Source organism: Vigna unguiculata, chromosome 4, assembly GCF_037176805.1.
Source record: "Vigna unguiculata cultivar grain cowpea cultivar isolate G323 ecotype 2 chromosome 4, ASM3717680v1, whole genome shotgun sequence".
In the NCBI taxonomy this organism is placed as follows: Eukaryota; Viridiplantae; Streptophyta; class Magnoliopsida; order Fabales; family Fabaceae; genus Vigna; species Vigna unguiculata.
The window spans coordinates 48,652,825-48,774,720 of record NC_140795.1 but is presented as its reverse complement, the minus strand read 5'-3'; the positions used below and the strand labels follow the sequence as shown (position 1 = coordinate 48,774,720).

The window sequence follows — 121,896 nt, the reverse complement described above, 5'->3', positions numbered from 1 at the left end:
CTTTATTTATTTTAGTTTTTTAAGTATAATCGTGATGATGAAAAGAGTATATGTGAAAAGTAGGAAGACACTTGATTTTGAAAATGATTGAAAAAGAATTTTAAAATTAAAGGAAAATATTTTATTTTAGCTTTGGAGATTGAATTTAAAAACTAGACCAAAAACATAAGTTATCATTGTTATCACATGATGTATTTACTCATGTCTCCACTTTTTGCATATTTCATACTTTTTTAATGCCTTCAATTGCACGTATTTTCAATATACTTTGAAGAATGCACAAGGACCAAATTTAAGCTTCAAGAACAGGATGTCATTTAAGCACCACAATGAATTTTCTATCTTAAAAACCAAACATCATTGTTACATGAAAAAGAATAAGATCTAGGCTATACAACCATATCCAGAACACTAGATTTGTACAAACACTATTCTATAAGTACATAGAAGGGATTAATCACTTGCAAAGAATATTCAAAACCAGTAAGGAAAATAATACAAAGGAAAAGCAGAAAATATACATACAAATTGGCTTTTGGATGTCATCATGTTCCATTTTCCAGCATCATCTATTCGAAAACTGAACTGCTTTAGGTCAAAAATTATGTTTCAAAATAACATTAGTCCTCAAACTAACCATGGTTCAAAATCTCATCATCTACCTCCATAGCTTTCTGCAATCCATGGATCACATATCTGCATGTTAACTTATTAGGAACATACCCCACTTTCAGTAGCTTATCCTGAATCTCCATCAACTCTGTCACATTACCAACATCACAAAACACTTTCACAACTGCATTGTAGCTTTCATTATCATAAACTTGAAACTCCTTGGCAAAGAGTTTCAACAAGAACACAGCTTTATCAACCTTATTTTCCTCACAATACCCTTTTATCAATGCCCTGCATATTTCTACATCAGGTAACATACCAGAACTCATAATTTCCTCCAACAAACCTTCAGCCTCAAGAGTCCTCTTCACTCTACACAAGCAACTTATAAGAGCTCTATAGGCAACAATATTCACTTTCATGTTCTTCTTTTCCATCTCAGATTTCAAAGCTAATGTCTCTTCCACATTATTGAATCCACATAGAGACTCAACCAGTTTATTGTATGTATTCATTTTAGGTATATAGCCATCCTGAGATATTATCCTGTGCAGAAAACTTCTAGCAGCAAATGGCTTACCTTCCTTACACAATGCAACTACAAGATAATCATATACTTCTTCAGGAATCTTAATTCTGAATTTCTTAAGCTCTTCAACAGTGTTCAATGCTGACACAAGTTTTCCATCCCTAACATATCCATCAACTATAATCCTACAAGTGATGCTGTCAGGAGAAATTTTATTTCCTATCATTTCATACAATATTGATCTACACATTTGCATCTTACCTTGTCTGCAATAGCCACACACAAGAGTATTATAGGACACAATGTCTGGATCTATGCCTCTGTGAATCATCTGATGAAAAAGCTGATGAGCCTCCTTGATCTTCCCTTCTTCACAAAGACCATTCATCAAGGTTGTGTATGTGATCAAATTAGGCATCACACCTCTAACATACATGATCTTGTACAAATAAAAAGCATCCTCCAATCTCTTTTTCCTACAATAACTATTAACAAGTGTGTTATATGTAACCAAGTCAGGTTCAAACCCTTCCTCCTCCATCTTCTCCAAGAATCCATTCACCTTATCAGTATCTCCATCTTTGCATAAAACATGGGTCATAATATTGAAAGTATAAGCATTCCTGTGTACTCCAAGTTTTCCCATCTCTTCATACACTTCCCAACACTGAGTAATGTAATTAAACCTAGATAACCCACTCAGCAGACAATTGCAAGCAATCACATTGGGGATAAAACAAGACTCAATATTCCTCCTGAAAGTTTCCAAACCCTTCTCAACCATTCCAATCTTCACATAAGCCTTGACTAGCATATCAAATATCACAGGGTTCCAATTACAATCCTCTGTACAAGCCACAAGATTCTCATAAATGTCCTCATTTGAAGAAACAGAGACACACTCAACCTCAACCGTTTGTATCAATTCAGACAATAACTCCATGGCCTGAGGAAACACTCTAGACCAAGCAAGTATGTGAAGAAGTACACAGTAGTTGTGCACAGTCGGTGTGATATTCAAATCTTTTTTAACCCAATTGAAGAAAGTGAGGGCTGAAGTGTGATCAGACTGGCATCTGAGCAAGACCCTTGAAATTGCATGGGGCCCCAAGTGGGGGAGAATCCCTTTGATGTCATTATTTTGGAGAAGAGAAAGGTGAGAACTTTTGTGTTTGAGGATCGAAGAGATGAGGTTTACGATGTTGTTGGGGTTTTGGGTCGGAGGGAGAAGATTGTAAAAGGGACTCAAAGTGCGTTTGGAGTGAGAATCATGAAGAGTGATGAGAATAGAAGAAGAAGAAGAAGAGGAAGAAGAAGAAAGAAGGGTTTTTTCAGTGAAAGCTGAGTTGGAGAATGATTGAAATAGTGTGGGAAGATAGATTGAAGGTCGACGAATCATGTTGGTGAAGAGAAAGAAAAAACAACATATCAGGTTTTGGGTGCAGAGTTGTACTGTTATGAAGTGAAAATTTGAGTTCTGGGTTACCATGATGGAAGAATTTAGGTGAGTTCATCTTCTTCGATGTCAGATTTTGTGACTCAAAAATTAGCTGTAGAATTGGACATTTTTATTATTTTTTATTATTTTAATTCCATATATTTTACTAATTTATTAAATGTTTACAGATGTACCCAAAAAAAAAATCTTTAATACATGTAAGATGACATTGTTTTCACATTGTTTCGTTTTCTAACTTTATTTGACTCATTAATAATCTTAAAGTATTTTATCATCTAAGTTTATTGTCTATTCTGTCGTTGTAATTTTTAATATTTTTTTTATATTTTATGAACTTTTTAAAAAATGTAGCAAAAAGTTAAAAAGAAAAATCTTCGTTTTGTTACTAATTATTATACAATAAATAAATAAAAAAGTTAGTTGTAATGTTAACTTCGAAGTTTGACTTCTTGTTTGGTTGTGTCCTGTTTATAAGACGTATGTCAATCTTGAATCACAAATGAGTGATTTTGTTGATACTTTGTGTATTTGACAAAAGTGTGTTACAACCTCAAAAAAAAAAAAAAAAAACCTTCTGATTGATAAAAGTTACGAGGAAAAGTGTGAACCTTGAATCACAAATGACGTGATTTTGTTGAACCTCTGTATTTGACAAAAGTGTGTTACAACCTCAAAAAAGAAAACTTCTGATTGATAAAAGTTACGAGGAAAAGTGTGAACCGATGAAAAGTTCAAGAAACATTTACAAGAAATGCTAGTTGTGGTTGATTTATTAGAGAGTATAAAGAACACAGTTGTTGTGAAACAACACTCTCAATATTAACAATATACAATCCTTCTATTTCTACTTTATTATGTATGGAATTTAAACAATTAATAGACAGCCAACACTTATCTACTTCATAAAAATATAATATTTTTTCACATAAACAACCTTTGAACACTTTTTCAGATTTTCAACCAATATGTGAATTTGTATACTCACAGAAAAACTATGCATTCCAATGGAAGCTTAGAAATCAAGGGCTCGGAACCCAATAATTTTCCTTGTGTAATTTAATTGAAATGCGATACATATCTCTGTGATCAATCCCTGGGCTAGAACTATAGTAAATAAGGGTTGTGTAAGAAGAACAGAAAATAATGGTAAAACCTGCATTATGCTTCTGCCGAATTTTAGTGCATTGAGATGAGAATGTACAGCTCCATGATTTGTAAGAGACATTCCACACGGTTGGCTTCTGCTCAACACTGTGTCCTCTCAATTGCATTATCGAATAAATAATGACAGAAATAGCTTAGAATTCACCACATTCTTATGAATGCCAAAGCTCGATTCACTAAAACATCATGCTGTGTGCAGCATGGTGAGGGTGTTCTTTTGAGTATACAACAATTTCAGTGTCATAATCTTTTATTTTCGGAACTATAGTTTCCTTCTCGAGCAACAACCATGTTGGAGAGCCGAAGTTGCTTATCTAATGGCAAGTAGCTTTTAAGTAATACACATGTATGATGCATCACTTTTAGCAGAAAAACAGCCATTTGATTCTCACTTTCATCGATGGGTTGCGAGCCAGGAATATAGGAACCATCTGCTATTTGCGTAGCCCAGTTGTATATGCGTTCTGTGGATGAAAAGAGGTGCGACACGACAGTTTCAGCAACAACATTCCAGTTTTGGTCTGCTAGAAGCGACACAAGGGTGACTGGTAGATCATTCACTACCATTTGTTGGTCCACGATCATAAATGGCATATACTTGCAGCATGCAGCAGATAACAGACCAAGAAACTGCAGAGCCTGCACAAAGTACGCTCCAAAACAATTCAACCTGGTTATCAAGGAGTACAACATAGCTCTGTACAGCCTCTTAAGTAGCTTTTTCAAAAGCACTTATAGGAGAAGAAAAAAATAATAATAAGATAAAATGAACTTGAGCATAAACTAACATTTAAAAAACTCTCTTATATTAGTTTCTCTGAAAACTGATTTTTAACTTATGTGAGTTGATTTTACCTTATAGAGAAGTTCTTTTCATTTTTCCTAACTTTCCTCTTCTAAATACTTGTAGATAAGTTTGTTCAAAATGACCTCTAAAGATATAGAATTATATCAGGGAATAACATAGTAATTGCTAGTCACTTGAAAATAAATCAGACAGAAACAATATGAACAATAAATATCACATGATAATCTGTGCGGAAAAAATCTAATAATTTTGTCCATGAAATTCAAGTTGATACAACAGATGGAGTTTTTCATGTATATTTAATCGACATTATCATTATAATGACAATAATTTCGTTAAAAAATTTCAACAATCATTTGTTTATCAGAATGTCTGCAAATTAATGTATTAATTCTTTTCAAAATAAAGAAAACGCAAACCCTTATAGCGAACCAATTCTTGTTGAATTTAGTTTTTGAATTTTTCCATGACATGCCTGAAGGTTACTATAAATAAGTTGTGATAATCAGTAAGGAACTACTACCGTGGACGGAAAACTGGATACGCAGCTAATTTCAACAGCATCAATAAGCCACTGTTTTTTAATACTTCCCTCCGCATGGTACAAAGCTGCCACAACTTCAAAGAGTACATCCCAGAGTCCTGAAAAAATTAAACCTATAGTATTGACATTTGATATGTGAACCATCAATTATTTCAGCCCAAATTGATCTGAGCTTTCCTTTGCCTAAAACCAAAACATTGAGTAGCAAAGAAGAAAACTAACCTTGTGATTGAGAGTTCAGAATGTAGGATTTCATTTTTCCAAGTTCACTCAGTGAAAGGGACCCGATCTTCACAAGCTTGATCTTAGCACAAACCTTTTTCTTGACTTCAATAGATTTTCCAGCACTCTGAACAAACTCCTCATTTGAAACCTGTGAATTCAAATGTCAGCTTAGATTACTGGTTTAAAGTAACAATATGTATCAAATAATAAGCTTGACCTCAATTAATTTGAATCGATGACAAGAAGAATTAGCTTAAAGTAAACAACAAAACATCTCAAAATAATACAGGCAATAAACAATAGAAATGATCACATATTGTAAGAGATTACTACTATTATTGTGACAGATCTCAATATTTTTCAAGGGAAAGTTAGATGAAGAGATATTGTACAATATATCACATATGCACACCATACCTTCAGGAAATCCAATAGCCAACTTTCTGGAGCCTTCCCTAAGCATCTTACAGCCTCAGACCATTCCTCTACAGTATGTACATCCCCTGAAACTACACTTGCAGAAGATTGAACTGCTGGTAATAAAGTAAATAGAACCTCCATGCACCTCTCAATATGAGATATGTGACCAGATGTATCCGCAGAAACCTCATCTAGACATTCATAGAGACCTTTCCAGCATGAAATACATAACAAGCTTTTGTGGTAGGTGCCCAACTTTGTGTGTGAAGTAAAAGACAGTAAGTGATTGCTCACGTCACCAAATAGTTTCTCAAGCCTGGAGTTTGAAAATACTTTTACAAGGTCTGCTAGATGATTTAGCAGACAGGACTGCAGATTTATTTCAAGTGTCCTGAATCTGGAAAAGTCAGATAGCTCATCAAGAAAAGTTAGAAGCGAATCAAATTGATTTGCATGAGCCATTGCAAACATGGTGCATTCCTCTCTAAGAGTTCCATTCTTGCAAGTAGAATCTTTGGATAGCAATTCAACATCTTTGACATCATATCTCATACAACGCCTAATAATTGATCCCCAATCCAAGCTTGGCAACCTGGGAGCTCTAGAGAGACACCTTAACACAGAAATGACTCTGTCTTTATGTACAGCAGATTCAGGCTTAATTTAGACACAACAAAATGAGAACAGTGAGAAATAATAATGAAAAAACATATCACAAAACTATTGTAATAGAAAATATAGATGTGCATGGGAAGTTTATCATATATAACCATGCTAAAATCAAAGAAAAAAATAATTAATAGGAGAAGCAGAAGTTATTACTATGCTGAATTCAGTTTACGCAGTGGCACAAAACAATGTAAACAATAATGAAATTACGAATATCATAGAATAACCAAGACCAAGAAAAATTCATGATTATCTTATTGTTTAAGCCAGTGATTAAAAAGGGCAGATGAACATACAAAGTGTGATATTAAATTCAGTGATGAGACATATAAAAAAAAAAAAAAAAACACTCTTCGTAAATCCCTGACCAAATGTCGCCAAGTAAAAAAATAATACATGGTAGCATCTTTTATTTGACAAAAAAATTAAAACAAAATCTTATTATGGTTATAGGAATAATAAAATCATCGGCTTTTAATGATTTCAACATGGTTATTACATCTAAAAAAGGAGGGAAAAGAAATTTATCAAACTTAAACATATTATTCATGAATGATTAGTATTTGTGATATGAGTATTGAAGAAACTAAACTTAACAACTAGCTTATTGTGGACACTTAAAAAATTTATATATAATCTTTACTTCATGATTTATGGATTTGAAGCAGCTTTTGTGGTTAGTTTGGTTTTCAACTCCCAAACGTGAAAAGAAAATCTGCTTGGATAATTCTAAAAAGAAAAATTAACCATCAAGTTAGAAATTAAACTGCATAGCAGCACACCTCCTATCGAACAAAGAAAAGAAATTAAACAGAGAAACAAAGAGTTACCGATGAAAAGGAAAGCAGTAGAATACTAGAAAATGAAGAACAAACGCATAAAAATTTACACAAAATCTGGACAAAACATTTACCTCAGTGTATTTGAAATCCATAAGCCACATACTAAGCTTAAAAACAACATTGTCCTCAGAAAAACTATGGGAAACAGATTTTGAACTAGTTTCAGCTACACCACTATCACTATCAACCCCCAAAAGTTCTCTAGACCATAAATGATGCCGAAGGAAGGCAAGCACCCAGGAAGCAAACTGCTGTAGCTGCTGATTATCAGAATTCTGTGCCACAAGAAACAACTCTTGCACCAAAGATGTCAAGTATGGCTCAAAATCAGAACTTGAAAGGAGAGGGCCCATTACTGAGGAAGACTCCTGTTTTTTTACATAGAGAAATATTTAAATATGAAGCAAGAAAAAAAAAACAAATACGATGAAATAGCTGGTACCATATTTATCAAAAAGGTAAATTACCTTCTGATAATCAGACTGCCTAGAGTACTTCGGAAAATTCATGTTAACCAAAATTTCTGCACCTGCTCCAATAGCATTAACAACTCCCAGCATGCCACCAAGATGAACAAGAGAAGGGAAAGGATTCAAGTAACATTTCCTGAACAGTTCCAGTAAACATTTAACGCGTTCAGCCTCAATAGAGTAAACACCTTCATTCAAAATACAAGAAAGTACTGTCCCTGCTCCAACACATGATGCCATCAGCATACTATGGTGCAAAATGCCAGACTTTTTCACGGAGATTAACTCGGAAATGAACTCTTTAAAGCCAATCACAATGTGGTCCAACTCAGCATAATCCATCAATTCCATTCTCTGGCAAAAAGCTACTATAGTGGGAAGTGCAATACAGGATCCTAGTGATAAAACAATTTCAGATTCTTTCCCCTGGAAAGTATTTTTTTCAACCAGTGAATGCACATATGGAAGCCATGATATCACCAAGTTCTTTATCTTGATGACAGTCTCTAACTCTCCAGCTCTGTATATTGCACTAATAGAGTTAGCTAGACCAAGCACAAGTCCAGCAACACCCCAGATATCTTCTTCCAAGTCTTCAGTGTTATCAGATAACTGTTCATATACTTTAGAACTTATGTCATATGAACCCACTGGAAAGCATGAACATAGATTGTCTAAAATATCAGAAGAACATTGAGTTCTCTGTTGTATCATTGTAGCTAAGGCAGTAATAATTCTTCCTAGTAATTCAGATTCTGGAACCTTCTCTGTTTCTTTCATCACAGTAGAGGTAGCAGAAGTTTCAACCCTGGTAAGAAGATCTTGGCATGAAAAACCCAATCCAACACCACATGCTCCTTTTACAAGGGAACTTCTGCAATCAAAAAGAACCTGGAAGTTCACACAATCAATGAAATGCAATGCCAAAAAATCTATCAACAAGTTCAGCTAACGATTGAACCAAATTAGAAAAAAATTAACAAAAATGACAGGATAATCCATTTAAAACTTTGATTTTAGCTTCCATGTGTGTAATAGCATTCTTCCCCCTAAACTATACCACTATAAAGAAAATTGTGAACCTAAGTGTGTTACAACCTCTTAATATAATCCCATAAGTGTGTTAGAACCTCCAAAAGAATTTTGATTGATGAAATCTAAGGGAATAAGGTGAAATTACGAAAAGGTCCAGAAAAACTTGCATTCGATCCAAACTATCAAGAGAAATTCATAAAAATATGCAATAGCTTCTTTAATTTAATTAAAAATAGAGAACAGGAATACCTCAAGAAGTCCAGTGATGTTATGATATCTCTGTTTATGATCTGTTACATGAAGGCAACTAGAGATTAATCCTAGAGAAATTGCAGCAGACCATTGACGGTGTTCATGTTCATGTTGGAGCAACCATTCCAAAAGAAACTTTGAAGCAGCAGATTTAACTGTGTGAACAGAAGGGGGCAAAACCTAACAATAGAAAGGCCAAAGTTCGTAGCAATCAAATGTTATTATGCTAATTACATAAGATACTTTGCTAACTACATTATTAGAGAGCCGACTCAACACATGTTCCTTATGAGAACAGTTTGTGTTAAGATGCTAATCTGCAGCACAGATGATAATTAATCTGAATCTTTAGAGATTTTAAATGAGTGCATAAGATAGAAAACCTTCTCACCTCACAAAGTGCACCAATAGCCAGTGCAATATTTTCAGCAGCTCTGGGTATAGCCTCGTCCGCCATAGCCATCATACTCTGCAAAAAAATCATGTAACAAAACCTATATCAGACATGACAACTTGTGCATAGTGCATTCAATACAGATAACTGATAAATGGGTAAAATGATGGTTTGCAATGACAAAAGACCAATCTTGACCTTTAAAATGTCACTAGCAGCTTTAGAAGTTTTATCTAGAACACTCAATTGTGCCTTAGAATCGTATGAAAGTGTGTAAGCCTTCATCCATCTTCGCACAAAGCCTTTCCATGATTGCACTGCCATCAGTGCAAGCAAGATATTTCTCGACAGCTGAAGAGAAGCAGCTACTTCCACTAGAGCAAGTTCATACCCAGTATGTACTTCTCTTAACCTCTGAACACTTAAAATATCAGATCAAAAGTTCATTCAAATCTAAACAGAATATATGTAATCAGTCAATATCTTACTTTGGATGTTTGGTGGTCATTCACATCTTTAGGAGTAAAAGAAAAACATACTAAGGCGGCACCAGGTAATTCTCTAGCTACATTTATCTTTCCTGTAAATAGATGCTTAACATCAAGGCCTATGCAAATAGCACAAGAAAATCAATATATTAAACCAGACAGAGTCCACTAAGCCTTTGGTGACAGAAAACTTGATTTAAGCATTTCATTTTATTTTTCCACTATCAGGTCTGAATTTCTTCTTGCAAGAATTATTGGGAAAAGAACACAAAATGGAAAACTGATACCTCCATACCTGAAGAGAATATAACCTGCGGAAATACATTCATCAATTTTTCAATCTTGCTTCCTGTAACTCTTTTTGCCTTGACTAGTCTTCGGCGATTTCTAAGGCAAATGTACATAAAAACAAATAAAAAAAAACAAAATTCAATCATGCTAACATTATACCGTCCTATATAAGTAAATTGTAGGAAGCAATGGTTACATGTGCTCATATGCTATTATCTTGAGATGAAAATCCTCCATAGCCTTGAGAACGCTGGGATTTGTTTCAGAAAAGAACAACTCTAAAATCATTTTTTTGAAATCTGGAATACTGTTTTCAAGTTGGGATACCTGGAAAGTGATAGCAAAAACAATATTAAAGGAACAAGTGTAAAGTACTCTTTTATTCAATAAAAGAGCATTTGCATCTGTGGATATACTTCATATTGGGAGAGTGACTCCAAGGCTGAAATTCTAGCTTTTGCCCACTGTCTATCTTGACCGGAGGTAACTACATCCCATACAATTGGCAGCACGCTCTTTGATGCTTCTGAATATGCTTCTGCATCCATTGCACCCCACCTTAGCAGAAGGCAAAGACTGCCATAATACAGGAAATATCTTTAAATGAGACAACAGAATGAAAATTCATGACTAGGACATTATGTATTAATTTATGGAGAAAGAACACCTCAATCCAAATAATATACTGAATCAGAGTTTATTAACTGAAAAAATATATATATGTAAAGCAATATTTTGTTTAAGAAAATTCATGATACCCAAGATGAAAAATTCAGAAGTTGTCACTGACATTTGATGAGTTGGGAAATAACTTACAAATTTCCTTTTCCATAATTTACCGCCATCTTTATTATAATCTATGTCGACAAAATATAAGTGTCCGCAGAGGAATCTTAAACATGCATACCTATAAGCAAGAATAGGATCATCTTGGTAACCTTGCACATGCTTTGCAATGACATCCCATGCAGTGTAAAAATCTAAAGAAGTCAATATATCTGATCAGAAAGCCATTTAACAGATAAATTGAACATGATCTAGCATCAAAGTGTTGTAAATGCATAAATTACTATTCCTTTGTATGGTATTATTCCACGAACATGTTTAAAAAAAATTACCAATCACATCAGCTTCACACAGGAAGGCAAGGCTTTGCAAGCCGAGAGCTTTAACTACATGATCTTGGTTCTCAATGCAAGACTGGTTATTCCAACACCAAACTGTGATTTATCATCAAAGCATGTGCTGCAAAAATATAATCAAGAAAACAGTACAGGCAGTGCATACCGAAACAGACAAGATGAGATCAACACCCCTATCAGCACTTTTATGGCAAACATCTCGGATGGAAGCAGCCATGCTGATGCAAATTTCTCTCTCTGAAGTGTAATTGGTGAACCCTTTAGGGAGCAAGACACCCTACATCAAGAGAAATGCAAAAAGAAAATTATGGGAGAAATTTTCTGTAGTAGATTTTGAAGGCATGGCAAAGGGACTGTAAAATACTCAAGCATAATTGGAATTTCAATCCTTAACAAAAGTCTAAAAAACATGTTGCATGGACAAATGTTAGAAAGAATGGGACAAACAACATCTTAATAAATAATAGAGTTATAGAACAGAATACTCACACCACTTCAATGTGTTTAACTTCACTTAAGAAAACTTTTCATAAACAGTTACAATTAAATTGAGTTCACAATTACATTTCTTCAATCAATTACAATCAAGTCATCTCATCTTCAGCATTAATTATGCATGCCCACTTAAAATAATACTTCTGCCAATGGAAGATACAGGAAAGTGTAAAATGAAAAGCTCACTTGCAAACTCCCAAAGGCTCGATCATTAGTCTCCCAAGTTCGACAAAGCAATCTAGTTGCCGTAGAATGTAATGAGCTGCATATAGGAAAAGTATTTAAAGCTAAATTGCACCTATATTCAAAAACAGGACACTACTAAGCAAGAATGATAATATAATAAAATAATAATAATTTTTTTTAAAGAATCAAACAAAATACACATTTACACAATCTAGTGATGTACCCACACTTTTGCATCTTTGTTAAGCATTGGCAAGATAGTTTGAACAACAAGCGGAACCATTGCCGAGTGTGAAGCAATTGATGGCAGCATTTCAAAAATTTTTAACTGCAAAAAAAAAAAGACAAAAAGTAAGAGAGGAAGAAAAATACTTCACATATGATGGGACAAAAGAACAAGGTAAGGCATGCAATAAGTCTCATTACAAAAGGGATAAGTTACCAGCATATCTTGGCAATTGATATCACTTCTTCTGAATATATTACTGTAAAACATAATTGTTAGCAACGAAGGAAGTCCTAGTTTGGGATCCACAATGGCAATGGAAGACAAAGAATCAACTGAAGCAGCACCCATTGATGGATGTATCAATAAAACATTAAGAACAGCAGCGAGTATCAAGGGCATCTCTGCAAGGGCAGACATTGACATAAGTTTAATCTCTTGCATCCTTTAACACAACTATAATTCCATTTCACAAAAGCTAATAGGTTATACCATTCAGAAACACTTCCTGAGAATGTGAGAGTGGTAATGAAGATTTCCGTTGGTCAACAATTGACAGACAGAATCCTCTTAAATCGGAAACCCAAGATGATGGTCTATCATACATTATTTCACTTTGATTCAATCCAGTTAAAGCCTTCAGAAGGGAAGTTCTGGAAGAATATTCTCCATCCTGAAAAAATATATACATATTTCTAAAAGTCTATTATTGCTGGGGTAGAAAACTATAAATAGCTACAATATACATTATTTACTGCCCTTTTCCAGTCACATAAATTGTGAGTTTGCATATATTCACTCAGGACTACAGCATATAAATGCTTCTGTAAAAGAGTATATATAATCTGCATAGATAATATAATAAACGTTTAAACAGAAAACAGAATGATATGACGGATAAAATACCTGATACCACAGATGACGCAGAAGTCTCAAAATTATAATTCCTGGTGTGCTGAGATAGTGAACTCTGTCCTCAACGATTGGTTTATTTTTTGGAGCCACAAACATGTTGGCAATGAGCTTCTCCAAGAGGTGAAGCAAATCAGTTGCCAATCCTTTAACAGATTTGGAAGGGGATGACATGAGACTAAGAATGGGAAGAAGAAACAAAGTCTCTTCAAATAATAAAGAGAATTCAGTCCCGCTGATAGCAGCATCTGCATAGTTAACAATAAATAAATTATAAAAAATGATGATATTAAGGGCAGTATCAAATGAGCACAATTAGATGGATTATTTCATGAATTCAAGCAAAGAGCATTTTGCAGCAGCAGCCAGAAAAAAATGTTTCAATGGAAACAGGTACAGGTGGTATACATATTGTAAACTTAGCCAAAGTTCCAAGTACCACCAGTAATCCCGAACCCAATTCTTTGCAACTAGACAAAGAAAGAGTATGCAAAAGCAGTATCCTGAAAATTTTCATAAACTTCTGTTCCTTGAAAATATGAATATGAACACTATAGAGATCGACTTAGAACTCCATGGAAAATGCCGAAAACAAATGTAGCATTTAAAATAAAATAAAAAAAACGGTATCCTAAATTTATCATGTGCACTCAACTTGCATGTATGCATAAACTTCAAAATCAAGACAGCTATAGAAAACATACCACTGTCATATTTCCACTTCAGGATCAAGAGAAGGAGTTTCAGTATAGAAATCTGTTCATGTTCAAGTTCTGATTGAACAATGATTATGAATAATGATAAAATAATTGATGACAAGCCAGGTAACCATGGTAACCCAATATCTTTCTGTACAGTTAACAGGCGCATAAAGAGTTCACATATGGGCTCATGACCACCCAGGTGGTGCCACTGAAGACATGTAGATAGAGAAAGAATTGTTTCCAGAAATTCAACAGCACACAGTTGAGCTTCAGTTACCAGCTGCTAACAGGGATCAATAAAATACCAGAGCAAGGCATTAATTAAATTGAAGTAGGAAATGTCATCATAAAAACAATGAACGCAAATGAGAAGTTTAAATTAAAAGGGACATACTGATTTCTTTCCAGCCAAAGATTTCAGCACAACTATATACGCCTCCACCATATGTTCTACAATAAATATTAATTTCCTGTAGTCCTGGTAAGGTCCGACAACAAAACAGCAACAAGATAATCATTTCACTCCACCTATCACTACACGAATAAAACATAAAGAACAAAGAACTAATATATCACAACATATCCAATGCTCATTCTCATAATTACACTTACTTCAGATCCCTCATGAGGAAGATACTTAAGGCACTCAATTAGCAGCCTAAAAACAGGCATGGATTCATGTGGAAAAGAGCAACAGAAAGTCAACATAGACGATACCAGTTGCATGGCAAACAAGGAAGAGGATGACTCCGAACCTAACAAATTTACGATTGATACATCCAACAACGGCCTTAAAAACTCACAAACGCGCACCATTCCCACCGGCTTATTCTGAAACATAAACAGCAACACCTGCTGCAGGAGTTCAGACTGAACCTCTGGCCGGCACAACAACACCTGCCAAACATTGAATAAAATCAAATATCACATTTCATTCAAGCCTCTGGAACAAGGTTTCACATAGCAAAACTACTTAAAATTAATTCAACTCAATAATTTGAACTTGCACGTTGAAAGTGGTGAGTGACTAACCCTAACGAACGGGTGAGTGTGAGAGGAAGAAGAAGCTGAATGTGAAGAGGCATTGTTGCGGAAATCGTGGCGAGCGAGGAAGCCCAATCCCTTGACGAACAGTGGCACGAGTTTCGGTTCGGAGCCTTCGAGCGCGGCCTGGAGCTCGAGCGAGGCGCGGGCGACGGTTACGACTGAGTCTGCGGCGAGGCGGCAGAGGTGGCGGACGGAGTGGTCGACGACGTGAGGAGACGGCGAGGTGAGGCAGAGGAAAATGGCACGTCTTCCGGGTTCGGATTCCGGGTCGAGATGTTTTGGCGCGGATCTAAGCTTAGAGAAAATGGACTCAACAGCGAGTTTTTGGAGCCCCGGTTGAGGAACTCGGGTCTTCTCTAGAAGAGGACCGTAAGACTCCATCAGAGTAACGAAGTCAGTTACTCTCACACTGATTACTTCATACTCAAGCGAAGAATGAAGGACCTTGAGACTTCATCGGAGAAAATTTTATGCTTATTATATTTTATAAAACCCAAACTTTTGTTTTTTTTTTTCTTTCTAAATTTTATTTAATAATTATTTTTAGTATTTTTAAAATTTTAAGAATAGTTGTGTAGCACAAATAAAATGGGTAGGAGAAAACTTGTAGTAGATTGATTGAAGAGAAATTAATCGCTCACTTTTATTTAATATATATATATATAACCTCTTTTAATATTAATTTTTATTAACTTTATAAACTAAGATATTGATTAATTGATTTTTTATATCATCAAACCAAACTTACTTAATTAGTTCATTGTGAGCGTAAGTGTTCTTAGAAAATAATTTTTTTTTCTCTTTTAGAACTCTAAAATATCCTTAATATATTTAAAACCTGAAATACGTTATTGTACTTTTGGCGACGAAATATATTATTACCTTATCAAAACTTTGAATAGAATAAATTCATTTTTTCTTCTTTGTAGACTTGTGAGTAAACTTGTTGTGAGTGGATGTGTAGGGGTTGCATGTGATGTTAAAGGACTCAAGGTGAATCTTTGTTTATCAATTGGGATTGTAATGGTTTATTCTGATCGTTGAGTAGAGTTTTTAGGTAGAACAACATGTTTGAGTTAGAACCTGGATGGAACATCTTTTGAATTTAGGAGTGTCTATTTAGATAAGGAAAGCTAATAATGTTTTATGCAAACATTGTTTAATTAAGTTAATATTCTAAGTAGTATGAATGAATTTATAGGATTCAATGTCCATGTTTGTGCATTACTATAGTAAAGTCACATATGAATGAAAATTGTGTGATTTGGTTGAATTGATTGAAAACTTGTGTAGTGTATTTATTGGTCAAATTGGTCTATCTCTCAAAATTTTAATGTTGTACCTATGTTTTATGAACCAAGGAACAGGGAAGAGGAGTGAGGTAGGCTAAATTGACAATTTGATGCACATTTGATGTTTATGGACGAGCTAAACCTTTGCTGAGCAAGCATTAAAAATAGAATCACAAAGAGCTTCAATACCTTTTACTAGCTGGGAAAGTTAGAGCTCATTGTGCAAGCTCTATTTAAACAACCTTTCAAGGCCCAAATTGCTTAACGAGAATTAATTTTTAAAATGACGGGGAGGCATGGGACATTTGACCACTAAGCGAGCCTAGTTCGCTAGGCGAGTCTATAATGGTTGAAGAGATATGTGATGGTTGGAAATATGGGGCTTTTATGATTAGGATGATACTTATTGAATAGAATATGATTTTAAAATGTTGAAATATAATAAATACATGGAAGGATGATGAATTTGTGATAATTTTTAATGTAGAATTGTATAAAGAGTGGGATTTGTCTACCGAGTACTATATTGTAAATTGTTTAACTCATGTGTGGATATGTGATGTGAATGAGGAGTACCAATGGTATGAAATGGTTATTGTTTTAAGTGGTTGAATGTATACTGAAAACTATAACAAAAATTGGCTATAGATGTTGTAAGAATTGTATGGATATGGCATTTCATATGGAGGAATGTTCATATTATGAAGTTATCCCAACTCTATTAAATGTGTAGGCTCATATAGAGAATGAAATTTAGGTGGTGAGAGTTGAAGAAGGTTCTTATAGTGCGATTTTGATTTTGGGCGAAAAATGCCACTTATGACGATGCTATAAATGAATTGACCATGTCATTAAGGACTGAAACTTGGTAAATTTAGGTCGATCGTGACAATTTTCATGATTTCATGACAAGTGCACGACTTTGAGTTTGAGTACTTGACTCAATGCATTAATATTTTATAAATTGAGTCTATAATAGACTATATTAGAATTATATACGTGATTAATTGATAATACATGTTATAAGAGAAACATGTGGACTAGTATTTCTTTTTATCAGCAAATATTAAATAAATAAAATAAAAGATTAGCACTTTTGAGATGCTTTAATCTCTTTACAAAAGAAAACATGTACATATAAATACAAATAGATGCAAAAGCTTAGCACCATGGCCATAACAACACAAAAACCAACCTAATCAAGTGAACAAAATCATACACATCCTAAAGATAAAACATAACAATACTCCAAGTGCAACTTTGTGATCCACAGTTCATAGTAAAATTTATATGTGCACATCAATTTGCTAAACCACAACTTTGTTTTCATACAACAAATATGAATATTAGCAATATGTTCACCAAAAAATATTTCCATTTCCCGTAAGTCTTAGTCCTTTCTACTAAAAAAACTTGCACTTACTTATCTGACACACTTAAAATACACAACAATTATTGTTTCATAGAGAACTACCACATTGTATGTTTATGTGATTGTTTATTGTTTAATACAAAAATTATGATAGTTCACTTAGTAATGTTAATATACTAAATTAATGTTATATGTTGTCCTAAAATGGATGCCATTCTTTTATCTGATTTTAAATTTAACGTTAGCTTAGTTTGATTAATAGGTGAGTGTGTTATAACTTTTTTATGTCATGATTAAATATGTAAACGAATTATCATGCTGAAATCAATTTTAAAATGCATTTATGCTTGAAACAAATTAATTATAATAGTTGTTTTGATGTAAGGACAATAATAAATGCATTCTCATTCTGTATAGTTGTTGCATTAGAGGAAGAAGAAGAAAAAAATATTTTTTGAGAGTTGATTTGAAATGTATTTCATGTGTTTCTAAATTTTTTCCCTAAAATATTGTTTTAAAAACAATGTTTTAGCTAGCATACCTAATGTGTTGTGGAAATATTATTTTAGAAATTTATTTCAGAAAGTTTATCCTAAAAGATTGCATATAAGTTCGAGAAAGTTTGTTTTAAAAAAAATTATTCCATAAAATTTGTTTCAAAATATATTTCATATGTTCTAAATATGTTTGTTTTAGAAATCTTATTTTAAAAAAAATCAGGAAAATTTTAATATGAAAATCCTATTCTTAAAATTTTGAAAAAATCAGAAATCATTATATGAAAATCCATATATTTCTTTCTGCATTTAAAATAAATCTGAATTATACAATTTAAAATCTAAATTTTGCTTTTCAAAATATACAATTTAAAAAATATATATATAAATATATATATATATATATATATATTTATTTATTTATTTTATATCCTTAAATATAGAATCTGAAATACATTTTTTTTTATATTTTAAGAATGTATAATCTAGAATATAAAAGATGTATTATGAATTATATAATCCAAAAAAATATTTTTTATTTTATATTCCAAATTTTACCGTTTTGAAAAATTATACATTACAGAATTAAAATTTTTGTATGAAGAAGGTTGAAATTATGAGTGTACCCAGGAATGAATTACCTTATATGAAACAAACTTTTAATAGGTAAATAGGTCAAATAAAACTTTAAAATAACCATATGTAATATATCAATTTTATTCTTTAAAATATAATTATTTTATTAATTTTTTAAAAATTGATAGTTATTTTTACAAAATTTTTTATAAAATTGTTTATTTATGTTTTTTTTTTTTATTTATCAACCGTTATTTTCTATTTTTTCAATATATATTTTTTTTAATAAATATAATTTTATTTTATATATATTAACTTAATCCATCTACTAATATAATATCACGTATATTAAAAAATACGTACATACAGACGCGACAATACCTGTGTGTACGCTAGTATATATATATATATGAAAAAATTCCTTTTTTGTCTACTTATTTTTCAATTATACACTTAATTATTATTTTAAAAAATACGAACACACGTGAGCATCAGTGTCGCGCCTGTATTTTTCTAGTATATATAAAGTTTTTGCAATAATAATAAATTAGACGTTAATTTTACGAAATAGGCGATAGATATATGTGAGCTAGTGACCTATATAAATTATGCATGTTGATGGAAGACTTTTGCACTCATGGCATGTGCCTACCATTTTGGATTTGATTTTTTGCATGTCTAATGTCTCATCCATCAATCTTGAAAATTAATAAAACATGTCATGGACTTATGGAAATAAACTTACACATGATATATAGCTGAATTAATTGAAGACCTTATAAAATAAAAATAATTTGTGACCTTACAAAAATAAAAAACGATTTGTGGTTTGTTTAAGGAGAAATTAGATGGGGAAATAAGACAAATAGTTTTGTTTGTTTGGTTAAAAAAATATGGAATAGTTAAATAAATAATGAAATTTGTTGTATTTTTGTCGTGATTTTTTTTTCTCAACTTATTATTTTTATATTATTATATCCTTTATTTCAAGTTTAGTGGCATATTAACTGAGTAAGCTGAGAATTTGCTAGAATCCAAAAAGTTATCATAAATATTTTTGGTTTAATTATTTTTTTTCCTATTTTTGTCTAAAAATTTCAAATTGGTTCTCTAATTTTTTGAGTTTTAATTTGGTCATGATTTTTATAAAATTGATGCAATTTGATTATTTTCATTAAATTTCTTAAAGTGAATAAACGATTTTTTATCAAAATTGGCACTATAATTACATCAATAAAACAAATTATCCTTATTAACAACTTTAATGTTGATAAAAAATCATTTATCCGTTTTAAGAAATCTAACAAAAATAATAAAATTACATCATTTTTTAAAAAATTGGGATCAAATTGAAACTTTATAAAATTGGATGAGCAATTTAACATTTTTAAATAAAAATATTGACAAAAAAATAATTAAACCTAATTTTTTTATACTAATATTCACTCACTACATTCACATCACATAGTTATTTAAATATTAAATCATTTCTTATTCTCAATTTGTAAGTTTTATAATGTCTTATAATTAAAGGATATTGTTCGAAATAGATTAACTAAGAAGGAAATAATTTAAAAAGGACATGAGATAATACTTTTTGTTGTTGTTTATAATTGAATAAAGGAGTGAGTTATCAAATTTTAATAATAATAATAATAATTTTAAAATATGTTAAAAGTAATTGTGTGTTTTTGAGTTCCGGATTTGTTAAAGCAATTGTATACGATTAGATTACATTTTCAGAAAAATAAAATGGTATTAGGTTTGTCCCACTCAAACATTATGTTAAACAAAAAAAAAAAAAATAGAAAAATTGAAAGTATCTCCTAAAATGTAAATTTTGTTTTCTAAACAAGAAGAATATTTTATTTAAAATAAAAGTTTATCAGTAACCTTTTATGTTACAGATCTCATATAAATTAAAATATAATTCAATTATTTATAATTACTGATAAATGGGATTGTTTTTTATAATGGTTAAGTAATCATTTTCCTCATTTTATATACATATTTTTTCCATCATTTTTTTCTTTATTAATATAAATTTATTTATTCATCATTTTAATTTTTAGATTTTGTAATCATTTCTTTTATAATTATAATTAATATTTCAGGTATTGCTTTTATAACTACTAGCGTACATACAGAGGCTGTCGTGTCTGTATATACACATCTTTTAAATATACATGATATTAGATTAGTAGGTGATGATAATGTAATGTTTTTAAACTAATGTATAAAATAAAATTATATTTATTAAAAATGAAGTGAAATATATCATAAAATATGAGAGAATAATGATTGATAAATAGAAAAAAAAGTATAGATAGACGATTTTTTAAAAAAGTTTGTAAAAGTAACGATCAATTTTTAAAAATTTAATAAATGATTATATTTTAAAAGGTAAAATTGATATTTTAAAATGTAGACACAAAATAGGGAATTTCTTTATGTATTGTTATAAATTAAGTAAGATTTTTTTTTTCAATAAATAGAAATAATAATATATAATTAGAATACAAATTTTATAGTATAAGTTGATTTTATAAAATTAACTTAAATTTTAATTCACCAAAATAATACTATAACTATTATCTTAACAAAGTGTTGAACATATTATATCTCTTTATTCGTCAGAATTACTTTTATCAAATCTCTACTTCCTAACCCTAACCTCTCCCAAATCTTTCTTTTTGAACCTCAAAATCTTGCTATTTAGCTTTAACACTTATGGACAAAAAAATAAATTGTCAAAAATTAAACAAGAACCAAATTACTTAGAACAAAACCACCAACTTTTTTCAAATTTTGTTTTATATCTCATTATGTCAAAATAATAGTCAAAGTGAGAATCAATTCGACAAACTTCAACACATGAGTGACAGCCCAACAACAAAAGGATAAATTAGTTCAAAGACAGCTAAAATAAGTAATTTTGGTAAAAAAAAAATGTATATTGAGATTCCATTTTTTAATTTTTTTGGTAGAAAATTAAGTTTTCCTTACAAAAATATAAGAAAAAGTTAAAAGTAACTTTTTTTCATAAATTAAAATTAACCTATATTCTATCTCAACTATTTATTAGACAACCGAAGCATAAAGAGCTTCTATGTTTTGATTGATTAGACAACCGAAATATAAAAATTATGAAAAATTATAAAATTTTGAATATTTTTTTATTTCTTTATAACTGAACATAGAAAATTATTTAAAAGTTCAAATTTACAGTAGTTAATTTAGACAATAAATAAATAAATTTCATCTTTTCTCCTTAGTTTCAAAAACGATTGTTTGACAAATAAATACCAGACCTTAAAATTACGAAATAAAAATTCAACAAAGATAGAAACATAATGTAATATATTCCTTTCTATTATATCTTAGTTCATTACATTTCGTATTATACTTGACTAAATACATTATAATTCTAACTGATCAAACTTTAATGAAGTATGGTTAGAGACAATCTTAATCGATTATGATAATTACAATTTTAAAAAATACAAAATAAGCAGATACTTTATCTCCTTATACATTTTTTTTTTACGAAAAAAAAAGTTACTCTTTTATATTATTTCTTCAATATGAAAGTAATGCTTTTCTCCTACAAGGTGTGTTGAATCTAAACTAATAATTAATTATAGTAAAAAAATGACACACCTCATTCAATTTATGCGATAAAAGTAATTTTTTACCGAAAAATTGTAATAAAAAAGTTTGTAATTTTTTAAAATTGGTAATATGTATATATAATTTCAACAGTTTTATGAACATTAATTAATATTTGATGAATTTGAAATATTTATATTATTATTTAATTACAAATAATACTATATAATAATTTTTACTAACCATTGTTTCAAAAATATATTTAGGTTAATATTTAAATAAGTGATAACTCATTTTGTTATATTAATAATTGGTAAAATTCAAAACCTCGAGCATTAATTGTTTAAATTTTCACATTAAGTTTTTTTTTTTTTTTCATTTTAAAAGATAACATTGTATCTATCTCACATTAATAATGATCCACAAATAAAATTATATGATACATTAAATAAATATTGTTATATAATCTCTTGTATATATGAAAATGACTTTTAAAGTCATCTTCAGTTATACTACGAAATCTTATCTTATTTTTGTTTTATATCTCATTATGTCACATTACTTTTAACATTTTTTGTTATATATATTTCAATGCAAAAGTATCACACTCGTACTTTTACAATTTTTTTTATTTTACATTTTAATGTAACTTCAACTTAAAATATTATTTAACGTTATCTAAAAACACAATACCTTATCCTAACCTCTTTTAGAATGACTGTAAAATTCATTGTAAATTTAATTTAATAAAAGAATAAGATAATTTAATTTAAGTCATCAATAGTAAAATTTCTTGTGGTTAAAGTTCTCTTTGATCAAGTTTACAAAATTGAATGGTTATTGATTACACATTAAACCGTGCTCTTCTTAACATGTCTGTTCTTAATTGTAACTACACTAATTTGTTTTTGTCGAAAAGATAATGAATTTTACTATAAGATAGACTCTAACTTGACTCTGATATCATATTAGAAGTGAGTTTTAAACCTAACTTAACCTTACAAAATCGACTTGTAAGATAATGTTTCCACCTCACTTATATATTATAAAATTATCTTATCTCTAATCGATATTGAACTTTCCACAAATTTAAACTCATTAATATATACACATAAATATGTGTGTGTGAACAAAGTTAGGAGAAAGAAAATGTTGAAGAAAGTTCCCTGTGTGCACGTTCCTTGTCCCAGTGGGTTGAAACTGGAATGACCCAAATGTGATCACATGCGTGAACAACAACACAACAATCTTCCTACAGATCCTATATTCCTAGGCCTCTGTGCCACACTTGATTCTCACAATCATAATGTTGAAATACAGGGAAGACATGCAAATATTTCCTTTGCCCAAAACATCATATCTTCCATCAATATATTTAATCTAATTTTTTCATTAAAAAAAAACAAAAACCAACTCATAACATGCATAATTAAGGAAAGTCAACACCATAACACTTTCGATTCTTATACAAATACATCTTAAACATGAGACTAAATATTAACAAATGATATAATAATGATTTAGGTAAAACTTTCATGAGGACATTTCATGATTATGATAATTATATTAAGAAGTAGATTTTAAAATTAATTCAAATCTTGCAAAATCTCATTTTGTAAAATAAGATTTGCACCCATTAATATGTTATAACTTGATTTTATCTTGTCGATGTAAGACTTCTAACAAAAAGAATAATATAGACATATGGTTAAATATGTTTTTGGTTCCTCAAGTTTGTGAAATTTGAAATTAGTCATTCTTCAAAATTTTTGACCAATTTAGTCATTCATCTTTAAAAATACGTGAATTTAGTTATCTTAACCAGTTTTTGTTAAGTTTATCTAACATTTCAAACACTTTTCATGATAATATTTGAATTATTTATACCGTTTGACACATTTTTACTTCAATGTTAACTCAAATATTATCATAAAATGCGTTTAAAATGTCAAATAAACTTAAATAAAATTTGGTAAGAAGGACTAAATTCACGTATTTTTAAAGATGAAGGACAAAATTTGTATAAATTTCGAAGAGGGACTAATTCCAAAATTCACTAAAACTTGATGAAAAAAAACATATTTAACTGCGATAACCATATGCATAATCATATAAAAATAGTTAAGATTTAAAGTCACATATCATCACTCAAAAGAATATCACAATTAAAAAAGAACTTACATATATAATTTATGCAATTTTTTATTTGAATATATAATATTTATTATTCTTATTTGAATATAAAAAAATTATAGGTGTAGGTTCATGGAAAGTGCAGTGCATGCTTGAAAAGGTTGATAGATAAGGCCATTTTGAGAACTTCACCTAATATATATGTATATATATAAGTAGGTACATGGAAATTGCAGTGCATGCTTGAAAAGGTAGGTGAGTGACATTATATATTATTGAATTATATAGCATCAAAATATTAAATAAAAAGTAAACTAATAAGATTCCATTTGGCTAACACCCCAACCTTAAATAACTCTTGTCCCATATATGGCTTCTAGTGAGTAGGGGCCCTTTTGTATATAATTTAATTTTCTCAGACAAAAAAATAGTGGAATATCAATTAGTGGTCAAAATTAAAAGACACAAATCTAACATGCCAATCAATCACAAAAATCATCACAAGTTTTCTTTTTTCTGTTTGCCAAGAAATAATAACTCTTCTATTTATTGGTTTAAGAGTATGACTTTTTTTTTTCTTTCTTTTTTTCCATTTGAAAGTGTTCATCTTATTTAGGTATTACCAAAGACAACAATTTGATCTTATCTAGATTTGTTTTGCTTCACTTGTTTATACATTTTTTTTTTAATTTTGAGACAACAATATTTAACAACAATTTAAACACTAAATTTAGTTTTGTAATTTGTTTGATTAGTCTTAAAAAATACATTTACACATAACATTTTTTACATAAAAACCCAGTTCCATATATATAAAACTTGAGTAATTTCGTTTTAAAATCTTCAAATACAATCAAAAGATACACTTATAATAATTTCAATATATTTATATCTCACAATATATATCATATTATATTAATGTGTATACATACTTGAATATATATATATATATATATATATATATATATATATATATATATATATATATATATATATATATATATATATATATGAGAATATGAGAATGATATTTTGACTACTAAATTTTGACAATTTCCTCTTACAACATGATACGTCATTTTTTAAGTAGTTAAAATATTGAGAATGAGAAAATAGAAAAATGAAAAATCACTTAGAAGATGTCACCTAAGGTTGTAAGAGAAAGTTGTCAAAATTTAATAGTAAAAAAATCATTTTCCATATATATATATATATATATATATATAATAAGACCAATCATTCAATACTTTACAATAAGAAAACCCTAACTTAAAATTTATTACGTGAGAGTATAATAATTGATGCATAGAGGGTTGAGAATTAACCACACACTATATGTCTTCTTATAAATCTCCTCTGGGGAAGCCATTTTCAGAAGGATCATTGTTCCAATTAGCAGAAGAAGAATAATAGAAGCTTAAACCATGTGAAGAACCACCACCATCACCACCACCATCATCATCACTACTCATCTTGTTTCTTCCTCCATGGTGAAGATGAGCACTGCTACTACTGCTACTACTATTTGGCACCATCATCATCAAATCAGCATTTGTAGCATCAAGTTCCTTTTGGAGCTTAAGAACCTGTCTTTGGAGCACTGAAATGGCACCAACGCAACCATACACAGGATCTTTGATCCTTGCTTCTGCTTCATATGCCAGAGAATTCACAGCATCCTCTCTCTGATAGGGTTGCACCTCGTTCAGAATCTTGCTCACGTTGCTTGCACCAAAAATCTTGTGCACATTTGCAAACTTCTGAGGCTCCTCTGGAGGAAAATATGGGGCGAATATGCAATCTGGCATGCACTTTCTCCTCAGAAACTTGCACGCTGCACATGGAGAATTGGAGTAGCTTGAAGAAGCCATGATCTTTTCACTTACCTCAAATTCACAACCAGATCAAAATCAATAACAACCACAAACCATTCATATAGAAACCGTTGAAAATCCCACATCGACTAAAGATAAGACAGATTTGGAGTATATAAGTAGAAAATTCTAACTGATCATAGTAACATGCTATAGGGCTATTTCAGAACTTAATTAAGCTCTTCCATGTATAATCATGTAATTAAAATTAGGGTTATGAAGATTTTTGCCTGTTTGTTAAAGCACTTTGCTGCTGTTATACTTTTTGAACTTTTTTTCATTAACTTTTTGTGACAAAGTCTTCTTTGAAACTGAGTGCTATACTATTCACAGATTCTCAGTACCCAGAATTCTTTTTCCTTTTTTGTTGCACAGAAGGAGGAAAGAAACTATAAAAACATAAACATAAAAAATCAACAAAGACTGATATAAAATATGATATACATGCATGAAATTTTTTTATAAATCATGCTCGATTATATTAATTCCTTAATTAACCTGTAAAAATCTCTCTAAATCTATAGGTCTAGGCTTTTATATATTCATGTTTAGCTCAATTGAAAGTGAAAAAGTACACCAACCAAGTAACTTTTGCATATGGAATTTTCTCAATTTTCATCTCTTTCTATTGGATGCTATCCTACACCAATCAATCACCAGAATATATATAAATATGTGTGTACCTTTCACAAAGATTCAAAAAAAATCAAAAACCCTGATTCAACCTATATAATTTATAAGGCAAAAGTTGGGATGAAAAAGAATATGGTGAAGCTATAACTAGCTGATAACTAGCTAGGTTTCATTGAAGAAATTAAGAGAAACATAAATATAATATGTGATTTGGATGATTACCTTAAATGTGGGTGCAGACTTTGGTGTTTGAAGATCTGTTAATTCTTTAATATTTGGGTGTGAAAAAGTGTGGCACCTAACTCAGAGAGAGAGAGAGAGAGAGAGAGTTTTCTGGAAAAGTCACTATTTGATGTGAGAGTTGAAGGAAGAACCCTAGTTAGTTGCAAGACAAGATGAGAGAAACACGCAAATTAATAGTGAGACAAACAGAAAAAAACGACATGAGAGAGCATAGAGAGGCAAAGAGCATTTTCTTGTGAAAAAGAAACCAAAATGAGGAAACAAAGTGAAAAAGAATGACTATGACAAAACCTTTATAATAATGTCAAACACTGTGCAAGAATTAATATCCAATCTTAATTGACTTGCATTATATATTACTAACCTAATGTAAACACCGACGACGTTATCACGTATGTGTCTACGTATTTTTTACATGTGCATGATATTATATTAGTAAGTGATGATATTATAATGTTATTAAGTTAATATATAAAATAAAATTATATTTATTAAAAATAAAATGAAATATATTAGAAAATATGAGAAGATAACAGTTAATAAATAAGAAAGAAGAAGCAGATATAGACGATTTTATAAAAAATGTGTAAAAATAGCGGTTAATTTTTAAAAATTTAATAAATAATTATATTTTAAAAGGTAAAATTGAAATTTTAAAATATAAAAGAGAATCTTTGTTATAGATATATAATATATAATCCACCCCCACAAGACCATAGTAAATCATTTATGCATTAAAATGTAAAAGGTAAAGACTTTTTTTTTTGTATAATTTTCTAATCTCAAATTTTGTGAAGTCGTTATCAGTGACAATTTGTGGTTGATTGAGAGTGCACAAATTTTATATTACCAACATGTAAATATGTAGAAAGTACAACCTTGTGTGTATGACTATTTTAATATTTGTTTATAAAATAAAAAAACATGTAAAAGTGATATATATAATATGTACCTATACTATTTGCCTTTACTATAACTGTACGTTATTACTAAATGTTTATATAATTTAATATGTGAATCTAACAATTGTTTATTTGTGTAACTTCTATAAATTCAGTTTTCATTTTTAAATAATTAATCAATTGGTTCTATATATCAAACATCACTTTACGAAATGAAGGGTTTAAAGTTAAACTTGTCCTAAGACTCTTATCCTCTTCTTTTATATATATAATCGAATATAAATAGTTTATTTTTTCTTTTATAATGAACGATCTATGAATAGAATAGAACCAATGATTCTAACATGAAAATTATGGCACTGACACGTTTCCAAAGTAGTTTCTATTTTTGAAAAAACATTTTCTGTTAATTCTGCTGTTACTTGTACACAGGTATCTAGGTTTTCTAGATTTAATTATAAAGTTATAAAAAGAAGAATTAAAGTATGATTAAGAATTAATAATTTGTTATTATAAAAAGGTGATTATGAACAGGTGAAAGTCGGCAGGTTGTGGAAATCAAAGTCTAATTCCTTGTCTTTGTCTTGTCTTTTGGGACTTGGATAAATAAATTCTTTATATAATAATTTAGAGACTTTTAATGATTTTAAACAATACTATACTAATATATATATATATATATATATATGAAGAAAAATAAAAATTTAAAGAAAAATTAATTATTTTAGGATGAAAGAATAATTAATTATTTTTAAATTACTTTAACTTACCTAATCGAGATCAAAATCTTGATTACCTATTCAAGCAATAAGATTAATGTTTATACTTTACAAAATTTTCACTTTTGTAACACTTACTCTCTTGTATAAATACATGTTAATAAGAAAATATGGTTTTAAGCATAACTCAATCTTACAAAATTAATTAATAAGATAAGTATGCACTCAATATATATATATATATATATATATATATAAATATATATATATATATATATATATATATATATATATAATATGCTTGACTTTTTACAATAAAGTTATCAAACAAGGTAAAAATAATATTATAATATTTTTTGAAATAATTGAAATAAAATAATCACTATAATAAAATGTCTCATTAATAACTAATTTTAATGACTAAAAGTTATTAGTCACTGTAGTGACAAAATTAAATACAAATTTACAAAATAAAAAATTATTAGTTATTAAAATAGTCACTATTATAAATAATAAATTATAATTGATTTCTAAAATTTAGTTACCAAAGTTTTAGCTTCAAAAGGAAATCGATCATTAAATATTAGCTACCAATTTTTTTGCGAGCAATTGGTTTCTAAATTAGTCTTTAATTAATTAGTGACCATTTATAAATTTTTATTTATTAAAGACGCTATTTTAGTAATAATTATTTTTTATTTTGTAAATCAATATCTAAATTGACTATTATAGTGATTGTCAACCTTTTGTCAGTAAAATTGGATATTAATTGAATATATTGGTAAAAAAACAAAATATTCAAGTAATTTCACATAAATCTCCGTAAAGATTAGTGTATTTAAAAAAGAAAAAAAAAAGTTTTATTATGTGACGCGAAGAATTTAAAAGCTTACCCAATCACTCATGTATTGAAATTAAAATCTAGCATGAGAACATTTTAAGATTAAATTATGAAGTTGTTAAATATGTCATGATATACGGGCCCCGGGTTTTCTTTTTCTTCATGATATTTTTATTCTTGTAAATATAAAGGCGAGAATGTTGGTATTTTTTAGAAAATGTTTTAGAGTATATTCTTTTATAAAACAAATCATTAGTTTCTCACTTGTTACTTTTCTCATATCATAATATTTGTTGAGGTCTTTTAAGTGCATATATGAAAAAGTTATTATGTAATAGAGAAAGTTTTCTTTAAGTGGGTATAAAGAAAAAAAAGAGTCATTAGGTATAAAAGAGAATTTGAAATATTCAATAAGTCGTGAATAAACTCTTAAGAAATTTGATTTTGTATCTATAAAACAAAGCTTATAATAGAATTAAGAAGTAGAAAATAGAGAACTAGAGAATGAAGTAACATGACTTTTTTGTGTGTTTCATTAGTGATACGAACAAGAGTCTTATTTATATATACATATATACAACATAATACAAATACAAATACACATATTTAATATTATATTTACATAAAGGAATAAATGAGTAATTCAATCATATCAACCATACATACAGGTATCCGTATTAATTTAATGAACAAACATTAATTCATACCACCACTTTTAACTCAATTTAAAATGTGAAATAAATGGATTTGTGGAATTTTTCTTTTATTCAACACATTTATACTTTTCATATATAAATTTCAAATATATTTTGCAATGGTTAAAATTATATATATATATATATATATATATATATATATATATAATCGAACAATAATATTTATCATATATTGTATCTTTATAACACAACATTCTTTAAGCCGTAATTATAGGAAGCATATCAAATTGAAGTGGTTTTACATAACATATATCCTAAGGATCACATTATCACAATTATAAAGAATAATATCAAAAAGAAGATCGTCAAAACAAATAGTCATATTTGAACAATGATAAATACAAGAACAATCTTATTATAGAAGATATTATTATGATATTTTTGAGATCATAATAAATTTCACATTATTTAAGAGTTAAGGTCAAACACAATTTAAATACTTCTATTCACCTTCTAAAATAGATAATATATCGTGAACGCAAATTATTGTTAATTTGAAGCCATAGATGTTGATAAGAATGAGTGATAAAAGGAAAATGATATTTTAACCCACTTTTTTTGACATACTTTTAATCTATTGTTTCAATCACCATTAAATCATCTTTTTTATTCTTTTTAGTGATGTGATGTGATGATCTAATGGTGATTGAAATGATGGATTAAAAGTGGATCAAAAAAAGTGGATTAAAGTGTCATTCTCCTAAAAGAAAATACATTGATGTTGTTTTAAGTATATATTTTATGAGATGGTACATGCTAAATTAGGTTCTTCCCCTTTATTGTCTCATCTTTTTTGTAGGGCACATTTAAGGATCCATTTTTATGAACCTTTATTCCAAGATATCTCAGCCAAATCTTTGTCCTCTCAAATTCTGTATGTACACTGTGTTGTCCTCAATTATTGGTCATTTTCGGAAGAAAATAAAAAATCACTGTTTAGCTTCCATTATTGGTTCTATATATCATCACTTCACCTGTCAGCAAAAACAGATTCTTCAAAAGTTGTCAGAGACAAAAAATAATGTTCATAGTTCAAGCCTAAAGAGTGGCTCAAGAAAATAAATCACTTAATTTTCATAACTATTTTTTAGTGGGAAGAAAATAATGAAAAAATATGGGGAAAGGAAATAAAATAAAGTGAACGAAATAATTGAAAAATAAAGTGTAAACAATAGTTTAAGGATTAAATACGTTACTGTTAAAAGATATGTATTCTTAAATAGTAATTTGGTTTCTTATATTTATCTTTTACTTGAGTTTCTATTTTTTGTGAAAATATTCAAGGTCTATTACGATAAATTTACATTAATACCATTTAAAAAATTTATTTATCGTTTTTTTTCTTTTACAACATTAAAATTATAATCAATATAGTTGATAATCGAAAAAGATGTCCTTATTTCATATTTTATTTATATGCAATATAAGAGTAGTGCAACAGTGTGTAAGTAAAAGATGAACTGTGGCACTATTTATATATTTATAACATGTGGACAATGAACTTTACTAAATTTGTATAAAAGTTGAATATTAAAACTAAGCTTTATTTAATTATATCATTTTGAATATAAAAAATATATTGGTTAAAATCGATAAGATACATTCAAAATAATATACTTAGAATTTATATATTTAATTGTTATTATCACTAAGGCAAAAATAACAAATACATAATTTAGTATAATTATAATTATAAAAGAAATCATACATATCTAAATGATTGTCATTTACGTTCATTCGTATTTTTGAATTCATCAATAATAGAATCATAACTAAAAATTTTATCTATTTTTTTTAATGAAAATAATCATATTGCCGACATTAAATTTATTTTTCCATTTTTATTCCAAAATCTTAATTTGGTGATTTTCATTGCATAAAATGATCAATGATCTTTTTGTTGTAGTTGTAGAAAAAACATAAATGACCCACCTATAATTCTTTGAACCTTAAGAAAAAACTTCTATAGTTAAACAATTTGACCATTAGAGTTATGGTTTAAAATATATGTGAAGAGTGTTGAATTTCTCCTATTTTTCATCTTCACGCATAGTTATCCTACTTTTTTTTTTTTTAAGTTTAAGACCTAAAAAATAATTTACTACAATCTAAAAGAATTTGAGATGTAAATACTAAAATAATAATTTATGATAATCAAGTCACACTTAAAAATCGTTATGAAAACACATAATACTGTATTTTTACTTGTATATCCATTTTATGAATATAAAAAAGGCTCGTGAGATAAAAAATAATGTTAATTATTAAACTAATATTTTACTATGAAGTAAAACATAGAAGATATACCGATTTTTTTTCAATAATAGAATAGGCGACAAATGAGAGTAGAAATAATGATTTTTTTTATTTAAAAATAAAATAAAACAAGTAAGAGTAAAAGAGAACAATACATGAGAAAGAAAAACTAAAAAAGACAATAAAAAAAATATAAAAAATATGTAATATTTTTTATTATATTATTTTAAATTTTATTATTTATTACCATTAAATATTACCCTTAATAATTATATATATATATATATATAGATTAATTCTCATTGATTTTTCGTATATTACACATAATTTAAAAAAAATTCAAAATACTATAGATAATTTAAAAAAATTAAAAAAATTAGCTACATATAATTAAAAGAAATTCAAAATTTGTTGGGTTCATGGTCTACCTCTCTTATGCTAGGTGTTGACATTTTAATTTTAAATGAGACTTGTACTTTGTCTTAGATAATCTATCTAAATATAGCAATTTTAATTTTTAATCAGCTTCATATTTTTACTTTGTGTTTTTAATATTGAAGTTTAACGTTTAAAAAATAATGTAAGGTAACTAATTCTTTATAATTCTTTATAATTTACTATTATAAAAATGTAATTTAGTCACAGAATCATAATAGTCACAAACTAGCTATTGATTTAAACAACTAAATCAATGTACAAGAATATTTATTGTTATAACAACTAAATAGTGATCGAAAAATTTTAGTATTTAAATATTATGTTTTAGTCACAAAAAATAATTATTGATTTGTAAAATATATTTAATATGATAGCTAATCACCAAATATTTTTGGTTACTAAAACATATCACTAAAACATATTTAATATGTAATGTTTTAATTACTAATTTAGTGACCAAAATAAATTTTATTTTGTAAAATATATTTAATATGATAATTAATTTCACAATATTTCAGTCACTAAAATATTATTTAATATGTTATATTTTAATTTCCAATTTTGCAACAAATATAAATATTATTTTATAATATATATTTAATATGATATTTAGTTATCGAATATTTGTAATCGCTAAATCAAATTTAGTGAACATTAAAAAAATTTACAATTACAATGTTCTTTCATAAACATGTATATTTTTATATTTTGAATGATTTCTTTTTCAATTTTTCACTAGAGATATTTAATTTTAAATTTTATTATTAGATTAATGATATTAAATACACTGATATTTTTAATTTAAAAAGTAAAAATTAACATCTAATTGTATTAAATTCATAATAAGTAAATTTTATATCAATATATTATAGTTAATTAAATTCTTTAGTTTTATAATTTCAAATTCCCATTAAAAATTTTAAATTTTGTTGTCTTACATTCTTTCGCGGTTCATTGTTTGTTCCAATTTTGGGTTTTATTGTTTGCTCGAAACCCATTCTTCACTTCGTCTATTTTCTATTCATCTTCCACTTATCTTACTATACACGAAACGCGAAATCCACGACGAAGAACGCGAGAGTGGGAACAACACGAGCATCCGCGGCGCCGGCGGCGATCTCACTGACGACGACGACGGTCACCCGTGGGCCACGGCGGTCGGCGAGCCAGGTTCGTTCCCGTTGTAGGATTTTTTTTCTTTTCTCGTTGTCGTTTGCCCTAATCGTTGATGTTCTGTCTCCTCACAGCGGTGAAGCCAACTAGGTAGCGACGGTCACACGGCGGCGTCGGTCTCCCACGGCAGCGACGTAACAGGCGCACTCCCTTCCCTTCCCAATTTATGCTTTGTGTGTGATGTTGTGGTTCTCTGCGTGTGTGTGTGGTGCGTTCCCTTTCCAATTGATTTTATTTCATTTTCTTTCTTTTGTTTTGTTTGATTATAGATGTGTATGTTTCAGCTTCCCTTCCAAATATATAATTTTAGTTTGAACTGCAATGTATGTTCATTCAATTCCAGGTTGAACAGTAATGAACCAAATTTTAACAAGTTTATGGCAGATTTGTGTAACGGATATGAATGGAATACTTGAAATATATATATATATATATATATATATATATATATATATATATATATATATATATATATATATATATATATATATATATATATATATATATATATATACACTGGATTTGAGGGAATATCGAAATTGGTTGATGTAGGAGGTGGAAATGGACAAAACCTCAAAATGATAATCTCCAAATAACCTTCAATTAAAGGACTTAATTTTATCTCCCAAAGTGATTGAGAATGCACCACTGCCATCAAGTAGCCTGATATATTTAATGTTTTATCATATATATATATATATATATATATATATATATATATATATATATATATATATATATATCAAAGGGTTAGTATAATGATATAAGTTCAATTCTAAACTTTGTCAAATTTTGTTAAGGGGTTGAGCATGTTGGAGGACATGTTCCAGAGGGTCACTCCATGACACTTGATGTTGGACTTACTTATTGTGAAGGTGTTTGACTTATTATTGTCTAAGGTATTCTTTATATGCAATTAAAGAATCATAATTCTCATTTCATAATTCAGTTGGAATTAGAGGTGAGTTTTTAACTTATTGAGTTGATATTTTATCTTATTCATGTTTAATTTAAATTTTATTACTTTACATTAATATGATTGTAGGATCAAAACCCTTTAGACAGTTAAATAGAAAAATAAAAATCTTTTAGGGAATGTAATTAATTAAACTGCATGGTCCTTCGTGCATACAAAATGCAACATATAGTATATATATAGTATATAAGATACTTTGATGCACTTTACTACATTTATTTACGACCCATTCAGCGCCCAAAATCATTTTATTAAATAAAATTTGTTTTTATTAGCTATCGAATTAATGACCAACATTTTAATCGTTAAATTAGTCTCTAATACTTCAAAGTAATTAAATTTTTAATGACTAATCAGTAAACACAATTTAGATGGTTGTTTAGTCATTAATATGACTAACTATTTTGCAAATAGAGTTTTCACTACTATTTAATTTCGGTGATTAAAGATATTTACAATTAATTTTCCATTTAACGATCGATATCGTATGTGACTAAGATATTTTTTTCTACTAGTGTTATTACTACAAAAAAATGTATCTTTTATATATATATATATATATATATATATATATATATATATATATATATATATAATAACACTATTAGAAAAACCGCAAATACAGATTGTTATAATTTATTTTTATTAATAGTTATGGATAATTCACAATTATTATGCATGATATTAACTTATTTAATAATTCTCTTAAATCCACAATATAATGTAATGTATAAATTAAACTCTAAATGATAACAATTTGTATATATAGTTAAAGTTTAACTGTGTTTTTTATTTCAGAAAGTTGAGGTTAATCTGGTTTTGATGCATTAGTTTTTTTAAAACAATCTCATTTTCACAAATTTAAATTTTTTATTTTTAAACATGAAATTGAAAAAAAAAACGTTTTTTTTTTTTAATTTTCAGTTTTTTTAAAGTAAATTTAAGAAGAAAAAAATAATTAAAACTACTATTTTTTAAAAATTCGACAAATATATCAGGACTTATCACAATTTTGATTAACTAAAAAGATTAATTAAGGTTATAAATATTAAATCTTGACAATATGTAAAATATAAAATAAAAATAAATAAATTATATTAGTAAAGATATAATTGATAACAAATATATATATATATATATATATATATATATATATATATATATATATATATATATATCAATCAGCACTTATCTCCATTTTGATTAACTAAAAGAATTAATTAATGTTAATGTTATGAATATTAAATCTCTTACAAGATAAAGAAACAGAATAGTATATAAATACTCTAATAAAACACATGAGAGGCAAAGAAATCTGATTTGTATTTGCAACATTTGATTTGATCTTTTGTATGTTAGATACAAATCCACGGGTTCGACTACCCTGACGTAGCTAACACACCGCTTTGTTATCTTGAATCTCACGAACACATTGTGTTCCTTCCCACCCCAACAACCCACGCAAAAACCTTAAATCGCACGCTGTAACTGAAACTCCTTTTATTTGTTTTTTTCGCCTTAGATTAGAACCTCAAAAGGGTCGCGTTCAATTTTATTTTTCATGTGAATCCTCAAAACAATGTCTGGGTTGGAGGAATTGAGGAAAAAGCTTGCACCTTTATTTGACGCTGAGAAGGGTTTCTCATCGAGTTCAACCTTGGATCCCAGCGATTCTTACACAGTAACCCTCTCTCTCACTACTGTTCAGTGTTTGTTGTTAATTTGATTGAAATGGGTATCAATGGTTTTATCTAATTTCGTTAGTTTTTTCCTTATTGTGTTTTTGGGTTTTGGTTGATTGGTTCAATTGACAAGTTTTCGGATGGTGGAACTGTGAACTTGTTGAGTAGATCATATGGGGTTTACAATATCAACGAACTTGGGTTGCAGAAGTGCACATCATCAAGGTCTTTGGATGAAACTGATCACAGTGAGAAAACATATAAGTGTGCTTCCCAAGAAATGAGGATATTTGGAGCAATTGGTAGTGGTGCCAGTAGTGTTGTGCAGAGAGCTATGCATATACCAACACATAGGATTCTGGCATTGAAGAAGATCAATATATTTGAGAAGGTACGTATTGATTCTTGTGATGTTTCACTGTAAAACTCATGAGGGTTACTTGTGGTTACTAATTTAATCTGAATCTCATGTGGGGTAATAGGACTATGTCTTTTCATGTTACTTTTGGTTGTTTTTAGTTTCTAAAAGTTTGATTAGAATGCGCAAACTATGTAAAGGTTTTATACTATTATCCAATCACAGATTGTTATACTTGGTAAAATTGTTGACTTTTGTGATAGTTACTTTAAGAGTCATATTTTGGGTTATGTTTAATTAGTTGATAAATGTACAATTTTCACACTGATTGTGCATGAAAATTGAACTCTCTTTATACAAATTTCACACTAACAAACATGCATTGTTGAAAGCACTATATACGTTATCTGGCTGTCTAAATGTAGTATTATATTGATATTGATTCAGGATTGGGTAGTACACTCTTGATCTTTGTTTTCAAAACAGTAGAAACTTTGTTATGGCAATAGTTGTTATCATCACCTTTTTGCTTAATGTCTGTAATTGTTTGTGCCAATTAGGAGAAAAGGCAGCAGCTCCTTACTGAGATAAGGACATTGTGTGAAGCACCTTGTTATGAGGGTCTTGTTGAATTTCATGGAGCATTTTACACCCCAGATTCCGGACAGATAAGCATAGCTTTGGAGTATATGGATGGAGGATCACTTGCTGATATCTTGAGAATGCATGGAAAGATACCAGAACCTATTCTATCGTTCATGTTTCAGAAGCTACTAAATGTAAGGAAAATAATCTTGTATCTGTGTTTTTCAGTTTTTGCTTTCAGAAAACACTAGGGTATGTGACTCTTGACCTTTTATCTTTTGGAAGGGTCTAAGCTATCTGCATGGAGAAAGACATCTTGTTCACAGAGACATAAAGCCTGCCAATCTATTAGTAAATTTGAAGGGAGAGCCAAAAATTACTGACTTTGGAATTAGTGCCGGCTTGGAGAATTCAGTGGCAATGGTTGGTATATTCTATTTGTCTCAGTATGTTGTCATGTATTGCTTCCATAAAATTGTTTTCAATGTCAATAATTATATTGTTTGGTCGTTATTACAACCGTGCTGCAAAGTTCATGTTCATAAAAAATGAAAATTGCTCCTTTGCAGTGTGCTACGTTTGTTGGAACTGTTACATACATGTCACCGGAGAGGATTCGGAATGAAAGCTATTCTTATCCGGCGGATATTTGGAGCCTTGCTCTTGCTCTTCTAGAGTGTGGAACTGGAGAATTCCCATATACAGCTAATGAAGGCCCTGTCAATCTTATGTTGCAGGTGTGTGTGCAATACATATTGAAGTTATTTGTTTTCTTTTGTTTGATTGAAAGTAAATGTTTATCATGTTTTATTTACCTGTCTTTTTCTTATCACTTGTATAAAAACCTGTCACCTGAGATAATAACATTAATCACTCAAAAGGAAGCAAAGTATGTATAATTTAGCTTTGTAATAATGCCATAAATTTTGGATAAATGTGATGATTCATACCATGTGTTGTAAGGCATAAAATGTAAATCAATGATAAAGAAATATGTCCTATCCCTTTATAAATGGCTATTCTGTTTCTGTAATCTGATTTCATGCATGTACTTCTTCTCTCTGCGATTAATTATACCTTGTTTTGTGACAGATTCTGGATGATCCATCACCATCACCATCAAAAAACAAGTTTTCACCAGAATTCTGCTCCTTTGTTGATTCTTGCCTGCAAAAGGATCCAGACACTAGGCCAACAGCAGAGCAGGTGAGAAATATGAGATAAACCTTAATGTCATACAACCATATATACAACCTTAATGTTTTCTGTAACACTTCACCCAAAACACAAATATATTGGTGATCATGCATTTTTTTTTTACTATCTGATGATTCTGTGTTGTCCTAATGCAGCTGCTTTTGCACCCTTTTATCAAAAAGTATGAGAATGTAAAGGTAGATTTAGCCGGATTTGTTCGAAGCGTTTTTGATCCTACACAAAGAATGAAGGACTTGGCAGACGTAAGTGGCTGCCAATTTCTATCCATATATTATTTAAACTGCCATGCTTATTTGATTCCATTGTTGTGAGTAAAAAACATAAAACAATGAGTGGCCATTATTTAGTGGGAAGAAGTTTTGCCTTTCACAGGTTTCTTAATGATAATATGAGATAAAGTTTGCAATGCGCAGTTTAAGCCTTCTTGCAATCTGTCTAGATGAAATGACAAGCTGTTTTTTCTATCAATGAAGAAAAATTAGAAACTCATTTGCTTGTTTTTCATGGATACTGTTCTTGCTGTGTTCGCTGTTTATGTCAACATTTTAGAGATTTAGAGAGGCTGCAATTTTTTACTTTGGATTTTTCCTCTCCAGATGTTGACAATACATTATTACTTGCTATTTGATGGGCCTGATGATATGTGGCAACATACAAGGAACTTATATAGTGAAAGCTCGATTTTCAGGTGTGTACTGTCTTCTATGTTTTATTTCTGCATCAAGAAAATGTCATTTGTAAAACTTTACTCTCCTTTTACCATTATTGAAAAAAACAACAATATTTGCATGAAAGCAACTTGCTGCTGTAAGTGCAGCAATTTGTATTAACATACCCATGTTATGCACATATGAAATGCAACATAACTGAGTAAAATTTATTTCTGGATTTTCCATTATGTCAAGGGCATGCTCAAATTAAGTAGATTGTGGTTAGTTAATCATTTTAGAATATAAAAAAAATGGATAATAGCATTTTGCAAACTTGGTTCCAAGGTTTTCTCAAAACATCAATCACTAACAACACCATTATTCTTCTACTTTTTGTAGTTTCTCTGGAAAACAACATTGTGGTCCAAATAACATCTTTACATCTCTATCAAGTATTAGAGCTACACTGGTTGGTGAGTGGCCTCCTGAGAAGTTGGTGCATGTTGTTGAGAAGCTTCAGTGCCGTGCTCATGGTGAAGATGGAGTTGCAATCAGAGTGTCAGGATCCTTCATAATTGGAAACCAGTTCCTCATATGTGGAGATGGCATTCAAGTAGAGGGATTGCCAAACTTCAAGGATCTTGGAATTGATATTGCTACCAAAAGAATGGGCACATTTCATGAACAATTCGTAGTGGAACCCACAGGTCTTATAGGATGCTATTCCATTGTGAAACAAGAGCTATACATTAATCAGTAATGTTGTTATATTAAGTTGTGGTATCTCACTGCGTCACTCAGAATTTAACAACACACTTCACACGTGTAAAATATACAAATTTTCTTGTATCTATGCTCTGAAAAATTGTTGATAGTGATATGAGTTCGTTTAAATTTAATGTCTTATTGTTTCAGCTAATGTAGAACTTTGCACCTTTTTAAAAGAAGCTTTAGAAGAATGTTTTACTTGGTTATGTGATGTTTCGTGTATAAAATTTCAATTATTATTTGACTGTAAAAAAAACATTTTTATTTGATAAAATTTTAGACCATTACTTTAGTCTTTTTAAAAGAATGTAATTTTTTATTCTAGCATCTTAATTTTTTATAAGGATGTCACTTCAATGAACAGATTTTTGAACACCACAATATTTTTACACTGACGGTTAACTATTTAATTTATCTCCAAATTATATTAACAGATTAATATGTGGAATATAAAACGCTTAAAATAAAATAGAGGAGGAACTTAATTTTATGGTTTTCTTGAAATAAAGGTCAAATTCAAATTACAGTCATATTTTTATTAAAACTAAGTCAAAATTATCGAAGTTCTTGGACACTTACTATTGTTTTTCTAACCGTATCATTAACAATATATATTAAATAAAATTATATTAAGAATGACTATACAGGATGATAATAAATGTCGTCGCTTTTGATAATAACTTGACCAAGACTCGTTTGCCTTGAATAGTACGTGCAAGCAGTAAAGCCAACATTTTTTAAGATGGAAATGATACATCAACACATTCATTCCAAACACAACTACACTTATTACTTTTTTACCTCACTTGTGGAGTTTGATGTCTAAATCACATTAAAGTGGGCATTTGAGTCAGCATCACTTTTTTTGGGTACTTGAATTGGGTAAAACCTGATAGTCTAATTGTCTCTCGCAAATAAGCAGCAGGCATTTGTCCAGCTTTTCATGTTTTCAGCCTTTTGCCCCTCCCTCCCCAGCTTGATCTGAATTTGGTGTATAAAACAAATATTGTTGCTATAACGAATCTTTTGTCGTAATTTACATTTAAAACAACCTATGGAGACAATAACATATTCCTTAGATCATGTCTACATCTGCAAATAACGGGATGTATGCAACCTCAGAAAATGAAGCTTACCCAGAATCATGGCTTAAGAGATTCCAAGCCACCCATGAAAACAATATGTGCAAAAGCCTTTTACTTGATCACAGAATTCCGTTGCTTAACAAGCCTACAAGGTTCTTGAAGATGCTGAAAAGTAGTCTCGGATAGTTCTTTTTAAGGAGGATGGAGGGTTCAATACAGATGAGGGGCTCTTCAAAGCAGATTCAGGAGTTTTTTGAGAAGCTGCATTAGGATCAAATCCTGAGGAGGAAAGTTGGTTCGTGTGGCTTTCAGATATGTTCATTTTAGGTGGTGTGATTGGAGTGGGTGAGAAAATTGGGTGTAGTTTATGATCGGGTAAAAGAGCATCTTCGTCTGTTTTAGAGTACGTTTTGCCATTATTTAAAAGGATTTTGCACTCTGTACTAGGAATTGCCATTACTCTTCTTCGAACCGAAGATGCACATTGTGTTCTAGAAACGTAACTGTTTTTATTCCATATCCGAACCTGAAAATAGCATATTGAGGGAAATTAGAATGCTGAAAGAAACAATTTGTGGCCTTTTTAAACACATGGGTTAATAGACACAACTAAACTGGAAGACATTGCAGATAAAATTCAGTATCTGGTTTAAAGTCAAATAAATTCGAAGTTAAAATAATAAGAAAACAGTTGGATTCGCTTACTGTAAAGTCATCAGAACAAGTTGCGAATTTGCCATTTTCGGAGCTACACCTGTCAAATAAGTAGTGTTAAAAACAAATGTTAAAGAGAGCTAGAACCACACCAGGTTTCCAGAATTACCAGTTAACTGCTGTAACTTCACCATCGTGAGTTTTCAAAATAGTAGGATCTTCCAGAGGCTTGTCAACCTGAAATTCGAAAGTTCAGTGAAATTATATCCAAACAGCAACATGTGCATCAAACCTAATAATATCTCATTGTAATTTATAAGTAAGAATGAAACCTTCCAAACATAGGCATTTCCATCACTAGAACCACTGACAATGTTTGACGCATCAGGGCTAATTGCGGACTGAAATTGCACACATCAACAGTTAGGAGTTAGGACAGAAACGGAATGCAGAAGATTTAGACAGGTGCAATTCTCACCTTTACAAAAAATGATTCTATTCGGCACCCAGAAAAAGATTTTAAAGGCCCTTTCTCAAGTTGAAGGGTGTTGTACAAATAAATTCTGCAAAAAGAAACGGTAGATTTTATATTTTGCTATATATTCTTAACTTAGAAGAAAGAAACATAGACACTATCAAAGGATGATACCGGTTATCCATGCAGGAGGCCGAAAGAAAAAGTCCAGTTTCATCTTGGGACAAGCTAGATATTCCGTGCAAACTTTGCTGAAAAGACAACGAAGAAGACTGTCAAGAGACTCTAGACAATATCATTTAAGTTTTCCAATACATAAAATTGTTTTCATGACATGAAAGGCACAATACACCTGACATTTGCTACCACATTTACATTTTAACTTTAAGGGTGCTGTAGTGTTTATTCTAAGTTGAGGCTATAACCTTTTAATACACTCAAGAATCATGATCCAATTTATCCAACACCATTAATTGGTAACTCACAGAAAGTATAAAAAATATATTTTCCCTTTAGAGAGCAAAGTTCCAACCAACCTTTTCAGTTGACTGAGGATATGGACACGTCTGAGTAACACTATTTTTTAAATTTCTGGTATCCCAAAACTTCAACACGCTGAAATAAACCAATTTGTTAGTCAAACCAATCAATTAAGGTAAAAACACTGAAAAAAATCAAATGTTCACTAATATGAATTTTCCAACTAACCTATCCACTGCGCCAGCAGTTGCTACGGAAACCTGGTCCTTGAGGCAAAGAACAGACGTAATGCTCATGGAAGCGGCCTGACAATTTGGAATTGTTAGAAAAGTTTAGTTTGCAGGATACAAAGGAACCTAGATCCATCAGAAACTAACCTTTACCTTTCTAGTTCTTCGTGCTTGAGATGAAACATGTGCTCCGTTAACACCACCCATTGAACTAGCAATCAAATGATAATAAATTAAATTTAAATAAAATATAAAGTTCATTAAGGACCAATAACTAAACGATCAAGAAATCAGTAATTTCATGAGTTTTTCAAATTAAAAAGAAAAAAGTCAATTACCATATGCTAACTTCTCCCCGCCTACTCTTAGCAGTGGACTTGCATCTCAAGTCCCAAATCCGAAAGGATCCATCTCTAGAACCAGATACAATAATATCTGAAAGTTGGAAAAAAATGAATATTAACAGCTAATAAATCACCGTGCAGTTATAAAAAAACCGTAGTTCATGCATAAACGCAGTGACGCAGGTAAAACGAAACACAACCTGCATTAGTTGGATGGGGACACATAGATTTCACACTTCCCGTGTGACCGATCAACACTCCAAGACACTTCTGTTCTTGAACATCCCATAATTTTATCTGTAAACATACAATAAGAACATTCAACACAACCATCTTGAAGAAAAACTGCTTATTAAATACTATATCCGTTTACAAAATGATCACAAAAATTTAGTCAATTCTAACTCAGTATGATTAAATCAGCATTTATATATACTTAATTTAATATAAATTTAATCAACAAGATCTGTTATGAAGAACTGTGCATTAATCAACCATTGCTCTGAGGATGCAACAGAGTGACTTACTGTTTGATCACCGGATGCAGTGAGAATCTGCATATCCTCCTGCAAATAATTACAAACCATATCAAGTCATACACAAAACACTAAAAACAAAATAGCTCAAATAATAATGCATTAAATGAATTAAAAGATATATGAATTGCACTTACCTTAATCCAACAAGTATCAAAAACAGCATTCTGATGTGAAACCCAATCGCAGATCTTCTCTTCTTCTCAGAGTTAAAAAGGAAAAAATTTCACACAACTGACCACAAAACTCTGCTGCTTCTATGTTTATTTCAACATATAAATCAAAACAAATAAATAAGAAAAAAGAAAAAAGACCTGTGTTTTCTTCAAAGTTTGAGTTAACAGGGCCCTTGCGACGAGTATCAAACAAGCTAACGTAGCCGTCTTCATCAGACACAGCAAGAATGTGTGCAAATTTGGCAGTCTGCGAGAAAAAATAAATAAGGAGCCCAGGTTATAATTGCAGTTTCGTCACAATGTTTTCTATTGTAGAAAATTGCAAACAAACGCAGCCAATGCAGCTGCAATTACAATCACAGTGACTTCTGAAACCTCAACACTGCACTCAAAATTCTAGTAAATTGCAGACAAATAACACAGCGGTCAGTCCTAACAAAATGCGGACGAATGCGTCAACAATTGCAATCACGGCGACTTTAAAAACCTAAACACACAATCAAATTCCTAATAAATTGCGTATATATGCACACGATTTCGCTACTATTCCTTAAGTACATATTTGATTTCGTGTCGGTTTAAATCAACACGAATCCATGTTTCACACTGAAGAAGTTTCTTCGAATATCTTCCATTTTTTTTCACATCCAAAAAATAAATCCAAATCTTCAAATGTCAATCCGAACAGACACAGACAACACAGTCAAAACAGTAATAAAATTCAGACAAATGCAACTGGAACATCCGCAATCACAACCGCAACGACTTCAGAAACCTTGAATTACAGACGAAAGCAGCTCGTGACGAATTGCTTCAAAAAACTGTGACGACGTGGCAAAAACCGCGGTTGCAAACAGTTATACAAAACATTAAAAGAAGCCAAATATATAGTGAAAGTGGAAGGTTTATTAGCGTGAGTACCTTGCCGAAGGAGAGAGAGAGAGGAATGGTGTCTTCGGCATTGTGCTGTACGTCGATGGATCCGGTTTCGTTGAAGGCGGAGACGAATCCGTCCATACGCGGTCGTTTTCGAACTGCGGACAAATAGAAAGAGAGTGAGAAAACGACGTGAGAGTTTTCCAGTGAAAATCGTGTTCGAGAGAGAAAAACCTCGGAAGAGTTCTCTGGAGGCGACGTGAGTGAAGAGAGAGTTAGAGCTTCGAGCGTCCATGGCCATTGAGAGAAGAAGAAGATGAATAACTGAAGAAGAAGAAAGGGATCAAGGATTAGGGTTTGATTTGGGTTTAGGAGTGAAGGAAAAAGGAGGGAAGAAGAAGAAGGATTATAATTTATATTTGATGGTAGAGTTTGGGCGCCATGAATGAGAGGGAACATTCGCGGGAACGCACTTCAATTCATTTTCGGAACTAAAAATTTATTAATTTCTGTCAAATATTTTAAATAAAAAATTACAAATAAACGTTGTGTTGGGCTCCCTAATTCGGTTATTGCTTCCTGCACTCCCCCTATTTTCTATCTACATCCTCATTCAATACACGAAATACCTTAATTGCCCTTGCTTTTTTTTTAATTGTGCCCTACTTCTTCTTCCCCTCCTCTTTTCCCTTCCCCTGCGCAGTCCCTTCTTTTTCCCGCAACCTTTGTAGCTGACGTTCTCTTCACCGGCAAGGAGGAAGTCGCATCCCCGGCGAGCGGCGGCGGCGTTATCCCTTACTTTGCAGCAGCGGCGACGGGCTTCTGTCCTCCGGCGACGAGGACCGTCTATCCCTAGCCAGCGGCGTCTTCTGCTTCTGTTCTCCGACGGCGAGGAGCTGAAACCGCAGCCACCAGCGGTCCCTCCAAGCGGCGGTGTGCTGTCTTTCTCTTCCTTGTGTTTTTCTGTTTTGGTTGTTTATCATGACATGTTGAAGTAATTGGTCATTGTTTGTTTGTTGATGATTGTCTGCATAGGGTTAGATCCTGAATTTGTATTACAATTCCATACTTTAATTGCCAAAAAAGATATTGCATAATAAAATTATAAACATAACATTGTTTTGTAACAATGCTTTCTATGATTTCTGTGATTCTTTGCAGCTTGCTTCTACAGGTGGCTGATTATTATTATTTGTTCTTCATTTCAGTCATATTATTAGTGTATGTGACAAAAACAGGTGGCTTAAAAAGTAGAGATGCTTTAAAACTAATTTTGGAGAAGGAAATGTTTTAAAATTTTGTTTATAGATTGCAGTATTTGGAAATTTGCATGACTCACAAGCAAAAAAGAAACTGCCTAATCGATAAAAGCTGTCTTGCAATTTTACAGAAAGAAAAGAGATGGATTCTTCTCCTCCACGGTACATATACATTCCAGATCAGTGGTCACAGGCTGCAGAATCCATTTCTTGCAGTTCAACACCTCCTATTGTTTTTATATGTGGTGCCAAAAATTGTGGGAAGACAACCTTTTCCCGCTATCTATTAAATATTGTGTTGCAGAAATACACCAAAGTAGCTTATCTGGATACTGATGTTGGCCAACCTGAGTTTACTCCTCCTGCTTTTCTATCACTAACCATTGTTCATAAAGTAACTCCAGGTTGGTTTGTGAATCCTTGTCTTAATTTTTTCAAAATAGTTTTTTATAATTCATATCAAAATTATTCATTTCTTTTTTTAATTATTTTAGATTTCACCGTTCCATGCCTGAAAACACCAGAGAGGTATGGTACTATCTCATCTCAATAATTTGGGAGCTCAAATTTGTTTTTTTGTTATGTTACCTTGAAACATTTGACTAGACTGCTGATTTGTGACAGCATTTAACATCTACTCAGTATTCATGTGAATTGTGTAAAGTTTTTGCATGTTGTATTCTCCAATTGTCAGTTATGTCAAGATGATTGATACAAATGTGTATTTCATGCTTCTGGACTAAGTAGAACCCATCTTGACAACAGATATCTGTTATACAAAATAGAAAAAATATTATACATTGACATTTTTCATATGATTTTGTTTTGTACATATCTTCCTTTTTTTTAAGAAGCTGTAAAAGTCTAGGGTCCCAGGCATTATTCTCTGTGTCTTATTTTAGGGAATGGAATGGTTGGGATAGGGGTTATTTCCGATTGCTGTGAATTTTTTGTAGACAGAGTTGGACGACATATTTTGTGCCTTGGATCTGTGTTCAGCCCTGTATTTGTCAGCCAATTTGGGTATTCTATGATTAAACATGTGATGGACTTGTTGGCTATCTGTCGTTTTTTTTGTAACAGGTGTCTTTTCTTTGGTGACGTTTCTTGTAAAAGAGATCCATCAACATACTTAAGTTATGTCTTTGCCATTTATGATTATTACCAAAAGGAGTATGGCATCTCTGTGAACGGAGAAAATCCTTGTAATATCAAGTTGCCTCTTATTGTGAATACTCCTGGCTGGGTGAAAGGTAAGCTCAGTTTTTTCTGCTGTTAGTCTGATTCATGTTAATCCTGCATTTGTACTTGAAACTATTTCTTTTCTAGAATTATAGTGATATATAATCTATTATGGTACTTTGTTCCATGATTTCTTTTCTGTGGCATTTCAGGTGTTGGTTATGATGTATTAGTGGACATGTTGAAATATATTTCTCCAACACATGTTGTTAAGATAAACACATCCAGTGAAAATAAGAATCTGCCTGCTGGAGAATTCTGGCTAGATGAAGAACATGATGGAACAATTAACCTAATTGAGATAAATTCAGCTCGTCAGGATTCATTAAATAGATCGTAAGTTCAAATTGTTATCAGTTGCAGCTGCTAGTTTGGCCCTTTAATTACCATTTTTATGCTTTAAGTAACATATAATATCCTTATTTGTCCCCCAGGGTACCTTTTCCGAAGGATGCCCGTCCCCTACATGATATACGAATAATGGCTTATTTCAGACAGTGCTTTTCTAGAGATTCAAATATTTCTACTATCAAGGAACTTGCACATGCCTTGGCCTCTCACTGTCCTTATGAAGTTCCCATTGCAAGCATAAAGATTAGGCATCTTCATTGTGAGGTTGGCTTAAGTTTTGCTTGCTACCTGTTCTAATTATGAGTTATACAACACTTCAGTATGGTTGCTACCTTGTTACTTTATGATTTAGAAGTTAAAGTTGCATACATCTAACCCTTCACAGGCACCACAACAATGGAGTCTTGTGAATGAGTTGCCCTTAATGAGTTTGGTTTTTGATGCATTTGGTCCACTTTTTTAATTTTAATCTAACTTGATTTTCAAATATTTTATATATAAATGTGTTGTTTCCTTCTTAGGAATCTCAGCAATATTTCTTATGTCTATTTATTTATATAATTCATTTTAATGATCTACCGGTATCTTTGTAGGTCCCAAGCTCTGAAATATTCTTCAGTTTGAATGCTACTATCGTTGGCTTAGCTGTTGATTCTGAAGGACCTGAAAATATACCTTGGTGTTTTGGCCTTGGTAGGTCATTTGACTAACTTCCTGAATTTGAAGTGTTTCATTATGTTCTGTTCTGAAACAAGGGATAATTTTTTACTGAAATACTTCTGCATCATTGAAATTTTAGATTAAAAACTAAAAAGGTTGCCATACTGAAAATGCCATGCTTGTAAAGATGTTGAAGAGGAAGAATAAAACAAGAATATGATGGTCACAAATCAAAAAGGCTATTTATTCTAGTTGAGTAGTTATGCATCTTGATAATTCTAAGCAATTTATTTTTTAACACATTGATTTCTTATGTTTCAGGGATTGTGAGGGGCATTGACACAGTTAAAGGTGTGCTCTATGTCATTACTCCTGTGCCACATAGTTCCTTGGAAAAAGTCAACCTCTTGCTACAGGGTTATATCCAAATTCCCTCTTGTTTGTTGCAGGCAAGATATTGTTTTACATTCTTTTTCTTTCTTCTTAACATAATATTATAGAAATAAAAGATAATATTTAACACTATAATTATTATTATTTTTTACTCTCTCTGATCTCATTATTAAGTAATGTATGTTTCTTATAAAAAAAATGACTTCTTTTCAGGTCCAGGGATGCATCTCACCATACATGTCAGCAAATACTTTGGCTATAAACTAGTTATTCATATGTTAGCAAAGAGAATTATTTCAGTAGCATATTAGTAGGGTAATAGCCATTATAATTTACTTATATTAGCATTTTTCCTTATTTACTAAAATCCAATTTTGTTTTCAGCTATTTATTTTTATGGCAAGTACATGTACATCTGTGGATATTTAGCATTGAAATTATACTCATGATTGCTTGCAGTATGATTATTTCCCTTGGAGATTGGGATTTTAATATCCTTTTTTTTCATGTTCTATTAATCTCTAACAATGTAGTTGTAAAGAAATATTGTAATGGTTAAAGTCTGGCAATGTTCTCTGTGTGCAACTCTAAATTTGAGAAAGAGATCAAGAATGGAAAGTTTGAAGTGATATATTTGGAAATGAACAGTGTTCTGTCTAGAAAGGCAACTGAATGTTAAGAAATATATAAATATGACTCATTTACTTATAAAAAAATCTATTGTTTATAATATATATATTACTGTTTGAGGTTTTGTAAAATAAATTAATGTCAAAAGATTAATTTGTTTTTAGAAATGTAAATTATAATTAAAATAAAGAAAAATAAGTAATTTTTTACTAGTAGATATTAAATTTATTTCACAAAATATCAAAATTTAAATTATTTTATTTTATTTATTATTTAAATTATTTATTTTATTCAAACTAGTGAAAATATGTGTATTAACTTTCTTTTATAACTAATGAAAATTAAAAAACATGTAATTGAAAATTAAATGTTTTAACAGTTATTAAAATAAAAAATACTAAAATTTATATGAAAATTATAAAAAATTAATATAAAAGTGTATAGTGTTGTAGTTACATAGCATTCAACCGATAATTATTATTCATTGTAGATAGTCTTCTTACAAAAATAAAAAATAATAAAATAAATTATATTTATAGATATCAAATAATAAAATGTGTACACTGAATAATAATTAAAAAAATCACTTTTATTACTAATTATAAATATAATAAACTATTAGTAATTGTTACAAAATATAAACTATACTGAATTATGTTGTATAATCAATTAATATAATCGGTTCTTTATGTTGAAGTTGAAGTAGTATAAATTGAAAGATTCTTCAATCCTATTTGATGTTATCATTTATCATTTTTTTTAATATAAAGTTTATTTTTCTATGACTATTTTATTTTATGATGAATTGTTAAATTGTTATTTTCGGTGTTAAATATTTTTTTATTTGACTGAAAATGGAAAAAAACTCATTCTAACAACTATCGTGTAAAATAATCATAAAGAAGAATTATTTGATAAAAAGAATAAAAATAATAGAAAGTAATTTCAAAATATTTAAAGACTTTTTAAATATCAAAATATTATTATTCTTATAAAATATAAAATGGTTTTACAAATAATTATTTTTCGATAGTATACTCTTTTATATATATATATATATATATATATATATATATATATATATATATATATATATATATATATATATATATATTCGAAGAGTTCATACCAGTTAGGTTTGTGTTTTATGTAAACTTTTACTCTTGAGTAGCTTGCAAGTTGGCAAACATATATTAGAGAGAGTTATGCAAAACTTTTACCTAAAATATTAAATGAGAGTAAATAAGATGTTACAAATTATTTATACCAAATATTTATTTATTGGAGTGTGGTATTGGTCTCCAATTAAGACTACCAAATCAATTATGTGGATGCTATGTGCCTAGCTACTTTATCAAACTATCAAATTCTATAGTCATTTAATTCAATTCATGCCAAAGGTGTATGTTTCATCTTTACAAGACAACATTTGACTAAATAATTGTAAGTTTTATTTTATAAATTAATTTTATTTTATTTAATTATATTTAAAATATTCTTTTTAATATAAATGGATCTAAAGTATGATGGTCTTAGTTTTTTCGTATTTTTCTCCTCAATTTGAATAATTTATCGAAATGTTTTCTTTTTCTCATTTGGGATATTGGTATTAGTTTAGTCACAATTACCAAGGAGTATTATTTGTCACTAAATCTTCTTATATGGTTTGATACAATAAATAGGTGAAAATTTCTTCCACTTCAACTTTAATTGTTGAGTTTTACACATTTGTTCTAAATAGGTCATTTTTCTAGCATAACAAGGTAGTTTATGCATCTTTTTGTTTTCGAGTGAAAATTAGTTGGTGATGTTCTATCCAAACACATTAAAATCAAAATTATGCAATGTTTCAAAGTTGGATTATTGATTGATTCAACACGAACTCACATATATATACCTATACCTTTGAAATGTGGTTTCTCATGTTTACAATTTTTTGGGAAACACTATACAGTTTCGTAGGGTTTAATAAAGTAAATTAATAATGATTTATACACTTTCATCTATTGTTTTGTAAATTTATTTGGTAAACTATTTTTTTTTATTTGCATTTGTGGGGGTTTGATTTTTTTTTTTAAACATTTCACACTGCTTTCTTATATTTAGTGATGATATAGTTAACTATGAAGCAATCTAGGGTTATATTTTGTCATCACTCATCTAATTTTTGTAGTATTTTTTATTTATTTATTCAAAGGTTTTAGCCTCTCAAAAGGTTACCATTTTGGTATGACCTTAGTGTAAAATATATGCTAATTTTATCTTAACCTTCTTCAAGAAAGATAATATTTTTTTAATTATTAATTTTTTTTTCAATCACAAAAAATAACAAATTTTGTTTACAGGACACAAATTCTTTTCTAAAATCATGATTTTTGTAACATCTAATCTAATAGTATAAAACTATTAAACAAAACATTTCATAGATGATAATCACAAAACATAGAATACCAACATCATACAATATTATAGTCATCCCAAAATAAGACATACTGAAATATAAATTTACACAAGAATTCCATATGCTAACTTGATAGAATGCATCCTCTTCTCCTTGAGCTGGTCCAGCTACAACTTCCTTGTTTGCTCACACTAATCAAGCGATCATTGCAAAAGAAAAAACAAACAAGACAAACAAGATACAGAGAAAAGGGTAAGCAAATGTATAAAAATATTGAACCATTTCAAAATACAAATATTTAAGTCGTACAAAATCAATCATCATATTTCGTACAAAGACCTAAAGCTATGACTCAATTATAGATATTAATATTGAACCCTAGTAAGTCGTGCACTTGTAGTGACATCCAATGCTCTGCAGAGCGATAAACAAAGAGTTAAACTCTACCAGACACAATGTTAGTCCGTTAACGTCTTTGGCCAAGGCAAAATTCCCAGATAAAGACCTTTTCCTCTCACCACATACCCTATACTTGAAAATTGAATGGTTATTAGAGTGTCATAATAACTTCTAATTGAATCCCTACATCAATGCATACACTACAACAATTCACCATTAATTCTCCTTGAATAGCATCAACAAATCTCAATTACATCTCATGTACCAATCACTTCTTAAGCAATCATTCATAAAAATCACAACTAAAAATCACAACGGCTCTAGAATTGATCATCTAACAACTACTAAGATTCTGATTCTAGCTCAACGAAACCATCTCCTTGCTAGGCAAAAAGTGCACAAATATCCACTCGTTCAGTGACTATATGGCTCGCCCAACGAGTGTATCACTAGGAATCTGGAGGGAAAATCCTCCTAAAATTCGCTTAACGAGGGTGGTCTCGACCAGCGACTGCAAAGTCAATAAACTCTCAGACTTTGGATTCACTAAGCGAGCATGTATTCGACCAGTGACTCCCAAATTAGTGAGCCCCTGACTTTAGGTTTGCTCGGCGACTCCTAAATTATTGAGCCTCTGATTTTAGATTTGTTGAGCAAGCTCACTCTCGACCAACAAGCCTGCATAATCCTGCAAAACACGATTCTGTAATTTTGCATCCCCAATCAAGTTTAAGCAACTTAAGAACCGATGACAAACACATACCAAACTTGAATTAACCACAAACATAAGTGTCAAAAACTTTCAATCACAAAATTAATCCAATTGCTATTCACGAGTAACATATCTCAAATTTAACACATTAATTTCACTCAATCATGTATCATTCCACAAATAAAAAACACTAACAATTCACAGTATCATCATACGATCTATCAATATAATATTTGGAAAACTGAAATTATTTTAAAATTTAGACTAAAATAAGAGTTATCTCAAAGTCCAAAAGCTAAAAGTATATAGAATTTCAAAAAGAAATTAGGACTTTTAATTTGACATTTGGAAAATAAAACTAAAACTAAAACCGTGTAGTAACAAAAATGAAATGGGGTTTGCAAATATAAAGTTTCTTCATAATAAATTTGTATTTGCAAGTACAATTTATCCAACTTGTAAATTTTTAAATTGTTCATCTGAATAATTTGGAAAATAAGTCACCCATCCAATAAATGTGGCCATGATTTCTTATCGACAAAGTTACACAGTTCACTAAATGCAAAATATGATAAATGCAACACTCCAACATACCTATTCTAATCATATACATCATGCTCAAGTTTGAATTTTTTTAAAAATTTCACTCAATTTTACTGTGAAAATGACATGGTGTATGAGTTTACCCTATTTGAATGACATAGGTTCTGAACCTATTGCTTCATCTAAGAGTAAATGTTTTTCTTGTTTTGTCAGCACTGTTGTAGAATCAGAACTGTTTCTGATCTTGCGTGTGATGCATGGAATATATATATATATATATATATATATATATATATATATATATATATATATATAATAAAGTTATTTTTAAGTGATTTTATTGTTATAATAAAAAAATATTAATAAAATGTTAAATTAAAAAAACAACATTTTTTCAAAAAATTGTTAAACTTCTTTAATTTAGTATTAATCAAATGTTAGAAAAAAATTATTAAGATTTTACAATCCTGACGTGAATAGTTTAGTTCCAAATAGAATTTTATTTTTAATTTTATAAATAAAAATTAAACATAAATAATATTTTTAATCAATTTTGAATGATTTTTAATCTATTCGATCTTCAAGATAAAACTAAATATTATTAAAGTTTATTCATTTTAAAGAGAGAAGAATATTAAAATGCTGTGGTAGACTTTAGATGATTTTCTTTGTGAAATTAAAATTGATTTTAAAAACAACAAAGTATAGAGATATAGTTTGAATTGATATTTTATTCTTAGATTGCAGTAGTATAAATATACAGATTGGTAACGTAAATTGGAAAGAATCAGGGAACAAACTCCACCAATTTAGCACTAACAATTAACCTAAATAAAGGGAAAATCTGATATATAAAATCTGACTAATAAAAACTCATTAGTATAATTTAAAACTAATTATTATAATTGATATCCTTCCGCAAGTTGGACGATCTGGAAGAGAGAGGCAACTTGGACAGTAATGAATCAAACCGAGGGTGAAGTAGAGGCTTTGTGAGTATATCAGCAAGTTGATCATCAGTAGATACAAAGGATACCCGAAACTTGCCTTTTTGAACATTTTCACGAACAAAATGATAGGCTAAGGCTATATGTTTCATCCGAGAGTGGAAAACAGGATTGGCGCTGAGACTTGTGGCACCAAGATTGTCACAATATATAACCGGGTTGGCTGTGGGGATGTGACCAAGTTCAGTGAACAAGGATAGGACCCATAGAAGTTCATTGGCCGTGTCAGCCAAGGCTTTGTATTCTGCTTCGGTTGAGGAACGAGCAACAGAGCGTTGTTTCCGGGAGCTCCAAGAGATGGGAGTGCGACCGAGATATAACAAGTAACCAGTGGTGGAGATATAATCATCCTTATCACTCGCCCAATCTGCATCTGAGTAAGCATGAAAGGTTAGCGGAGCAGTTGCCGAGATGAAGATGCCTTTGTTGCAAGAACCCGCCAAATAACGGAGCACCCGTTTGAGGGCAGACCAATGCGTCGTTCTTGGATGTTGCATGAATTGCGCAAGTTTGTTGGTGCTGAAGGCGATGTCCGGGCGAGTAAGACTTAAGTATTGAAGACTTCCTACGAGGGTGCGATACTCAGTTGGGGAAGGTAGGAGATCACCAGAATCCTTGAGTAAGGGAGCACTGGCGGACAGGGGAGTGGAGGATGATTTTGTGTTAGCCATGCCTGATTTGTGGAGAAGATCAGTTATGTATTTCCTTTGTGAAAGAAACAGTCCTGTAGCGGAACGAATTACTTCGACGCCTAAGAAATAGGTGAGACATCCAAGGTCTTTCAGCGAAAATCGAGCAGCAAGGGTGGAAATAAGGTTGGACAACTCAGTAGGGGAACTCCCAGTGACAATGATATCATCAACATATACTAATAAATATAGTGTGGAACCAGATTTTTGAGAGATAAAGAGAGATGCATCAGCAATTGAGTTGACAAAGCCAAGAGAAAGTAGAAACACTCGAAGCTCCGTATACCAGGCGCGTGGTGCTTGCTTTAGCCCATAGAGTGCCTTTTTGAGGCGGCAAACATGATCAGGGAAACTTTTGTTGACAAAACCAGGGGGCTGGAGCATGAATACTTCCTCTTTGAGCGTCCCTTGAAGAAATGCATTGTTGACATCAAGTTGGCGGATGGACCACCCTTGATGAACTGCAAGTGTGAGGACAGTGCGTATGGTGACCGGTTTAACAACCGGACTGAATGTCTCGGTATAGTCCCAACCAGGGCGTTGGTGAAAACCTTTGGCGACTAGCCGAGCCTTGTACCGATCAATCGAGCCATCCGGGTGTCGTTTGATTCGAAAGACCCATTTGCAACCAATCAAATTTTAAGTAGAGGACCGACTGACAAGGTCCCAAGTGCGATTGCGATGTAAGGCGTCAAACTCAGTTTGCATAGCGGAGCGCCAATCAGGGTCACGAAGAGCTTGGGTGAAGGTGTTGGGCTCAAGTGGAGAAGAGGGATGGACATGGAGGTTAAGCTTTTTGAGGGGTTTGACAATGTTGTTTTTAGACCGAGTAATGATACCACCTCCATCAGTTTGGGGTCTGTTGGTAGGGTTGGCATCGGGTTGGGATGGTGGCACAAAACATGGTGGGGATGGTGGTGAGGTTGGAGGGGATTCAGAGTGTCCAGGGGAGGGTTGGACCAGAGGTGGGGAGTTGGTGAAGGATGAAGAGGAAGGTGCAGCCGAGACCTCCTCCGGTGGGTTTAGGGTAGTACTGTTCATGGGTTGGTTTATAGGATGGAGTATGGAGAGCTGAAGTTGGCCTGTTGGTTGCTCTGCTGGTTGCTCTGCACTCGGCCTGGCTTGAGGTATTAGGGAGCTGTACGGAAATTCAGATTCAACAAACTTGACATGGCGAGAGGTGTAGATCCTTCCTGTGGTGGGATCGAGACACAAGTAAGCATGTTGATCAGCCGAGTAACCTACAAAAATACACATAGCAGACTTTGGTGCAAGTTTATGGTTAGCATAGGGTTTAATCCAGGGAAAACACAAACAACCAAAACACTTTAACTTATGATAATCCGGGTTAATTTTGAGTAATTTGGCATAAGGGGATTGGTACCCAAGAATTGGTGTTGGGAGACGGTTTATGAGATAGGCTGCCGTTGTCATGGCGTGAGGCCAATATGTGAGGGGCAAGCCTGAGTGGTGGAGAAGAGAGAGACCGGTTTCGGCAATGTGTCGATTCCGACGTTCTGAAATTCCATTATGTTCAGGTGTATGAGGTGGGGTGGTGTGATGACTTATTCCATGAGTGCTTAAAAAAGAACGAAGACCAATATATTCGCCACCATTATCCGTGTAAAGAATTTTGATATTGTGATGAAAAAAATTTTCAACCAGCGATTTAAATTTGGGAAACAGAGTTTGCACATCAGATTTGCGTTTTAGCGGATATAGCCAAATATAGCGAGTAAAATGATCAACAAACATGCAATAGTAGCGAAGACCATCAATTGATAAAACAGGGGAAGTCCATACATCAGAGAAAATTATTTCCAAAGGATAAGATGATTTAAGAGTGGATTCATGAAAAGGAAGTTTATGACTTTTGCTAATTTGACATGAGTTGCAATCTGATTGCTGGAATTTAGGTGAACCCAAAGAAAAATGCTGTTGAATAAATGTAAAGATAGAAGTGGAAGGATGCCCAAGTCTATGGTGCCATGAAGCAGAGGAGGTGGTGCGGGCAGAGTGGACGGACGGAGAGTTGGCTGGCCAGAGATAGAGTTCATCCACACATAAGCCGTTATAGGTGGTTTGACCCGTCTGCAGGTTCTTCACATGGAAAGAGTTTGGCAAGAAAACAACAGCAGAGTTAGTTTGTTTGGTAAGCTGAGAGACAGAAATGATTTTCTGTTGCATGGAAGGAACGCACAAAGCATGTGAGAGGGATAAATCATTAAGTAAAAGTGTTCCAGAATGAAAGATGTTTAAACCTGAACCGTTACCCATAAACAGTGAGTCCGGACCCGTGTACGGATGATGAAGCGCTAGATTCGCAAGATCATTTGTGACATGATGGGTCGCTCCACTATCAACCAGAAAATTAGTTGGAGATGTGCCAGCAGTTGCAGTATGGACCTGAACCTGTCCAGGGGTAGCAGAAGAGGAACGAGGAGGCGGTGGGACACTAGGGTGCTGCTGTTTGAAGGTAAGACACTGAGACAGAACATGACCCTTGACATTGCACCATTGGCAGCGACCAAGAAACGGTTTGCGATTGCCAGGGCGTGAAGTTGAGGATGCAGAAAATTGCCCAGACCGAGTTTTGTCATAATGGTTGGGTCGAGCATGTGCATGCAAGGCTGTCATGGGAGCAGGAACCTGCCGTTGAGCAGCAACAAGAGAGAGTTCATGAATGAGAAGCTTCTCGAGAAGGTCATCAAAAAGAATGGCAGTGTCCCTTGCATTGACACCATCAATGACAGCTCTATAGCCGTCGTCGAGGCCACGTAAGACATGGTCAGTCATGTCTTCAACGGAGACAGGAGAGCCAAGTGATGCAAGGAGATCAGCAGTTTGCTTCAGAGAATGCATGTAGGTGGTGATGGATTGGGTACCTTTGGATGCCGTGTGGAGACGCTCTTTCAACTGTCGAAGGTGACTGCGGGATGCCTTGGCATAGGTGCGTTGGAGAAGAGTCCAGAGATCATGGGATGTCGTTGTTTGAGACACCAAGGAGGCCACTTCAGGGGATAGAGTGGTGAGGAGAGCACCATATATAAGACGGTCTTGGCGACGCCAAGTTTGATGAGCAGGATTCGAAATTGTCACTGGAGGGTCATCAGTGGTGGAGACCGTTGTCGCTGGCGCAGGAAAGGATCCATCGGGATATTTGAGAAGATCATGGCCATCAAGGAGAGCTTCAACTTGAAGTTTCCAGGTAAGGTAATTGGAAGGAAGAAGCCTGGTGACACTGCTGAGAGTGATGCAAGTGAAGGGTTTAGAGGGCTCATAAGGGTTTCTAATGGAGGAGTTTTCGGTGGCCATGAGAGGGAAAAAAAAAGGAAGAAAAAGAAAAGAAAGGAAGGAGCGGCGTCCTGTGCTGGAAAAGTAAGGAATGAGAGGATCGTGTATTAATCTGATACCATATAGAGATATAGTTTGAATTGATATTTTATTCTTAGATTGCAGTAGTATAAATATACAGATTGGTAACGTAAATTGGAAAGAATCAGGGAATAAACTCCACCAATTTAGCATTAACAATTAACCTAAATAAAGGGAAAATCTGATATATAAAATCTGACTAATAAAAACTCATTAGTATAATTTAAAACTAATTATTATAATTGATACAAAGAGCATAAGCCAAACATGATAAACTTGTTGATAGCTTGTGGAACAATTTTTTTTTATACATCACTTATTCTATATTTTTAATCTAACTTTTTTTCATACCATCTATCTTAATTAGATATTTTATTTTACTTTATTTCTGATTTTACAGTTATTCAATTTTGTACTTGTGTAAAATACCAAATCTCACATATTGACAATTTTTTTATTTATAGAAATGAAAAAAAATAAAACAACTTAGTGGAAGTACTTCTTATCTTATCTATTTCTTTCTTTGTCATTAATATATTATGGTAAATTATAGTTTCTTCAATTTTGATATAATACACTTATTATTATAATAGTAATAATTATTATATTATTATTTTAAACCTGGTCTTTTGCTTTGAATGGAGTGATTGGATTTCATAGTTATTTGACAGGTCCACGTGCAATTCAGTGATACAGTCTATTTTTTGGACTTGGGTTGATCCTCTGCAAAACTAGTTTTATATTAATTTAATTTATAAAATTGATTTCAATTATAATTTAATTTAGATTAAACTCAAACATTTAAGTACATTTTTTAAGCAGTACAAAATATTTTAAATGAATTATATATTCCTAGCATCAGGAAAAACATGGTAGTTAGACTAAATCTTAGTTTTATGTACTTTTTTATTTTAATTAAATTATCAATATAGCACATACTAATTTAAGGTAGCAAGAAAATAAATTAAAAACAATCTATATTAAATAAAATCACTGATAAAAAAATAAAGAAAATTAAAGTTTCAACTAAATAATAAATAAATAAATAAAAATCAACAATCAATTTAATCATAACTATTTATTTTTAAATAATATTTTACAGGTCAGTTACACCTGTACAAAATTTCATAAGAATAGTCTGCCCCATCAAACGACGTCGTGCAACACTCATTACTGTTACACCGATCTTAGTGTCACACTGTTTAAAAAAAACATCATTTCCTAGAAACTTATTAAAATATAATAAAACTAAAACAAAAAATGGGTAAAATAGGAAATTCCCCCCAAAAAAACCAAAGGCGGGAGAAAGAGCCGTTGCTGCCCAAACCAATGAAATTTTGGCGCCAAAACCTCATCTTCGCTCTGCCCGTAAAAACACGGTCACCCCCTTTCTCTCTCCCATTCTCTTCTTTCTTTTTCTCGGAAAATTCATATTTTCCCACGAAAAACTCATACTCCCTTTTCTTACTATCCCTCTTCTTTTTTTCTTCATTCCTTTTGATCCTTCAAGACATAAACTGAAAAACCCTTTTCTCTTATTCCCTCTTCTTCTTCTTGTTCACCCAAAAGCTTGAACCTTTCACCCAAAGTTCTTCTCTTCCCTTTTTTTTTTTCAACATGGGGTTCTCTCATTCCGACCTGGAATCGGAATCCAAGAAGTGGGTAATCGCCGGAATCACGGTTCGGTCTCTCAAACCCATCAACACGAAGCGCGTTAATGGCGGTGACAACAAAGACGATAATGGTGAAGAACTTTCCACAACACCCACAGCAAAAGAATCAAGAATACCCGACAATTTGCCGTGCCCGCCGGCGCCGCGGAAGTGCAGGCCTCCGACCAGGTGTGGCGGCGGCGGCAGCGGCGGTGTCAGAGAGTTCTTCACGCCACCTGATTTGGAGAGTGTGTTCAAGTTGCATAAAGCCAAATGATTCTACTTCATTCAACTAACAGCAATCAAGGTCTTAGAAGAGAGAGAGATTTGGGTAGTGTACTTTTATTTGGAGCTCAAAATTCAATTTCTATATATATATGTATATGATAAAGTAAGTGATTTCAGCTGTTCATGATGAGAAAAAATCAATGGCTAGTTCTGCAGACACATACTTCAAAGTTTTATGTGTGTGTTTGTTTCATTACTTCACATACATGTGTGTTTGTGAGTTCATGAATGGTTGGAGTTGCTTGCTTTATCCTAATGGAGGTGAATTTTTTTTGTTCTGAATGCTTGTAATTGCTCTTTCTTCTTTTCCTAGGTTGGGAAACAAGAACTTGTGTATAAAGTTTGAAGGAAAAAGGGAATGATATTTAGAAGTTAGAAAGGAGGATTGAGTAGGTTTTGCTTTGATTTTTTTGTTTTGTTTAGAGGCTATATTATGTAGTTTATTTACTCTCTTTTTTCATTAATGAGAAGAAGCTTTAAATATATCTTGAGATTTTGCTGCTATTTGGGTGAAATGAAATCATTGTGATTCTGATAACTTGTAGAGATGAATGAACTGTGAGTTGTTTTGTTTTGTGTTTTTTGTGCTTTCAACTGTGTGTGACCCTTTTGTGCTGTGAGTGAAGATTCTGATTTGGTGTAAGTTTTAGCCTTTTGAAGAGGGTGTGGTTGTAGTTTGGTGCAGCTATTGTTTCCCTTTTTGGGTTAGTTTGGTTGGTTTTTTCTCTGCTTTTATTCCTTCATCTCATGTGCAATTGGATATACCTAATTGTTTGGTGTGTTAGACCAAAAGGACTTAATTCTTAGTACCTAATATTTCCATGCTAATTTTTTGTTTACATTAATGTGAAAAAAACTGTCACACACATGGGTGCAGAAGTTGGAGTTATTGAGAGAGGTAAAAGTTTTAACAAAATTTTGGTGCAAATTTTTCATCCCCTGAATATGTACTAATATGATGACATGTTGGGTCTTGTTACTCCAAAATCTGAAATCTTCTGCAGAAGAAGAAACTTTTTCTGACTCAATTCTTTCTCTGTGTCATAAATTATGTTTCTCTCTTTTGTTCTGCTCCCACCATGCCTCAAATATTCTCAAGAAATCCCATAAGAAACGGATGAGATTTGTTTTTCTTGTATTTGGAACTGCATCAAAGATTTGAGTTTTGATTTCATATTCAAATATGCAAATTATGCAGAAACAAGAAACTCTTGCTTCAAGGGTGATGAGTGATGATGTATGTTAGAATAATATCCAAAAGCATGCAATTAGTTTTTGAGGAATGAACACATGTTTATTTCTTTTTTCTAAAAGAAGAATCTTTCTGAAATGTTAAAATATGAATAAACTAATTCAAATATAGTTATGTTTAATACATTTTTAGCCACTATTAATATTAATCTTAATTACGAATTTCATTGACAAAAAACTTTAATGCTTTTTTTCTTAATTTTATTATTTATTTAATTTGGTCTCGGTGTAAATAAAAAAAATTAACTAGAGTTTTAATCTTTGAAAGTGCAATCATGCAATTCTCTTAAAAGTGAATCAAGTTTTTCAATTTTAAAATATATAACGGTTGAATTAATTTTATAAACGATCATTATATGTTAATTATAAATTGTATGAGCATTGATCATCAATTTGTATTATGGGTATAAATTGTAATTGTTAAAATATATTTTTACTTATTATTGTAGAACAAAATATTTTTACAGGAATTCTCAAACATGAAGAAACAAAGATAAAATCATGAAAACTTAACAATATTATTATAAGTGGACCCTTAAAGTAAATAAACCATGACACACTTCCATTCATTTATTCATTTCACATGCTTTTTTTATAAGGGAAAAGTAAAGAAATAATGTATCAAATGAGGGTTGAGGTGTGTAAAAGAAAATTTTTCCTATATTTATATATACTACTAGTCATAAAAAATACAACATTAAAAAAGATAATATATTTAATATTAAATCATCACGACAAGTTTATTAATTTTTATAGATAATTAATCTAAAACTACACAAAGAATAATTACCTATTATTATTATTATTTTTGTAACAAGAGTCGTACTCCTTTTTACTTCTTGTGTTTCCTAGGTTTCAACTCAATAGTTTTTTCTCCACTAAGTCCCATACACAAAAGTCGTAAACACAAGCGTGTTACATTGTACATGGGTGGGTCAAATTCTCAAATTCTCCAACTAGCCTAAAGCTACCTTACCCATGCAAAAGAAAAAATCTTTTCAAAATAGTTAAGATCATGGGGTACAAAAAGATTGTGAATTTTCATAAAATTTAGTTAATACTAAAAATGTACATGCAAAATATGTTCTTGTACAAAATAGTGATATAATTGATATGTTAGAAGTGAGTTTTAAGTCTAACTCAACCCCCTCATTTATATTCATCTCGTGCGTGGGACTAAAAATTAGTGGGTGGTCCGTTAGCGGCCCGATAACGGGTGAAACAGAATGTTCAAGAAAGTTAGTTCGTTAAGATAGGTTCTAACTTTAACTTGGTTCTGATACCCTGTTAGAAGTAGATTTTAAACCTAACTCAATCTCACAAAACCGGTTTGTAAGGTGAGGTTTGCACTTCACCTATATATTATGAAATTGTCTTATCTCTAGTCGATGTGAGACTTCCTACTTATACATAGTTGAACTCTTTAAAATAATTTATACAAAGATAATTATATTCACACAGAATAAAAGGGTAAAATTTATTTTAGTGATTAATTTTCAGAAATTAGTTTTACTATTTTGATTATGGAAATACTTTCCCATTGCACAAATTGATAGATGATGACAAATTAAAATGAATCTTGTTCCTCTCCCATGTACCTTTTTACACCCTCTGCAACTCTTGCTTTAATCTTCTTCTATGTCCCACCCAATTTTATTTATTTATTTTTCGATGCCCCACCTACTTTAGCTTGCTCTTGCACACCACAACTAGGTGATAACACTCTCAGATTATTAAAAGTGGAAACAATAATTAACACAAGTACATAAGATGATTAGAATCCTATGCAATTGTCACTGTTCCAAAATGAAAAATGGTTTAATCAAACATAGCAAAAAAAAATCTCATTGACCCTCTTGCATCTTTAGTGCTTGGATGATTTTGGATATATTAATTAGATTTGTGATTTGTGTGGATGAGATTTTTTGGTTCCTATATCATGGATAAGAATCTTTGATTAGTTTAAGGAGTCAACATGAAACAGTTGGCATGACCAAAGGATTTGTTTAAAAATTGTTGTTGTTGTTGTTTTTGATGATGACCTAATATGAGGTTCTCTTTGGTGTTAATAATGAAAAAAGGGTTTCTAGGGATTAGGGTTTTTTCAAGAAAGCACATAGCAAAGTTGTAGTAAATGTGGTGATTTTAGATCGCTCTTACTTTGTCGCATTGTGGTCATTTTTTAGAATTGGAGTTGCAATGGGTTTCTACGTTCAAAAGAAAAATTATATCATGACTCTCATTTTTTGATTTATATTTTTTACACTTTAAGGTAATTTAACGTGGGTCATTGATTCATTCAAAAAAAAAAGATAGTGGTACATTAATCAATGTCCCACACTAAATCACATCAAAAAGTAAAAGATAAAAAGTCGAAAAATGAAAGTCATAGTATCATTATCTTAGCTTAAATGGGTACCACATGATGATGTTTTTGTGTAAGAAAAAAACAAATAAAGTAAAAAAAGAGTAAAATTTATCATTCATATCACTTTTGACTTTGCCCCTTGCTTCCTTATAGGAAGCACCTCTTTTATCAAGTGAGATTTTTGTTTTTGTTACATTTATTTATGAGATCACATTCTTGATAACATGCCAAATTAGTTAGCTATGATTAAAATATTGAACCTTGTAGTTTTTATACATCAATGTGATTCTATTTGTCCACATCATTCATTAACCCTAATTTAAGTTCCATTGAGTCTACAAAATAGCTTGTGATAGGAGCCATGATGTCACTTCTATACAACATTCTTGGATTCTTTCTATTTAAGAAAGAACTATAGTTCTCACCTTTGTTTCTTCAATTGGCTTGATCTTGTATTTAAGATGTTGTTTGAGAAAAAAAAATGTAATAACTTGAATTCAAATGTAGGGTAAAATGTGTTATGGCTTTTTACATCTAGTGAAAAATAGTTTTAGTTTAACTAGAATGTATAATTTGAGTTTGATTCAAACAACTTGGTTAAAATTTTAAAAATCAATGTATAAAACTAATGTAGATATTAAAAAGGACATCAAAACTATTATTTTTAAAATTTATCGTTTTTACTAAAATTTTAACAAACATGAACTAATTAATATTCATCTTTAAATGATAACAAATTAAGTGCTTTTTTTACTATATTAAGTTTCTGAACAGAAATTATGTATCAACAAATTTAATTGGCACTTGATACTAATAATGTTGTATGAAAAAACAAGAAATGATGACATCACTTTATTTCAAACACATTTTCTTTTATTAGTTTAAATTTACAAAGACCCTTCAAAATCAGAAAAAAAAAATCATTAAATATGAAATTAAATGCAATAAAATCATTGGTTTTAATCAATTTGAACCAATAAGAATAAAAAATAAAAAGTGTGCATGAATTGATGAACTAGTGACCGATTTTCATGAGAGAAATTAAAAAGTAACACTTTTGTTGCTTTCAAATTGGAACTGACCAAACAGTGCTTTTCGTTAAAGATAGAACTCCTGAATTATTATAATGTTTATCATCATGGACTCAATTTTGTTATATATTCTTTTGTGGGGACCAAAAATATATTTCCAAAGACAAAAAATTTAAACCACACATGCTCTATTCTTCGTAAATCTTACTCTTGGTGATGTTATAAGATTGGTTCTAATCTTCTATTATTTATTATTGATATGTACTATAAGAAATTTTTTTATTAGTGAGATCAATCTATATACTAATTTATAAACTAAAAATGATTGATAGTTAAAATAGTTTCTAAATTAGTTATTATAGTAAATTGGTTTTTAAATTGGTTACTAACATTAGCTCTATCAAACATATTTATACATAAATTTGTATTTAAATTGGCTGCTAATGAACAAGTCTAGAGATCAATTTTTTTGATAACTAAAATCATTGTAGTTAATAATAGTAATCAATTTAGAGATAAGTTCACTAGAGTGACTAATTTAGAGACTACTTTAAAAACTATTTTAGTTATTAATAATTTTTAGTTTATAAATTGGTAGCTAAGTGGGTCACATATTGACTAATTATTTTTCATCCTTAAAATTTGGTTATCGATCAGAGATTTTTTTGTAGTGATGATTAATGATCATATTTTGATGTTTATGAGAAGATTCAACGTCAAATGATGAATTAATCATTATAATGTGATACACCTATTTAAAAATTTTGGGTTAAGTATGTTTTGAGTCCCTGAACTTTGATCCAAAATTGAAATTTGTGCATCTCTGAAACTTCGATATATTTTAGTCCCTAAAATTTAAAAATGAATGAATATAGTCCTTTTAATCCAATTATGTTAACTTTTTTATGTGTCGCATGCATTTTATGTTAGTATTAGAGTTGTTTACACTATTTGACATATTTCCGATTCAATATCTATTAGGAAATGCATTCAACACATAAAAAAAGTTAACGTAATTGAGTTAAAAGAATTATATTCATTAATTTTTAAAGTTTAGGACCAAAATGTATTGAAATTTAGAAACTAAAAACATATTTAACTCAATAACTTTCTTAATTTAAACAAAATAATCATTTAATGATAGATATTTGGACAATATATTCAATGCCAAGAAACTATAAATAAATCTATATATGATATTACGAAACAATTTCTAATGTAAGTTTTTCTTAACATGTTCAATTTTCTTATTTATATTATGTAATTCAAACTCATACTTAAATTTCTACTATTAAGCTCATAGATGTTTTACGATAATCTAAATTATGTTTTTCCTCTATGAACGATGAGGTTGAGGAGTACATTTGGTTCATAACAAGAGTTTTAATTGTGTTGATTAGATGAATTATTATGAATGAATAAAAAAGTTCCACGATAAACCCTATAATCACATTTACCCAATAGTGAATTTTGAATTCATCTGTTAACTGTAATTTATTTATTTACTAGTAGTTTGGTTTGGTGGGTAGGGTTTTTTATTCTTGTACTTAATTAGCTAAAAAATTAAAAGCATTATGTTTGAGTGCAAGACAAAGGTAATGTAGAAAAAATTAGCATTTATTGTATGATTATATATATTGTTCTTAAATATTAATAGTTTTTATTGTCTTTTATAATTAGTTCAAACAAGATAGTCTCGCTTAATTGACATCTTGATAATCTAAGTTAGTTCAATTAATAAATATAATGATGATAATATAAGTTAGTTCAATTATTAAATATAATGATGATGTGATATTATATTGTACTGATTTAGATGGCTATATATTGTATACAATATTATGATATATTCAATTAAAGCAATAAATAATTTTTAATTGGTGACCATATGTATTTTCCTATGTTTAATAAATATTATTTTATTTTTATTAAGGATCTAGTTCATGTAAAGTAATATATTATGTGATTCTCTTGTAGATCAACATTTTACGTTGAGTAAAAAGTTTTATATTTAATTAAACATGTTTAATATGATTTTTTTTTTCCATAATTTATCTATTTATTTCTCTCTATTTTATATTCGTTTGCACTAATTAAACTAATATAAGTAGGTAAAAATAATAACAAATAAAATTTACTAATTAAATAAACATGTATTAAAGGACATTCAATTATACTGTACTATTTACAATAAATGGTTTTTATTTACAATATTTTTTTTACAATTAAACTTATTATTTACAATAACTTGAAAATTGTTGTAATTGTTGTAATAAAAAAAACAGGTTAAATTTTAATATGTGTATTTTTTTCAAGCCTTATAGTTTTGGGTTTATTTTATTTTATATCTTTACTGTTCATATATTTTAAAAAGTTGTAATTTTTATCCAACCCATGATTTGTTTAAGTTTCATATATATATATATTTTTAATTTTCATACAGTTGAAATTATATCTACCATATTATTCAAATTGTCAACATAACATAAATAAATAGTTTAATTAATTAAAATGTCAGAATAAAAAACACATGTAATATTTAAAACTGCTTCAAATTACACAATTTGAAAAATATATGAAATCTAAATTCACCGAAAAAATAAGGTACCAAATTGCTGTTCAAAATGAAATAAAAAAAATCAGTTATCATTACTGTAAAATTTTATTCTCAGAAAATCTGAATAAGAGTAACTAATAAATTAACTATTTTGGACCCAAAAAAAAAAATGGAGAAAATGAGTAGCATGCAGTAGAAAGAAATGATAAAAGATGGTTGAAAAAGTGTTGTTGGTGTGAAGAGGAAATATGAATGTAGAAGTACAGAGTTTGCAGATAGGGTTTTGACATATAGTGTGGTATGACAGTGCACAAACCCTAACTCTGCAACCATTTTGCAGTGACTGTGACTTCTCACCATGGATTCTACCTTCCATAGCTTGGTCCATACTCTACTACTCTACTTTCTCCCTATAACTACTACAACAACATCTACTTTATATATCACATAATATACACATTTATTGATTTCATTACTCTTCCATGTAATACATATAACTATAAACTTTATAATCTAATAAATATTATACTCTAATCGATTATGATCTTATCCGACCCAAATCCGTCCAACAATCATTGTTTTAACAATATTGTCCACTTTATAATGTGAAATTTCGTCACAGTTTTGTCTTTAAAAAACATTTAAGAAAGTGAAAAAAAATTTAAATTATGCTTGGTGTTCGGGATTTATTGGATGTATCGAAACGACTTCTTCATTCAATCTTACTACACATATACACTAACACAAAAAGTGCTTATAACATATGTTATTTTTTGCTTTTGACGTCTATAAAAATACCGAAGTCATATATGGTTACGTTAAAATTAACGTCTGAAAGAAAAACTGACGTTAGGTAACGTCGAAAAATAAGAGCCCGACGTCCCTTTACGTCAATTCGATCCTCACCCAACATTCGATTCGCACCAATAGAAGGGAAAAAACTGTTGAAATTGACGTCTGTCCTTGCACTGACAGACGTCAAAGGACTTGAAATATTGTTTGTTTTGGAGTTTTAAAATTGTCATGTTTTTATTTAAAAAAATTGGAAAAAAAATTATACTTAACTTTGGCTATTAAACATATGAAATTATTAGACATATCAAATTATTAACAACAAGGTATAAATAAGTTGATAATAATTTTACATTCCATAGACAAGAAAAAGAAAACATATTACAAGGTTTAAGTATATTCTTAATTCCTACAATTTTTCATGGTTCTGATTTTCGCTTTCTAAGAAAATTTATTTAACTTTTTCAAATTTGGTATTTTGCAATTAATATTACACTATTCTAAATTAAAAATTTTTGTTTTGATTTAGAAACCAAAAACCCATCTTGAATTTAAGGTGCAAAATAAAAGTAGTTTGAATTTTGAAGAAAAATAATAGTTGATGGGTAGTAGTAGGTGGAAGATATATGGTACACAAGGTGCATTTAATTGGAGATGATACATAAGAAATAATGATAAAAAAAAGAAGAAAATTAAGTATTAATTGATGGAGAAAAATGAAGAAAGAGAAAAAATGGTGGAAAGAAGAAGAAGAAGAAGATGATGAGAAGGAATCCAATGTATGAAAGAAAGAGAGTAGAAGAGACACATACACATGGGTTTCTAAGGAATCCTAAGCATATCAAATATTCTAAATTTGGAACCCAACACCAACGTAATAGCATAGTGATGACGTGTCACTATTTTTTTTTCCTTGTCAAAGATTCTATCTTCTCTATCTAACAATATCTACATGCATCTTTAATTATTTAAAAAAAATTAAATATGATTTTGTTTCTCAAATTTCAATAAAATTTGTTTTTCAAATTTTTTATTAATTTAGTCTTTCATTTTTAAAAATGTATAATTTAATTATTTTAACCAAACTTTGTTAAGTTTATCTGACTTTTTAAGTATATTTTATGATAGTATTTGAATTGTTTATACCGTTTGACACATTTTCGTTTCAATGTTAACTCAAATATTATCATAAAATGCATTTAAAATATCAAATAAACTTAACAAAATTTGTTAAGAAAGACTAAATTCACGCATTTCTATAAATGAATGACTAATTGGTATAAAGTTTTGAGGAAAACTAATTTCAAAATTAACTTGAGAGACCAAAATCATATTTAAACCTTAAAAAAAATAAAAAAATGAATAATGTTTTCGTGTTTTTTTTTTTCAAATTAATTACCTTCCATTTCTGTTATTTACTATAGAAACATTACAAAAAAAATAGCATTCATGTAAAAAATTATGTAGATTGAGATCAATCTCACGTTATAAAAGTTAAACACAAAAACACTTTCAATTAAACAACGAATTTTAGTGTCCAAGCTTTAATATAAAATTAAAATTTATCTTTTTGTCTCAAGTTTTGAGTCTGGTGTTTAAATTTTAAAAGTAAATAAATATAGTTATTTTATTATTTACAAAAAATAAAAAATAAAAAAAAATATATATTTATTTTTTTCAAATTTTCCATTTCTATTATTTTAGAAACATTAAAAAAATCTATTCATATAAAAAAGAGGTTGGGATCAAACTCACGTTATAAAATTTAAAGACAAAAACACTTTCGGTTAAACAATAATTAAATATATTTTTAGTTTTTAAGGTAAAATTAAAATGCATTTTTGTCTTAAATTTAGAGTTGATATTTAAATTTTAAAAATAAATAAATAAAATTATTTTAATCTGTGTTAAATTTTTGAAAGATTAAATAATATTTTTAATTATTTTATGCTATTTAATACGCTCTAAATCAAATATTAATTTAGAATACTTTTTGACATATAAAATTATATCAATTTATTTTTAAAATTTAAAGAATAAAGTATATAAAAGATAACAAATTTAAATTTCACTAAGAAAAATTAAGATACTTCAATCATATTAAACCTATTAAACAAATTTATCTTTATGCCTCAAACCTGCACTTATTTAGAAATTGTGTTAACTTCCAGAAATACGAGTTTTACAGGTTTATTATACTCTCATAAACATATTATTATTTGAAATAAATATTTGATAACATTAAATTTTTATTACAAAAAATATTTTCTTAAATATCCTTTTTTTTTATTGCCATATAAATATCTTACCACCAAGATGATATAATTTTTACTTTTGTTTTCTTGTTTCTCTTCTTTCAATTAATAAAGTAAGTTAATTAGTAATTTAAAGATAACAAAATAGGAATAATAATCAAATTATTTAGTTAGTAAAAAAAATAAAAATATATAGGGGTTAAATATGTTTTTATCCCTCAAGGTTTAGTTAAATTTGAAATTAATCATTCTTTAAAATTTTTAACCAATTTAGTCTTTCACTTTTAAAAATGCGTGAATTTAGTTATTTTAACCAAATTTTGTTAAGTTTATCTGACGTTTCAAGCGCACTTCATGATGGTATTTAAATTGTTTACATCATTTCACAAAATTTCATTTCGATATTAATTCAAATATTACTATAAAATACGTTTAAAATATTAAATAAATTTAACAAAATTTAATAAAAGAAAAACTAAATCAACGCATTTTTAAAAATAAATAAATAAATTAGAATAAAATTTCGAAAACTAATTTCAAAATTTTAAAAAAAAAATATTTAAGCCTGTGATGACGCGGTTTATCTTAGAAGTACGTCCCATACAATAGTTGATTATTTTATTATTACTTCTTTTGTGATGACGCGGTTTGAGTCACATCCTGCCCGAACTGCCCGTGAAAATTTGAAGCAAAGCGAGTTGGCGCCAAAACGGTGAAGACAGACAGAAACGATGTTTGTAACCCGCGAAATGCGGGCTGTGGCGGCTGCTCTGTCCCACAACAACAAATTTGGGTTTGTTTATTTACATAAATGCCCCTTGTCCTTTCGCATTCGGGTCCTACGTTCTACGCATCTCAGCATCAATGCTCAATTTTTAAATCCTTCCATTTTAGTGTCAGACTAATTTAATTTAGACATAAATGTGTCATAAAAATCTGTATTTTATTTTAAAATTAAATTATAAATTATTTTATTTTTCAATTTTGTGAAAGTTATATAAATAAGTTTTTTTAACAGATAGTGTGTGAAGTATCTTTCGTGTAATAAATAAAGTTTTGAAATAAATTGTAACATGTTCCGTTAAATTTAATAGTTTTGTATAGTTTAGGAATTAAGATTACGAAAGGTTTAGATATATTTTCTTTTCAAAATTTCTGAAATGTTTCTTAAAGATGAAATTATTAAAAAAAGTTTAGACTTTAAAAGAGATATATTATGATGATTGATCCAATTATTTTAATAAATTGAATTTTTGAAAAGATAATACAATATTTGGATATGCCTCGTTGAATCATGATTTGCATAAAGTATTCCCATTTGTGACTTGATGAATGATGATTTACATATTTTTCAAACTTTTTAGAACAAAATAATGTATAATTTAAAATAGGTTTAAATATGTTTTTATTTTTTAACTTTTAATTAATTTTAAAATTAGTCAATTTTAAAATTTTTGATCAATTTAGTCTTTCATATTTCAAAATACGTAAATTTAGTTATTAAATAAGTTTATTTGATATGAGCATTTCATAATAGTATTTGACTTAACAAGTAAAAATATGTCAAATAGTATAAATAACTCAAATACAATCATAAAATGCGTACGAAAATTAAATAAACCTAACAAAATTTGATTAAAATCACTAAATCTACATATTTTGAAAGATGAAGAACTAAATTGATATAAAGTTTTGAAATAGACTAATTTCAAAATTAAATGTAAGTTAAGGGACCAAAACCATATTTAATCTTTTAAATAAAACATAATTTGTTATGGTAATTTGAAATTCCAGAATATATTTAAACTTTTTCAATTTATAGAAGAAATAAAGCTTAAATGTTTAAAAAATTGTTAATTTGTGATTTTTTTTTTTGTTTTAATCTGCATCATGATTTTGATATTTTGTACAATTAATCATGCAGTTTTGAAAAATTCAGAATTTGAGATGGATTTGATCTCTTGGAAAAATTAATGAGAGTGGTCTGAAAATGGTATTTGGCAGAAAAAGTATCTGTGGTGTGGGAAAGGAAAGTTGTGAATATTGAATTTGATTGTTAAAGGATTATTAATTAATTAATTAATAATGAAAATAGGTGTGGCAGAGGGAGAAGTAGAGGGCAATGATAGTATATAATGAGAGTGTAGTGGAGTATGAGGACCTACCTACACTGATCTCATCATTCTTATATGCTTTGTCCCTCACTTCCATGTAATATAATAGGTAGGTTTCATTCTTCTACAATCATAATAATTTTTTTTTTAATTTGATTCATAATTTCAAAAGTTTAAGTTTGTTTATTTATTTAAGTATTAGATATGTTTTTAGCATTTATTTTTTAGTAAAAATTAAAATTAATTTTTCTTAGAAATCTTGAATAAATCTAGTCTTCCAATTCAATAGATGTGTAAATTTAATCATTTTAACCAAATTTTATAAGTTTATTTGACGTTTTAAATCCAATTCATTATAGTATTTTAGTTTAATTAGACAATTTGACACATGTTCCTTTTAATGTTAGCTAAAAATGCATATGAAATGTCAAATAAACTTTAAAGAACTAAATTCAAACACATCTAAAGATAAGGGACTGTGTTTGGTTTCACGTCCGATTGACGTGTAATTGTTGTTTTAATATAAAATCATGTTATGTTTGGTTTTAAAATTGACTTTAAACTAAAAAAATCACATCCAAAGAGAAGCTAATATTATTAGTTTTTGCCTCTAGATAATCGATTTTTTCAAAATTACTTTTTCAACGCCGTCCCAAACACACTCTAAATTAGTTTAAAATTTTCAAAAATAATTAATTCTAATTTTTACTAAAAATTAAAGAAAAAAAAACATATTTAATCATTTATTTAATTCCAAATCGATTACTTCCTCTCTCATGTTTTTTTTATATATGTCAAGAAAATAATATAATAGTTATTTTTCTTTCCACTATTCTTTATTACATTATATTAAATATTTATTTTTATCTAAACTTAAAAACGAAATTAATTAAAATTTGTTTTTATAACAAATTTTGTATATAATTTAGTTTCAAATATTAAAAACGGATGATTGTAGTTATTTTAATTTAATAACGTTAATATTTTTATGTGCAAGTAATGTTTTAGATTAACTTTTAAAATCATCATGTCAAATAATATAAACAATTCAATCATTAACTTAAAATATCATTTGACATATTAAAATAAAAGTAATACAGTTAAGTTATATTTTAAAGTTATAAAATTATTGTATAAAATATATTTATCGCTATTATATTATACTTTTTAGTTTTAAAGAAAAAATGTTGATTTCTCAAGTTTATTTTGATTGACCCACGTATGAGAGGAGTAATTCGTGTAATGCACAAAGGAGAACTTAACGGAGACATGAGAAAAAAACAAGAAAAGCTAAATTGATTTGTGTATTTTGACCATAATACTTATGAATCTGGTTTCTTGCTCTTGTTTTTCTGTGACAAATCTAACAATATTTTTTGGTCCATTTTATTTAATACCTTATGAAAATATTTACATGTATCAATTTTAAAAGAGGAGTTGAATATAGTTTTAAGTTTTTTTTTTTTTTCATTTTAGAAACTAAGTCGTGAATTAAATAAAGTCTAATGAAAAAAATTAACATGAATTTTAGTTTAGTTAATCTCAACTTTTAACTAAGTTGACATCCTTTTTAAGAACTCCTGAAGAGTTATGTTAACTAACAAATAATTATACTAATCACTTATAGTTTTAGTGACTACGTAAATCATTAACGGTTTTTTAAGTATGTTTAATTATCACTTATGTCATGGCTACAAATAAAAGAAGTTTTATTGCAAAACTAAAATATTTTAAGCATTAAATATGTTGTTGGTCTTTTAACAAATTTTAGAATTAGTTTATTTTAAAATTTGTGACCAAATTAGTCTCTCATATTTTGAAATACTTGAATTTAATCATTTTAATCAAATTTTGTTAAGTTTATTTGACATTTTAAACGCGTTTCACAATATTATTTGACTTAGCATTAAAGTAAAAATGTGTCAAACAATATAAACAATTCAAATACAATTCTAAAATGCGTACTAAACATCAAATAAACCAAACAAAATTTGATTAAAAGGATAAAATTCACATATTTTAGAAGATGAAAGACTAAATTGATCCATAATTTCAAAACTAATTTCAAAATTTATTGAAAATTAAGGAACCAAAAATATATTTAACCCGTGTTTTAAATATATTTTATCTTCCGGTGTTTTTGCCTTTGCATAGTATTTTCAATATATTATTCATGTTTTATGTAATATTTTTATAAGTTGATAAGTAATTTTTGTATGCTTGCTAACATATTATTCCATACGAACCTTTAAGTATATGAAAATGTTGGGCCTTATTAATGGGCCTGGTTACTCTCACAAACACTATCTCAAAAAGAGGGGGTGAACTTAGTTATACTCTTCTATTTTATCATTTATCTTATATTTACTTATACTTTGTTACATTCCAAACTTGTGAGTTATACTTTTCTAAGAGCTTAGAAAACCATTTGGGAGAAAAATGAAGAACAATGCATACACTCAACTAATTATCTCACTAAAAATAAGAAATATTAAGCATATTATAAAGTTTTTTTATAATTAAAATAAAGTTTCTTCAACTCTTAAAGAAAAACAGAGGAAATGTCTGTAATTTGTTTTTTTTTTTTTTAAATACGAAGTTTAAAGTTTTCACATGTTTCCATCTTCAATTTTTTTTTATTTTATTTCAATAAATATAAAATAACAATTTTTTTAAATAATGTGGATAATATCATAATATAGTCTATTGTGTATTGGGACCTTTTATCGGTAGAACCACCGCTTTCGCAACAGGTCCGTTCTCTTTTTCTCTGTTCTATGTTTAGGTTTTCGATTTCAATGAATGAAATTCGCGATTGTATGCAGCATGATCGTTTTAATTGCTTTTGAGTTTAATTTATTTGCCTCATTCAAAATTATGAATGCTATAACATTTAAATAGTTGTTGTAAAAGTGAACCAAAGATCATGGCAATTGTGTCTTCATCGCACTGTAACTTGATGATGAAGAAGAACACAGGGGAAAGATTCAAAGTGTGGAAGGATCAAATTAATACAACATTGGAGTATTTATAGGGAAAATGCAGTTTATAGGGAAAGAAAATAAGAAAAAAAATTATTGGGAAACTAAAATTAACTTATTTAGTGTAAGAATCAGCTTTTAGAGAAGTTAATCTGAACAAAAACTCTCTTGTGCATAAATTAATTTTAACATTCGGTGAAATTTAGATTTTTTTTTTCTTCTTAATGGAACAGTATGTTTAAGATTATAAACGAAGTGATTTTGTAATGTGTTAATTCATTTTCTGAAGTAAAGAATGGTGGAAACTATAAATTTTGATTATTGTCTCTCTTCGTTGTAGGAGTGTTGTTGACTTTCTTCTTATGATGAAGTCTCTCTCAGTTCAATCTTCTACCTTCTGTAGGTACTTTTTGCTTTAATTCTCAATTATGTTTTTGGGTATCCCTTATCTTTCTCTTTGTATACAACATCTGAAATTTCTCCTTTTGCCCCTTTCTCTCATTAGCATTGTTCTTGTTGCTGCTACAGTTTTTCTTCACATGAAACTGGAACAAACCCTAGATATTTGCCCATCAAGTCATCAAATTTTCTCTGCTGTTCTTCCAAGCCTCGAAATTCGAGTGGATTTTTGTGTCTGAGCACTCAAAATGACGGCTTCAGAGAAAACTCTGGTGAAGTTGGTGGCGGAGATGCAGTGATAATTGTGGATCATGGTTCGCGTCGAAAAGAGTCCAATTTGATGCTTAGTAAGCCAAACCCATCTATTACGTAATCTACGTTTTCTGAAATTTGTTATGTACCTGGAATGCTTTAATTTGATGTCCAAATGTTGTGTTGTTTTGAATGTCAGATGAGTTTGTGGAGATGTTTAAGTATAAAACTGGTTATGAGATAGTGGAGCCTGCTCACATGGTAATTTTCTATAATCTGTTGAGTTTTTCATCATTTCAAGCACAGAAAGACTTAAGATAAAACATCAAATCTGAGTGATTGTAGATAGACACTTGAATCTGCTGTAGCTTACAGGCTATTTATGAATTGTCATCTCTTGCCTAAATTTTAGTATAATGCTTCTTTCGTCTTGAAAAGCACTCTCTAGCATGCGTTGTTCTAGAATTATTTTAGGATTTTTAGCGTTTTCTGGCATGCACAATAAAACATAATTTTCATTGATGAGGAAATATAGTTGAGATTCGTGACCTTTCTTCATGTCTGATCTGAAATCTAGATCTATCTGTTAGAAATAGCAATAGTAATAAGTCAAAAATTCTTTGTGCATTTAGACATGTCGTTTTTTCCATTTCTTGACAAAATATTAAGCATGGAACAAATTAATTATGCTTTATAAAAGTATCATACGTTTGCAGGAATTAGCAGAGCCATCAATAAGAGATGCTTTTCAATCTTGCGTTCAACAAGGTGCAAATCGCATTATTGTTAGTCCCTTTTTTCTCTCTCCTGGAAGGCATTGGAGTCAGGTAGGTCTCAACGAAACTCGTACCTTTCTGAAAGGTTTAATTAGTTGGATGGTACCCACTTTCCTTCAGATATGTCAGTTTGGTACCTCTTTTTAAAAGTGTGTCAATTGAGTCCTAACTTTTGAAAAGATGACTCAATTAGGTCCTTTTCAGCAAAAAATTATTAACACCGTTAACGGTATTGATATTTAAAATGACTTACAAAATTAAGTATTAATATTTATATTAAAATTTAGTGGTAAAAATCATGAATTAAGTTAACGGATTTAGTAATTTTTGTCTGAAAGGGATCTGATTAAGACAGCTTTTCAAAAGTTGGGACTAGATTGACACATTTTTAAAAGTGAGTACCAAACTAACACATCTGAACGAAAGTGGGTACCATCCGACTAATTAAACCTTTCTATAAATTGTCAAAATGATCCTTTGACTTCATGAGGATAGAAAATAGGCAAAAAATTTCAACCCTACATTACACAGGATATTCCTTCCTTAAGCGCTGAGGCAGCAAAGGAACACCCAGATGTGTCGTACATTGTAACTGCACCCCTCGGATTACATGAACTACTTGTGGTATGATACAACTATCTTATGTATAATAAGTTTCCCTAATTGAACTGTTAAACATTTTGATGCATCTTTGTTTCACCTTTATAAAGTTTACATTCATCTGTAGGAACCTAGACTCTGTAAATTCTGTGTGTAAGGCATCTAATTTGATGTGGTTTTTTAAACTTATGTATTTGATGAAATTCCAAACCATGTTGTGGCCATAGCGATGGTTCATGTAGTTTTTCTCTCACCAACAGAGCTTTTCACATGCTTCTATGAGCATTCTCTTCTTTTTTTCTCAGGGTTGCATTGTATATGTCATTTTGAATTTGAACTTTAACGATCTTGTGCTACAGGATGTTGTGAACGATAGAATCAAGCACTGCATAAAGCATGTGGCTGGAGATGCAGATGAGTGTTCAGTCTGTGCAGGAACTGGAAAATGCAGACTCTATTAGTTTCTGAAACTATGATTCTTTTGAATACTGTTTCTGTGCTAGATGAGCCTGGGAAGCAAGGAATCTGTAAATTGAGTTGCAATTGTTCTGAGTTTGTGAATTCAGTGAGTTTATGTGGATTCTAGTAGGTCAAAAATTGCAGTTCCAAGAGCTACTGCTTCCCAAATGTAGTGAAGTTGAATATGATTAATATAGTTCGATGAAATAATTTGCAATGGCAAATTATCAATTATGCAGATCAAGTTGCAACTTATATTATATATCTATTCTGATGTCATGTTATATTTTTCTTACTCCAAGTTGCATCAGTATTTAACAGTAATGTAGAAGTTTCTCTATACAAGTTCCAATTAAGCACCAGTTTTTCTCTCTATTTCTTTGTAATTAGATTCCTTATTTGCTCGATATTGCAAACATGTTAAAGGTCTCTTTAGGTGCGTATACATTGTTTATTATAATATGAAAAGTGATCTTATTTTAAAAGTAGTTTTAACACGCTTTTCATATTGAACTGTTAAATGAGAATACAATCACAACAGTTCAATACCAATTATCTTTAATTTAATTCTTTGAAATTTATTTATCTTTTCTCTTGTAATATTTATTATTTATCATTGTAATACTTTTAAAAAAATATTAGACTAAATTTCCCTAAAATAAGCATATACATTTTTTGTTAACCTTAATGTAGAGAAATTTAAGTGTTAAACTTTAAGCTAGGAATTTTTCGTATTCAATTATAATGAAAAATAAATATTCAATTATAATGAAAAAGAAAAGGATTTAAATGTACATAAATTCTGATCATTTTATTTTATAGGTTAAACATGATTTTGGTTCCTTAACTTTCAGAAATTTTGGAATTAGTTTATTTCAAAACTTTAGACCAATTTAGTTTTTCATCTTTCAAAATATGTAGATTTAATCATTTTAATCAAATTTTGTTAAGTTTATTTGATATTTCAAGCAATCACGTTTCATAATAATATTTGATTTCACATTAAAGTAACAATATGTTGAAATATGAAGGATTTGATTGGTCAAACATTTTGATCGAAATAGACTAATTCCAAAATTCACTGAAAATTAAGGACTAAAATCGTATTTAACCCTATCTTATAATAATATCATCCTTAAAATGTCATTTAATTATCCTATTCAATTTCTTTTTTTATCTGTATTGATTCTTTTAATTTATCATCCCAAAATTGGCATGGCATTTGATAAACCACTTATAAAAGACGATTAATAAAGTTAAGTAATATCAAAATTTCTATTAAAAATACCTTTAAATTTTGAAGAGTTTTATATTTGGGTGATAATGTTCTTCCTCCATGACTATGGTCTACTGATAGAAGAAAGAACGAAAGAAAAAGAACATGAAGAGCCACACACAGCTTTCAAATTTGGTCACTCTATTCAGATTCTGCGTTCCGTCTTCTTCTTCTTCAATTTCTCGTATCAACCACATCGTTCTCACTACTACAATCAGTATCTTTCTTCATCTTCTCCTTCGATTTCAATTCAACCATTACTCTTTCTTTTGTTATAATTTTTCTTCTCTCTTTTAATCTTTGATTCAGATTACAGTAAGTTGAAATTCGCTTCGGTGAGAACTCTACTGAAAGCGAAGAACCTCCCACTCTCGCTCTCTCCACGCGCCTTCGTTGCTATTTCCCCTCTCAATGTTGCTGCTAATTACCTACGTAATTTCCGCGTTTCTGGTAAATCAACGCGTTCTCTTGCTCTCTTCCATGGGTCAATTTTCAATGTTAATTAACTGCCAACATTTTATTACCTTAATTTTAGGTTAATTTTCAAGCATGCAAAAATTTACAAATGTTCATTTGTCATGATCCATCTTTGCTATCGCTTTTGAGATAATTATTGTAAAAATTAAGTAATTAACCATTCACATTGAGTTGTAAATATCACTTGATTATTGTAAGAATTAAGTGATCCTGGATTTAAATCGTATCTTGCTGATGTCCTTTGGTATGTAATAAACCATGTTGAGAGGGGACACTCACATTGTATGCATTCAAGGTCTCCGTAGTGTTAATCATTGTTTTCGGGGATGAATAGTCTATACCATGGTTACAAGAAGAAATGATGTTAAATGACTTCCAGTGTTAAATTAATTATTTTTGCTTCTATTTCAATTAGAGAGAGTATTACGCTCTATAGAATTTTGTTTTCGTACATTTATCATTACACGTGAATATAATTACACACATTGATTTCAGAGCTATCAGTCAGTTAAAATTCTTGTTATGGATCACTTATAGGTTGTTATTGTAAATATCGACAAAACTACCCTACACTGTGATCGCGTAGTTGATGATATAAAAAAACGCTTTATACTATCATTAAATATACTATTTATTCTAATTTTTATTTTACTTTTCTTCAGTGCAATAGTAGCTGCAGCTACAAACTCTAAGAAAATCCCAATGAAAATGTAGGATTGGTTATGGAAAAGTTTTGGATTCATAGGTTTACTTTCTACTGGGATTTTGGAAGTTTCTTGGGCGAACAAAATAGAAATTGTACAATGCAAAACTAGTACTGTGTATCCATTAGCCAGAGCCTAGAGATGAAGTTTACTTTGCTTGCTTATTCTTAGGATTTTAATTTTCATACAAGCTTGTTTTTGTACAATTTCATTTTAGCTGTGGAAAGGTGGTTGCTTTAGGCTGACATGAAAGAAAATGATAGCTTTAATTTGACAAGTTTCGTGCGTCTGGCACTGTAGCATGGTGGTGATGCAGATTTGATTTTAAGTGATGATTACCCAAAAGAAATATCTTAGACTTGAATGTTGGCATACCCTTCTGATCATATGCGAGTATTATCAATTTTTATGCCCCATGATGCTGTTTTTCGTGTATATTCCAGGCAGTTACATTTGCAGTGGAACCCTTTTAGGTGTTTCAATCATATCTGCACCAGTTATAGCTCATGCCATGGATGGTGAGCTGCATAGCTGATTGGTATTATGTACTTTTGCTTTTCTGTTTGTTTTCTTAGAAACTGTCCTCACTGCTGTTTTTTCCTTTCATTAACAAAAGACTATTTTTATCTGCTACATGTAGCTGGGGATGCATTGGTGGATGATCATGAATTACAGGACCTCGCAGAGGAGGAAGAAAATGGGCAATACTTTTGGAGATTGGCTAGAAAATTTTGGCTTCCTATTTTTTTCTTTATCACGGTGTTGACAAACTTGGATGACTCAATTACAATATTTTGCATTAAACTTACTTTATTCCTCCTCAGCACAAAACCCAACCCTTTCTCCGTCTATGTATTTGTTGATCAGGTCAGATACTGACTGCATTAGTAATTTGATGGTGTAAATAAAGAATGTACCCGAATTATCCTGTAGTTGTTTTTTCCTTCAACTTCCAACCATCTTAAACATAATTCATTAGGTAACTCAAGTTTTCATTATTTTTCTAAGAATTTTTGTGGCCTTAATTGCTATCCCTAGGTCTATTCTATTTTGAATAACGAAATATTTTTTGAACATTGATAGTGTTTATATTATTTTATTTTGCCTGACCAGTGTTTTAATTATAATTTCTTATATTGCAGTTGTGTCAAAAATTTATGCGCCAAGATGCTGGATTTCTTAAACTAAAGGTGCATGGCCATCTCATATTTGTTTGTTTCTACTTTCTATTATGGAAGTTTAGTAAGCTATTTTGTTTTTTCCAATTAATTCTAATATCATTTTATGATAAACTGATGGAATAGTGAAATTTCGTTTGCTGTTACTGTTCCTGTGGCATTCAATCATATATTTTTTTGAAACCAGTTCCTTTTTCCTTCGTATATGTGGCCTTCAGAAAGGAAATTGAAGTCCCTAAAATTTTGTTTGTTCCAGCAAACTAGCATGCATGTTTAACTATACTACAAATATCATATAGTATTTATCGAAGTCAAAATACAGGGCATTTTGGTATTGCTTGTTTGTTGTCTTTAAAAATACTTTCCTGATTTATAAGATTTGTTTGTCCCTTGAACACATTTGATAGTGTTTGCCTGCTCAATACATTTTTATTTTCCAAAAATTTGCCCATCAAGCACTTGAGCAAAGCACTTGAAAAAAAAAATATATAAGGGGATGAGAAATCCTCTCTGAGTTGTTTTTTTTTTCCTTTTTAACACTTATTTTGGAAACAGTTTTCAAAACCTAATAGATTTTGGATTAGAAATTGCCTACTGAGTAGTGTGGAATTGTTTCAGAAAGCAATCTTTTAAAAACAAAAATAAGAAGTGAATCAAACAGATCCTTAAGATCTTACTCTTGGTTTGCATTTCATATTTGATCCACAGTCACTATACGCCAGCAAAGTTGAAGTACAGGACTATAAGCTTCTTTGCTTGGCTGCTGTTGAAGTAAGAGATCAAAAGTTCACTTTGGTTGGAATTCTTGGTAGCTGGTGGACTTTGCCACATTTTCAATTTTGGGAAGCATTCTCTGTTGTCAGAAACAGAATTGGAAGTATCTTGGTGAAAACAACTTAACCAGGTAGGCTGTAAATTTAAAATTAGCATCCTATATTGCTCCATTTCCAAGTCTTCTTGTGATGATGTTAATTTAATCGTTTGAGTTTTAGGAAGTTGTTTTGCCCCTTCTGGAGCTTCAACAAAACCATTGAAGAAGAAAATGAGAGACAGGAAGAATAGATGAATGAGGAAATAGACGAACTGTCTATGCTAAAAGGTCATTCCCTTCTTGTTGCTTGATGAGTTTCACATGCAAATTTTCATTCCTTGTTTCATGCATTCTACTCAAATCTCGCATAGCTAGTGAGTTTCAAAAGTCATATCTTTGTAAGATATCAACATGTCAAGTTTTGTCAGACTCAGCTCCTATGCTTCCTATGTCACTCTTTTGATATTTGAAGTTTTAGTTTCCTCTGTCACTCTTTGATATTTGAAGTTTTAGTTTTCTCAGTCACTCTTTTGATATTTGAAGTTTTAGTTTGTTTGAAATTTTGTCATTTTATAAAAGGAAGAAAGTGTTGTTTTTCTAAAAGTTTAGTATTGCCTTTCAATGTATTTGGGTAGAATAAATAAAAGTTGTAAAGGAATGATATATTGATGAATATATATTTTTTCTATTAAAAATATTTCATGATTTTTTTACCCTTATGCATATCATGTAGTGAATTCTCTATAGCAAGTGTTATTTATAGATAATAATTAAAGTTTATGGTTAACTAAATAATATTTCTTCCAACTTTTTTAACAAATATTCTTAAGAAATTGTTAAAACATCTCAAATGTGTAATTGTTTAAACGGTATTTCAATTATAGATTTCATACATTTATTATGTGAGTAACTGACATTTAAGGGTAATTAATTCCAATTTTTATACCATTTTGTTTCAATTTTAGTTCTCCCTTCTCACGTACTTTATGTACTTTATTACAGACACTCGATGGGAATTTAATTCGAGTTATTTTTTATTTTTTAGTATTAACGTAAAAATTAACTAATCTTAATTACATTTAAGTTAATATGAATTGAGAATTACATATTATCCTACAAAAATTAGAAAAATGGGAAGGATAGAGAAACAGCAAAATAAAAAGTTAAGGAATAAAATTTTCAAGACACATGTAATTTTTTGTTTCTATTACTATAACTTCTTAATGGAAACAAAAAGGGGAAAAAACAACTGAATAAATAAATAGCATAAAAGGTTTTTTTGTCTATCGTTGTTACTTCCTACTAGTAATGCTCTTAAAGTGTTTTTAATACGAATATGATTTGCATTTTATAAAATTAAATTTAAGAGATCTAAGTAAAATGAAAAGGAGATAAGAATTGTCCAATGTATAAAATGTTATGCAATGATTTAGAGATAAATAATTAGTGCGTAATGCATGTTTGTTTTTTTAATCAATTAAAATAGGCTGATGGTTTTGGCTTATAATGTTATAAATTAAGTTATTATTTTTAAAAAAATTAATTTTATATTTTATAATTTCATAAAAAAATATTAAAATTGTTAAAGTGAGACCTAAATTAAAGTCATCAAATTTTGTTAGTGAAAAAACTTCTTTAGTAATTTAAGTAACATTTGTGAAAGCCACTCCCTCAAATTTGTTCCTTCAGAAACAATTGTTACATAACATGTTTAATTTTAACCAATTTATGTAAGCAAGTCTTAAAAATGTTCTTAACAGTTTTATGTTAACTGACAAAGTAGTAGTCAAAAGTGTGGGCAAAAGTTGCACATGAAAATGAAATCACACCTAAAATTGACTACACCAAACAAAGTTATTTTTGGATCTCTTCCTTTATTTATTTTCAACAAGGACAACTTATGAAATAAGAAAAATGAGAATTTGAATTTTCGGTTGGATTTTTATGTGTTGTTTCTATGTTGTGTCATCAAAATATTTTGACAGACTGATTTAAAATTTTTAAAATATATTAAAAATATTTCTAAAATACTAACATAATGTATTTTCAATATTTAATATAAGACATAAAAAAAGTTCAGTAGAGAATTTAGATGAGAAAAAGGGTGGGTGAGAAGTGTTTTTTATATTTCTTCTAATATTTTTTTATTATTGTATTTTGTTGGATAAAAGAAAGTAGAAAAAAAATGAAAATTTCTTTAAATATAATAGTTTATTTGGCCTAAAAGAAATAGTCATGATATTTAAAGCCTCCGATATAATTTTGTACTCTTCCATGTTTACAATTTTAGTGTTTTAGATGTTCTTCTTATAGAATTAAAGTCTTTATTTTCTAATCTATGCTGAACTTTATTACGAGAATATTTAACATAAACTTCCAATTCTCATTGATTAACACAAAAAACCCTTCTATAATCTCTATTACAAGTGCTATCATATATAGTAAATAACAAGGAAGCTCAAACTGTTTCCTCAGAAATGCAATTAGTACTCATTCAAATATTGAAAGTTGTTACATCACTTTCAATTTTATAAGTCAGCTACCGCAGCCAAATCACGTTTCACATCAACACTACAAAAAATTACTGGTACATGACCCACTTGAAATTGAACACGATAAGTGGGGTTTGGAAGAATGAACATGTTGAATTTTGAATGCACAAATTTTATTCAATTCTAATGATATAAATAACCACAACATCCTCTTTCTTGTTTTTAAGCGGTGATTATGGATTGGATTGATCCGATCCAGATAATTTTAAATTAAAATAATTAGATCAGATAATTCGTGCAAAATTAGTTTGAATTTTATAAAATTTAGATTCAAATGGATCAAATTTAAAATTTAAAATTTATTTTTTAATAAAAGAAATTTGAATTGATTTGTCAAAAACTTGTCGTCAAAACTAACACCATAAAATTTTGCAAAATTTCAGATTGAACCGACTTGACCGAATTTCGACTGAATTGACACAGCTAAAGGTCGAATCTCGATCGAGACTGACTCAGCCGAATTTCAGTTGTGACTGACTCAGTCAAATACGACGAACTTTAGATGAAGATCGACTCAACCAAATTTTGGTCAGGACAACTCGACTGAATTCGACTAAATTATAATTGCGAGTAATGTCAAAGACAAGATTATCAATGTTGAAAAATAAATGAGTCTAAACCTAAATTGAAGAAGATTTATAAAATCTTTCGGTTGAACGTGAATGTAAGTATCTTATAAGAAACAATACTTATAAAGAAACATGTTTTCATTTAAAGATACTTATGATCTTTTATATGGATTAGAAGTATATTTAATTGATATTATATCTCTCTGATGAATCTTCTTATAGACCTATTAATCAATTCTAGTTAAGCATTAACTTTATGTTTTGAATTCTTACACAATAAACAAACATGTTTTCATCTAAAGATACTTATGATCTTTTATATGGATCAGAAGTATATTTAATTGGTATTATATCTCTCTGATGAATCTTCTTATAAACCTATTAATCAATTCTAGTTAAGCATTAACTTTATGTTTTGAATTCTTACACAAGTGTTTACATGCCAAAATATACATATACAAAAGAAAATTTGTTAAACTATATACTCAATGTCCAACCAGGTCATTGGAATTTACTTGTTAGTATGATGAAAAATCTCATGTAGTCTCTCTCAGCATCGGAAAATCTCTTCTTGCTCTTCTTGGTTACTATGAGGCAATTTGAATCCATTTTGAAGATAAAACTTGATATAACTATCCTTCCCTTTTGGTAGGTTGGTTGAGGGAACCTAAAAAAAAGAGAAATTTTGGGAATCAAGCTTCCAAAATTGTTTCTTCACTTTTGGATGGCCTAATCAAACTGCATGAACTAGAGGACTGAGAGGGACTATAGGACACACCAATCTTTTGAAATGTGTTTGATGAGGAGTTATCTATGCTAAAACCTAAAGGAGCTGTTTGACTTAACAATCTAGAGTTCAAAAATGGAGGTTGTTTTGGTATAGGCACATCCAGATTTGAATTGCTTAACATGCAAGCAACTTGAGCCATGGATGGCCTAAGAGAAGCAGAAGCTTGTGTGCAGAGTAATCCAATTTGAAACACCCTTGATGCTTCTCTTTTAGGAAAATCATCTTCCAAACATGGATCAACAGCTTCAGCCAATCTGTTTGATTGGTAAAGTTTCCAAACCTGATGCACAAGAACACTTTTCTACATCAGTTAATCACAGACAATGAAGTATTTAGATGCAATTGGAACAACACCATTTTCATAGTCTATTTGGACTTTTCATGCAACATAAGCACTTATCTGTGTTCAGGGTTTCGAATTTAAGATTTAGGGTTTATGACACATTAGTTGTCTGTGTTCAGATTAACTCCTTCAGAAGAATATTTATAAGAAAAATAACTATAGTTTATAAACACTAGTTCATTCAACAATGGTTTTTCAATTAAGCTTTATGCAGATTAGGCATTAATTAATCTTACTGTTTGCAAAAGGGAACCAGAATCCTCACGGAAGACATTGTTCTTTCTGCCACTTGCAGTCTCAAGAACAAGCACTCCAAAACTATATACATCTGCTTTATCTGTGAGTTGTCCTTGAATGAGATACTCAGGAGCCATGTAACCTCTGCTCCAAGAAATGGAAAAGAAACTGGTGTCACTTAATACTGTGAAACTTGTTAATAAAATGCATAAAAACTTATAGAATCCAAATTATTCTTCTGAAATTAAGTCTATTAGCAATTAATCTCCTCTAATTAAGTTAATCAAATCCCTGTAATTAGGTTATTAAATATTCTGTAACTATGGTATGCATAATTCTGATTTAGATCAAATTGTTATGTATATATACCTATCTCCAATACATAATAAGACACACATTCAAATCATCTTTCTCTCTCACAAATTTTAATTATCAGTTCATGAAGTGATATGCACATTTGAAAATGAAGGTATGTTCATGATGTGTTGAAGTAAAAGACTCACAGTGTTCCAGCAATTCCTGTGCTTAGATGTGTTTTATCAGCACCAAAACACCTTGCAAGGCCAAAATCTGCAATCTTTGGGTTCAGATTCTCATCAAGAAGAACATTGCTACTTTTTATGTCTCTATGGATGATTCTTATTTCAGAGCCTCCATGAAGATATGCAAGCCCTTCTGCAATCCCAAGAATTATTTCAAACCTCTGCTTCCATTTCAGAATCCTTGTTTTGTCCTTTTCTGCAAACCAAATTAGTGCATCAAGCATTTAGTATCTCTTCCTTCCTTCACTATTTGCATCAAAGTGGTTCATATTATGAAATCAAAAAAAGGACTATTTCTTATGAAAAACAAGAACCATGTATATGACACATTTCCATAAACAAGGGATCAAAAAAGATATTTTAATTTTGAGGGGCAAAAAGGGTGAACTTTGTCCATGAATAACCGTTGGATTTTTAATAAACTTAAATGTATTAGCCATTATGGGTAACTAGCCGTTGTAAGAAACTAGCCGTTGTGGGTAGTTAATGCACTAACCGTTGGAGTCTAAATAATTAATAATTTAGCCGTTTATAGCCATTTATAGTCGTTGAGAGTACAACGGTGAGAAAATGTGGGTCTATAAATTGTATTATGTATTGTATGAATGAACAACAACAACAAGAGAGGTGAACAATAACCACATATTTAACTCAAGTAAGAAACTAATTGAAGACACAGCACAATATTTTCATGAATAGAGAGAAAAGGGTACCAAAAATGAAATGGTCTAAGCTCTTGTTAGGTAGGTACTCATACACAATGAGGCTTTCAGGGCCTTCAATGCTGCAACCCAAAAGCTTGACAAGGTTCTTGTGATTTATTCCACTGATTAAATTCACTTCATTGAAGAAATCATCCACCCATTGCCTATTGTTGAAGACCAATCTCTTGACAGCAACATCTTTTCCATTTGGGAGAGTCCCTTTGAACACAGAACCAGCTCCTCCTTGGCCTATTTTTCTGGGAGTGCTGAAATAATCTGTGGCCTTCTCAAGAGTTTCATACTTGTAATTCAAGCTAGAATTCCTCAGATAAGAGGGAATCTCAATGAAATTGTTTTCTGAATGGTTCAGGAGAAAATGAAATTCAGCATCAGAAAAACTAAGAAACAATCATTTTTATATGTAACTGTTACGATAATAGTGTTGTGCAGGACTTTACTTTTTCTCTTTTTGGTGAAGGCCACACAAGAGACCAAGATAGAGAGAACTACAACAATTGCAGCCAAGACTGAGACTGCTGTAATGATGGCTCGTTTTCTAGAAGAATCTGAAACATGGAAACATGGAAACATGGACAATGGCAATAAAATAAATGACTAACATGAATCTGTCATCTATGAATTGAAATCTAGGAATTGTTATTGCAGTGTCTAAGAAAGTTAAAGTTGAAATGTTGAGAAGTTTAACCTATCAGAATCAGTACAAACTACAACAGAAGAACATGAAAACATCAAACAAGTACAACACTCTTACCATCTCCATCTCCATGTTCACCACCTTGATTGAAGAACTTAACAGTGGAAAATCTCAAATAACAGCCAGAATTCAAGGCCCTCCCTTCCTTCTTAGGCAAGCACCCTTTAACCTCATTTTCAGCTTTCTTCAAGCAATCACCACACCCTTTTTCTCCCACACTTTTCCAGCACTGTGCCAAGGCATAAACTCCCTCACCTTCTCCCACTGCAAACCCTCTTCCCTCATTCACTGCCACCCTCACCACATTCTCAACCACTTTACCAACACTCTTCCCAAACACCAACCTCTCAGCCTCACCAGCCACAGCACCATACTGTGTGGTGCAGTTCACAGTATCCCTCAAAGGGTCACTCTCCTCAGTGTAGAAACTGTAGTTATCATAGCGAAGGAAGCAACCATCAAGGTAAATGTGACCAGAAACTGAAGGGAGACAACGAGGTAGCTTGGTGCGGCTAGCTGCAAAACACTGAAGACAATCAAGATTTGAAAGGTCTTGGAAGCACTGTGCCAAACCATAGATTGGAGTGGTTGATGAGAGCTCCTCAGAGTGAGTGCCCCAGTTGTTTTTGCTCACAAGCTCTTGAAGCTTTTCCATTTCTTTGGTGAAAATGGGAACGTAGCTTCCACTTGGTGATGCCCTGTGAGTGCCACAGTGCAACCCCACTTCAGAGATTCTTGGATCAGATAGTGCTGAGTGCGAGAAACACAAGAGGGTGGCCACTGTGAAGATCACAACATCAAAAGATGCAATCTTGCACTTGTTCTTGTGACATTTGAAAACCATGCTTGTTATCGAATCCTTTGAATCGGTTATGTTCTTGATTTCGTACTGGTTCTTTATATTGCAGACAAACAAAGACTAAAACAGTCACAAAATTTTCTGACTTTTTGTCCTTATCTTTGATCTTGCACAAAATTATAGACAAATATAAGTGATACTGTCACATTTCCCTAGTTTCGTCCTTATCTTTGATTGATACAGTCACAAATATGGTTGTGAATTGTGATTGATCACTCAGACTTCAAAAAAAAAAAATCTTCAAGTTGAAGCTTTTGATTGTTTTTATAAAGCTTTCTTGTTGTGTTGGCTCTTGATGTTCTACAAGAAAGAGTTTTGATTCTTTTTTTGTGTGTGTTTTCTAATTTTGAGTGAAAGAATCGACAATGGAGACAGAGACAGAGACAGAGAGAGAGAAAGTTTGCGTGTTTTTGGCACCTTGGACTTTTCATTGTTAACATCATCATCACTGTTGAGAGCATGGTCACAAATGGAATGTTCAAACCAAGCACATGAAACATTCATTATTAATAATGGTTTCTAATAGTATTCAAGGTTTTACATTTTCTAACATCTTTTTTGGTAAATTTACTAGGAATTATAATATTTTTCAAACAACAAGTAAAATCCATAAAATTTTGCATTTTTTAATAAACTGTAATCAGTAATTACGGGTATATTTATTTTAAAAAAAAGTTATGCAATTTTTTAGTATTTAGTTAGTAATAATATGACTGTAACGCTTTCTCTCTATCAACTAAATTTATGCCGAAAATTCATTATATATAGGGTTAAAAAAGAGATTTTATAGTTTGTCGTAAATAAAATAAGATCACTTGTATGATTATTTTTTGATAGAAATGATAAATTTATGTTTTGTCAAATTGTCATCAATGAAATTGTTTTAATTTGATGGAAAAAATGTCTAAGTTAAAAAACAACTTTAAGAATATATAGATGAATAATAAATTATGATTTTTATTTACTAATTTATTTAAATTAAAGTCAAGTGCCATTGACAAATTTAATTTACTTTTTCTTCTAGAAAAAGGGAGAAAATTTGTGTAAAAGCTTTTATGGGGTTGTCAAAGAGAATATTGCACTTTTTTTTTAGATATTGATTTGACTCTTTAATAAACTTTGAAACTAAACATAATTATCTAATACAAACGTGCTTTCTCCTTTTAAATGTAAAACATTTTTTTTATTTTGTTTTCTTGGTTGTCTTATTTTAATTTTTTTAATTCTTGCTTATATTAATTAATCTGAAATGTCTTTAATTATTTTTATTTCGTAAGTTATAAATGGTTTTTTCTCTCTCTTATAAAGACTGCATATTAAATAATATAGTTTCAAAAACAAAAATTCTATTATTATTATAAATTGTTTAATTATGTTGTTTGCAAAAAATAGTTCAATTTTAGACAAATTTAATGCTACTGACTTAATTAATTAATCAAATTTATTATGATAATCTTTATTGCAACTGAGATCAATCTTTTCTGTCAACTATTTTTATTTTATTTTATTTTTGCTTTGTGTGTCAACATGCAATGTTTATTTGGAAAATATTGAAACATTAGAGTTCAACTTTTGAGAATAATATTCTTATGGAGCAAGTTAACATGCTTTCTAGAATGTTTGAATACACAAGATTTAAAGAATGAAAATAACATATTTCCATTCTACTCCTTAAAATGTGATTGGATGTTTGACTAATTAATATATCTTTTATTTTGTGCTAACTTTGGATTTGAATTACTCAATAAATATTTCTCACAACTTATTTAATTTTATTGCCTAAAAGTTGACCATAAAAGAAGAAAATGTTTCAATGAAGAATGTGAGTGGACTTAGGTAGAATTGAGAAGAATTGAAGCATAACAAAGTCATACATGGCAAGCTTGAATAATATTAAAATAAGAATAAATTATTAACGTTTTTTTGGTTTTTTTTCCCACCAAATTGGTAAGAATAATTGATACAACATTATCAAGTTTAAATAAAGATAAAATATAATTTTTGGTTTCACTAAAATAAATGAAGTTTAGCTTTAATTTATCTACTTTTATTAATACTATCTTTGATAAAAAAAATCTCAGAAAACCTTTAAGTTTTAGAAGCTTAACTTTATGTGCATAATGATCCAATTTTATTTGAAACACATCAATGATATTTGGTTGGTGAAGTTTGCATTATTGACAAACAAATATCATCAATTGCTCAAACTTTTGTGCTCACTAATTTCCTTATTTTTTTTAAGGTATCAATGTATTTTCACATTAGAGTAGTGTCAAAGTTTGTATGTAGATATGATAATAATACTTTACAATTAAAATAATGTTAGAAGTTTCATATCGACAAAAGATAAAATTAATTCACAATATATATATGAAGTGGATGTAATCTTCATTTTACAAACTGGTTTTGTGGGGTTGAGTTAAACTTAAAACTCACTTCTAACATACTATCAGAGCGAAGTTAGAACTTATCCTAACGAGTTTTTTTTTGACATTCTCTTTCATTCGATATCATACCGCTAACGGACCAATAGAATTACTTGAAATAAAACAAAATTTTATATAACATACTATTAGTTAAAATTTAAATTGCAGAACATAATTAAAAAACTCAAATACCAAACTCAACTAGTTACAGAATGAATTTTAAATTTGATAACAAGTTTATATTTTTACTTGTATTGTGTTAAAAAAAAAGAAAAAGAAAAGTCACATGGACAATAAATTATAAGCTATGAATGCACAAAAGTTTTCTGACTTTGAAAAAGCAGTATTTAAATAAGCTGTTGTTTCTGACATTTGTGGTTGTTGACTTAATAGTTAATAGTTGACCACATTATACAGCAATAATAATGATAGGTTTTGACTGTGGAGTCAGGATTTGGGTACTACTATGGTCAAAATTTTGAAGATTAATTCAAAAGTTTACAAGTTTTAGTAATTAACTTTAAAAAATGGATAATTTAGTGTTATAAAGACCTTTTTGTATGTGAAAATCCTACTAGAAATTATGTTTATCTATCAACTGAATCAAAAACTACAAGTAATTTCTTTAACAAAAGGTAATCAGAGAGAAGCACAGGAAGTTGTTTCAATGTCAGTGTTGTTATTAAAAATTCTCACATGAGAATTTTATTGCAGATTTGTTGAAAAAATTTACAAATTTTTTTTTTATTGTTTTTTTTTTAAAATTTTAATTGACTGATAATTTTTTTTAGATAATTATTTCCTACAAAATTATAAAATTTATAAATATTTCTTACAAAATTTATTGTGAAAAATATTTTACACAAAATATTTTATAAAAGAATTGGGAGTAATTTTCTACAAATTTTTTTTCATAACAAAATTTATATATATTTTTTAAAAAAAAATTCAAAACAAAATTTACAGAAAATAAGAATTTTTTTAGTAGTGTGTAATTAATTATTATTATTATTATTATTATTATTCTTATTACTATTATTATTATACACATAAAATTGGTATGTTTGTAGTTGAGTTATATTTTTATATGCGTGCGTACTAAAAAAATAAATAATAAATAATTTATTTGATGTATCAATCAGTTGTAAATGTTGAACATTACAGGTTTGATCCAGTTATTTTGTCGGAGATTCAGATATTAAATTGAAATCATTTAAATGCTATTTTCTTGAATTATAAATTTAATTAGGTTATTTTTAATATTTATTTTCTGAAGTCATATTCTTTCAAGACAAGTTTTCGGACTTACTCCAACCTCCCACCAAACTTAACTTTTATATAATCAAGTTACTTGTTATTTTGGATATCTCTTACTATTAAAAAATTATATTAGAATTAGAAAAATAAATACAATTAACAAATCTTTGGTCAAAATCATAGCATTAGTTATATATATATATATATATATATATATATATATATATATATATATATATATATATATATATATATATATATATATATATATATATATATATATATATATATATATATATATATATATATATATATATATATATATATATATATATATATATATTTGTTTTAATTGTTAAATTTTTAATTTGGTTAACTCACTCGTCACATCTTGATCATTTATATACAACACATACTACACGTTTTCTATTTATATAAAAGTACAATTTTCAAATATACCTCTCACTGTACGTACACCACTTATTTAGTGAGATAATTCTTTTGAATAAAAAATATTAATTCTTAAATTTAACCAAGAATAATCAAAATTATAACATAGATATTTTATCTTTTAACTTTAACATTATCTTTTCTTACAACTAAAATTTATTTCTTTTACTTTTACACCAAAAAAAAAATCACCTAAACCCCACCGGAAATACAATAAATGAAATTAACTGCCAATGACTACATCTATCAACGAAGAACATACGTATTAATATTTTATTTTTGTTCACAGTTCCTTTTTTAAATTCTCAGGTAGCACATTGTACATTGTACGGATAGCACAAAGTCAAAATTCGATTTTTGAATAATCAAAATCTGATTTCCATTTTTATATCGTAGTCGGAATATTTGAGAATTGACTTATGTGATTTCTTGTCGTTTTAGAATTCCTTCATAGTATATTGTTGGTGAGATTTGTGGAAGAGGATGAGAAAGTTTGGTGTAGAAGAGTAATTATTTCTTGAGTCGACCTTGTAAAGGTTACAAACAATTTAATTATTGTGTTAATGAGAAAATGAGACTTAAAATTATTCATTTGTACAACATCACCATCTATTGATATTGAAGAGCATCATACACAATGATGCCTTGTTCATTCAATGTGGATCTTCAAAAATACAACTTGTTGATGAATGTGGTGGACAGAATTTTCAGAGTTGAGCACGCTTTAAGCTTCAAGAGGTTGAATGTGCAGTTGTATGGTATGCAAAAGAGTTTTGGACTTTCACATTGGAATTGCACACCATCTTGAGATCGAATGATTTGGCCATTTGAAAATAAGGTTGCGAGGTAAGAATTTGAATAGTTTTCTTGGTTGATGATGGCAAAGTTCTCCATTTGAAAGAAGTGGAAGTGTCGATCAATAGAGAGTGGTTGTAGTGGGTGGGTTTATTAGGTAATAAAAGACTATGATAGGTTGGGTTTGAAGTGTTGGTATTTATAGGGAAAGTATTTTAGGGTGTTGTTATTGATTGAAATAAGGAGGAGTCCACTCATGTCCCTATGAAGTTCAACCTTATGTTTGGCACGCTTACCCAATAAAGGTGTTAAGTCTTGTCTTTGTTGCAGAGTTCATATGAAAACATTCATTTAGAAACTGAGTCAACCCATGTACTGTAAAAACCCATCACAATTTAGTGTACTAAAAGTTAATATGTTCATTGGCACGCTTACCTAATAGAGGTGATAGGTCTTTTTTGTGGTAGAGTGCATGTGAGAACATTCATTTAGAGATTGAGTCAGTGCATGTATTGTAAGACCCATCAGATTTTAGTGTACTAAAAGTTAATATGTGTCTTGGCACGCTTACCCAATAAAAGTGATAGGTTTTGTCTTTGTGGCATAGTACATGTGAGAGCATTCATTTAGAGTTTGAGTCAGCCCATGTATTGTAAGACCCATAAGATTTTAATGTATGAAAAGTTAATATGTGCCTTGACACATTTACCCAATAAAAGTGATAGGTCTTGTCTTTGTAGCAGAGTGCATGTAAGAGCATTCATTTATAAACTTAGTCTTAGTCAATGCTATAAAAGGATGGTGGTAGTATATTTACAAGTTGTGGAGTTCTTTAGTAGAAGAAGTAGAAATGTTTTTACTTAGGACTTAAATATTTTGAATTCCTTTAATGTTGGTGTAGATTTTGAAAATGGAAGGTTCTCCTTTTGTACTTTTCCAAATGGAGTTATTATAAGTCATATGTGCACTATCATTAGAAATAATTTATTAGAACCATGTGAGTCAGAGTTAAATCATTTGTGGTATCATCTCCCTCCTTAATTTGTTGATAGAGGAGTTTCTGAGTTTGTTTTTTTAAGAAATGATGAAGAAGGAGTTTATGAGTTTGTCCAAAATATACATTCATCTTATTATTAACTTTTAATAATTAAATTTTAACAACTATTCTTAATAAAAAAAAAACACTACTTTTCTTTTCTAACAATAAAGCACTACTTATTTCTTGACACTTAATTTCTATTTTCATAATGTTTACTAACATTCTTTACAACATTTCATAATTTTTATTTATTTTTCTATAATTTCTATGTTTTTATTCTTTTAATTCTTTCATATTCAAATTTTATTAAATATACTTAAACATTTATTTTTTATTTCTTTGATATTTCAATTCTATTAAATATACTATACATTTATTTTTTATTTCTTTTATATTTGAATTCTATTGAATATTTATATATTTTTCATTTCTCAAATTTTATTTCCATCTCCTATTGTTTAATAAATGAAAATAAAAAAAAATTAAAAAGAATAATTTAACAAAATCCAACCATGTAAATAAATATTTTTTCATTACAAATATATTTTTTTTCCTTCTCCTTTATTTGGATAAAATTTGAAAAAACAGGATAAAAAATACAGTTGAGCCCACAAATATTAAAATGAAGGGCAGAATTCGTTTACCCAGAAAAACAAAATCGATCAATTGTAAAAATTTAACTTCTTTCGATAGTTTGACCTAGCTATTTGTTATAGATTCAAACAATAGAACTGAAAGTACTATTTTTTTTTTTGTAATTACAAACTTGACACCGTACAAGAAAAAAAAATTAAATAACAGTTATGTTGACATGATTTTAAATTGCTTTATTATATCTATAAACTATACTAATTATATAACTTTAAGAAAGTTGTGATTGACTATGGATCTTTTAATTATTTTTTAAATTATAGATCTTTTAATTATATTTACGGAGTGAATTCATTTTTTTAACTATGAATTTAATTAAGTTGTTTTTAATATTTAATTTCTGTAGTCATATTCCCTAAAGACAAGTTTTCGGACTTATTCCAAACTCCTACCAAACTTAACCTTTATATGATAAAAACTTCTCCCGGGTCTCTCTTACTATTAAAAAATTATATCAGAATTGGAAAAATAAATACAATTAACAAATATTAATATTAATGATCAAAATCATAACATTAGTTATATGAATTTATTGTAATCGAGAAGTTTGAAATTTGGTTAAGTCACAAGACTCTTTCAAATAATCACAACTTCACATCTTAATCATTTATATACAACACATACAAGTTTTCTATTTCATATAAAAATAAAATTTTCAAAAATACTCGCTAAGTGAGATAATTCTTCTGAATAAAAAATATTAATTCTTAAATTTAACAAAGAATAATCAGAATCATAACATTACATTCATGGATCTTTTTATCTCGTAACTTTAACATTGTATTTTCTTACAACAAAACTCTACTTCTTTTACTTTTATACCAAAAAGAAATTGCCTAAACACTCTAACACAATGAAAACGCAATGAATGAAATCCACCGCCAATGACCTCATGCATTAATACAAAAAAATTGTAAAAATGTTTCAGCACGAAAAACTGCAATAAAACCAATGGTTGCTTACACGGGTTGAAGATGTTTTCCAAGCCATGGCAGGGTAACTTTATGGGCTCTCTCATAAACGATCAACAGGGAAGTTATTTATCATCAACTAAAGACAATACAGGAATTCCCTTGCTAGAAAAGCTTGAGCACACAACTGGGATCTCATCGCCTATTTTAAAATCCATACTCTTATTTTCCTGCACGACAGAACAATAATAGGTTAGCAAGTGAATTGGATGGTTCTTAGTTACGACAAAAAAACAATACAAAGATGGACTCCTACCTCAAACCGGTACACTCCTCGAACTCCTCCACCCAAATCCAACACTAACCCATGTGCACGAATTTGATATATTTTAGCAGTTACTTTGGTTCCAACTTCAACATCTTTTGCAGTTACAGACACCTTATCTTTATATCCTTGTTCACCCTCCTCTTGCTTTTGAAGTTCAGATTTTGACTCTTTTTGCATTGAAAGTTTTGTCTTCTTAGCATTAGTATATGGCAAGGGACCTGAATGAGAAGTTGAAGAATCGATAACATCTTGAGATTTACGAGATTTTGATTTCGGTGTAGAATCATTTGCATTTTGAGATGGTCGTGATTTTGACTTGCGATTCAATTGGACCCCATTATCTACACAAGGAGCTTTGGAAGAAGGATTTGAGGTAGAAGATTTCTCCTCTTCATCACACTCTGCAGCACTACGTATTAAAATTACTGGAACTTGGGAGGTTGAGGATTTTGCTTCACCCAAAGACAACTCAGAAGCAGAATTTTGTTCTTGTACACTAGACGCATTCCCATCTGTTTCTTTTGCGGACGTAACAGATCCTTCAATTACATCATTACTCTTCAATCTTCCAGGACGAGACAAAGTTGCTTTAAGGGATAATTTGATGTTACCATGAACATCTTGGCCTATGCACATCAAAGAAAGCTTCTGGCCAACAGAGACAACCTCTGAAACTCGAGAAACCTATGTATGCAGTCATTAGATACAAATTGTCTTAACGATAACTCAATAAAGTAGTTAATATCATACATACAGGTTCATATGACAACTCAGAAATGTGGAGTAGGCCTTGCTGGCCACCGTTAAACTCCACAAAAGCGCCGTATTCTTTTATGTTGCTGACAATACCTGTGTAGATACCTCCAACTTCAATTTCACGACCCACAACAAAATCAATCTGACAAACAAGAGGGTTGAACTTCAGAATGACAGTCATTAGAAAAAAATGAGGGTTGATATTTCACCATTTGTCATTAATATATGCATGAATTACCACCAAGAAATCATATGAGAAAATGTAAATGATAACGATTTACAAGAAAAATAATAATTCTTATGGAAAGCATTGCTTCATGACATTATCAATTTATCCTTGCATCAACAATTTCTGATACAGGATAGATAATTATCTCACTTATGACTATAAGAATAAAATTACAAACAAAAAGCACGATTGGATACAAATTAATGGTTTAACAGAATGGAAGAAGTACCTTTTCTAGTATTTTGTCCATAACAGATTGATTCTTAGCAACTATTGTAAGTTCTCCATCGCCTACAGACATTCGTGCACCTGATGGAGCGCATGATAACATGTTCAGTAAATTTGTTCTGTCACTCTAAGTGTATATATAATACACAGCAAGCACAATTCAGTAGAAATCATACAAGACAAACAAGGGACAATATATATCAATGTATAGTTTAAAAAGAATTTTTGAAAAACACTGCAGTCAGTGACAAGGTCAAGAAGGATCAGAGCTCGTAGACCAAAAAATTATGAACAAAATGAATACTTCTACTGTTCTACCTCAAAAAGTATATCAGAAACTGGAATTATAAGACAACTTCACAATTCAGTCTAAATGGCAGGGGAGACCAAAGATACTTAAAAGTTAAATTGACCTGTTTCCTCTTCCATTTTTCTCTTTAGAGCGCCCATTGGCCCAATTAGGCGACGAATAGCATCATTGTTGTACTTTAAGGTGGCTGCATCATGAGAAATAAATTTCAAGCTTTGGGATATCATATTTTATCAAGGAAACCTACTAGAAAAGTTAAAAATGTCAACCTAGTCGTGGAGAAGTATTGTCATTCTTGTTGCGAGGTATACTAATTTCTTGTTCCATGCGTTCAAGAATGAGAAGACGAGCTTTGCGTGCAGGTTCTAAACATTCACAAACGATATCCAAAGGAATTCCAGCTGGTTTTATATCCAACTGACAAGCAGTAACTCCTTTCCGAGTTCCAGCAATTTTGAAGTCTATATCACCCAAATGGTCTTCCAAACCCTTAGAAAAATTAAAATTAACACTTGTGCATGAAATCAATAATCTTTGTTTGTTCAAAAGTAATATAGAATATCTGAAACACAATATACCACAAAACGCAAAGGTAAACTTTGAAATATTTAATATTATTTGAATTTCACAATGTAACTATTAAATTATATATTCTTAACAAATATGCAAACAAAATCCATCACTTTCTGGACATCTTTATTTGAAATTAAAAAACATTTCAACATAAATTAAAAATATAGAAATTGTTCAAAAAAATTGACACAAGTTATTATTCAAAATGATCACAAAAAGGTCCTGAGTAACAACTTGGACTTGAAGGTAAGTATAGTTGTTAAATTAATATAAAATATACATTGATATAAAATATACATTCCAACCAAAACAGAGTATATAAAATGATATAACTCAAGAAGTTCTGTAATTTACCAGAATATCAGTCAATATGCGATAGTCTTCTATTTTGCCAGTAGATGGATCAAGCTCACTAACAAGACCCACAGAAACCCCGGCAACATGTTCACGTACAGGAATGCCAGCCTCCATCAAAGCCATACTACCTACAAAAAGGAAAGATTCACTAAAAGTATTATATTTTCTGAAGCTTAAACATGAATCTAGTCATAGAATGGCATTACAAAAGCTAATGTGGTGCATTACAAAAGTGTACCTCCACATACAGTTGCCATTGATGTTGAACCATCTGAAGCCATCACTTCAGAGTTGACACGAATGGTATACGGAAAATCTTCTTTAGGGGGCAAAACAGCAAGAAAAGATTTCTCAGCAAGAGTTCCTGCAAAAAAGTAAGACAACAAAAAAGAAACTCGTTAATTAATGACCTTTAGATTGGCAAAACTGAGACAATCACTTGCAATTATTAAGAACATTGTCCCTTTCCGGTTTCCAAAATAAGTATCCCTATTTGGTCAACCATTAATTATCTTTTATATAGTTGGGGTCAGTAAAATGAAGACAATAACTTTCTTCATCAATATAAATTATTTTTATTTCAATTAATAATTTTAGAGACCGTCCTTTCAACATTGAATGGTAGATTCTGGTGTTTGCTATTTCATGCACAGACTTTTGGTAATCTTCCCTTTTATTATATAGAAAACTATTATTTAAAGTTTGAGAAAAATCATACAAACAAGAATTTTGTTCAGTGTAAAAATGAAGTCAATACAATTGGATGAGAAATAGTTGTGTATAGATGGAAAAGTATTACAGTAGAAATGTAACTTCTTCAAATAACTCCCAACCACATGAACTAACAGAAAATTAGTTATAAGATACAATTTTCAGTAACTACCTAACAAAATATACTAAACACTAATTACAGGTTTAAAACTATACCCTCAACAATTCAATTTAAATTGTGTTTACATTAATTAACTCTCTCCACCACCAATTACCTCATATCAGTTTACTTTGTCATTCATTCCACCAAAAAACATTGAATCATCCATCATCACGAAGGCACAAAAAACAGATAGGCAGAAAAGATCCAGCCTTCATAGATCTCTCTTGTTCACCCTCAAATAGCAATAGCCATAGCCTACCACTAATATCCCGAGAGGATAGCTAATTAAATGCCCAAATAGATAAAATCTCCCAGTTCTGTTCTATGGCCACAATTCCCCTTTTTCAGTAATGAGGAAGCAATCCAATAATAATGTCTTAAAATAAAGATAAAACAGCACATATTTAAGTTAAAGACAACATTAACCATTATCTTTCCAACTGTCTAATTCCTACACACTATGCCCACTACACTAAATTAGAGGGGTATAGTGGCCGAAACCATTCCTAAATTTGTACACTATCTGCCAAAGTGGCAGATAATAGTGAAGGGAGTATAGAACTTCTGAGAAAGACACTTCATTTTTTTTTACTTTCAATAGACCTATCTCATTGTTTAAATTTCAAAGTATTTTTAAATTAAAACAGCATTTTTCTTTCAAAAACAAAAACAAGTCCTAATCAATTATGTATTGACATTTTAAACGGAAATGTTGTACGGAGATTGTATTGCAGAAGTTTAGCTATTTTACCATGACCAACTTCACGCCTGTTTACACCACCATGTTTACCAACTTCATTTATACAGAATGGTGGAAAACTATAATGAAGCATAAATCTCTTTGTCGGAGGACCGACAACAGACTCCAAGCGTTGAGCATCAGTCGGTGCTCCAAGTGTTACTGTACAAAAAACCTGTCCATGACATCAACTTATATCACATAGAAGTGAAAAATAAAACTATTATTTCAGATATTCACAAATGCCTAACTTTCAACAACCAATAACAAAAAACATAAAATATATTTTACCTGTGTTTCTCCACGGGAGAATAATGCAGATCCATGCAACATGGATATACATCCAGCTTCACAATACAAAGGTCTTACTTCATCTAGCTGTCTTCCATCAACCCTGTGTCCTTCTGCAATAATTCTTTTACGAACCACCTAAAATGATGAATACTTTACTAAGTGCAAATAAAATATACATTCATTTTCAAGTTTAGCACTAAATATTTTATGACCAAAGCATCTTCCTATTTCGTTGGAAACTTCAGAAGATGATGAATCAGACCAATAAGTTTTATTACTTTCTATTTACTCAAACAATAACCCTAGTGAATTTCCTTTGATGTTTGTTCCCTACTTGAAATCTTATAGTGAGAAGGTAATATAATATGGCATATTAGTCTCTATGATTGTAAACTTATTGCAATGCTCCATACCTTCTTCCTTACGGTATCTACAGCCTTTGATAATACTTTTAAGCTTTCTTCATCACCTTCTTCTTCAAGCACTCTCTTTACATCTTGTGTAATATTGTCCAATGCTTCCCCACGTTCAAACTGGAGGAAAGTACATAACAGATCATCCAAATGTAAAATGGAGAAAAAACATCAACTTCCACAAAACATACTAAACAAGAAAATAAGAGAGAAAGAATAGACCACCTTCCCATAGGTAGGATCAGTAAAAACAGCTTTGATAGGTTCCTCTGCTATATTAGTAACTTTATCCATTGTTTTGTCAGACAGCATAGATAATTTGTATTCCTTCTTAGATTTACCAGCTTTAGCAGCAAGTCTGATTTGAGGTTCAATATACTTGACTGCCTGATCAATTATAGCAACCTATCTCAATAAAATTCACGTACCGAAAGAATAACAAAGTCACAAATTTCAAAGTCACCTCTGGATGAGCCATCCTTAGCCCAGCTTCTAAGTCTTTCTCTGATATCTCAGAAGCTTGCACATCAATCATCAAAGTTTTGTCCATTGTACAAGCATATACCAAGTTAAGATCACTCAATTTAAGCTGCAACATAATCGAACCATTCAAATAGTCATCAACAAAGTCAAAATCTAACTAAGCTACAAAACCAAGTTCGATCAATAAAGACAATATCGCATAATCACTTTAAACAACATAGTTGACTCCAAATTACCTCATCCATGGTGGGATTTACTATAAACTTCCCACATATCCTACCAATTCGAACCACTCCAATGGGACCGCCCCAAGGAATATCTGATAACATTAAAGCAGCCGATGTTGCATTAGCTGCCAATACATCTGGATCATGTTTTCCATCAGAAGAAAGAACACTTGCCGTTACCTAGAAAGTGAAACATTCCTTTTTTATTAAGAAAAAAACCCATCACAAATAAAAATTAAACAAAAATAGTAAACAATTTAATTAGAAACACATTCTAATTGTAAATGTCTTTTCCATTAACACGCAATTACACATTGTTGCGTATGGTAAGTTAGTTGTTTTCCATATTAACTACTAAGGATTCTGATTGGTTCACCTTATAATAACTTTTACAATGGAAGTGCATAAAGATTCAACTAAGTACTAAATGAATAAATTATAAATCAAGTGTAAATAATCTAATAAGCTTTTAAAAGGTCGTTTAATCATATTGACATGAATAAGAAGTCAATTGACTTTTACAATAACAATTATAAAAGTAACACTTATCATAATTTCTAGTTCACAAAAACCATTTGGCTCACTCAAAGTGTGTAACAATATCACTTTTAATCACTAAAGTAAGGAATTAAAAAAAAAAAAAAAAGTATCTAAAAATGCAATATATCAATCACTTTAGTCTAAAATTCAAGAAGTCGTATCACTTTAGTGATTACGAGTAAATGTCTTCATAACCATTTTTGAGAGAGAAGAATAAGAAGGAAAAATTAAAGGACCTTCTCCATAAACTGTAAGTAACATATACATGAGTTAATTTGTAAACTTTATTACAAATGAGCTCTCTAAATGATGATTTTCAACTCATGCATAAGCTAACATTGTAGTGAACTTTATTTCATCTTTCGCTCTTATTTTCTTCTACAAGTGTTTACGGAGAACTTTTCCAAATAGGATCAAAGTAACAAAGAGTGGTTTAGTTTAGGAACTTGTAACCATTTTATTAATACTAAGTATCCACTCTTTACCCTTCTTGGGAATATGAAGGGCAGCCTCCTCCCAACCACATATGTGCACTTTACAAGACTTCAGCCTATAATCTTAGTTAAGGAATCTGAATCCAGTCATAACTTGTTGGTTTGTTTAGATGGTTTCTTCGAAGACTTTTTCACATACGGTAAACTAATTTTAGTTTCAATGACTAAAGTAACAACATTGAACACTAATCACAATGGTGTTTCACCCTGATGTCTAAGTAGTTGATGTTGCAAAAGTCTTCACATTCTAGTTCTTTCTAATTGGCAAATACAGTAAAAACTCTTCACATTGTACATGCATAACAATTAAACACACGCAAGTGGGATAAAATGATAGCAACATTACGCACCTGAACCTCGTGGTAAAATCCAGGAGGAAACAGAGGTCGAATTGGCCGGTCAATGATTCGCCCACACAAGAGCTCGCGCTCTTTGGGAGGACCTTCTCTCCGCGCGAACGACGTCGGAATCACGCCTTGCGCGAACTGCTTCTCATGATAATCCACCTGTTATCACGAGCGACGTTTTCATCATATTTCATCGCGCCACTTAACGGAATATTACAAGCGCAAGAGAGAGTATAGCAGAGACACTTACCGTGAGAGGTAAGAAATCGCGAACAGCGTCACCTTTCGCGGAGGCGACGGTCGAGAGAACGTTAGTGTTTTCCATGGTCAAAACGACGGCGCCGTTTGCGAAGCGGGCGAACTTTCCTGTCTCGAGCGTGATCACGCGCGAGCCGATTTCAAATTGCTCCGTGAAGATGTCGAGGTGTTTTGTGGTGGTGGTGGCGCCGGCGGAGCCTAGGCGGCCGGAGCAAATGGTGCGAAAACGGAAGCCGCGCCGTGTGAGGAAGTGCGGTGGTAGTTTGCGGAGGAGTGGGTTCGCTCTCCTCATTTTGGAATGGTGAAGAAGGGAAAGATGAAACGCAGGGCACAACACCAACTCGCTTAACTGAAACCTATGTAGGGTTTAACAAAGAGCTACGCAGGGTTTAGAATTTTTATCGTGTTTCCTTAACAGAGAGCTATGTCGTGTATGCAGGGTTTAACAGAGAGCTATGCAGGGTTTAACAGAGAGCTATGCAGGGTTTAGGGTTTTTTTCATATGTGAATATCGATAATTAATTTATATTTATTAGTAAATTTAGTTAATGATATTTAGTATTATGTAATATTTTTTTTTAAATTAATGAATAGATGTAAGAAAAATAGCAGTTAGTATTTTTTTTTTCTTACAAAAATAATAAAACAACTTAAATAAAAAATAATGAATTATTTAAAGATCGATTTTCACATACTTAACTCTCGTTTCAGCTGATAAAAAAAGAACTTAACTCTCATTTCAAATCATAATCATAATCTTTTACACTTAAAAGCATTTTAGAAATAAAAGCATACCTCCATAACATGTAATTGTGGTTAACAAACTTTTGGAACCATAAATAATTGATAGAATCGTGCTCATGAAAATTCTTTCAGAAATAACTCCATAAGATAAAGATAAAGTACTAATAAATGATTAGGTTTAAATATTTTTTTAATCTTTAAATTTAAACTTAGAAATAAAATTATGATTGTTTTATGAACTAAAATTTTAATATGTTTTTATCTTGAAATTTAAAAATAAATAGATATTTTTTTCTAAATCAACTAAGTTAATGTTTTTATATATTAAATGATATTTAAATACTATTTAGTATGTACAAAAAATTAACAGAGTTCATTTTAAAACAATCATGTGTCATTTTGGTCGTTTAGAATCTAACCCTATATTTGAAAATGAATGAAACGTACAAAGGTGAATCTAAAATTAGACCAAAATAAGTTTTTTATTTAATTAATTGTTTGTATTCTCGCAATAATGAGCCTATTTTTAGCTTTTTTACCTTAAAGAATATTATAGGGAAGAGTGGATGCTATTGATTTCTCAAGTATGTAAACTAAACAATAATTGGAGCGAAATCGACATTCTAATTTGTTTGGAAACAAGTTGTAATCTGACTAAACGAAAAATGAATAAATTTGACACTTTAGCTTGGTTAAAAATAGGTCGTAATCTACCTAAAAAAAATTGGAGCAAAATCGACAATACAACTTGTTTAAGAGCAAATTATGGCCTAATTAAACAAATAAGGAATAAATTTGACATTCCAGCTCGGTTAAGAGCAGACTGTAGCTTGACTAAATAACAAATGAATAAATTTGATATTCCAACTCGGCTAGGAGCATATTGCATTCTGACTAAACAACAAATGAATAAATTCGATATTCCAACTCATTTGGGAGCAAGCTGCAATCTGACTAAACAAAAATCGATAGATTGACACTCATGCTTAAAGTCAACAAATGGTTTAATGGGAGTTTGATAAACTTCCTCACCTCGTAAACGAGGTATAGTTACTTTGTCATTTTTCTCTTTGAAAAATTACAATGCTTGGATGATAATCGGGCATGATGTTATATAACAATCTTATCAATCTAACTTATTCAATTACTTTTATATTACTTTTATTATTATTGAGGACCTTAATGAAAAATGATAGAAGTCAAAGCACTTAATATTAATTGAGTGTTGTTACTCAAATGCAAGTCTTAGACTTAATTTTCAGATTTCCCTTTCTTCATTGAAACCTCATGAACATATGGTAGGTAAGTTTTCACACCTAGTTATTCAACGAGGGCTCATGAAGGTTGTTGATTCAACTTAACAATATAGATTTTAGGTTATAAACTTGTCATTTATATAAACTCATCAATTGTACTATTTTTATTGTTTTCGAGAGTTCATGAATTACCAATTTGATAAAACAAGACAAAAGAAACTTCAAGCTTGACTTGGGGGACAATGATGTCTTTGTAAAACGACTAACTCAGCCTGAACGGGGGCTAGCCTAAAAAGTCAATTTTAATCAAGCCTATCAGGGTTGGGTGTTTATTGCTCGGTTAAAACAAAACAAAAAAGTTATTTATTTATTGATAAAGTAAATTAGGCTATAAATTATTAAGTAGTTAGAGACAAACGCTTAATTAAATAAAAACTTACCTAAAGATGGTGTGAGAAAAATAAAATAAAGCAGTAAAGTAAAAACTGAAGTGGTTAGGTGCAAAGAGATGACACCAAATTTAAAAACTTACAAGATAAAATAATTAGTTAAAACAAAACAAGTGAAAAAGTGTGGCAATGAAGTATTAAAAAATGGACTTAACAAAATTTTTCATTCTTTATGCCTCAAACACTTCAACTCAAGGATGGAGGCTGTGTACGGTCTTGGTCGTTCAAGACCCCACCCAATACTTAATAATAGATAGGATTTAAAGTCTATAGACACACAAATCGAACCTAAAATAAATATAGATTCAATTAAAAGATATTATAAATAGAATAAATAATTTATATCTAGGTATTATCTTTGTATTTTTTTATTATCTTTTGTAATTTAAATATTCTTTAATATTTTTTAGAATAAACATGCAATTGTTTTGTTATTTATAAATAAAATATTCATTGCCGAGGGACATAACTATTTTAGCATTATTTACTTTGAGTCACTAAATTTTGTCTTCGTTTTAAGACACTAAATTTTTTAATTGAAAAAATTTCATCTATTTATTTCTAAAATTAAAGAAATAATAAAATTTAAAAAAGAAAAAAAAAATTACATAGATTAAAAACGTATTTAACAAAAGAGCCACGTAAAGCAGCGGCACCTTGGGGAAAACGTTGAGGTAAAGCGGTTGTCGCTTGTCGCTTGGCCATCAAGCTGTAATCACAGTAAGCTCCAAGAGACTCACCGAGTCACAACTTCAGAAACGGATGCTAAGACCAGCAGCGCTTCGTTTAAGCGCTATCATCACAATGGTTTCTTCAGCGTCTCTCAGAAACCCTAACTTCCTCATTCCTTCAACTTCGACAACGCTCCTTCGCTCTCGCCTTCTTCCCCTCCACACTCTCTCCTTCTCCAATCGCCTCTCGCTCCGATGCTACGCTGCACGCGCCGCCTTGGACCGGCTTCCCGTTCTCAATCCCATCGTCGAAATGGACGGTAACTTCTTCGTACTCTAACCGAACCAGCTCTAGCTTTGAATTCTTCTGTTTCGTCGCTGTTTCACTGGCTTTCGTTGTTTCTTAGGTGATGAAATGACCAGGATTATATGGAGCATGATCAAGGATAAAGTACGCATGCCTCCACTCTTTTAGTGTTTGTGTATTTAGTTATTTAGTTTAGATGAAGGACAAACATGATGCAATTTCCTAAGTGCTTTTAATACTGTTCTTCGAAAAAATTTTGGAGTTTCGAATTGACGTTTCGCGCTATGGAGGTTTGAATAAAAAGTTAGCGTAGATCATCCTTATGACGTTAAAAATAACGTTTAAAGCTCTTTCGGAATTGCATAGTGGCTTTATCCATTAATTAGTATCAGGAAAAACTTAAGTCACAAGTATGCAAGTCAGGACAACTCTTACCTCACTATTCAGTTTTCTGGACTTAGGTTAGGCTCGAATTCAAATTATAAAAAATAGTATTAGAGTCTATCCTGAATGTATTAAAAGGGACATCCGTTATATCCTTCGTAGGCCAAGTCCAATAGTGTTAGATGGTTTTGGATTTTCTTTTAACATAGTGGTTTTGTGCACTGCAGCTTATATTTCCTTACCTGGATTTGAACATAAAGTATTTTGATCTTGGACTTCAGAATCGTGATGCTACTGATGACAAAGTTACGGTGGAAAGTGCTGAAGCCACTCTCAAGTGAGTGTTTTTTTTTTTTTTTTTTTTATCAACATAAGTGACATAAAACATGCATTGCACTTTAATGATTTATACTTATTCTTGTTGCTTAGTGGATGTATGGCGGAGTTAGGTGCCTTAAAATGGAAGTGAAAAGAGAGTTAGAGTTTAGACTAGCATATTTCTGGATGTGGTGAGAATTTGAAAGCCAACATTACTTGTTTAGGCCCTGTTTGGGATGGTATGAAGTTGTAGTTTCAACGTTTTAAAAAACTTGCAACCACTCTGAAAGATCCGTAGTTTCAGAAAAAAAGAAATGCTTTTAACATAAAAAACACTTGCTGGGAGCCTGGGATAGTTGATAGGGGGAAGCTGATTGTGTTTGACTTATTTGATTTTCCATCAGGATACTCAAAGTCTGAGTATGTGTTGAGATAATTTGTTTAGGGTCCCTGGTTTGCCTTCCTCCTTGAACGGTTATAGGATTGCACTGCCTTTCTTACTTCATACTTTTTTTTCACCCGATGTATTTTTCATCCAGCTTTATTGGCTTCCTTATGCCGCTTTTTAACTATCATTTTGTCTTTTCTAATGAAACCATCTTTTATGAACTAATATTCGAACCCTATTCCCATTCCTTAATTGAAGCTGATTTTTGCTGCAGGTACAACGTTGCTGTGAAATGTGCAACAATAACTCCTGGTTAGTTGTTTTTATTTCTAAATTGATCAATTATTCCATGTCATGATTCATGGATCATCAGACTTCTTTGTTCCACACTCGCAATTTGCGCTAAATTTAATGCACTGGTTTATTTATTTTACTTAGTGAATGCAAGTGGATACTAGCGCATAATCTTTATTCATTTATAATTTTTGTGTAATAATGATACTATCTTAACTCTTCCAAATTCTCAGATGAGGCCCGAGTCAAAGAATTTGGACTGAAGTCTATGTGGAGAAGCCCCAATGGCACAATCAGGAATATTTTAAATGGTTTGTAATTAGCTCATCGTGTTAAATAAGGCATCAAATTCAATGTTGTATCCATTGACTTTACTACAAGGATGGCCTTTTCCCCACACGTTTCCTTCTTTGGTGAATGGAACTTATAGGGCCATGTATATAGGATCTTAATTTTCCCAGAAAAGTATTGGTTTTTGTGTGAAAAGTACTGTACTTACTGAATTTCGATATTTGATTGCTTGTTTTGGTGATATGTACGAGTGTTAAATTTTTCATACCATTATATATATTGACATAATTATTCGTTACTTTTGATAAATAAGTTTGTTTTTCTTTTGACATAATTCCAGTTATTTGTTTTAACATAATAGTATTTAGCTAATATAATTTAGCTTGTATTTTTTTGGTGTCTATCATCTCAAAGCACATCTATATTTTGCAGTTCATCTCTGATTGTAACAGTTTTGTTGCTTTTCTTGTCGGAAAAACTGAAATTTGTCATGAATTTTCCCTTGTGAACAAACTTGACGTATGGTGATATTCCTATATTATTTGATAAAATGATGCTGTAAACGATTTTTTTTTTCTGTTTCTCTATATATCAATTCACTCACTGTAAATATTTTTGCTACTGGTTGTGCACTTACTAAAATCAATATTATAGGTTCACATTTTCATATTTTAGTTGCCAAGAGAGGGAAATTCTTATAGATCAGGGTCAGGTTCTTGAGTTGTGTATAAACTTAAAAGTCTAAATATCTTGCAATTAGTTTTACTTGCATCCTGTATGACATTATATGAATCCTAGCAATGAAATTGTATTGTATTTGAAATAACTTCACCACAAATGTTCTTAACCCAAGTTAATTAATCTTGGTTCTTTGTTGACTATATTACCTACTTCTATTCTAAAACGTTTTCAACCTTTTCTTTTGTGATATTTTTCCTTTCTTTATAGGCACTGTTTTCCGTGAACCAATAATATGCCGCAACATACCAAGAATCATTCCTGGTAGTGTCTTAACTCTGCTGTGATCCTTAATAGTATTGAAGTACTGCAAAGCACCATTTAGAACTTATTCTTCAGTTTACAGGATGGAAAAAACCCATATGCATCGGTAGGCATGCTTTTGGTGACCAGTATCGTGCCACTGATGCAATAATTGGAGGACCAGGGAAGCTCAAATTGGTATTTGGTACGATAATTTTCAAAGCCTTGCATTTAATGGAGTTGATATTTTTTTTTTAAAGTTATTATTTAGAATATGCCACATGTAATTTACAAGCTTGTGTTATATAATTTAGTCCCAGAGAATGGTGATGCTACAACGGAGCTCGAAGTTTACAATTTCAAAGGACCCGGAGTAGCACTTGCTATGTATAATGTTGATGAGGTTTGCTTCATTTTATATTTTCAACGTGTATTCAGTAATATGTTTAATAGAAGTTTCCTGTTATTTGTTTGTATTTCAACATTGGCTTTCCTAATGGGCAGTCCATTCGAGCATTTGCCGAATCATCAATGGCGCTGGCTTTTGCAAAGAAATGGCCTCTTTACTTGAGCACCAAAAACACAATTCTGAAGAAATATGATGGCAGGTGATTACTATAATATTATATCACTGGGTTTTTATATATATTTTTAGGTGCTTATCCCAAGTATCAGTTGTCAGGTAGAAATTTGAACGGACTTTTGCAGTTCTGTTGGCAACTGTACCAACAGTTCGTTGGTAGACAATGGACAATATTAAGAATGGAAGAGAGACAATAGCGGGGTGGGGGTGGGGGTGGTTAAAGAATTCGAGTCAGGATTGGGAGGGAGGCAATATTAGTAGACTCAGATTTTTTAGGATTTTTGAGACTATTTCCACCCTCTGGATTCTTGCAATTACCAATGGTTTAGATTTAGGTTTAAGAGTGATATGCAATAAAACTCATCTTTTACTATCTTTTTATCTTTATCTTATTTTTTTTTTCTAGTCTTGAAGTTTCACCTCTGGTATGATAAACTTCTTTGTAATTCAGTCAACCTTTCTCTTTGTTTGTTGCTATTGGAGGTGATTTATAGTTTGAAATTATTACAGGTTTAAGGATATATTCCAGGAAGTGTATGAAGAAAGGTGGAAAATAAAGTTTGAAGAGCACTCGATATGGTTTGTTTTGATATTTACGAAACTCTTTGCTTTGATGCATTACATATACATATAGATGGTTGACACTTTTAAGTGACTTCAGGTATGAGCATAGGCTAATTGATGACATGGTAGCATATGCAGTCAAGAGTGAAGGTGGATATATTTGGGCTTGCAAGAATTATGATGGTGATGTCCAAAGTGATTTACTAGCTCAAGGTAATATAGGTGTGAAAATAATAGGATAATACACAATTGGAGGGTCTTGATAGATCCTCTCATAACCTTCTATTTATAATGATAAAAACTAATACAATGGAAGATGAAAGATCAAAAGATTACCCTAAATACCTAGGTACAACTCATAGAGTGCACTAGACTTATAAATACAGCTGGAAGTAGTTCCCAACACACAACTCCCTATTTTAGACTTAATAATTACTCTAATATAAATTTAATAATTATTTCAACACTCCCCCTCAAGCTGGAGCATACATATTGTATGTCCCAAGCTTGGAATAGATAAACTCAATCCAAGTTCTTCTGTCAGCACATTTGCAAGCTGATTTGATCTGACAAACATAGTACAAACTTCTTTGACAACTTTTTTCTTGGATGAGACAATAGATGTGGGAACCTTGACACAGCCAACAACTACAGGAATTGGATGACTGATTATAATGGACTTCAAGAGTGTGCTATCAAAACCAAAAGAACAATTAAGTCCACATAACTCCACTGGTAGAGACGATTTGAGCACAAACTGCAAAGTAGACATCTTGCTTCCCAAAATATTTGGAGATGTTTCTGTGACAAAGAAGGTTACTGCAATATGACAATGGCCAGCGGACATCAATCTGGGCTGGCAGCAAACATCGATCTTGGGCTGGCAGCGACAGACTGCGGCGGACAAGATTACCATCAACAAATGGCTGCCAACAGTGGCGGACAACGACAAACTGCGGCCAGACAATATTACCATCAACAATGGATGGTGGCTAGCAGTGGCTGACAGCGACAACCTGCGACAAACTAGATTGCCATCAAAACAGATGGTGGCCAACAGTGCCTGATTGCGACAAACTCAGCAGACCCAACAGTGGCTGATTGCTACACATTGCAGCAGACTATAAAATTACCATCGAGCGTGGACAATGGCAAATAGACAATACATGTATTGAACGGCGTGGCTGGCAAGACAAATAGTATATGCATAGCAGCAGAAGCAAGTTCGTGGCTGGCAAGGCAGACAGTATATGCATAGCAGTAGAAGCAAGTTCGTGAAGACATAATGGCCATAAACAGACTCCCCCTCACGCCGTGAGCAACCTCCAACCGTTAACTTTGGTAACAGTGAGGAAATGCTAAACAGTACAAGAAAACCAAAAAACCTAGCGGGACTTTCATAAGGGTGGCTTCTGGACTTCACCGAAATGAACTTTTGAAGGTCAGAACCGACAAAGGAGGCTCTGGCAAACATTATGGAGGTGGCGCCGTGACGTTCCAAGCAGCAGAAGGCGGCGCGTGGACTGCACGCGTCTGTTCGCAGCGGAGAAGACGTGGCGCGTGGCGGCGCGTGGAGGGGTGTTGGGTTCCGGCACCGGTGAGGGTGGCTGTCGCTCGGAGAGGCGCTCCAGATCCAGTGGTCGCCGGCGAAAACTGAGGTGGCCGGAGACGGCAGCCGACGGCGAACAATGGAGGACGGCGGCGGAACAATGGCAGAACAGTGGCAGACAACGATGATTTAGAGAACAGTTGCAGCGGGTAGCTTTGGATAGTGTTTTATGGCAGTGGACAGCTGCAGACAATGATGAATAGTGGCGAATGGCGGCGGACAGCCGCAGCGGCAACAAGTGCGGTGGACAGACCAGACGGAAACTAGAGCAGGATCACATTGAGATACTTCAGACATGAGTCTTTGAAAGACAGGATCACATTGAGATACTTCAGACATGAGTCTTTGAAAGACTTGACTCCGCCAGCCATTGGCCGCCGGCGGCGAGCAACACAAACACAACGAAACTTAAACCACCTGCTCTGATACCATGTGAAAATAATAGGATAATACACAATTGGAGGGTCTTGATAGATCCTCTCATAACCTTCTATTTATAATGATAAAAACTAATACAATGGAAGATGAAAGATCAAAAGACTACCCTAAATACCTAGGTACAACTCATAGAGTGCACTAGACTTATAAATACAGCTGGAAGTAGTTTCCAACACACAACTCCCTATTTTAGACTTAATAATTACTCTAATATAAATTTAATAATTATTTCAACAATAGGTTGTGGAGAGCTTAACATTTATCTCTGAAGTTTCAACATGTTAAGTGTGTATGATGTCATTGTCAACAAGCATTCATTGGTTGATTCGGTAGCCCTGCCTGACATTTCTGATTATCCCAAACTGTTTAAGTTTCTCCAATACTAAAAAGCATTATATCCTAGTCCAGTAGTCCTGGCCACTTGGCTCCACTAGTGTAAAAATCGGGTATTTGAAATTTGGGTCAGCCAAGCCATGGGAGCTCTGTTTTTTATCAAGGAGACGAGAACCCTAAATGGGAGGATTTGATGACAATGCTAGGTAATATTATTAAATAGACTAACTTTGCTAAAGGCATAATTATTAAAGTTTTGGTTATTACTGAGTAGCTATACCTTAATAAATTGCGCACGAGAAAATGGCCTTAACCCAAAAGTATTTACCTGACCCTTGAATATGTATATGTTCTGATTTGGTTGCTAATTTAATTTTATTCATGTCTTTATGGAATGCCAGTGGGAGCATTTGAAGTTTTAGGAATGTAATTCACGTGAATATTTTGACGTACTTGGAGGTATCTTTTAAATCAAGTTTCTTAAATTCTTGTGTGCAGGATTTGGCTCCTTGGGTCTCATGACTTCTGTGCTGGTGTGTATTAGAATCTTGCTATTTCAGCATTTTTTTTTCATTTACGTTGCTATCTCTATTTGGTTATTTGACATCATACTTAGGTTTTCAACAAAAAATTTGCAGTTATCTTCTGATGGCAAGACATTAGAAGCTGAGGCAGCTCATGGAACTGTAACTCGACATTTCCGGCTTCATCAAAAGGGACAAGAAACTAGTACAAACAGTATTGCTTCCATATATGCATGGACACGAGGACTGGAACACAGGTACTTTGTTGCTTGATTCAAGCTTCAAATTCTAGTGCATCATGATATACGGTGGAATTTTGGCCTTATGCCAAATTCTACCCCTGATAACACTGCTTTGGAAGCTTTTCTGGTTAATCACATTTCTATGTGTAAGTCATCATCTCAATTGTGGCAATGCTAACTTGGATGCCATTACAATAGTGACTAAAACTTGAGAATTTTTATAGACGAGGAGTATTGAGTGTTCTTATAAGTGAGAGAGTGAAACACTGGAAGAACTGGTACTTTTATGCTGATTCTAGAATGTCTGGGATGAGAATTGAACCTATTTTCTAGTGAAAACAGAGCAATTTGTCTAGGAGATGGGAAGGAAGCCATTCATTATGGTTTTTTTGTAGACAGGAGGGGGAGGGAAAGAGTTAGATTTGTATGTTTTGTTTGAAGGAGAATATAAAAAAAATTAAAATAGTGAGACCCAATTTATTATTTCTCATCTATTTCTATTCATCTCTCCATCTCTCCTTATTTCCTATCAAATGAACCAATTTACACAGCTTTCAAAACATTTTCTTTCTATTTCTATTTTAGCAAAAACCAAACATTCAATTTGATTTCTCCTTTCTCATCTTATTTCTTCTCAAGTTCCATCCTTTATCTTTCTTTCCTAAAAATGGAACATTAGGGAGGCACCATTGATGGGTTGAGGTTTCACTCAACTATTTTTCCTGAACTAACACCTGTGTGCGTCTTTTCCGCTTATGTTCCCCCTCCCCCATTTTTTTTGAGTCTGTTAGTGACATGATTGTTATTATTTACTAGAGCCAAGTTGGATAATAACGAAAAATTACTGGATTTTACTAAAAAATTGGAGGCTGCATGTGTTGAGACAGTGGAGTCGGGAAAGATGACTAAAGATCTTGCAATTCTGATTCATGGACCAAAGTAAGTGAATATCTTTCTTTCTTTCCTCTGCTTACTCATTTGAATAATTTAGTATTACAGAGAAGTCGAAAAATTTAGTATTGCAACTTATAGTTATACTTCCTTATTCTTGTCATTCTGTTTTGAAGCATTTCCTTTTCAGAATTTATTAGGCTAAATTGCAATTAAGATCCCTTTTGTCAAAGTTAATTTGAAAAGATTTATGTAAGTGAAAATAATCTTAAAATTTAAAACATGAATTTGAATTTTTCATTCTTAAAAATTATAAATCTCGTTAAATTAATAAACAAATATTTTTATTTTAGTATATGTTACCTGGCACTTTTTTTTTGTTTATTATATATTTCACAAACAATTAAGCAAAGTAACTGTACTAGACATTCGATGATATTTTTTCTTTTTCTTCCTTTTAGTAATAGCTCACTTTTTTTCTTTCTTTTAGGTAATGACAAATCTTTAATCTTAATTAGCTAATATATTTACAACAATTAATTTATTAATAAGCATAAACGGTTTCAATATTAAAATTTATTTATTTTACCATTAACATTTAAATATTTATTATAAAGTTTAATATTTTACTTGAAATACTCTTATCTCGTTTTTTTGTCTCTTTTTCTCCTATCTTTGCTTTCTCCTGAAGATTTAAGTCAATTCTTTAAAGAGTATAATTGATATCAAATTATTACAGCAGACAATATTGGATTCCTTCATTTCATTATTTTCTCTTGACTACTCTCTAACGTCGTTTATTTATATATTTTTTAAATTTTGTTTATTTTGTTTTTATGCTTCACATGACATAGTTATATAAATTGTGAAATCGAAAGTATCCCTTATGTAGAATAAAGAAAAATCTATGATTTTACAATGCCTTGATTAAGTTTGAAGTCTCTCATAAATTAAATCTTTATTAAATGTTTTGGTATATTAAGTACTTCATTTTTATATTTTTCAATTGAGTCACTACTCTTTCGTTTTTCCTGTTAATTAAGTGATGTGTTTGTTGCCTTATTTCGTTATTTTGCTTTCTTGCATGTGTTGAGAAAATGTGAGATTTTGTAGTTTATATAAAAATGATATTGCAATTAATGTAAAATGACAAATGACTTTTATGGTTAATGTTGAAAACATGTTGGATAATAAAAGTCATTCATAGTTTACATTAACCATAATATCGAATATCATTTTTATGTTAATTACAAAATCTCATCTTTCATAATAGGTGGAGACAAGTAAACAAGATAATAGTCATGCTACCCAATTAATAGAGGAATTAAATTATAGGGATTCAATTGAGAAATATAAACTTTTTAGCAATATCTAAAGAAAAAAATTAATAGGAACTCCGTTGAAAATATGTCAATTGAAAATACCAAAATTTATGACCGACTTGAAATTTAGTTAAGCCTTTTACAAAACAGTAAGCTAGATTTATATAAAACGAGATTAGCTAAGTTTAGTTATCGATATATATATATATATATATATATATATATATATATATATATATATATATATATATAAAACTTGATGTAAAATGCATCAACATCATTGACATATCTGGGGGGTTTGCTAATTTACACCTACTTGTTTGTCAGAAAAAGTGAGTTAACAAGTTATACCTTTGGGTGTATTTTAAGAACATCGTCGTAGTTACACACACTCCTTTAGCAATCTACGCTTTCGGTGTATATTTAAAAATTTATACTTATAACTTGCTAACTTAAAATTACTAATATTTTTTACTGTAATAGTTATTATGATATTCAGTTTTTTAATCATATTTTTTATTTCATAAGAATATGTTTTATAATATTTTTTACTGATGTAAGTTAAAGAACTACTGCAAGTTAAAGTGGTTTGCGTCCTGATATTGAGCATTATGTGCCAGGGTATCAAGGGAATTTTACTTGAATACAGAGGAATTTATTGATGCTGTGGCACATAATCTTGAGACAAAGCTCCAAGATCCTGTAGCGTAGGTTTGATGTAAGAAAAAACACATGTCGGAAATTTTGAGTGGTGCTTTATTTTTTAAGCCCAATGATAATGATGTTGGTTGGATTCATGGTCCCTAGAATGTCAGAAACTTTAATTATTTGGAGGAGGGGTGTCCTCACAATTTCATTTTAGATTCTTTGTGTTTTGTCCTCTGCACTCCTGTCCCATTCTTGCACTCCACCATCGAAGCAATAAAACGGTAAAATTCCAGAGGATGATGGTCCAGCAAAATTGAGAAACTTCAATTTTCTGGTGAGAAAGAAAGAATTCAGGTCTTCTCAATTTCTTGTTTTTTCTTTCCACAACCCTTTCTGTCATATTTTAGGGAGGAATGTCACTTATATGCCTTCTAACACACTATTTTCGTTCGGTGGAATTTACTGAAACTTGCAAAATTCTGAGTCATTATGCTTGTATCTGTTTTTGGTTCTTTGAAAGTTCATAAACTTTTTATTTTGTCCTTACTATTCCTTTACTTTTCATTCCTTTTCTTTTATTTTGCATTAATCTTTCTTGTTGCATGGTTTAATGTGATGTGTTATTATATAATAAAAAATAGTGGTGGTTATGACAAGGGATCACAAATGAATGGGTCTCCCTTAACAAACTTATTTTTATTTTCGTGGACAATTTCTGTAGCTCTGAATATATATATATATATATATATATATATATATATATATATATATATATATATATATATATATATATTAAATTAAGTGTAAAGACGAGAAAGGATGTGAATATATATATTTATATTGATTTTGTTTCTATGCCTACTTCAATACATGTCTTAATGCTTGTTTCTATGCATTTTTTATATATTTAATTTATTAGGTAATTTAAAAAATATAAATTATTTTTCTTTAGTCTTTTATTTTTTAACTTAACTTTAGGGTACATCATTTTCATAATTTTTTATAATTCTTTGATTTTTATTTAATTGTTATTTGATGTTTTTATTTGATATTTAAATAATTATACTATTTTTTTAAAATTTATATTAGAGAAAAGAAAGTGTATCATTTTTACAAACTTGATATTTTTTATTGTGAATTTTTATGAAAAAATTATTTAATTATTATTTGAAATAGTAAATGAGTATATGTATGTATGAAATTAAAGATAAAGATGAATTTTTATGAAAAAATTATTTAATTATTATTTGAAATAGTAAATGAGTATATGTATGTATGAAATTAAAGATAAAGATGAATTTTTACATCAAATAAAAGGATGAGGTAGTTAAATTTATATTTATCTTGTTTTGTTGTCAACTTATCAAGAAAAATTCAGATTAAAAAAAAGTGTGTTTCCCTCATTTATAAGAGTCAATATAATACGAAGGATGAAAAATACTAACATGATTTTTCAGAAGTTAAATTCAAAATATAAAAATATTTTAAGAATTAAAAGTAATTTTCCTTATTGAAGACTAAATACAAAGTTTTTAAATACTGCTAAAACTAAATTTATTTTAACCATGGAATCTATAATGTTTTAATTTTCAATAATTTATAATTTGTAACAGAAAGAGTTGAGCAAGTTCTGAAAACAAACATGTGTAAAATGCGTATCCAATAGAAAGAAAATAAAAGAAATGTGGTTTTTAGTTTTTGACATTGAAGGAAGGTGAATCAAATGAAAGAACTGATTAAACTACTTGTAAGTATTTTTAAAGAGATATTTATACTAGATTTTATCAAATTTTCACGTAATTATCTAATTAGAACACTATACTATTTGTTATATGAAAATAAATTTCATTGGATTATATTGAGTTGGCCCAACGAGTTAAATTTATGCTTAATTATGTTTTATTAAAAATTAGTGGAAATACATATACTATCACCCCATGCGTTCGCATTTTTATACATAATAAAAAAGGTAAGTACATATTCAATTACTTACAAAAGTGTTATCACAAACGACATATTAATTATTAAAATAAAGGTGAACTGATACGAGATCGGTGTACACGATTATAGTTATAAAAAATAATATCATTCACTCTAGTATTGGGACTATAAACAGCATATTTTATTGTGACAGCTGCAAACATTATTGCTGTTCTAAGTATCAATACTTAAACAACAAATATTTATTATGTATGGTGTATCATGCCAACCATTCAGATAAAACAATTTCGATTATTAAGAATTTTCTAAGTATGAATTTCATTATCTCATTTTTATCTTCAAAGTAAAAGTTCATTTCTACCATTGTTTTTATATTCATGGCGTTTTTGTCTCAATTTCATTATAGGTATATTTACACATGTGTCTGATCTTGCCATTTAATGTTTCAACTATTAATCGTTTTATTTTAAAAAAATATCACAATAAAAAAATATATTAATGAGTACATAGAAATTTGATTAATGAGTCAAACTTCTTTTTCAACATGACTTTTAAAAGTCTTAAAGATAGAAAGAGCTTATGATTTTTCAGCAAAGCAATAAATCCAAGTTTTCATACAAAAATTATCATTGAAGGTGAACAAATACCTTTTTTTTCTTTTTTTACAATTAGAGATAGGTGTGATTGCTCCACAAATATCTACTTGAATTAATTGCAGAAAATATCTACATCAATAAATTGCAGAACCAGTGTAGCCCTCTAAGTACTTTTCTTTCTAGGTGCTTTCATCATTGGCAAAACATGTACCATATCTTGCTAATAAAATGTATTTGGACCTTAAAAATTCAAATGTCCGTATCTACAATGCCAAAGATGCATTATATCCTCTGAAACTGTGTGGAAACAAGTGGATTTGGTAGGTGGAGAGATTGCATGCAAAAGAAACATGTGATCGAAAGATATTCTGATTTCGATAATTAAGCCATTATCATAATGAACACTTTGCACTTGTCATGCTGAAGAAGAATACCAAGACCCTTTTTCTTGTAATTTCCTAATACTAAGTAAGTTGTCCTTAAAACTGGCACAAAAAATACACCAGTAATAGTATAAGTGTTGTCATTTATGTGTATTCGAATATTGTCTTTGCTTGTTACATCCATACTGGAATTATTGTCCAATTTGGCTGAATATTTGTAATTTTCACCAAGAGTTTTAAAATAAGAAACTCCTTCTATGGCAAACGTATAATTCAACAAATA

General features: G+C 30.4%; 12 protein-coding genes and 1 long non-coding RNA gene across 24 annotated transcripts; 7 read left to right on the top strand and 6 right to left on the bottom strand.

The window, feature by feature from the left end:
* Window positions 1-291: 291 nt before the first annotated feature.
* LOC114181091 (Pentatricopeptide repeat (PPR) superfamily protein) lies at window positions 292-2,680 on the bottom strand. The gene has a single exon (XM_028067432.2). It carries the CDS (start codon window positions 2,631-2,633, stop codon window positions 633-635), a length of 2,001 nt encoding a protein of 666 aa, XP_027923233.2. The 5' UTR covers window positions 2,634-2,680; the 3' UTR covers window positions 292-632.
* An 822-nt stretch (window positions 2,681-3,502) lies between these two features.
* Window positions 3,503-15,362, bottom strand: RST1 (ARM repeat superfamily protein). Of its 4 annotated transcripts, none has more exons than XM_028068438.2 (25): window positions 14,903-15,362; window positions 14,483-14,767; window positions 14,265-14,348; window positions 13,871-14,153; window positions 13,161-13,414; window positions 12,747-12,927; window positions 12,471-12,658; window positions 12,256-12,356; window positions 12,029-12,104; window positions 11,493-11,624; window positions 11,324-11,405; window positions 11,113-11,185; window positions 10,622-10,781; window positions 10,402-10,532; window positions 10,210-10,301; window positions 9,915-10,033; window positions 9,625-9,840; window positions 9,424-9,501; window positions 9,030-9,212; window positions 7,743-8,636; window positions 7,347-7,643; window positions 5,762-6,421; window positions 5,342-5,492; window positions 5,099-5,217; window positions 3,503-4,406 (listed from the first exon to the last, which is right to left on the bottom strand). In XM_028068438.2, the coding sequence occupies exons 1-25, from the start codon at window positions 15,296-15,298 to the stop codon at window positions 4,008-4,010; spliced, it is 5,634 nt and encodes a 1,877-aa protein (XP_027924239.2). In that variant the 5' UTR covers window positions 15,299-15,362; the 3' UTR covers window positions 3,503-4,007. The 4 variants fall into 4 exon arrangements, with proteins under 4 accessions (XP_027924239.2, XP_027924241.2, XP_027924240.2 ...); XM_028068440.2 differs by having other exon boundaries at window positions 9,915-10,006; XM_028068439.2 differs by having other exon boundaries at window positions 13,871-14,150.
* Window positions 15,363-25,627: 10,265 nt separating this feature from the next.
* On the bottom strand, window positions 25,628-27,390 carry LBD25 (LOB domain-containing protein 25). The gene is made up of 2 exons (XM_028069675.2): window positions 27,126-27,390; window positions 25,628-26,282 (listed from the first exon to the last, which is right to left on the bottom strand). The coding sequence occupies exon 2, from the start codon at window positions 26,265-26,267 to the stop codon at window positions 25,740-25,742; it is 528 nt and encodes a 175-aa protein (XP_027925476.1). The 5' UTR covers window positions 26,268-26,282; window positions 27,126-27,390; the 3' UTR covers window positions 25,628-25,739.
* A 6,610-nt stretch (window positions 27,391-34,000) lies between these two features.
* LOC114182687 (uncharacterized) lies at window positions 34,001-35,164 on the top strand. Its single transcript, XR_003604164.2, has 3 exons — window positions 34,001-34,188; window positions 34,266-34,399; window positions 34,992-35,164. It is a non-coding gene; the product is annotated as an uncharacterized LOC114182687 (long non-coding RNA).
* Window positions 35,165-36,472: 1,308 nt separating this feature from the next.
* MKK3 (mitogen-activated protein kinase kinase 3) lies at window positions 36,473-40,559 on the top strand. Of its 3 annotated transcripts, none has more exons than XM_028069658.2 (9): window positions 36,473-36,848; window positions 36,932-37,240; window positions 37,768-37,986; window positions 38,078-38,215; window positions 38,362-38,529; window positions 38,885-38,998; window positions 39,145-39,252; window positions 39,607-39,698; window positions 40,060-40,559. In XM_028069658.2, exons 1-9 carry the CDS (start codon window positions 36,747-36,749, stop codon window positions 40,418-40,420), a joined length of 1,611 nt encoding a protein of 536 aa, XP_027925459.1. In that variant the 5' UTR covers window positions 36,473-36,746; the 3' UTR covers window positions 40,421-40,559. The 3 variants fall into 3 exon arrangements, with proteins under 3 accessions (XP_027925459.1, XP_027925461.1, XP_027925460.1); XM_028069660.2 differs by having other exon boundaries at window positions 36,475-36,848; window positions 37,018-37,240; XM_028069659.2 differs by having other exon boundaries at window positions 36,475-36,848; window positions 36,983-37,240.
* A 518-nt stretch (window positions 40,560-41,077) lies between these two features.
* Window positions 41,078-45,745, bottom strand: LOC114181487 (Transducin/WD40 repeat-like superfamily protein). Of its 4 annotated transcripts, none has more exons than XR_003603823.2 (17): window positions 45,519-45,745; window positions 45,330-45,442; window positions 44,547-44,655; window positions 44,370-44,431; window positions 44,224-44,262; window positions 43,897-43,993; window positions 43,691-43,787; window positions 43,500-43,563; window positions 43,351-43,427; window positions 43,179-43,257; window positions 42,817-42,893; window positions 42,646-42,730; window positions 42,500-42,568; window positions 42,337-42,404; window positions 42,219-42,267; window positions 41,565-42,039; window positions 41,078-41,480 (listed from the first exon to the last, which is right to left on the bottom strand). XR_003603823.2 is itself a non-coding variant. In XM_028067956.2 (16 exons), the coding sequence occupies exons 1-16, from the start codon at window positions 45,583-45,585 to the stop codon at window positions 41,659-41,661; spliced, it is 1,533 nt and encodes a 510-aa protein (XP_027923757.1). In that variant the 5' UTR covers window positions 45,586-45,744; the 3' UTR covers window positions 41,078-41,658. The 4 variants fall into 4 exon arrangements, 2 of the variants coding, with proteins under 2 accessions (XP_027923757.1, XP_027923758.1); XR_003603824.2 differs by having other exon boundaries at window positions 41,078-41,409; XM_028067956.2 differs by having other exon boundaries at window positions 41,078-42,039; window positions 45,519-45,744.
* A 222-nt stretch (window positions 45,746-45,967) lies between these two features.
* Window positions 45,968-49,681, top strand: LOC114181108 (Pre-mRNA cleavage complex II protein family). The gene is made up of 9 exons (XM_028067459.2): window positions 45,968-46,217; window positions 46,675-46,947; window positions 47,038-47,071; window positions 47,627-47,796; window positions 47,938-48,121; window positions 48,220-48,400; window positions 48,730-48,829; window positions 49,118-49,245; window positions 49,403-49,681. The coding sequence occupies exons 2-9, from the start codon at window positions 46,686-46,688 to the stop codon at window positions 49,454-49,456; spliced, it is 1,113 nt and encodes a 370-aa protein (XP_027923260.2). The 5' UTR covers window positions 45,968-46,217; window positions 46,675-46,685; the 3' UTR covers window positions 49,457-49,681.
* A 10,667-nt stretch (window positions 49,682-60,348) lies between these two features.
* On the top strand, window positions 60,349-61,368 carry LOC114182403 (cyclin-dependent kinase inhibitor SMR3-like protein). The gene has a single exon (XM_028069272.2). The coding sequence runs from the start codon at window positions 60,563-60,565 to the stop codon at window positions 60,872-60,874; it is 312 nt and encodes a 103-aa protein (XP_027925073.1). The 5' UTR covers window positions 60,349-60,562; the 3' UTR covers window positions 60,875-61,368.
* A 14,576-nt stretch (window positions 61,369-75,944) lies between these two features.
* Window positions 75,945-78,958, top strand: SIRB (sirohydrochlorin ferrochelatase B). Its single transcript, XM_028069602.2, has 7 exons — window positions 75,945-76,006; window positions 76,575-76,637; window positions 76,763-76,980; window positions 77,085-77,146; window positions 77,602-77,712; window positions 78,193-78,285; window positions 78,621-78,958. Exons 2-7 carry the CDS (start codon window positions 76,597-76,599, stop codon window positions 78,720-78,722), a joined length of 627 nt encoding a protein of 208 aa, XP_027925403.1. The 5' UTR covers window positions 75,945-76,006; window positions 76,575-76,596; the 3' UTR covers window positions 78,723-78,958.
* Window positions 78,959-80,023: 1,065 nt separating this feature from the next.
* Window positions 80,024-83,656, top strand: LOC114181201 (uncharacterized). Of its 2 annotated transcripts, none has more exons than XM_028067579.2 (7): window positions 80,024-80,213; window positions 80,306-80,446; window positions 81,621-81,695; window positions 81,818-82,044; window positions 82,320-82,367; window positions 83,064-83,259; window positions 83,352-83,656. In XM_028067579.2, exons 1-6 carry the CDS (start codon window positions 80,102-80,104, stop codon window positions 83,253-83,255), a joined length of 795 nt encoding a protein of 264 aa, XP_027923380.2. In that variant the 5' UTR covers window positions 80,024-80,101; the 3' UTR covers window positions 83,256-83,259; window positions 83,352-83,656. The 2 variants fall into 2 exon arrangements, with proteins under 2 accessions (XP_027923380.2, XP_027923379.2); XM_028067578.2 differs by having other exon boundaries at window positions 83,348-83,656.
* Window positions 83,657-86,528: 2,872 nt separating this feature from the next.
* CRK42 (cysteine-rich RLK (RECEPTOR-like protein kinase) 42) lies at window positions 86,529-90,874 on the bottom strand. 2 transcript variants are annotated; one of them, XM_028067821.2, is made up of 6 exons: window positions 89,676-90,863; window positions 89,362-89,469; window positions 88,913-89,260; window positions 88,161-88,395; window positions 87,657-87,801; window positions 86,529-87,357 (listed from the first exon to the last, which is right to left on the bottom strand). In XM_028067821.2, the coding sequence occupies exons 1-6, from the start codon at window positions 90,460-90,462 to the stop codon at window positions 86,980-86,982; spliced, it is 2,001 nt and encodes a 666-aa protein (XP_027923622.2). In that variant the 5' UTR covers window positions 90,463-90,863; the 3' UTR covers window positions 86,529-86,979. The 2 variants fall into 2 exon arrangements, with proteins under 2 accessions (XP_027923622.2, XP_085528322.1); XM_085672196.1 differs by having other exon boundaries at window positions 87,044-87,373; window positions 89,676-90,874.
* Window positions 90,875-97,819: 6,945 nt separating this feature from the next.
* LOC114180416 (polyribonucleotide nucleotidyltransferase) lies at window positions 97,820-105,909 on the bottom strand. The gene is made up of 16 exons (XM_028066735.2): window positions 105,449-105,909; window positions 105,202-105,357; window positions 103,827-103,997; window positions 103,571-103,696; window positions 103,333-103,494; window positions 103,108-103,227; window positions 102,692-102,829; window positions 102,413-102,575; window positions 101,026-101,151; window positions 100,785-100,915; window positions 100,127-100,346; window positions 99,961-100,044; window positions 99,549-99,628; window positions 99,089-99,232; window positions 98,323-99,018; window positions 97,820-98,236 (listed from the first exon to the last, which is right to left on the bottom strand). Exons 1-16 carry the CDS (start codon window positions 105,746-105,748, stop codon window positions 98,132-98,134), a joined length of 2,922 nt encoding a protein of 973 aa, XP_027922536.2. The 5' UTR covers window positions 105,749-105,909; the 3' UTR covers window positions 97,820-98,131.
* Window positions 105,910-108,546: 2,637 nt separating this feature from the next.
* LOC114181929 (isocitrate dehydrogenase [NADP]-like) lies at window positions 108,547-119,239 on the top strand. Of its 2 annotated transcripts, none has more exons than XM_028068608.2 (15): window positions 108,547-108,896; window positions 108,984-109,027; window positions 109,549-109,604; window positions 110,248-110,285; window positions 110,501-110,578; window positions 111,507-111,560; window positions 111,643-111,744; window positions 111,854-111,942; window positions 112,044-112,147; window positions 112,633-112,701; window positions 112,784-112,899; window positions 115,565-115,599; window positions 115,705-115,847; window positions 116,649-116,771; window positions 118,666-119,239. In XM_028068608.2, exons 1-15 carry the CDS (start codon window positions 108,668-108,670, stop codon window positions 118,754-118,756), a joined length of 1,371 nt encoding a protein of 456 aa, XP_027924409.2. In that variant the 5' UTR covers window positions 108,547-108,667; the 3' UTR covers window positions 118,757-119,239. The 2 variants fall into 2 exon arrangements, with proteins under 2 accessions (XP_027924409.2, XP_027924408.2); XM_028068607.2 differs by having other exon boundaries at window positions 109,495-109,604.
* Window positions 119,240-121,896: the final 2,657 nt, after the last annotated feature.

Excerpts from the sequence above, each read along its gene's own strand:
- LOC114181091 (XM_028067432.2), bottom strand. The coding sequence starts at position 2,633 with ATGGTAACCCAGAACTCAAATTTTCACTTCATAACAGTACAACTCTGC.
- RST1 (XM_028068438.2), bottom strand. The coding sequence starts at position 15,298 with ATGGAGTCTTACGGTCCTCTTCTAGAGAAGACCCGAGTTCCTCAACCG. Across the intron at positions 14,349-14,482 it reads TTCCTCATGAGGGATCTGAA|GACTACAGGAAATTAATATT; the intron begins GTAAGTGTAATT and ends GGACCTTACCAG. Across the intron at positions 9,213-9,423 it reads CTATTGGTGCACTTTGTGAG|GTTTTGCCCCCTTCTGTTCA; the intron begins GTGAGAAGGTTT and ends TTCTATTGTTAG.
- LBD25 (XM_028069675.2), bottom strand. The coding sequence starts at position 26,267 with ATGGCTTCTTCAAGCTACTCCAATTCTCCATGTGCAGCGTGCAAGTTT.
- MKK3 (XM_028069658.2), top strand. The coding sequence starts at position 36,747 with ATGTCTGGGTTGGAGGAATTGAGGAAAAAGCTTGCACCTTTATTTGAC. Across the intron at positions 37,241-37,767 it reads AGATCAATATATTTGAGAAG|GAGAAAAGGCAGCAGCTCCT; the intron begins GTACGTATTGAT and ends TGTGCCAATTAG. Across the intron at positions 39,699-40,059 it reads AGTGAAAGCTCGATTTTCAG|TTTCTCTGGAAAACAACATT; the intron begins GTGTGTACTGTC and ends TACTTTTTGTAG.
- LOC114181487 (XM_028067956.2), bottom strand. The coding sequence starts at position 45,585 with ATGGCCATGGACGCTCGAAGCTCTAACTCTCTCTTCACTCACGTCGCC. Across the intron at positions 44,263-44,369 it reads TTGATACTTGTTGGATTAAG|GAGGATATGCAGATTCTCAC; the intron begins GTAAGTGCAATT and ends AATTATTTGCAG. Across the intron at positions 42,569-42,645 it reads TAGAATCATTTTTTGTAAAG|TCCGCAATTAGCCCTGATGC; the intron begins GTGAGAATTGCA and ends GTGCAATTTCAG.
- LOC114181108 (XM_028067459.2), top strand. The coding sequence starts at position 46,686 with ATGGATTCTTCTCCTCCACGGTACATATACATTCCAGATCAGTGGTCA. Across the intron at positions 46,948-47,037 it reads TGTTCATAAAGTAACTCCAG|ATTTCACCGTTCCATGCCTG; the intron begins GTTGGTTTGTGA and ends TAATTATTTTAG. Across the intron at positions 48,401-48,729 it reads TTAGGCATCTTCATTGTGAG|GTCCCAAGCTCTGAAATATT; the intron begins GTTGGCTTAAGT and ends GTATCTTTGTAG.
- LOC114182403 (XM_028069272.2), top strand. The coding sequence starts at position 60,563 with ATGGGGTTCTCTCATTCCGACCTGGAATCGGAATCCAAGAAGTGGGTA.
- SIRB (XM_028069602.2), top strand. The coding sequence starts at position 76,597 with ATGATGAAGTCTCTCTCAGTTCAATCTTCTACCTTCTGTAG. Across the intron at positions 77,713-78,192 it reads CTGGAAGGCATTGGAGTCAG|GATATTCCTTCCTTAAGCGC; the intron begins GTAGGTCTCAAC and ends TACATTACACAG. Across the intron at positions 78,286-78,620 it reads GATTACATGAACTACTTGTG|GATGTTGTGAACGATAGAAT; the intron begins GTATGATACAAC and ends CTTGTGCTACAG.
- LOC114181201 (XM_028067579.2), top strand. The coding sequence starts at position 80,102 with ATGAAGAGCCACACACAGCTTTCAAATTTGGTCACTCTATTCAGATTC. Across the intron at positions 80,214-80,305 it reads CGTTCTCACTACTACAATCA|ATTACAGTAAGTTGAAATTC; the intron begins GTATCTTTCTTC and ends TCTTTGATTCAG. Across the intron at positions 82,045-82,319 it reads TCTATGTATTTGTTGATCAG|TTGTGTCAAAAATTTATGCG; the intron begins GTCAGATACTGA and ends CTTATATTGCAG.
- CRK42 (XM_028067821.2), bottom strand. The coding sequence starts at position 90,462 with ATGGTTTTCAAATGTCACAAGAACAAGTGCAAGATTGCATCTTTTGAT. Across the intron at positions 89,470-89,675 it reads TGAACATGGAGATGGAGATG|ATTCTTCTAGAAAACGAGCC; the intron begins GTAAGAGTGTTG and ends TCCATGTTTCAG. Across the intron at positions 87,358-87,656 it reads CTGGTTCCCTTTTGCAAACA|GTTTGGAAACTTTACCAATC; the intron begins GTAAGATTAATT and ends CTTGTGCATCAG.
- LOC114180416 (XM_028066735.2), bottom strand. The coding sequence starts at position 105,748 with ATGAGGAGAGCGAACCCACTCCTCCGCAAACTACCACCGCACTTCCTC. Across the intron at positions 100,045-100,126 it reads CAATACTTCTCCACGACTAG|CCACCTTAAAGTACAACAAT; the intron begins GTTGACATTTTT and ends CTCATGATGCAG. Across the intron at positions 99,233-99,548 it reads TGGACAAAATACTAGAAAAG|ATTGATTTTGTTGTGGGTCG; the intron begins GTACTTCTTCCA and ends CTTGTTTGTCAG.
- LOC114181929 (XM_028068607.2), top strand. The coding sequence starts at position 108,668 with ATGCTAAGACCAGCAGCGCTTCGTTTAAGCGCTATCATCACAATGGTT. Across the intron at positions 110,579-111,506 it reads AATCAGGAATATTTTAAATG|GCACTGTTTTCCGTGAACCA; the intron begins GTTTGTAATTAG and ends CTTTCTTTATAG. Across the intron at positions 111,561-111,642 it reads CATACCAAGAATCATTCCTG|GATGGAAAAAACCCATATGC; the intron begins GTAGTGTCTTAA and ends TTCAGTTTACAG.